This window comes from Sturnus vulgaris, chromosome 1, assembly GCF_052056855.1.
Source record: "Sturnus vulgaris isolate bStuVul1 chromosome 1, bStuVul1.hap1, whole genome shotgun sequence".
Taxonomy (NCBI): domain Eukaryota; kingdom Metazoa; phylum Chordata; class Aves; order Passeriformes; family Sturnidae; genus Sturnus; species Sturnus vulgaris.
Window position 1 is genome coordinate 55,494,277 of NC_142243.1, and position 126,967 is coordinate 55,621,243.

Below are 126,967 nucleotides of genomic sequence, written 5' to 3' on the forward strand. Positions count from 1 at the left end.
TCCTAATACCCCTTTGTTGCTCTCCTTAAGAGGGGTTAGTTGCTTTTTGGTTTTGTTTTTGGTTTGTTTTTTTTTCTGTTTGGTTTGGGGTTTTTTGTTTGTTTGTTTGGGTTTTTTTTGTAGTTGGTGGAGGTCTGGATTAACACTGGTCGTCTTGTTAGTATAATTATCTCCTTTTTTGTCATGGCATTGGAGTGATTGCTCAATGTGGAATGAGACAGTCCACAGCATTCCCTCTTCTGCACAGAGCGTGCGGGGAGTTACAGCAAGGTTTCCGTCCTTACTGTGGTACCAGGTGAGATCTGTCCGGGTTAGCTGGGATTTTGCATGGAAGTCATAGTGCACACTGGGAGAAGAGCTTTCTCTAGAAACAGTATTACTGCTCTGGAGTTATGCTTGCTTTCTTTGTATCTCTTTTGGAGAGGCAATACTCTGCCCATAAATAACTGAGTTGGCTGCTACATAGTTTTATCTTTTTTTTTTTTTTTTTTTTTTTTGATAGAACTTCTCAGGACTTGGGTCTTAAAGGGCAGTGAGATGGTTTCTCTCGACCATTTTAATTGACAGGATTTAAAAAAATGGGAAAGATTAATATTTTAAAATAACACAAGCAACTGGTGGGATTCAGAAGGGGAAATAGGGACGGAGAAGAGGGATGAGGCCTAGAGGCTCTTGGAATCAGACCATTGTGTGAAGATAATCAGTATCATGTTTTACTTATAAAATGGAAACTGTTTCAAGCTGTGCTGACTTAAGACAGGCTTAACTGTTCTCAGACAGATAGGATTTAGTTTGTGCTGCTTTGGCTACTCTAGTGAATATTCTGAAACTTTATATCAAAAATTGACTGGTTCTGACAAATTGATCTTAACATTCACTAGCTTCTCTGCTCTGCAGTCCTAGCTGTGACTCCCATACAATGTAGTTTAAGGAAACTATGCAGATTTTTTGTCTTATCTAGCAAAGTGGGAACTGTGTGGTCTGTTACAGTTCAGAGTACTTTCAACAGTTCTATTGTTTATGTGCACAAGAAAGTGATTTAGGAGTTTTGTCTTTCACATAGGTAGTAAGCAAGTAGACCACTAGTAGGCTTGAGACAGCATCTACAACCCTGAACTTGCCCCAGAGATTGAGTTTATGTTGATGTTTCCCTGAAGTCTTTAATTCTCCAAATTACTTTTGCTTTCAGGGATGGGAAATTGAGTACAGCACCCTACTTTCATTGTTCTTGTTTGTGCTCCCCAGCACTGGCTGTCCTTGCCTATGAAACTTCTTATCCCAGTTTCTCAGGTCTAGCTTCTTAAGTTTAAAGTTTTGGCAACTACCTTTTGAGCTGACATGAGAAATCATCAGTGGCATTTGTCTGTAGTCCTAATGTGAAGATGATAGATCAATTGCAGTATGAGAATTAACGCTCTGAATATGTTCTTCCTGCCCTGCCTCCCACCTTAGTTTGTATTTATTCGGTACTTTGTTCTGAGATTTGGGACACAAAACCAATTGTCTCCTACCACTGTACATATGTTAGTAACATAGTAATTCTATTTTGTTACATTGGACTGCAGAAAAAACATACAAACGTGGTTCACTTGGCTCTGCTGCTCAGAGACCAGTAATATATTAACTTGGACAATCTCTGAAATTTTTTTACAAACGTGCATCCAGTTTTTTTTCCTTAGATATAATTTCTCTACTCTCTGTGCATATGCTTCCTTTCCACTAAGTGCTTTTCCTCCTAATATGGACTTGCCATTTAAGATATAGTTTCTAATTTGTTTATACACATTAGACTTAATGTATGATGTATATCCCACTGACTGTTGTACATTAACATTACAGCTTTAAGTAGGAGAACATTTTCTTGCCGTAACTTGACATAAGCAACAGTGGGGTTTTTTTTCATTTTCTATCATGTGTTATTTGGTGCCTTGACCATTAAGTTGTCGGTGCTGTCACCCCAGATAGCAACTTGAAACTAGTGCAAGATGAGAGTGTTCTTGTAAGTCATGTCTTATGAAGTATTATTTTGTTACCATCTTAATACAACTGGTAACAATGATGTTAATTTCTGGAAAACTGAATAGATTGTTTTTTTTTTTTTTTTTAATGGGGATGTATTTCTCTCAGCTCTTAAATCCTTGTTTGTGGGGTCTTCTTGGGGCTGTACTTAAGTTGTGTGAAAGAAAGATGGAAATTCTGTTGGGTTTGTCTGTTATTTTTAATCCAATTATATGTGATTTCTGTATAGATCTGCTGCTGATGAGCAGGGCTTATCTGGAAATTTAATTTCAGTTAAGAAAGCTTATTTTAAGCTGGAGTAATTTGTTACTATCCTGGAAACTAGAATAAGAAGGGCTCTGGTTGGGACAGTATTAGAGTAAGTAAATGTAATTTGTGTTTCAGTTTTATGGGCTATGTTACTTCAGTATTGTCAGCTGAGCTTTCATTTATCTTTTGAGTTGATTGACGTTTTCCATGTCTTTTGGCTGAATCATAACTGAAGCAATTTTGATGTTCTGTACTGCTTACAAATTGAGATTGTCTGTTATTTAATGGTACTTATTCTATGTCTAATTTATTTCCGGTTAATGGGTTGTTTTCCAATATTTTTACTTTGCTTGGTTTAGCATATGATACAGTGTGTTTTCTATACTTCATAATGCTTTTATGTTGCTCTTTAATCAATATCATAGAGCACTTTAAATCTCTGATTGTCTTGTCTGTGTTCTAATGTGAATGGTCTAGGATTATTTTTTAAAGTATCATTTATTTTGTATCTTTTGTAACCACTAGGGTTGTGGCAAATGAGATGCAGGTGGATTTTACTTGCTGTCTTGCGCATGGCATTTGGGTAATGGTGTTTGATGCTTTGTTCTAGATTTATCTCCCCATGGTGGTTCTCTGTCCTTATGCTCTATCTTGTCAGGTGCATTATGTAGTTATTTGTATCCTGTGCCTTTTTTCTTTGAAGGCTATTTCTCATGTTTTGGGTTCAGACAAATTCTGCTATTTGTTTGTAGATTATTTTTTCATCCTAAATCTAAAGCCCCAACATTTTCTTCTTGGAAAATATTATTATTAAATATGATTAAGTCTTGCATAAAAATGGGATCAGGCTCTTGTAGACTTACTACCTTTTTGTTCACTGTAAATATATTTTACATTTTTTATGTATATGTCTTGAGAATAAACAGGTTATTTCTCCCTCTCATCATCACCATAAAGTCTGATAGAACTCAAGTCTGACCTTTACAGAACTGCTGAAAATAGAGCAGTAAGCTTACAGTAACTTGGATAAAGCTATACTTATGACTGTTAGGGTAGCTGTTGTGTGGGACAGTGAAGGTAGCACTGGGCACTGGATTCAAGCCCAAAGATGACAACTCTGTTCATGTTGACTTGCCTTGATAATAAGAAGGCTGTTTCTGCTCAAACTGATTATGCTTGTTTGACAATGTATTAACCCTGGGCAACTGGATGTTTTAGCCTTTCAGTCCATGTGAATGATACTTTGAGCTATTCAGTGAAATACTGGAGATTTTACAATGCAGCTCTTGAGAAGAAGCCAGTCTTTGATGTAGTGGTTTAGTTTCAGGATGCTGTCAAAATAGTCATTGTCAGCATAGCTGTAGCATACGGTCCTTGATTTTGAAAAATACAGAGCAGATTGACATATTCTAGCAAGGCATTTGGATTATAACATAAAAATACCACTTCATTGCCAACAGTCCTGTAACGTTAAAATGAATGATGTGACACTAGGAAGGTGATCAGTAAAGTGGAATCAGTGGGCAGTTTGTGGTCTTATAGAATACTTAAGAAAAGAGCAAAGTCTCTTATTCTGGCTGTTTCAAAACTCGTTGTCTGAATTTCTACAATTTTTTCACGCTTGAGTGGCTGAGTGGGAGGACTGAGTACTCCTTGGGGCACCTCTTTGACTTGAGGTCAACTCCAGAAGTCTGTTGTAGGAATTGGTGTCTTAGTGAAGAGGACCTTTCCTGCAAGGAGGACAAGGTTTGTCTGCCATGAACATAGTTCTCCAGCAGTTAATTTGTAAGGCTATTTGCAAGGATTCCAGTGTGTATTTTTGCAGTGGGAATCTTGATTTTTTCCTCTTCACTCCTTTAAATCCATCAGATATCTTTTTGTATAGAGGCATTAGAAGTGCAAATGTGAAGGGTCCACCAATTTTCTATTAAAATTACTGTTTCCTGGTGCCTATCATTTAATGTGTTTTCCTTTTTTGCTGTCAGATTGGGATGGTATTACAAGTGTGTGATTGAAAGGAATTAAGGGAATTGGATAGGAAAGATATTAAAGGAATGTTGCTTTCCCATCTAACTTCTTCTGTAAGCAGTGGTGTCAGATTTGGTAATATGAACATGACATTGTCTGTTGTAGGATAATCATGGGTCAAACCGGGAAAAAATCTGAGAAGGGACCAATTTGTTGGAGGAAACGTGTAAAATCAGAATATATGAGACTGAGGCAGCTCAAGAGGTTCCGACGTGCTGATGAAGTAAAGGTACTTTATCTTTTGGTTCTGTTGCTTATAAAATTTTACAAGTATTGCATATTTTCTGAAGTATGTGTCCTACAGTTAACATTTGCTACAACGATTTCATTGAATACTTTGTCAGCCTACTGAGAACTTGTCTTAACTCTATGCTCTTATAAAGAGGTATACATTTATATGTGATTGGGTCAAGAATGTTAAGTAGCAAAAGAAGTTGTGGAGAGCTAATATGGCAACTTCTTTACCGGCATACTCTTCCAAATTCCATTTAGAATTTAGTACCATTCTAAATGTGTGACTCTAAATGTAAGAACATGGTAGGAACTGAAGAAAGGGATGATGAACTGTATTGAACCTCAATGATGTGTAAACTAAATTGATATGTTTTGAGTTTTTAGCACTCTTTTTTTGTTACAATGTGTCTGGTTAAATGTTAGAATGCCATAAGATGCTAAGAGATGAATGTAGAGTCTTTATTTATAATGTTGTGGTTAATTTTTAGAGTATGTTTAATTCTAATCGTCAGAAGATACTGGAAAGAACTGAAATCTTAAATCAAGAATGGAAACAACGTAGGATACAGCCTGTTCACATCATGACTTCTGTGAGCTCATTGCGCGGGACCAGGGAGGTTGGTTAACATGTGTTGTGGTAATTCCACTTACAAGGTTGTTAGCATGTTTTCTTTTTATTACTGGATAGTTGGCTGTTTATTTTTTTCCAGCATGATATGACTTGGAAGCTCAATGTGTTTGTATGAGTGTCTTGAAGAATTTATTTATTGTATACTTTGATCATATGACTTCTGCAAAGCAATGAGTATGTAGCAGGCTATGTGGCTTTTAATGACGCACAAAAGTGAAACTTCTTTATTTCTGATAATGATTGGATCATACCTCAGCATCCTTTAATCAAATGGTTCTGTCTCTGTGGTACTGGGAGTTTACTCTTGCTTCTGTTGGAGTTAGTTTAATGAATCCTTGTGTTTAATGAATCTGCTTGTGTTGCACAAGCAGACTGGATGCTAAATTTGCGGAAAATACTTCCATAGTTGTGGCATAATTTGAACACCTAAGCTGGCTTCCACGTTAACGTTGGTAGGGGCCACTGGATGTCATCTAGTGCAGCTTTCCTGCTTAAGCAGGGTCATCCTAGAGTGTGTTACTCAGGATTGTGTCCTGTGTCATGGTAGCTTCAACAGTGATTTAAGCCCATTCCAACCTTCTATATTCATCCCATCTTAATTTACCATATTTCTAAGTTGCTCTTTAGGCACTTCTTCAAACTTAACAAGTTTGAAGATGTTATATCTGTAATAATCTGAAAAGCAAATTCTTTTCAGTAGAATGGTAATGAAAAGACTTTACTGTGAATAGATTAAAAAAAGCAAACCAAAGTACTTTATCTGCAAAGAAAGTTGCAGAGTTTCTATTCCTAAAATTTTAGGGGTGCATTTGTGTGCATGCATGTTCAAATGTAAGGAGATGAAGACCTTCAAGTGTTCTCTTTTAAGTATTCTTGAATATGCAATTACTTATGTACAGCTCTATGATATCGTGTGGGATCAGAACTGATAATAATCGACACAGGTACACATCCAATTTTCCCTTTTTTTTGTCAGTAGAATATTGTTCCTCTTTCTTTTTTCTTTTCTTTCTAGTGTAGTGTTCACTATTCTTTATGTTAATTTCCTGCCTGTATTGATAGAGCACACTAATTATTGCATTCAATCCAGTCTGTTTCATGAATCAGAACTCTAATGCTTGATTTAAGGTTGCTATAATTTACAGCGAGAGAAGTGCGATGAATAAATGGTGGAGACTTTAAAAGATTACTTTAAAATCTTTTCTCAATATGCTGAATTTCTTCAGAGTTGCATAAGACATTGGCTAGGACTAGAAAGGTTGTGTGAGAGCCTTCCTGTGTTTGTTGAAAAGTGCAGGGCATTGCTGGTGACAGTCAGCATCAAGTGGAGACCATAACATGCCCTGTACAGGCCTATCAGACATTAACCTGAGTTCCATACCAGAACAACAGAGTAGCATCACTGAGGCTTAGTACCAAATACTGAATCACTTTGACATAGCCCATTTGTCAGCCTGAGACTTCTAGTTCCAAAGAGAAAAGTAATTAATTCTTATACTTTTGTATTTTGCTTTAAAAATAAATGAAAAATACGCTAGGTGGCTGTTAGCTAGAAAATTAAACAATAACCTGAAATGAGAATGAAATGGTAGTATAGAACGGTGTCTAGAATATTAATATGCACATTAGAAATCTAATTTCACTTACTGCAGATTAAAAAGAAAATAAATAAATCTGGTTTGTATCATTCTGCCAGGGTACTGTCTCTGTATATTGTTTGTTACATTACTTTGTGTATTTCTTTAGAAATGTGGAGTTCTGTTCATCTTTCCCTTCTGGAAAGGAGAAAGATCTTTTGTCTCTACTTCCTTTTTTCCTTTCAGGTAGCTATGATAGCTGTTTTAAACTTTGTTTTGCCTACTTCCAAATCTTCTCTGTTGTACTTCCCCTAGCTTTGTGTATTCCTGTCTGCTTTTGCTTGTAACCTTTTTCCCAGAGTTCTTCATACTGCAGTCCAAGTATTTGAGAAAAGTTGATCTATGTTTGTTAACCATCGATGACTAGGTGTAAAAGTAACCTAGTTGTCTGTATTTCTATGGGTTGTTTATCCTTTGGAGGCTACATAAATCTCTGAATATCCAAAACAGAAGTCCTGCAGCTGAAAGATTCATTGATATATCCAGAGTTACATATTGAGAATTAATTTTCATTTTTCCTTTGCAAGCAATGAGCATAATAAAAGGCTTGAGGATAGGATAAACAGACAATAATTGGGAAACAAGGCAGGAATTAAAAAGGCATATGGAGTTGTTATTTATATAATGTGTTGCTGGTGTCAAAGTAAAATTTTATTTATTTTTATAACATAAATAGTGCATGATTTCTGCAGTGTATTGATCTGAAGCCAGGGGAATTCACTTGCCTCTCCGATAATCTGTGTAAATACTCTAACATCAGTGTAGCAGCACTCAAATCTGTTTTGAGATACCAAACCTAATTCGTATTGTAGGTTGAATAGTCTGAGTAAAATACTATCACAGCCACTTAATAGTAAGTGGAAAAACCCCATCATCATCTATTAGCAAAGGTATTGACATAGAAATAATTCTAGAGGTCCTTTTCTCTTGCTAAAACTATTTTTCCTGTTATACCTTAAACTGATGCATTTTTCAAAGGTTGATATAGCTAATTTTGAGAAACTGTGAATTTTGTACATTGTAGAGTGTTTTGTGATTTGTTTTTGTTTGGTTTTTTCCCTGATGTTGCTATGTACGTGTAATTTCAACTTCTTATTTCAGTGCTCTGTTACCAGTGACATTGATTTTCCAAAACAAGTCATCCCACTGAAGACTCTCAATGCTGTTGCTTCTGTGCCTATAATGTATTCTTGGTCTCCCCTTCAACAGAATTTTATGGTAAGTTTAAACACATGTACGGAGTAGAAAGGTATGGACAAAAGGGAGGTGTTAATTTTAGAAGTATGCCAGCAAAAACCGATTGCCGATTACCTTCCGTACTTAAGGTATTGGTAATACGGTAGTAATAATCAGAAATAAGCTCCTCCAGATAAAATAAATAAAAAGGCAACTTTGAATCTCTGTCCTCAATGTACCTAAGTATCTCCGAAATCTTGCTGTAAAGTTTATTTAATTCAAGTAATCTACTGTTTTTTGTGGCTGTTAACAAATGTAGTTTTATTTGAAAGTATCTAGTTAGTGTAGTGAGAAATGTTTTCTGAGGGATATGAATGCTTTAAAGTAAGGCAATCAACCAACATATCTGTAACAGAGCAGTAATTCTTGTGGAATAAAGGGAACTAAATCCTGAAATACTCTCCCCACGTAATGATCATTCTCATATCTGAGCATGCCCTTTTTTTCAGATTAGCTTCACTGTATGCAGAAGTCACATCATTTTGTATAAGACCACTTTTGCTGACTAGTTATTTTGATAATAATTCTTATGAAGTGGTATAAACAACAATTTTTTTATCAGTATACATACAGAGTTTTTCCACACATTTTTCTCCTTGCTTTCAATTTGACAGTGTTTGGATATTTTGGATTGCTACAGAATCATGATCAGCAGTAAAGTTTATTTTCTTAACAATAGAAGGTTATTTTGTAGTATTGGAAGATGCAGCTGAGTATCAAGGTCCATAAATTCTATTGATAAAACATGGGAGTATTAATGCATTTAGTCTATCTTCAGTCAAAAAAAAGGGACAGTGGAGTTCAGATTAAATTGTCAGGCATGTTTCTCTGTTTGCTCTTTAGACAACCTTAATTTAGAGTCTTTTTGTAACATATTTTCTTATCTCTGGCCAAACAATGAAAGAATGGTTCCCATTGTGGTTTCCTACATTACTGTGAGAGAGAACCCAGGGGGGATGAATGAATTACCAAATGCAGGCTTCTCAATGCCAGGTAACTTAATGAGTTTCCGTATTAGAGACTTTGTAGAAACACTCTGCTAACCTTAAGATTAGGAGCTAGTGTTAGTATTTTGAGCTAGTCACCAAGAATGCAAAAACTTGTTGAGGGTTTTGTTTTGTTTTTCTCGTTAATGGTAAATGTGATAAAGCAGTGAAGCTAACTAATTTACTCTTACAGCATCCTGTAGAAAGTGAAAAACAATGCAGAAATGGTCACTTGACAACACAATTTAAAGTTGTTTGAGTATCACTGTTGTTCCTAGGTAGAGGATGAAACTGTTTTACATAACATTCCATATATGGGAGATGAAGTGCTTGACCAGGATGGTACCTTTATTGAAGAACTGATCAAGAACTATGATGGGAAAGTGCATGGAGACAGAGGTGAGCCCAAACACTCAGGTATACTAATAATTTCTTCCTATATAAATTATTGCTGTAGTGTTGCTTAAGGCCTGATGTATGATTGTTACAGTAGTATCTCTACAACCTCTATATTGTATAACAGGCTTTCTTATTTAAATGTGTTGTTCTGCATTTTCATTAGGCTGCAAAGTTTTAAGTAGTAGTGTGTAGAAATTAGGCATATTAACTTTTTTCTTGTACCATGCAGTGATTCGAGGTATTTAATTTTGTGCTCAGAGCTTTGGAATATGATATTGTAACGTGTGTATGTCCTGCCTGGCAGAAAGTGGCAGGAGGATTATGCAGAGCTCTGATAATGACATCATTTGCAAATGTGATTCAACAGAATAACCTCTTGTAGGTTTGTGGGGTTTTTTTTCCTCCCTTTCTTTTAAGAACTTGCTAGCTATTTAAAAACCCTCTCTGTAAATCGGCTTATAGAGCAAAGTTGTATCCTTCTCTTGGTACGGAAGTATTATATATATTTATTCTAAGGTGTAGTTTACCTGTTCTCTTGTGTGGGAGCTGGACTACTTGCAGTGTAATTGATCTCTCACTTTGCTAAAGTCTCTGTGAAGTGGCGACCTTTCACTCGCTCTATGTTCCCTCCCTCCAACCTCAGAACTGGATTATGCAAGCTTCAACTTCACAGTTGCAGAGGTGTCTTTTGACTACTGTGATTCCTTCTTCACAGAAATATTACCTACATGCTCCACCCCTTCACTCAGTGAATAGCTTCTTAAAATTAATCATATTCCTGTTAATGCTGAAGTGTCTGAGAAAGAGAACCACGTTTTTTGAGTTTACCATGTACCATTCATGAAGGCTAAGCCTGTGATTCAATAATAAATGCCACTCAGCCTACACTAGACTTCTTAATATCCTCAATATAGGTGGTGCCTTTGTATTTCATAAGAAACATGGAATGTTTCATGGGCTTTGACCTTTGGATATTTTTACCCATTAACTGATTGTTGATTTCCCTGTCAGAAAACTGGTTATGTCAAAATGATGACATTACTACTGAATGTCTTCTATTATTGATTTCATTTAGTATTGAAGGAGTTTAGCTTTAAAATTAATCCTGTTTGAGCATCTAGAGATGCAAATTTATGATGGCAATTACTATTATTATGGGTTCTCCATAATATATAAAATATATTAGAAGTAGAAAGACTTTTAAAGTCTCCCAACAACTAGTATTGTGTGACTAATTAAATATAAACACGGTGGGAATCTGTAATCCAGAGGTATCCCCATGTAAGAGTCAGAATTCTAAACTAGCTCTATAATTGCACTTTTGGGAGATAATTTGTACTAACCTGTGTGTGTATATTAGGAGTCTGTTTGAAACATGTGAGTGGTATTTTCATTGTCTGCATAGTAATAAAACTATTATTTTCTGTCAAGTTTTTTTGACATCCAAACCCAGTCCAGGTTCAAAAGGAAGGAAATAAGCACTACAGTTCCACACAGTTCATGTTTTTTTTTTTTTTTTTTGAAAAATAGTCTCTGTCAGCACTAACTATGATTTTTCCTTTATGCAGAAATGCCTTATTGTTTAATCTATTCTGCCATCTGAATGCCATAGCAGAATAGAATCTAATAAGTAGGTATATGCAGCATTGTATCTTTCAGTATTCTCTTGATTTTTTTTTTTTTTTTTTGTATATAACTGTATTTTTTTTTTTTATCACCCGGCCAGTGAGGTCTATTCTGTGAAGTGGATGCTAAGGAGCTGCCAACCAAAAATCTGTTTGGAAATTTGTAGATTAGTTTATAGACTGTTAGCATGCATTTCCAGACTGGCTTAACCCAACCATGTTGGAACTGGGATTCTGACATAAAATCTCTAAAACAATGTAGTTGTTATAGTACTTTTTATCTTACAAGAAGAGAGATTTATATACGTATGTAGCACAGGGAGTTGGAAAAAATTGTTGAATTTTTCTTCTTCCCTTCCCAGTTGTCAGTCTAAGAAATGAATAATGATCATTTTTAACTTGTCTTGGTTCATACCCTGCGATTTAAGAGGGAAAAACTACAGAATTGCCTTTCATAAATTACAGCATTTGCTGTAATTCAATTAAAGTGTAGGGAGGATTAAAAATACCTCATATATAGCATATGCTTTTTTGTTCACTCCTAATTTTGCTGGATTTCAGAATGTGGATTTATCAATGATGAAATATTTGTTGAGTTGGTCAATGCCCTTGGTCAATATAGTGATGATGAAGATGATGATGATGGAGATGACAATCCAGATGAAAGAGATGACAAGCAAAAAGATCGGGAAGGTAACAGGATGGGTATGTCTATCTGCAGACTCTAAAAATTAAACCCAAAACATTTTGTTTAGCCACTCAATAAATTTGTTCAAACCCATCTTCCTATGTGATAGTTTTCAGGTCTAAAGTAGCACAATTTTCTTAATTTCCTTTGTCATTTACTTTAAGATTTGTACTGAGAACACTATGAAAGGCACTTTTGCCAATTTTTCTTCATTGGCATACTGAGGCAGTCAAATGCACCAAAAATCAGTCAGGTATCTGTCTAATAAATGCTTTGGTACTCCTCAGAAAATGATGTCCTTATTCTAAAGCAGGCAGAGTTCTGAATTTCCATCTCCATCTGCTGGTGATATAATGGTTTCTCTGAATTTTACTAGTAGATTTTTCTTATCATGAAAGATCACTTAATATGGTTAAAATTGGAAGCAATTTAGAAATTAAAATCTTTTTTACATTAGAATTTTGGTGAACTCCCTCTTTCTCTGAACATGTTGAGGTAGCAAAGGAGCAGAAAGACATTTTTTTTTTTTTCCAAATTTTTTGCTTCCTTGGCAGAGAAAGAAACCCACCCACCTCGGAGATTTCCTTCTGACAAGATATTTGAAGCCATTTCCTCAATGTTTCCAGACAAGGGTACAGCAGAAGAATTGAAAGAGAAGTAAGAACGTATTTCTTAGGTTATATTGCTGTGTTGCTTTATGAAACAAAGATTCCTCTATGAAATACATGCTTTATTAAATATTTGCTCATTAGAAATGGTCCCCCTTCCAGCTAGTTACATTTGTGTAACTTCTGCAAGTGACACTGAAAGGGATTTGGCTCTTTCCCCCAAGACAAACAATACAGAAGTGTTTATTAAATATGAGTAGTGAGGTCGTGATGGTCTTGAAAACAAGTGTCTTATTTCCTAGTCAATTTGTATTAATGAGTATGGAATTAATAATTTGTCCTGTCTCTAACAGATTGGCCTTTTTAGCTGGCACATATTTCTTAGGGTTTTTTTTAAAGTTGTCATTGAAAATGGAGAGTGGTACTGGAATAGAAATGCTTTTATAAAAAAAATTATACTTAATAAATAACTTCTGTTATTTTTCTTTAAAGATACAAAGAACTCACTGAGCAGCAGCTTCCTGGAGCTCTTCCTCCTGAGTGCACACCAAACATAGATGGACCAAATGCTAAATCTGTTCAGAGGGAGCAAAGCCTGCACTCTTTTCACACACTCTTCTGTAGACGCTGTTTTAAATATGATTGCTTCTTACATCGTAAGTGCAATTAAAGTGTGCTTGTGTATATATATATTTTTTTTTTTTGTAAGTCACGTGACTTAAAAGTACCATAAGACCCAATGCAAAAGGAAGGAAAAAAAAGAAAAAATAAAAGCAGGAATATCTCTAAAGTTTATGGAAACAGCTATACATGTTGACATTATTTTGCAGTGAGAACTGTACCACAGAAAAAAGAATGCACCTGTGTGGGTAGCTTGTTACCTTTTTTGCATTTAGGACTTTGTATAGAATTCCTGACTTGGGCCGATCTGTAACGTCACTTCTCTTTTTATATAGTCTGCAAGAAAACTGCATTATTTTCTACTATTTTTTCTGTGTTACACTTTCTCGGTCTGTGCCTGGAGAATGGGATGTATTTTTCCATTAAAAATCCTGGTTATTCATCGGACTTGCTTCATTTTCCAGTAGGGAGAATGAACTCATGAACTCTCTCTTATTCTGCCATGTTACTTTCTAGACACATTAGTTTTACTTGGTTGTTCGAAGAATTGTTTCAGAGAGATGAGTTTTAGAAATTGTGATGTCCTTTCCCCTGAACTGCTTTCATGTTGCCCCATTGTTTTGGGCCAACAAGCTGACAAGAGCTTAGCAGTGATGTTGGCTTTCACTTGCAAAGTGTGAAGAGATTCTGATGTGCTACTTGAGACAATTATTCTGGACAGAGAGTTAAATGTAAAGGAGAAACTAACAGTCAAATATGAAGTGGTTTCAACTTGTAGCAGCATACTGTGATGCCCTCTATAGCAAATTAATTTTCACTTTTGACTTAGCTGTTCATTTGTATGTTCCACTGTGAGTGCGCATGCATGTTCATTTGGGAATCCTTGTGCTTTGTCAGCAGCTCCTCATCCAGCACATATGCAATCTGCCTATATTTGTACTCCACACTGAAGGCTTTGCACTGAAAGCTGCTGCTTTTCCATATCCTTTGGTTGCCTTTCAGTTTGAGGAGGAATTGGACTTGTTGTCAGATGGTGGGGAGGGGGGACCCTCTTAATGTTCCTAGTTCCTTTAGTACTTGAGCATTTTGGAGTTGGTTCTGTTAGTTCTACTTTCTCCTTATATTCTGTTGATAGGCCTTGCTAAAAAATACAAAATAAAAAATAAAAGGGAAGTGTTACTTCTGCATAAAGTTTAAGAACAGTAAGTTTCTTCAGTAGGCTACTGCTTTGACCAGCCAACTTCAACACAGTGTGTTCTATGAAGCTGTAGGTCTTGTGGTGTGCCTGGACACTCATTCCAAGTAGTGCTGTGTGCAGCCTTAGTCTGTAGGAGAAGGAAGTGAAGCTGTATGCTGATTCTTGGCAAGCCATTTGTCTGGCAGGAGTTTTAGGAGTTCTTGACGCTCTCAATAGTCTAGCAGAGAGATTTGGTGCCAGTTTTGATTCTTAAGTCAAGAAAAAAATTGTCTGGACATAGTGAGAGCAGGCTTATTCTAGTGGCATCTCTGAAAACTTCAGATACTTCTGCTGCAGTGATTTTAGGCATTTTTCTCAATAATTTAGTGGAGATGGTGGCTCCTCTAAAACACACATATATTTCACTACTCTATTTTATTAGTCTATGTATATTTTTGCCTTTCATAGTCATTTTTGCAGACTGATCGAAGTAGAACTGAAAAGTTTCACTGACTACGTTGGGTACCTGCTACTTTACCAGACCATAGTTTTGAGGCACGGGTTCTGAGAGGCTTTTATTTATGTGCTGTGAAGAATGGGTTCAGTCTTGGACTTTTTGTCATGTTCTTGGGTGCCAGGTTCAGCCAGTGAGAATGTCCAGAGCCATGCCACTGCTTGAAAGACCTCAGTTCTTACACCAGCAGCATCCTTTAAGCCAAGAGTACGTCTCTTTTCTCTTTGTTCATAATCTTGAGATGGAAGACAAAGTGTTTATACTAAAAGATTGCCTAAGTTCTTGTTGCTAGTGATTTTTGATATGTCCCTTAAGAAAGTCGGTGTTCTTTCCAAAGTGCTGTATGTCCAAGGCTTTGTTTAATCTGTTCCTCATACTTAAAAGTGCCCAAACTTTACATCATCCCTTCAGGATTTCAGGGCCATGACAGAAAGAGGGGTGCATAGCACTTTCACTGTGGAGGCATTCAAGATGTACCTTTGTATCAGATGGAGCGTGAAATTACCAGTTATGACCGTGCTCTTTGTGACAGCCTGTGCAGCACATTTATTGTCACCAATAATAATGTATTTGATATGTAGTCACTGCAAGTAGATCTCTTGATGTTCGCTGTGTGGGCTCAGCACTGGACACTGAATGTAGTGAACTGATGCTTCAGTTGCCATTCCGTGAAAACAGCCAAATTCCACTGCAACAATGACTGCTCACTGCTTTGGATGCATTGCTTCCTTTTGCTTTTGTCTGTAGTTACACCAAGGAAAGAGAATGTTTTCTTTCTGTGTGTCCGTCTGTCTGCGTGTCTGTCTAGAGCACAGATTTTTTTTTTGTTAAAAGCCAAGAGAGTCGGTTGTTTGGCCTTTTTGTTTTCTGTGAAATCTAGACTGTTGGTCAAAATTTGCCAGGCTCATTGCTGGGAATAAGTAATTCATCAAAAAAGAAAAACAAACCAATAAACTGCTTTGGTTATTGGAAGGCTGAAATAGCAATTTTCAGTGTCTCTGCAACAATTTAACAATTTAACTTTTATTACATTTCTGCAGTTGCCTCTATGTTCTGTTTCATGCACTTGCCAAGTGCTGTGGGATGATGTCCTCGCTTCTGCAGATGACATTTTTGATGAATTACTTTGGTAATGTGGTGGACTACAGTGATCAGATTTGTATTTTGAAAGGTGTAAATCTCTTGAGAAGGCATAGAGAATTAAAAAAATACAGGAATTCTATTAGGTCTGTTTTTGCTTTTGTATTTCCCCCTCTCAGATTCTGTTTTTGTTAAGATTAGCCTTATTTTGTGGAGTTTCCAATCTTTGTTCTAGAACATTTGAGTTAAATATAGGAAAAGTTATCATTAGATTTTTAACGTGTCAAGTCCCCTTGACGACCTGGCAATCCCTTTATGTGCAGGTGATGACATAACTTGAAAAACTTGTACCGACTTCATTTGCTGACAGCAAGGAATTATGCCTAAATGTCTGGACTAACAAAGAATTTAGAAGAAGGAAAAATATCAGGTAGGGAGAATTTCCCGAATAGCTTGACTGTGAAGCAAATGTACATTTCAGGCTGAACTGTTGCCTGTGTACTTTCACATTATTGAAAATGAGAGTTGAGCCCATTGGGGATGAGGCAGATAATAAATCTCAAAGCCAGAAAATATGCTCAGTGATGCCATTTTAGAATGATTTCTCTTAAGGAAATCATCAAAGAAATACAGACTTTAGGTGTTTAGGAAATTCTATAGTTTTTGGTGATTTTTTTTTTTTTTTTTTTTTTTTTAGAATGTCACTACTGATATTTTGAAAATTCGTACGACAGCAATACAAAGAGTTTAATTCTTGTCCTGGGTGGTTTCTTTATAACAAGCCTCCCCCAAAAAAACCTCACAATAGAGGTGGTAGATTTTGACTGTAGTTGTCTTTACTGTACTATCGTGTTTTTTAAATAGTTGAAGACAATATACAATTCTAATTTTAAGTACCAGGTGTGGTCTCCTTTTGAGGTCTCACAGATTTAAAAGTAACAAAGGTTGGTTTGTTTCATTATATTAAAAGTTAAGCATTTCTTCATTTTCTAAAGGAAAACAGTTTAAGAAAAAAATACTCATTTTAGGGCCTTGCACAAATGAATTTGTGAGAGAAATGATTGCATCTGCAAGTGACATGTAAAAAGAATAACTTATTTCTGTACATTGCAGCAGTCTGGTATAAATAATGGCTTGCAAATGTTTTACTGTTCTTTTGCATTGCTGAAAAATTATTTTCCTTGTGTTATGAAGAGAAGGCAAAACAGTTAAGTGGAAAAAAAACCTGAATAAAATGGTCTGCTGTGCAAATTTAAACATGCAGTGCTGGGAAACATGCGAGTTTCCTCCCCCGCTTTTGAGTAAAGGGCTCCCATCATTTAATTGTTTCTTAAAAGATGGAAAAAGGTGGAATAACTTGGCATTAAATTGTATGATTTCTTTGTTGTTGTAACAAAGTGTATCATATTTTACCTACAGAATATATGAGCACTTGAGGGATACGTGAAACATGAGAAGTGGTGTAGCAATGAAAGCTTTTAACTGGAATCTGGGGAAAGAAAGAGCACTAATGGCAACAATATGCATAAATTACATTCCTATACTTGCTTGTAAATAATTTTTACGTATCTTTGTGCCAATATATAGCAAATTAGATGCTTTTTTATATTTCCAGATTTATAAAATATATTTGTCTGGAGAAAGGGATGTAATGTTTACTTAGTGTTACTTTTTTATTGTTTATACCATTTTGAGAAAGCCTTGGAAGAGTACATTGCTTTCCTGGAGGGTTCTCTTGTGCTGCTATCATTAATACAGGGACAATATTATAGAATTTATCATTTGATTTTTCAACTCACCCTCCGTTATGGGAGGGAAACATGAAGTGATAGTTCTAAGATGGAACTGGTCACCCTCTCCACAGGTGTGAAAACAAGTGTTTGCAGAGCTATGCTGCAAACCATGCATTTCTGAAATGAAATTTGCTTTTAAAAGCCTTGTCTGGACAGATGTGGGCTCTGCCCACATGGTTTAACAGGGAAGGAACTGCATTTAAAAACTTGAGTCTTTAAAGCATAGTGGACATAGAGAAGCCTCGAGCATGATCTGGAAGTAAGATTAATAGGAAATGTCTTAATGAAGATGTCTGAGGTGAGCCCTTTTAGATTAATATGGGTAAGAGAGGAGGGATTTCTTCTCTAATTTTGAACTTTTAGCACCTTTTATTCACTGAATTTTTATAACCTTCACTGTAAGTTACAGTTGCCCAACTGCAGCTGTGGTAAAACTGCAGCATAAGTGTTTCTGCATAGCTTGGAAATTGCACATTTTAAGTTGAGCATCTTCTCTGGGCCTTCATGGAGCATTACCAAACAGACAGGTAGCACTGAGTAGTCTCTTCTTTTTTAAATTTCAGTCCATTCTTCATTTTTGTTCCTTGCAGTTCTGTATGCCACTGTTAACACAATTTGAGAGAAAAAGTATTTATTGATATCTGTCTATCTCTATATAAAAAACAAAGTAATTTTTCCTTGAGCGCAGATGAGGTTTTTTTTAAAAAAAGACAGTTGCAGAAAACTAATGATAGTATCTCAAAAAGTCCCTAGTATAATGTGGAAGCATCAATGAATGAGTTTTGGTTAGAGTCTAGTGGCTGGTTTTCCAGGCTTCAGAAGAGCTCTGTAAGGGTTACAGAGGAGTTCCCAAGACTTCCAGCAAAACCGTGAAAAATCAGTCTCCCTGAAAACACCCTGCAGGGAGACAGGGATTGCCTAGGAGGAGAGCTGGCTCTGGCAAAGAGAATGGGTAGGAAACTCTGCCCTCCTATTATCAAGGTTCTTTTGCATGTGTAACGTACCCAGTTCTGCTCCTTTCTGAGTCACCTTTCTGCAGCTTTTACGGAGCTATGCAGAGCCTGTCAGATACAGGACCAGACACTTCTCTGCAAGGTGCAGACTTGGCTCACTTATCCAGAGTGACTGTGCAATGCTAACTTATTTTTACCCTGCAGCTGGGATATAGGAGAGATGAATTGTTATATGCTGTCAGCTTAGCTGGAGTGCTGATAAACTAATAGAGTGAAAATGCTTATGTGTCCTCACTGATGAAAATGTAAAGTGAGTCCTATTACCTGTCCAAAGCGTGCATGGATGTTTTGATAAGAAAGAAATTTAACAACTGAATCTTACACATTGAAGAGAGATCACTAATAGGAGAAGCCTTGAGCAATTCTGTTTAACATGACAACAAAGTAAAGTCTCTCCTTTTGTTGGAAGGGGTAATACACCAAATCTTCCTTGATACTTGAAACAAATGTGATGATTGTCTTTGCTGATGTAAATGAGCATAATGGCTTTCTACTGGACATTTTTCACTGTGAGGGAAGTGATACACTGGAACTGGTTGCCCAGAGAAGCTGTGGCTACCTCATCTCTGACAGTGTTCAAGGCCAGGCTAGATGGGGTTTAATCAGCCTGGTCTAGTGGAACGTGTCCCTGCCTATGGCAGAGAGGGGTTGGATCTAGATGATTTTTAAGGGCCCTTTCACCCCAAACTGTTCTGTGATATGTGAAACTTACCTATGTGCTGTCTCTGTGTATTTAAGTGGTAAGGCATATGTCACTACATGGGCCTTATTTTATGTTTGTGGTGGGTTTTTTTTTCCCATTTGTTAGTATTTTTATTCTGGTTTTAATAAAGTCTTGGTAACCTTGTGTTTTGGATACAGTTTGAGGTTACATATTTAATGTATTTTTATATGAAAACTTAAAAATCTGTTTTGATTCAACAGCATTCCATGCAACTCCCAATACTTATAAACGAAAGAATACAGAAACAGCATTAGATAATAAGCCTTGTGGACCTCACTGTTATCAACATTTGGTAAGATAATTTTATATGTCACAATTCACTGAGTGATAATGCTGGCTGCAGTCTGGTGGGGTACTTAATCTAACAACATGTTTGATCTAGGATAGTGCATCTGCTTGTGGGTTATTTGCAGTCAGATGTGTTACTTTCAGCTGCTGTGAGAGAAAAAATTTAACTTCCCATCATCTTAAGTAGGAATCCTTGTAGATCTAGCCTGACATATTTGTAGGGAAGAAATATTACTATCCCCTAATAATGGTGTTGCTGCTGTTATGTCCAGTCTAGTCAAGGAACTTCAAACTTCACTCTCTTGTAAATTATATCACAACTAAAAATTACTAAGGTTTTTTTTTTAGTTTGCCAAAGGCTGATTCCATCTGGGACTTGTGCTCTAAAGAAGCAATAGGATGGAAATCAATAAAGTGAAATCTTTAGTAATATAATTTCAAGTCTCTCTCATAATTCCCCTAATTTTTTTAGTATGAGAAACTATGTAATTTTCCTATCTGAAAATTTGCTACACTGTCATACCCCTTTCCTCTTGAAAATAAGTTACCACTGCTTGCATTTTAAAAAATGCAGAACACATACTGTTTAAGTGCCATGTACAAGAAGAGTTCTTGTATTTTTATGGGTGTTTTCTGCGGGAAATTCTAATTTGTTTTTTTGTAATCTCGGAAAATAGAAATTTACTATTGAATAATTTTTCACTGGGCAGCAAAAGTAAAAGGTGAACTGAAATACTGACACAAGTACTTTGTTGTAAGTGTAGATTTTTTTGATGGTAGCATCAAAAGTACTTGTGTTCATGGTTGGAGTACCTTTAACTGGAATTTTGGTGCACGATTATTTTGTAGAAAAATGGGAAGTTACTCAGTATGCTAGTAGAAGGTGTTCTCCCATAGGCCCTGATCACAAGTGAAAACACTTCTTGATTCTTTTGATGTAAATTGTGATGTTTTGTGTTCAGGAAGGTGCAAAGGAGTTTGCAGCTGCCCTGACGGCAGAGCGCATAAAGACTCCGCCAAAGCGCCCCGGCGGCCGCCGGAGGGGACGGCTCCCAAACAACACCAGCAGGCCCAGCACGCCCACCATAAACGTTCTGGAGTCAAAGGACACGGACAGCGATCGAGAGGCTGGCACTGAAACCGGCGGGGAAAACAACGACAAAGAGGAAGAAGAAAAGAAAGATGAAACATCCAGTTCCTCTGGTAAGGCTGGTCAGTGCTGCTTTATTCAATGAGCTGCACTGCTTGAGATGAAACAAAACCAAAACTACAAAAAAACCAATGCAACAAAAACAACAAAACGCCAAAACAAGTCGAACCATGTAATCCTAGAAAATATGTGTTTGGAATGTATGGAACTGAGTGAAGACAAGATAATGATATGAGTTTAATCAAACTGTAAGAGAATGTCCTTATTGTCTCAATTTATGTGAAGGTCATGTAATTTGAGTTGCTATTGTTAGCTTCTGTAAGGCATGTGAAAAGTAGTTGTTTCTTCTGGCACTTAGGAAACAACAACAAAAAGCCTGGGATATTTTTTACCTGCAGTTAATGATTTGACATTGTGAAGGGCAATATAAATTTTGAAACATAGCCTTACTCTTGAATTTTATTACAGAAGCAAATTCTAGGTGTCAAACACCAATAAAGATGAAGCCAAATATTGAGCCTCCAGAGAATGTGGAATGGAGTGGTGCAGAAGCTTCAATGTTTAGAGTTCTTATTGGCACCTACTATGACAACTTCTGTGCAATTGCCAGACTGATTGGGACCAAAACGTGCAGACAGGTAAGAAGCTACTTGCTAAGAGTCATAGCGATTTACTTTTAATGCTAAAGTATTGATTACTAAAAGGGAAAAGTAATTAATTTTCTTGGTTTTCCCAAGAATGCTATGGTCCATAATTCATACCACAAATACATAAAAGTTAGTTTTAAAACTATTTTAAAATTAAATTTACAGGAGGTTTAAATTAGAGTATCAGTTCTTAAATGACAAAAATAATCAACTTTAAATGTATTGAAAAGAGACTTTGACTGGATGTAATCTGTAAGTTGTTGGTTGGAGGAAATCATACTAACATAGAATATGAGCAACTTTGTAAGTGAGAGATTTATCGTGGATGTGTTATGGTATCTCTTGTTAGGTGTATGAGTTTAGAGTAAAGGAATCTAGTATTATTGCACCAGTCCCTGCTGAAGATGTTGATACTCCTCCCAGAAAGAAGAAAAGGAAACACAGGTAAATCTGTTACTAAATACCCTTAGCATAACAGTAAATTGCAATACAGGGGATCAGAACAGAAAGTGTTTTGGAGGAAAAGTTGTGCAACTCTTCTTTTGCTTCCAAAACCAAAAGTTGCAGCAATAAAACAAAAGGGTGTTTTAGTTTCAGACAAAAGTTCTACTGCAGTGGCAAGTATAACCTTCCTCTTTTCCTTTCCTTTCTTTATAAACTCTTTAACAGCCAGGTTCTTGTAGGTGTATTGATGCAAGTAGTCCAAACTCTTTTTAGATGAGAAATCACCTATGCATCTTTTTGCAACATTCAAGATAGTGTGGTATAATGATTTTTTTACAGCAGTAAACATTAAATTTTGAAACATTTCAATAGGATTGAGTAGTGATTATATGGTATTTTAAAATTAAAACTTTTTTTTTTTATGATGAAGTGTATTCTAGCAAGCTTCAGATATCAAGCTAGTAGGATTGTCTTCTTTTTCTTTAGGAGAGACTATTCCTTTGTAACATCTGAGTTTCATTAGCACCTAGAACAACAACTAAAGCCAGGCTAACAAGTTATTATTTGAAGTGAAGCTCCAACGAAGAACAGAGTTCCGCTTTTCTGGAGCCACTAACATCATTTGACACAATTTCTGTTGAAATTGCAAACCTTGGTGGCTACTGTCTATCAGTGAAATGCATTTTTGAGAATTCTGAGGCTTGGAAAACGCAGCTCTGCATTGATTATTTATATTCTGAGAGATAAGAACATAGGAGATAAAAAGCTAGCTGAAAATTAGCAAAAACATTTCTTTATCAGGCAATAAGTACACTTTTTTTTCCATATAATTTCCTATTTTTCCCTTTAACTTTCCTTATTTTCCCTTAAGTTTGTCCTTCGAGTTCTTCTCCCATCAATTCTTCTTGCTTCTGTCTTAGCTTGTCTACTAATTATTTCCAGGCCTAGTGAAATTCCTGAACTGGTTCAAAGATCCTGTTTATGTGGAGCAGAATATTTCTACTTTTTAGCATAGAGGCAGGCAACGTGAGCTGGGTAAAGACTGAGTGAGCATCTGCAAAAGATTTTGTTCTCAGCAAAAGCTATTGATTTTAATGCTCTTGGCACAGTTTTCAAGTGCTCGAGCACTTGGTGGGTTTGGCTGTTTAAATTTAGGTTATTAGGCATGGTGCAAGTTTGGAATATGCAGCTGAGAATTAGCTTGCTGTCAGGTTCACACAAGTTGCTGTAAAAATGGTGCCACTACATCTATTTAAAAAGAGCAGCTAAAAGGCTCAAACATATGTTTGCAGCTGAAATGGATTGTATGATTACCGGCTGACATTGTTTTGGAGGCGTTCTCAGACTTTTTTTTGTTTAGGAGTTCTTTTCCCAAGTAAATGAAAGCATACTCCATTGCATGGGGTTTCTTGACTTTATTTTCTTTTTTATTACTTGCCAATATAAAAACTTTTATGGTAGCAATTTAGTTTTGAAATGGCCTTTAGTTCTTTAAACTCTCATTGAAGGATGGAGATAATTTTACAGATTTCGTGTCCCAGAGTATGTGGCAATCAAGCTATCTCCATTTTTCTATGGCAGTAGCCTTTTTAAAAAGGAAAGCAGTTTAGCCTGTCTACATCCTGCTGTAATCTGAACACTGAACATGTCCCACAAACAGCAATTGGGACAGCCATCTAGAAATCTTTCTTTGTTTCTTACCTTTCCTTTAGTTGAGTTTACTCACTATTAAGGTAAATCCAGTCCTAGAGCCGGGAAGGCCCTTCCTTTCCTTTTGCCCTTTTCCATTGCAGAGCTCTTACCTGTCTGCATGTTTTCCACATGTGCATGTGGCTTTGAGATAAAGCAGCAGCAAAAAGCTGCTTTTGCTGGCCTCTTGTAACTGATCTGAGAGCAGATAAAGTCTTTTCTTGCAAGACTTTGCCTATTTCCGGTGTCATCCTGGTGTCAAATGGGCATACTGAGCAACTAGCTGGCAAGACTGCCCCCCTCTTCGATAATGAAATGTCTTGTCTCCCTCCTCTCTGTGTCATTTTTGTTAAAATAGCTGTAATAAGGCTGATCAGTGGGAGAAGAAGACTTCTAATATAGTTGCTTTTTGGAGAACTAGTAAATGTTAGAGCCGGGCCTATGTATCAGACTAACCTGTTATTTGGAGAAAACTCTGCCTTGATGAGAAATTAGTACTTTGCATAGAAGCCAGTAAAAAGCCTGAATGAAAAAAGAATTCTGAAAAGCATGGGTGTGTGCTGAAGGGAGAGGGTATTTTAGTTCTGGTCATTCTTTCATGTGTATGTTTTTCTTCCATTGCTGGGAGCTGAGTTGAATTTGCTGTAAACTAATCAACACTCTTTCCTTTACTTTTGTACTGATTTTAAGGCCATATAAAGCTGCTTCTTTATTATTTTGGTTTTCCTCTTCTCCCTCATCCCCTATTCAGAGTCCACTTAGTAATTCTTTTTGAAATTTCTTTTTCTCCACTTTCTTATTTTCTTCCTCTTACTTACCTTCTGGTGGACTGATGTTCACTGCATGGGTTTGAATAGTTCTGCCAAGAGTTCAGGATGCCTTTTTGTAGGGATTTAAAGTCTCACTGTTATCAGGCAAAAGGTGAAGCTAAGGTATTGGCATCAATATTCTTATGTGCTACATGGTTGGAAGGCTGAGTCTTGGAGTGGTGGGAAGGCAGTGGATAAGATGATCCAGGGGACTGAAGTCTTTGAGCGATGCCAGAAAATCAAACACTGCAAAGACTCAGCTATATATTAGACATAACTGGCACGTGTTTTGAATTTTTGGGGCTCTTTCTGGTAGTAGAGTATCCTTGTGCAAAGCAAGAAATGATGGAGCAGCCTCTTCCAAAGAGTGTTTTTACTGCCGGGTTAGCTGACACTGCTGCTGCCTAAAACCACTGGCAAAGTCTAATAGGTTGTTAGGAGAGAAGCTGTCATGATGCTTCTGGAAACACTTGTTCTCTAAGCTGGCTCTCTTGCAGATGCCATTAACCAGATGTACAAATCCACTGGCTTGCTTGGAAACCTGCCACAGAGTTTCCAGTTAGCCTTTTTAAATGAAACTTCAAGTTGTGAGTGTTTTCTCAACTTTGTGTTTTCCTTGCCTTTGCTTCCTGCTGCATGGGACCAGGTCCTGCCTTTTGTTTCTGTTTGAGATGGCAGATATGAAAATGATACTCTGCCTTAGCATGGTGCTTGCTCAGGCTCCAGCTTTGTGCACTAACTGGGGGAACTTGCAGGGCTTTGTGGCAGTTTGGAAGTTACAAGGCAGTGAATGCAGTATTGCATTGTGCCAGTCAAAACTCCTGTCGAGTTGGTCAGTGTTGTCAGCCTGCTTTCTGTTGTATTGTATCATTCCCCACAGCTCATGCTGCCACTGTGTCTCCAGTCCCCCTCTCCCTCCTGTGACACCAGTCCCTCCAGAAGAGGGACAGAGTAGACGGATGCCTTTCCCGTTGTGACTGCCACCTGTAGCTTTCTTTCTGCTCTGACTTGTTACTATTAATGCTTTGTTTATGTGTATGCACATTTGTGTACATTTAAAAAGTATTAGGTTAGTGCTTGCCTTTTGAGAAAAAGTGAAGCTGCTAATTGCTAATGAAAGAGTACTTTAAGAAGTTTGGCCACAGAATGCTTTTAAGGGTTTGCTGTGCTAGTAGGTTCTTATTATTTTGGGGTGACAGACAAGTTTCTCTGAAAGACTTGTTCAAAAATATGGTATGTTACATTTTCCAAATACGAGGTAGACAAGAAAGAAAGTAGTATGGTGTGCATTAGAGTAATTTAAGTCAAAATTGCAATTTCAAGTATATGGGAAGTGTCTTCTTGCAGAGTCAATGTCTCATAATTCATAAATAGATGTTGGCAGCCTTTTCTTCTAGAGTGAATCACTCTTAATAGGAATATCATCTATTTATTACAGTACTTTGTGATGCTAGGCTTTCTTCCCCTCAGCCATAGTTACTTGGACAAATCTGTCTTTGTGGGTTTCTAACTCTTATGGGCTCCTTCAGTGCTTGTAAGAAAGTTGGTTATTGAGCTAAATCACATAGTAATGCTTTAGAATGGCAATTTTATAGAGAATCTTACTTAGCTGAAGCTGTTAGAAGGTACTGCACACCATTTGGTTGAAGTAAAAGCTGCTATGCTTTTTTGAAAGATGTAGCAGTTAAAAAGTCCTATTTAAGTAGTTACAGTGGGAGATATTCTTTCAGAGTGCAAACTTCTGAGGAGTGTTGCACTCACTGAAAGACTTTTGTTGGTGTTCTGTGCTGGGGATCTTTCAATACCTGTGTTCATGAGTCTTTTGGGCAGCTCAGTAAATCTACAGAGTGAGTTGCTCGATGCAGTTGGCAGTGTCTTAATTGGCCAAGAAATGAGGCTTCTCCCCTATTGTCTTTATGTTGTTACATGATATGCTAAGGAAGCCCAAGAAGTATAAACTTTGAAAATCCTTAATCTAATTTCTTTGTTATGTGTGTTCACTGAAATACAAGTGGTAACTAAAATGCATAGAATTGAAGAAAATAAATAACTGATTTCTCCTTTAATTTTAAGGCTACTGAAATGAAAAGTCTGGTTTTTCTTTTGGTACTAAAGGTCCAGACAGGTGTTTTTGCTTGATTGTATCTGACACACCGTTTGTGGAATAGCTGACATTCCCTGGCCAAAGAGCTTGTGATCTGAAATGGATAAAAAATAAAGGGATAAATGTAACTTGCAAGAACTTTCAAGTATATTGAGTTATGTTATGCTAACCAAAAGCATGCTATTTGTAAAAAAAACCACACCAAAGCAACAAACACAAGCAATAAAATCCACCAGACAACAAAAACACCACTTTTGGCAAAGGGTGTGCTTGGCTGAGCTACCTGAGAAAGGGGACACTGAAGGAAAACTGTAAGGAAATAAGAAAACGGAGTGTAGACTTTGAAGTAGAAGGAGAGAGGCTCAGTGCAGCACCACCAACCAGGACAACTGGGGAAAAGTGTCCAGCCAGAAGGAATACTGAGGTCCCATCACTGCGGCTGTGCCAGGCAGACAGTGTCTCCTGTCAAGTACTTGGAGCTTCTCAGGTGAAGGGTAGGTAGGACCTGGCTGTGATCTGTAGGTGACAACCAGAGTAGTGCTGGGGTCAAGTTCTGTGAAGCAAACAGCTGTCCTATTTCTACCCCCCTAGTCGGGCATGACCCTTCAGATCTTCAACTTCATATCCTTCCTTTGCTGCTGCTCCTGTCTGCCAGAAGCAGTTCCAACAGCCTGGTCTTAGCAGGGTTTCCTTCAAGGCCATCTGAATTTAAGCATCTCTAGGCTGGGCTGGGTGGGGACTGCTCATCTGTACAATCCTGGGACTAGAGGAGTGGTGTGGGGAGCAGGGGGAGCAGCCTGCAGAGTTCTGATCTTGTCAAGCCTGAGAGACTGGGACTGGGTGGTTCTGCTGCAGCCCCTCTGACTTGTGTGCAGTTAGCAGGTGTTCATGTCTCCAGAAAATTTCCCATCTTAAGTCAAGTGTGGGTGCAAGATGCAGCTGCCTTTCTCAGCCCACTGCAGGAGGAGTTCCTGTCAACCTTCTTGTTTGTTTTGTGTTTTTGCAGGTTGTGGGCTGCTCATTGCAGAAAGATACAGCTGAAAAAGGGTTAGCATCTTTCCATTCAATTTATGTCCTGAACTTTTAAGATTCTACTATTGCTTTTTTCCATTTTGGTTGTTTGTGGGGGGGGCCTGGTTGTTTATTTTTTTAATGTTAGGCCATTATATATGTTCCATGGGGAGCTAGAAATTTTAGGAAAATGAGAATTAAAAACATAAACTCTCACTACACATATTGTAGGGACAAAAGGTACTCTTTGGTTTAAATAGCTGGAAGAGCTCTGTGTAATTCTGTAAAAAGGAAAGGAGGCTGACTTTACAGTCTTTCCTCATTGAAGTGCAGGTAAAAATAGTATTAAGGATAGGAGCTGCAGTAAAAAGTGCCTTTTTCTTTTCTTTTGTAAGCCACCTTAATTTAGAAATAGTTCTTTGAAAAGTTCTTGAGAATGATTGGGACTTCTAGCAACATAAATAATTGATCAGTTTGTCTCTCTCCTTTTTTGTTGCTGATTGCTAACTTGAGCATTTTTACAAATTTACAAATTCATGCAAACTCTAAACAAGCTCAGGAGTATTAATAGAAAATATAATTTGTATAGCACCAAATTCTTCTAGCCGCTCTATAGGTAAAGAGTTGTCCCTGGAAGTTCTTTTCTTTCCTAGAAGACTTCAGCATTGTCTGTACTGGAAAATTGACTTGGGAAACCACAGTGGTATAATAATAGTAATAATAATAATAATAATAAAGGAATTAGATTGCCAGTGTTACCTGTTTAAAAGTTGACTGTTGTTCCACATTAAAAATTGCTTTGGGCATTTAAGCAAATTTACTCTGTTGAATAATATCAGTGCTATTCCAAAACATGTTCAGACAGGAAATTATGCCATTTTAGTTTCGTTTCTCAGTTTTCCACATGAACAGCTTTCAGCTCTGAATACTCAAAGCAGCTGAGCAATGGCAGAACGAGGTGCACTAGGAAGGCAGGTAATGGTGTAAAACAGCTCACTAATGTTACAGTTTGGTTTTGTGTCTTTTGGGTTTTTAATCCAACTCATTGTGGGTTTGGGTTTTTTGTTCATGTCTGGGGTTTCTTAGTTAAATGACTAAAAGGGAATTTCTGCCTTAGAGTAAGGGGAACTGTGTATTGTTTGTTTGCAACTTTCAGCTTTACAAAATGTTGCTATTTTTCTTCAGATGGGTCATCGAATCACGTTTACAACTATCAGCCATGTGATCACCCACGTCAGCCTTGTGACAGCTCATGCCCATGTGTAATTGCTCAAAACTTCTGTGAGAAGTTTTGTCAGTGCAGCTCAGAATGTAAGTAAAACATTTAAAAGTTATCTATAAATTTCTCTCTCTGTCTCATTATCGAGCTCTGTACTGCAGACAGTGTTACAGGAGCAGCAAGTTGTGTCAGACAGTGAGAGCACGTTCAGTTTAATTTGGCCCTTGTAATTGACTATTGCATGGAGTCAGAAGCAGTCTTCAGACCTAAAATTGAGGAATAGTAATTAAGATCAGGGAAGGAAAGAATTTGTAGTACTTTGGAGTGTCCTATGCAGATATCAATGGCTGTGTTACCAATATTCTGATATGCTATAATCTGCAGAGGCTTGATTTTATGCTGTATTTTTTCATACTTGCTTTTTTTTCCCCACACACATTCCTTTGTAGGCCAAAATCGTTTTCCTGGGTGTCGTTGCAAAGCACAATGCAACACCAAGCAGTGCCCCTGTTACCTGGCTGTCCGTGAGTGTGATCCTGACCTCTGCCTGACTTGTGGAGCAGCTGACCACTGGGACAGCAAAAATGTTTCTTGCAAGAACTGCAGCATTCAGAGAGGATCCAAAAAAGTACGTCCAAAGTTATATAACTGCATGTCTGTTGCCTGGGTTTTGAGGTGTTCTTGTATTTTCAAGCCAGAGAATAGAATTTCTTTTCCTGTTTGACAGCATGAAGGCAAAGAAAACAAAAAAACCCAAACCAAATAGAAATAAAGGGAGTTGTCATTTGTTAGCTTGCTCATGTGCTGCTGTTAAGCACTATCTATCTACACTATTTTATCATGTACCAATTAGTGTTTCTGTGCAGCACTGCAGCAGAATATCTCCTTTTCCCCATTCAGACTTTGCTTCTTAATTGCAAATAGGCTGCTGTTTTAAAGTGATACCTCAGCAGTCTTTTCCAGATCAGCATGAAGTTTATCCCAGAGTCTACAGCAGTTTCTTTCTTCAGTTGTTGATTCTAAGGCATAAACTTGTATATACAGTCTACTAAGTCTTGAAAGCCCATTCAGTTCTGGCAAATAAATCAATAAGCCAAAGTTTATTTCTACTCTGGAACGTCTTCTCACAAAATAGTTAATTAGGGAGCTGATCAGCCATGGGCTCCTGTCTACATACCTTTTGAGGTTGAAGTCTCCCCTTCATTTCATGGTGTCTTGGGGCGGTTAAATAGTTTTCAAATACTTGGTCATTTTTCTTTTACATACATCTTCTGATCCACAAGCTGTAACTTCAGTGTGTGTTTGATCATTAGAAGACTCTGGATTTGTCTGCTCCCTGGAGCCCCAGCATATATATTTCACTAAGTGATACAATACAAAATGGAAAAAAACTCAAACTAAACTCAAATCTAAGCCAGGCATATCTAAACCTTTTGGTTTTTCTATTCCACAGCACTTACTATTGGCACCTTCAGATGTGGCAGGCTGGGGGATTTTTATCAAAGATCCTGTACAAAAGAATGAATTCATCTCTGAATACTGTGGTGAGGTAAGGATGGAGAACACTGGATATGAGCTTAATTGATGAAGTTATGCATTGACAGGGACTGACCATGGGATACCATTGTTTGTAACCTGGTATCACATTCAGACAGAGCCATGTGGCTGACTAAGTGTCACAGGCTGTAACTGCTGTCTCACAGGCTCAGACTCCAGGAACTACACAATTGAAATGTCACAAAAAATTTGAAACAGGTTCTTGTTGGAGAGGAGAGGCTAGAATGTCCTTTTTATCTTAGATGGAATTTCAGTTCAGACATGCTTAGAATTTGGTGGCAAATCATTTAGCATAGTACTGAAAGTCAGTAGGAGCTTTCACTAAGCTATATTCTGTAGCAATAAAACACTGAGTCAGGTATGCAGTCCTGATTTTGAGAGGAGAAGCAATTCTTACTTTTCTTCTGCTCTGAAAGAGTTTATTTATGCTAAGAGCAAAGCACGGATGTTTGGTAAGTGCAGAATGCTTGATGAAAACAATACTTTGTTTGGGAATACTTTGAATCCCAGACAATAAAAAAACTCCCACCTTTCAGAAGGTTGGGGGGGGGGGTTGACATTAAGCTGCTATGGTTACACAATGGAAAAGTGCTTCTCTTTTTTACAAATAGTGTTTATTTCAGATTATTTCTCAGGATGAGGCAGACAGAAGAGGAAAAGTGTATGACAAATACATGTGCAGCTTTCTGTTTAACTTGAATAATGGTACGTATGCATTAGTTGCAACCCTTGGCAGAGTAAGTAAAGCATTCATGCTCAGCATTTTGTTCAGCCCTGTTCTTCGGCAGACAGCAGGCAACAATGAGAATTTTTTTAAACACATCTTTCCCTATCAGTGTATGCGTTCATCCTGTTGATAGTCTTTAGGGTGACTAAAGAATGTAAAAGGCTTGCCAGATGTTGTCTGAAGTAATTTTACTGAATTAAATTAGCAGTAAGTTATGATGGTAATTGTATTGGGGGAGAAAAAAGCCACGGATATGTGGTATGTGGCTGCTGCCACTAGAAGAGAAAAATATAGACTGCACTGTGTCAAGCATCAAAATACTAGAAAATACTGGAAATAAGGAAAAAAACCTGCTGCTTTAAGTCAGTGTTGACTTAGCATATTCATGGAGCTTGTTCTTGTAGAATAAAGGTAGAGAAGCTTCAATGAAAAGCTAAGGTGGTGCCACTGTGGCAGGAGGTAAAGGAAAAGCACAGTGTGGAACAGAGTTCAGTTGTTGTAGGGTGGTGAGCCAGCTCTTCCATGGGGGAAGCTGAGCCGTTATCTTCTCTAGCTGCTAAGATCCAAGCATACTAGGTATTAAAAGTAAAAAATCATTCGTGGGTTTTGTTGTTTTTTCTGCTCCCTGCAGATTTTGTGGTTGATGCAACACGCAAGGGCAACAAAATTAGATTTGCAAACCATTCAGTAAATCCCAACTGCTATGCAAAAGGTAAGTTTCACACTTACTTGCTTTTCATCAACGTATGAAATACTGTGAGGTATTTCTTTAGCATGCATTTTATCAGTATTTGTACTAACATATCTAATTTCTTTTAAAACAGTTATGATGGTTAATGGTGATCACAGAATAGGAATATTTGCTAAAAGAGCCATTCAGACTGGTGAAGAACTGTTCTTTGACTACAGGTGGGTAGATGGATTTCAGATGGGATTAGCTTTCACTATCTGAGCAACTCAAGAGTTAATTCCTGTGTCTGCCTGGTCCCTGCAACCTAATGTCTCAGTAGCTGAGAAGCAGCATTCCCCACACTGGTTTTGTTAAGCCAGATGCCACAGCAAGACTGATTTGTGTAAAGCAGCTGGTGAAGACCCTGCAAACTTGGAACAGCAGCTCACATAGAGCAAAATATAGTGACAAATGGGAACAACACTTTCTCTGGTTGGGTTCCGTAGGTACAAGTTAACTCCCTCATCATTCAGAAATAGGCAAGAATTTCAGAGAATTAATTCCTACAGACAAATGCTTGTTTGAACGTGTCCTTACTTTCCTCTACAATCATCTCACTTGACTTACTTGAAAAAGTAAGCTGTCCAGTGGCAATGTGTAGGTGAACCTTGAGAAATGCAGTTGTTTTCCAGTACTGAAAATGAACTTCAGAACTGTGAGATTCAAGGTGAAAAAGTAAGGAATTTTAGTGATTTGTCTCCTCTTGATCAAACACCTCTGAAAGCAGACTTCCCATCGTTTCCTCACCAGCTGGTGAATTTGCAGGTTCATAACACTGCTGACATACTCAAGAAACTAAGTATGAGAGTATTCCAGGCTGTGGTGCCATTCTGTCAGAATGATGAAGCTGAAACATTCCATCATACTGGGTTTTTTTTGTGATTCTGCTTTTTTTTTTAAATTTCAGATATAGCCAAGCTGATGCCCTTAAGTATGTGGGCATTGAAAGAGAAATGGAAATCCCTTGACACCAGCTACCTCTTCTTTTAAACAAACAGCTGCCTTATCTTCAGGAATTTCTAGTACTGTGGGCAATTTTAGAAAAATAAAAATGATGCAATTTGAAATTCTGTATTTGCAAAGTACTGTAACAGTAATTTATAGTAACAAATTTTTAAAAAAACAACTTTTTATTGCCTTCTCACCAGCTGCAAAGTGTTTTGTACCTATGAACTTTTGCAATAATGTGGTGTGGTACATTTTTCAAGAATTTTCCTTGAATAAAGGATACTTGAACTTCCTCATTTTTACTGGAATTGAGTTGAAATTTTGTCTCACCCCCTTGAGAAAGCAATGTGAATTTAACGTGTAACTTCTGTCCAAAAGCAGCTCCATACTTGTCTCCTGTTACTGTTACTTTGGGTCACATTTAAGATCAGCCTGAAATTGTAAACAGTGTAGATGTCTGTCAGGTGATTGTGGTGCTGCAGTGCCTAAGTGAGGACAGATGTGGTCTTGCAGCTTCTCAGCTCCCTTGGCATGCAGCTACATCCGTATTCTCTGGGGTAATGGCTGCAACCCAGAAACGCCTACAATTGCTAGAATAGCTGTGATTTCTGTGACAAACACGACTTTCAAGACAAAACTGTGGTACAAGGTGCCCTCACTGTGGCTCTTCTGAAGTACCCAACTGAATGATGAATACAACAGTAATTACACATATATTAAAAAAATAAATTTCTATTCTGCCTCTCTTATAGTTTTCATCCAGAATCATTTAGATTGCAGCTCATGTCTATACAGGGCTACCACATTTATTTCTTACCTGCTAGTAGATTGTGAACTCAGCAGCCTCCTCTGAAGTAGAACACAACGCTCTGGTCAAACCAGCTGGAGTGGGAGGGCAGGCACAGGGTGGCACTATTGCCAAACTGAGCCCATGAAGTCTTGTCCATGGTGACCATTTATTTACCTGCTGCACTGAGTGGGCTCCAAGCCTAGGGCAGAGTTTTCAGCTCTTCCTGCTTCCATACTATGTACAGCAGGCAGCTGTCTCGTGCCCTCCACCTTGGTGGTGGCTCAAGTAAGAACTTAGTTCATGAGGAAAAGAACAGTCCAAAAGTAAAAACCTAACCTGGTTTTCTCCCTCCTCGGGTAGAGCACAGCTCCTGGTCTGAAGCTGGATGCACAGTACACAAAGCAGTGCTTTAACCAGCCCAGGGCTTTGAAAGGCAGCTCAGAGCAGATGATTTCTGGCCTTCCAGCTAAGAAAGGAATTCAGGCTGCTTCTCTGTCATCACAGCACATGCATCCTACTAAAAACTCTATGAGCCCTGAACTTTCTGCAAAGAAGGTTTACAAAAACAAAACAGCATCTCAGAAAAAGATTAAAAATTTAAGAGGCATCAACCAGCTCCACTCTAAATTTCCAAAAGCAACTTCAAAACTGAGCAGCAAGATGCTTCTATTGCCCCTAATGGCAGTCTTTCAGAACAGAAATAGCAAGCATACACAATCTCAAGTGCAGATGACACCCCTCCCTTTTTCCAAATCAGTTTGGATCACATCTAGTACAGCTCCATAATATTTTTTTTAAACCCAGAGTTCAACTGTAACCATTAACTTCCATTAAGAGAGAAACATTAGCAATACAAAACCTAGCTCCTTTCCTGCAAGAAGAAACACTGAATAAATCACAATTTCCATTAAGGGTAAAATAGCTACAGGACTTAAGTACTTTTCATGATCAAGATTAGAAAATATATAGATTACCAAAAATGAGACCTGTGAGGATGGCAACATTTTGCTTGTAGCATGTGAAAAGCCAATACTCATTTCATAAAATGTTGTGAGAAGAACAGAATGAGGCCTGGTCAATTAAGGTATGTGTAGTAAGGCTTCAGAGTATTTTAATTCCCACCACAAGTTTAATTTAATGGGAACTGTTCTTCAGGAACGCACTCCTCCAGTCAAAGAAATGGGGAGCCTAAACGTCCTTTATTCTAGGCAGCATTTATGCAGGTGTGATGGACATTATAGCACAGTAAAGAATATTAAAACCAGCTCCAATTTCAGATGACCAAACATTGCCAATATATTCTGAGTGTCTTCTGTTCTGCATATCTTGTGAAATCATCACAAATTTATTTTCAAAGCGCAGACAATTCCTCTTCAAAAAGAAATAACATGCACAGATAATGACAGATGACAATATCTTCAGAGCACAAAATGTTCTTAAAGCACTAGAAAATGGGGAGGAAAAGCAAAATGAATTTCTAATAGCTTTCGTAACCATTATACCTTTTAATTACATTTAGAAAGATAAGTCATGAAACTTAATAAAACCAAATGCAACTTGTACAGAAATCTTTTAATTTTTTTTTATTATTTATCACACATTAAAAAATGAAACACACTATACAAATGCTTTTTCATAGCAGATTACACGAGTCCATTCAGACTTGCTCTCCAAGTGCTGCCAACATGTGTAAGTGTTGCCTGTGATGGCAGCTGTTCATCATATAGCCAATGTATTGATTTAAATGCAGTAGCATGCAACCCTTAAATGAGAAGGGTCTGATTCCTTTCTGTTCTTAAATTAGGTTAAATGGCATTGGTGTCCATATTTACATACTTGAAATGTATCAATCCTGAGCAGTTCTGATGTAAATCTGAGACTGGTTGATGGAGTCCTGGCCCCAGTCATTAAAAAGAGAGGTCCAAATGGCAGCAGGGTGGCTGCTATGAAGTTCTGTCACTTTCATTCTTTCCATCACACACCTACTTGCCGAGTGTCACACAGTCAGGTAATTGCTAATAAAAATGTTAAGCCAAGTAACTGTAGGTGTCCTTCTCACCATCTACACGTTCCAAGTACTCCTTCTCAATGAGGATGTCAATGCATTTCTGTGGGAGGAACAGAATAGAGGTAAGCAGTGGGACACAGGCGTAAAAGCCCTCTCTGGGGTTGCTCCAAACTTTGATTTTGACCCCTGAGGGACTTCTCTGCCAAGCAGAGGACAGGAGTAGGTAAAGGACACAAACCACAGCAGTTCACTCTCCTCTTTCTGACCACATCCAAGCAGAAGGCTTTGCTTATCCACTAAACTGAATTACACTTACTGGATGCCATTCCAGGGGTGTGACTAGAAGATCTTCACAGCTGAGCAACTTCATAGTAAGACAGCAAATATAGGATTACAGCAAGATGCAGAGAGCGTATTTAAGGCCATGAAAGACAGCAGCAGTGAGGAGCTGCCTGTATCACTGCCCTGCACCAGTGCCAGTTTATGCAACTGGTCTTGTCCTTTGCCCCACCTACCCCTTGGTTGTGGATGTAAAAACTGCTGGTGAGCTCACTTAAACAAACTGATGAATATATTAATATACATAAATTAATAATTAATATAATCAATATAATTATGAGTAAATACTTAAATACAATGCCCCCCATCGCAACATTTTTACTGTAAAGGAAAGCAGGAAACTTTTATCAAGCCAACCCCAAGGATGACTGTCATCCCACAACTGGGAGAGCAGGAACAAAAGGTAAGCCTGGACCAAGGGCTCTGGTAAGTTGACACTGATGTGAAAAGATGCAATCCAGCTACCATTTTACACTACTGCCAACAATGTGAAACGTGGATGTTACTGTAAGAGAAATGCAGTATTTCTGGTTAAAATATTTCCTACCCACAACTCAAAAAAATCTATCCTTGCCTATCACATCTCCTTAGCTTTCCTTTTTAATTCAGAAGCATGTGTTTTGTCTGTGTATATATCCTCCTCACCTCCTGGAATCCAGGTTCAGAGATGTAGGTCTCACATACCTTAATTACAGGAACTCGTGGCTTGAATCTTGAGGACAGCTGTGTTAGCACTTCTCCAAGCAGTTGCTGGTGTTTTAGAACCTTCCTCATTTTCATGATTCTCACAATAGCAGCCTGCACAGTAAAGTTGGGAAGACGTGTTTAGGAGCCAAGTACTTGTCTCTCTGTGTAAAGCCATTTAAGTGTGCTAGATCATGTCTGCCCATGCAGAAGCACCACCACAACCAACTCGAGCATCAGACGGGGAGAAGCTTGCCCACGAGTGTCAGCTACTCACACAGACTTCGAGTCTCCACAGCACAAAAAGTGCTGTCATCAAAAAGTGGTTTTGAGACATAAATTTTTAGAACTGTCAGTCAGTCATAATAACAGCACCAACTGGTAACAAGAGCCACACAAAACTACTTGTGTAGGAAAAAATCTTCTTTATATATTTAACCTGACACTCTCTTACTGGTCCATTTGTATTTCCTTCCTCTGCCTCTGAAGTGGATTCCAAATGAACTGATTATAAAACCACTGTTAATTTCATACTACCTGGATATTACTATTTTTTTTATTATTCAGTTTTTCACTCAGGACAAGGTCTGGTGAACACATGCATCCAAGAAACCCAAACACTCATCAACATGTTAGAACTAATGTGAAGAACACATCCTGCCTGTAGACATGCCTTCCAGTTTCTACTACAGACTCCAATCACCTTTAAGAACATTTTAAACACATTTTTTGAACTGCAACATAGTGCACTGGAATGGCATGTTGTCTTCTAAGAAAATTAGAAAAACCCACAGTAAGCTGTAAGTAAGTAAATGATTACAAAATTGTGATTCTGAGGTCAATGACAGCAGTCTGCAATAAAACTCACCTGAATCAGTAGTTTTCTATCTTCCTCTATATTTTTGTGTGTAGTTTCTTGCTCCTGCTTCTGTTCAGTCTTCATTGGCACATTGATGTTTACCCTTAATTTTTTGCTGTAAAGCAGAAGTTCATGAACAATTAGACTGTTTAAATACCAAAGAAATACAGAAAAAACTCCAAACAAAACCCAACTCAAAAATAAAAGCCACACCACCATAATTAATTTACAAGAATAGAGGACTTTGGCTCTTGTGAAAACTTTAGACACTCTTACTCAAGTTTTAAAAAATTCAAATAAAAATAAAGCATGCCCACTACCAACCAACAAAACAAAATACCTTTCTGGTGGGTATCTGTGTATTTCACAGCTTACTGAATCCATCCTAGTGATCTGTGAGGTCGAACTAGCACTGTACAGTTACACTGTATTCCAAACATTTCTGTGCTTAGTAAGAAGCTTGGAGTTAGTGAAGGGGACAAAGGAAGTCCTTGGAAATGAGATCACCTTTCTGATTTAAAGACTGGATTCTGACTATAAGGTGGAGGAATCTTCTGTAGAACTGAGCTTTGCCTTTCTTTCCCACGCTCCCTTGGAGCTGATGGCTGTGCTGAGGTGAGCCCACTACCACATGTAGCCACTCTCAAGACAAGGTCCTATGTCACAAGTGTGGAGCAAACCTCAGCATCAGAGTACCAGGGAGCACAGGGCTCTGCTCAGCCTGTTAGCTGCACTGGGGAGAGGATCTGTTATTTATTTAGCACAGTGCTCTCCATCATAAATTGGGAACCAGCAGCTGCACAATGCAGCAACTGCACTGTTTCCATCACTGCATTAATGCAACAGACCATGAATTCTCAGACCTTTAATTATCAGTAAAGGGGGATAGAAAGCAGATAAAAGGTGAGGTACAAGGAAAGGTTTTAGAATATTTCTTTCACTTGAGATCTTATCTTCGGGAAATACTGAACTCCTCACTGAATTTATGTGTGTTTATATCTATGCTCTGGTAAGCATGATAGGAAGTACCACAGTGCTGTAAACAGCTTAAAATACACAACTGTTTAAAGTAAGTAATAAAACCTACTGAAAATTGTGTTTATTAAGTCTTCAAATTGTATCCAAATTGGATTCAACTGTATCCTCTGTGGTTGTAAAATGAGCCTGATCTTCTCGTGTTAGCAGTAGTGGATGAACATTTATGCCTCTGACTTTTGCTGGTCACTGGACACTATTGTAACCTTATAAAACATAATGGATTTTGCTGAGTGCATGCAAGTAATGCACCTTGGCAAAACGGCAGCACTTGAATCAATTATTCAAGACTTAGACAAGAATCAAGGAACAAAAAAGACATGAAAATATGTCAGGCCTTGACAGACTTTATGACAAAGAGTCAAGGAGCTGAAGTCGCACCCATACCCCACTACTCGCCAGCCCTCTCCCTGAATGCTGGTACACATTGGATCTACATTTGAATTGACACTTGAACCCTGAAGCTTTCATCCCAAGTATATTAGATTTTGAAAGCAGAGGAGGACGCTACCCATTAAATCTATGTGTTGTATGCTGCTTACTTTTTGTAACCAAGATACAGTTTTATTAAAGTATCTGGTTTTAACTCCACTTCATCAACGTTTGCATTTTCATCTTCCAAAACCTGCAAGAAATAAACAAACATATAAATATATAAATAGTTTTTAACATATTTCACCATATGCTAAGCAGGTCATAAGAAAGCAAGAGTACTTACAAGCAGTTTTGATTTCAACAGTATCTGCAGAACTTGTGTCAAGATATCCTACAAAATTATAGAAAATATTATCAGTGCAGAGAGACAGCACCTCTGTCTAAGTAAAAACTTGACCAAGAACTAATGAATGCAGAACACTGCAAAATGAGGGGGCAAAAAAAAGCAGTAAAAAAATAGTTCACAGAAAAAAAAAAATGAAAGTTCTTTTTGGGAGTTATGACATAACCCCCTTGTGGTTAGTCAAATAAAATTCTTCAGAAATTCTAATTCCAAATGAGATCTTTCCAGTTGCTGCTTTAGGAACTATTTGCAAGCAGACTTATATCTAAGAAATAATTTTTCCCAAACCATGCAAATATATATACACATGGAACACTTAAACTTCAGAAAGCAAGCACACTCTGCTTTTTGATTAACATCTTTTTGTTTTAACAGGAATCCATTCTGTTTGCTGTTGCTAGCTGGTCACCCAGAAGGCTACTGGCAATATTCTGTAGAAGCCTGCAAAGATGCTGTTTTTTCAGAGTCTGTAATAAATGGCAACCCCCTAAGACTTCTGTGTTTGCTATAATCCATCAGCAACAATAACTTTCTAGATATGCATTCCTAGAAGTAAAGATTCTACTGAATAGGAATACCTAACTTGCCAGAAGTCAGAGCAGACTTGATTCAAACCTACTGCTAAAGGTCAAATAAATGCCAAATTGTGCGCCAGAAAGCCTGCTTGAAAAGAAAAGGAGGGAACCTTTTCCACAGAGGAAAGTTAGCCAATGAACTGCAGATTTACAATGTTCATGTAAAAAAGCCTTGAGATATAAAAAATGACAGATGCACATATCAATCATTTAGGGGAAATGCTGTTATTGCTAGAATGTTGTCTTTTAACATTAAAATGTATGCATTGAAACACTGAAAACTTCCAACCAGAGCTCAGTAGGAAGCAAGACAATTCACTCCAGTCATGAACAGGAATGTACATGCACTAAAATTCATCAGAAGACTAGGCAGTTATGATTACAGGAAAGTAAACTAGGAAAGTGAAGTGGCCAAAAATAGAGCACATCTGTCTCCTTTGGGACAGAAACTGATTCTGGCTCCAAGTATGTGTAATCCAAATTTCTTATGATAGCAGGAAGAGCCCTGAAGACCAAAACACTTGCCCACAAGAGTGTGGTAAAATGTGAAAAGTCACTACCATTTTTATTTGAGTACTGTCTGTCAGCTGCTGCATGGTGTAGGCGTCTTCTGTGTTGTACTGCAGTAAAATCGCCATCTGGAATGTGGATGCCTGACAGATTCAAAAACAGAGAACAGAGGGGAGATGGGGGAAATCAGAAAATGAGAACTTACAAACACTTTCTGAATTTGAACAACCTGAAATTCACCAGTTAAACACATACACTGGAATATTTGGACAAGAGAGAATACCCAAGTGGTGCTAATTAAAAAAAAAAAAAAAAAAAAAATCTCATGTTGCTTTTACAACCAGAACTCCCCTTTCCATAATTTCCTATAAGACTAGGATCATTTAGCTTGCTTCAGACACTTCATCAAATCTTCTATTATGGTATCAAATCATTATCCTAATTGCTATTATAGTTTTAATTGTTTTCCTCTGTCACTCCAACTCTTACCCATTTAATCTTCATTAAACCCAACACAGACTACTGAACTCAACCTCCCAACTCCAGGAGAATAATGAAACCAGATGTATACACCAAGCAGCTAGCACTGGCTTATCCATGTCTATCACCACAGGGTTAATGTATGCTGATGACAAGGTCAAAGTCTGACATTATCTTGTTTCTTCTTGCTGTTGTGAATTCCCCATCCCATCTACTTATTGAGAGAAAACAGGCAGGGAAATACACACAGCATGAGATCCTAGACAAAGAGGTTGTGTTTGTCTCACAAAATGCACTTCAACACCTGTTTAAACCACAGGCAATATGTTCCCTTTCCTAAGTCAATTTTCTTTTAAACACAGATCTTTAGTATCAGTATAGTAATTAAACGTGTAATAAAGGTTCTACTGGCTGCATCCAGTCCTCTGAATACAACCATCTCCAAGTGTTTCTATTGGCATTAATTGTCCTTACCTGTAACGTGTATCTGTTTTTGAAACAGTTGGTAACCAATTCCCCTTTGGACAGCTGATACAACCATGTTAATTTTCTTCCACTGTGACGACTGGCATAAAATGCAGTAAATCTCTGATAGCTCCGTTCTAACTGTAAATAAATAATAAATAAATAATACTTACCTTCATTTACCGTTACTAGAACATGTTATGGAAGTAACAGGGGATCATCAAATCTGATCACCCTCAAACACTATTTTGTCTAAAAAACACAAACAGAAACTCAAAGTATTTAAATTTGGCAGACTGGATGAAAAATTTCCCTCTGCTACGAGTTTCCCCTTTAAAGTATCAGAAAAGTTAACAGTACAAATATAAACAGGCATTTAGGGTTCATTCTTCCTTTTAGGATACATTAAGCATGGCTAGGAAAGCGATTTGTTTTAACCACATTCATCCTCTGGATAACAGCATTAAACTTATTTCTCATGTTAAATATTCATGTCTTTTCTTTTCTGGATAAGCACTCAGCAGAAAACTAATGATTATAATTGCTTAAGATTTTACTGGGCAAAGCTGAAGCAATGGTATGAAAAAGTTTCTTAAATTAAGTATACCCAGAAAAATGCACTAAGATTTGCTTTAGTTGCTGTTGAATATTTTGAAGAAAGATTCATTAACCAGGGAGTTTTCATGGGAAAGATAAGAAAACATGGATTTCACATAGCTCCCTCCTACTACCTTACTCAATTATCTTGTTCCAAATAGGCAAATACCAGAGAACTTATAATCGTCTCTGATACACAACAGAATAGAAGGAGACACCAGCCTTGTAAAATAAATCTCTCTCATGATCACTCCATATTCAGATGAACTAAGTGCAAGTGCCTCACCTCAGATGGCAGAGCAAATGTGCAGGACTGCTGGAACGGCCACGATCCAGAACTCAGCACTTGGATGCTGAAATCCACTGAAAGAGAGGTGAAGAGGAACTGCATTATCTCACTTTCCCTAATCCCCTCTTCAAACACAGTCCCAGTTCTAACACAGAAATAGTTCTGGCCTTGTGGTCAAACCAACACAGTAAAAAATCATTAAGCACTATTTTATTTTTGTCAGAGCATAACCAAAGCTATTCATAAGAGATGTCACTGCTTTAGATTTACTGTTTTGGATACTCAATCTTCTCTAATTTGGAGAAGTTACTACTCTGTTTCTATCCCTACAATGGGTTTCTCTTTTAACACAGAAGTGTGAAAATTCTGAAGTGTTCATCATCACTCCACAGTATACAAGTGCAAGAACAGATCTTTCACACCTATACTTGTAAGGCATTTTGGTCAAGTCAAGTACAAATAATACAAAAACTAAGTAAAATTTGAGCCTGACAATACACAATTCTAATAGTAATCCAATAAATACTTGTCAATTCTTGACAGAATTTGGTTCAACGTGCTTCAATTAAAAAAAAAAAGTAGAGAAAAGTGACAGGAGCACCTAACAACACAATATACTTTTATCCTTAATACTTTTACATAAGTCTAAGTATTAAACAGTTAAAAATCAAAACTGTTTAAATAAAAGCATCTCTTCAATCAAACAAAAAATAAGAAAAAAAGAAAAAAAAGACAAGACAGTATTCAACTTAATTTAGTTGTGTACCTAAATATGAGCTGCAAAATCAGGAGGAGGCTACTCACAATATATATAAAGAGCTACTAGATGACAAAGAACAGACATAGAAGACTAATTTAAACATCCCAGCTATCTTGGTCAGAAGAACACTAATTTGTGGCAGTATGAGAAAGTCAAATATCACCCCCACACACTTAAGTTTAGCAGAAGTAAGAGGAAGCTATACTGTGCAACAGTAAATTAGGTAAAGGTATTACTTACAATCTAATGGTTCTGAATTGGTCAGGTGCTTTTTAAATTGCTCATTCAAATCCTTGCTTACACCAATATCTTGGAACATCCGCTGCAGCTTGGAGGTATACTCAAAACCACAAGCTTGCTGTATTTTAAAAGCACAGATATATCAGGAAGACACATTTTTGACATTGGATAATGAGAAGAACAAAGTGTTGGAACTTATTTCCTAAACAGAAGATGTACAAAGTTCTGTATTTCCCTTACTCAAAGTGCCAATCCCCCCGGAATATGAGCTTTAACTGCCATTGAAAATTAAAGAAAATTTTGTTTAAAAATTAAGCAAAACACAATGAAACAGACTACTCGAAGGGTAGCTGATTATATTTTGCTTAACTCTACATAAATACACGTTAACAAAATTAAGCAACTTTTCAGTACTCATTCCCTTTAATAATTAAATCTGTATCATTCATTTTGTTAAGAATAACTAAGCTTAACTCCATCAGACAGACATGCACCAGAAGTTCCTATAATTTAAAAAAAACAAACCAAAACAACAGAAAAAAACCCCCTAGGTTGTGTATTTTTTTGTGCATAAAATAAACAAATGCAAGGATGTACATCAGTGCTTTCCAAAAGAGTGTGAAGACCAGCAAGGCAGTAGATCATGGGACAGTAATGGAATACTCACTTTTAATTTGGAGATCATGCTTGCCTCAGCATCATCACTAGCACTGTTTTGATGCACAAGTCTCTTTGCCAGCATTTTAGCATAGAATTTTTGAAACACATCTTTATCCTCAATGTACTTGAAAACAACCATCTGGAAAAGCCAAGAAAATCAGTAAGGAAAACATATTTAAACATTTGTCTCGAAAAAGCTGTAGCAGGAGCTACTTAATCTGCACTTAAATTTTAAAGATTGGGGGTTTTGTTTGGCTTTTTTGGGGGAGGGTTGAGGGACTGGTGGTGTGTGTTTGCTTTAAATATGGATATTATTCTTAAAAAAGAACTGTATATTCCACATGTAGAGCACATTATATATATGTGAATATATAATGATATAAAAAGATGTAATGGAAATTACGTATTTTATAGGTATTATTTATAGGTATACAGATTAAGTGAAAGCACAGCTTCAATATAGCCACTTTAAATCTGCTGTAAAGGGGCTTTTAATAAAAAAATAAAATATTTTTTATATTTTATACATATTTATAGATATCTTACCACTTGATTGAGTGTATCTTCCAATTCTGCTTCTTCTGGATTCTTTGAGCTGCAATTAAAGATGTACATTTTTAATGAGTCTCAAACCACCAGAATTAAACCAACATATGGATGCATATGGAAGCTTCAGAAATAAAAGAATGCAAATTTACGTAGTTCTGAGATCAAAGGCTCTTTAAAGAGGAAACAATGTAATGAGGTAAACACTTCACTGCTCCACTTGTCAGCAATTCTGAAGTTCCCAAATGTCAGAGACTGAAGTCCTGGGCCATGACTTGCTTGGGACTTCCTGGTAGCCTGGTACTTGTCAGGATTCATGAGCTTAAACATGGACTTCTCTCTTCCTGCTGCTAAATGCTATTTTTATTTCTTATCTTAGATAGTACAGTGAGAAGAAACCAGCTCACAGAGCTAGGACTTGACCAGATGAAAGCTCAGGTGGGACACTGTCTTCCTCCATCTCCTGCTTGTCTACCCGGCAAACCTCATACCTACCCTGCACACAGTCACAGTATTTGTAAAAGAGAAAATAAACCCTTTGCTGAATGAAGGAGGGGATGGGAAAAAGAAAAGTGAGCTAGTTCTCCCATCTTTGGGTTGTTTGGTGGTATCTATTTTTCCTCTGCCAAAACAACTAGAAATGTTGCCAAGGACAAAACTGACACCAATCCAGTGTGAATTGAACTGATACTAAGTCAGCATATGAACTGCTGAATTATTTAAAGCCAAATACCTTGAATTAAAATAGGAACTATGAGAGGTTAGAAAGCAGTTTTTGTCCTCCTCAATGTCTGCCCAGATGGAAGAAGGAATAGAAAAAAACAGCAGGAGGAAAGCAAGAGTTTTAATGGAAAAAAAGGGAATATTTATCTCTTTACAACATATGGCCCAATTTAAGTTTTCCAGTGTAAAAAACCCTACCTAAAACCCCTCCTTCAGTTTTACTGAAAAACAAAAACCTAAGATTCCAGTAAGGCAAGAAAGGTTTCCTTATTGCCTCCACTTTTACTTAAAAAGAAAAGTAAACAACATAACCTTCAGGAATGGTCCCACTGAAATTTTGTATCCAGAATTTGATACAATTAATTTCTTGCAAAGTGAAGTTCTGTTTCTAAAAACAGTATAAAACTTCATAGGCTGAAACCTTTTAAAATAAAAGCTAATATGAAATAAAATCATTTTTCTTTGAGGACATACCTTTTCTTTAGTAAAGAGTCACAGTATCGTGCCAGTAGCTCTGGGGATTTACTGGATGATTGAGCCATTTTTGTCACTGCATTATTATTTATAAATCGACCACAAGCCTATAAATCATAAAAGACAGTGAAATTTTGGGAGACAATTTTTTTTTTTTTTGCACGGAAATAAAAAGTCCAGCATCTGCCACTACATGCACTTACTTTGTCTAGTGCTGCCACGAAGCCAGCATCATTGTTGAATGCAGACATGACTAAAGCGTTGTATTTCTTATGGACATCCAACACTGTCTGAACATACATTTTTGGATCCTGCAATAAGGAGAGACTGGATTTTGCAAACTGTTGACTTTCTGATTTCTACTTCCTCCAAAATGGAGCTATTCACGGGCCCAACAAAATTTGCGTGGGGAAAGTCTATGAAGTATTAGGAATATTTTAAAGGTAAACTAGTACCCAGACTGATTCAGGTCCTGTGTCCAGGACTGACTGATGTTACTGCAAGCTTTCATTTACAGTAACCAGAGTGCAGAGTGTACCACATTACACAAAGGAAAACAAAGTCTCAACCACTGCAAACATTTTCAAAGACTTATTTCAAGTCACACCTGAGAGATCTGGACAATCATAAAATGGCAGCTACTGTAAAGGAAAATCTCTGTAGTAAGAATGCGACTGGTGTATATCCAGCAGGTACAACTTAGTACAGACACCTCAGTCATTGGTAGTTCTTAAAATTTACCTGCTCAATACTCAGCAGCAGCCAAATACCAATAAACATCAAGTTTATCGTACTCAGACTGAGTTCTATGTGCAGTTACTGATCTTGCTTCTCAATAAAGATGGAATGGAGTCAAGGAATAGAACAATGATGGGCAAGTAAATCATCAGGCATACAGGATAGCGACTCCACAACTGACTAAAAAAAGCTGGAAGTCTTTAATTTGGAGATCAGAAGGCCTTGTTGACAAGAAGTGACAGAATATCGGCAGGGTTGCATGAGGATCCTGAAAAACACTTCCTGTTACCACTGAAAAGAGACACAGGCTACCATGGACCACCAGTCTAATGCCATGATTGAGATAAAGAACTGAGATTATTTAGAACTTCTGAGATAAAGAATGCAAGCAGACATTCAGAAAAGTATTGATTACAAGAACTAAAAAAACCCAAAACAAACCAAAGGCACAAAAAGCAGCAAGTCTTCTGATTGAAAAGCAGTCTTGTTAATACTGTTAACAGAGATAGAGAACAACTCCTTCGGCAGTAAAAATCTAAAATAGGTGAAATGAGTCAGGCTAGTATGACTATTTCTCTGCACTGATTACAGAGAAGCTGAGAAGCATTTGTTCAGCTGATTATCTGTTTAGACACAGTACAGGTAAATGAAGCTGGGAAGAATCAATCCTACCTAACTGTGATAGAGGACTAACAAGACAATACAGGGGTGTAAGGGATACGGACAGAAAAGGCAAGATGGTTCCCAAGGGAAACAGCCAGACATACTGTTAAGAAATTAAGAACAAATGTGTGGAATAAGGAACAAAAGAGAAAGATGAGGAAACAAGATAAAGTGTCAGAGGCAGGAAGAGTTTTGTAAACTACTGGAGTCAACTAATATATACAAATCTTGGACCTTCCCTCTCAAAGATGAAATAATTCTTGGAGAAAGAGCTTTCATTTTTTTCTGGCCTAATTCTTTAAGGCCTAAATTGAAAAAAAATGCAAGAGTGATGACCACTAGGGGGATGTGGAGTAGATATGATTTCAAAATTTACGGAGACATCTACAAATGAAATTGAAGATTCCTGAACTTGCTTCATGATTACTTTATGATTCATAAAAGATCAACACTGCTAAAAAGCTATGCACTTAGAGCTACAGAAGTGAACAACAGATACTACACCCTTCAATACACATTACTGCTTTAGTATGAAGCTATTTCACGAATTTCTCAAGACAGTAACAGGTTGAAACGAACTTTGTAAAAAATCAAAGTTAATCATAGAATCATAGAGTAGCCTGAGTTGGAAAGGACCCACAAGGATTATCAAAGTCCAGCCCATAACCCTGCAAATCATGCTGATGATGTTAACAGTGACAGTGCATGAGAGCATTGTCCAAGTGCTTCTTGAATTCTACTTAAATAAAATCTACCAGAATCTATATTCTATCCTGATCTTGCTTTGTGCAGTGCTTCATTCTTTTTTCCCCCGGAAAACATCGCATTGTCTATACAGAAGAAGGCTGGCAAAGAATTTAAACAACTTCATGTTGCCAAGATGCAACCCTAATCAACACAAAACTAAGTTTGAAATCACAATTATGGGATAAAAACTGAAAAAGCAGCCTTTCCAAAGACCCAATCTCCTCCTTGTATCGTGACCTTTTCAACCATTTCAGTTCCTTTTTCTTCTATTTCTCATGCTTTTCCAAACAGAATAAAGACATTATCAAAAAACTCAAACCAACAAACTCTCTAGTCCCATCCAAGTCAGAATTCCTTATGATGATGAAATAAAATAGTCAACTGGACATAATGCTTGAAACAGTGGACTGTCAGGTGTATTTGAAAGGGTTGATTGCACAGCCAGCTTTCCAAGCAACGTAACATTCTGACAGAGAGCAAAATCTCAACTCTCCCTCCCCCTCAAAATCAAACCAAACCCACCCCAAAACCTCCCCCAAACCAAATGAAAACACCCCAAAGATTCCCAAAACTCAAAGAGTAGAAAGAGAGTGATGTAAGTTTTGTTTTAAGTCTACTACCAACATTTGAGAATTGCCAAGTCCTTACAAATTACATTAGTGAGAGGGAAAACAAGCAAACTGGAAGTTTTATGAGGAAGCATTCACTGTCCTCTAATGTAAAAGTGGCGGCAACCACACACAGACTTGTTTTGATGGGATACTTGCATTTAGTGCAGCTTCTCCACATTTCTCAATTGCAGCTAGACCCTGATTATGAATGTGGGTTTCCAAAAGTTTTTTCAGCTCTCCAAGGCCATCCTGGATTCGAGATACAAGGTTATACATGCGACCCAAGTCTGTAAAAGACAAAAAAAAGAAAGATAACATCTCCCATCTGTACTGGCTATTAGTTCAATTTCTCATTTACAAGTTGTCAATAGGAGCTATACATCCATTGTCAACAAAAACACACATGCGATTGATCTGTAAAAAGCCAGAAAAAACAGTAAACAACTACACAGTACAGCACAACTTTGCACTCACCTGGAAAGCTAACACTAGTTAAAGAGAAAGCAATCTGTTATATTAGGATCTACTTTTTACCTTCACAATGCAACAAATCTCAAGAATAAAAACCCACCATTTGAATGGTAGAAAATTTACTTCTGATTTTTACTTTACACAGGTTTAAAGCAGTGATTTAAAAATGGTGTTAAACGTCTCTTATTTAGCTAACATTGTGAGGTGCTGTCATGAATTTGAGACTGTTATTAATGTTACTGCTGGCTTTACTACAAGTACTACATTTTCCAGGTGACCACAGTCCTTTAAATCTTATTCTGAACAGGAGAGTTCTCAGAGATCTAACATCACTTGTAGCTCTTTGTATATCAACACTTCTACTTTGGGCAGCATCAGTGGTAACAGCTGGAAATTTAAGGCAAAATGTTATGTGTTGATATAACGTTTGCAGATAAATTGAAACATTATAAATCTAATTTCCTTAAATAAAGCACTGTCAGTAAAACACATCTTTTAAAAGAATCAACTTTAAGTGAACTGATTACTAGTAGTAGTAACTATTTGAAAGAAAAAAGAGGTTCTGAAAAGCATTACAATAGAACTATTGAAGGCAAAAAGAAACTGCATGTCATTTCACATATGTTAAGGCTTCATATTAAAATATCACCAGTTTTCAGCCAAGACTTTCCAAATCAATTAGCAATTTTTGAAAGTCTAATACTGAAGAGGATTTTGGTTTCTATTATTTAGTTTCAACAGGATAGATGCTTTGTATTTTCTGAGAGCAGAACTTTAAAAAAAAAACCAAAAAACCAGCAAACTTTGAATTGACCTTAAACCATATTCACAAACCTACCAGTCACCTCTTGCAATCTCACCCTCACTGAACAGGCATTCCAGCAAAAGAGTAAACAATCAGATTATTCACTGTAAACTAAGGAGGATATTTCACCTTGTGGAACCTATCTAAAGGTTAACAGCTGCATCTAGCTCTTCTAAAGTGCAAGGACTTCTCTGAAGGGCTTGTAAGCAATTTATTACCACCAGAGGACTATCAGATTTAAAAAAAACAGAGCAATCAATGAGCTAGTGCTCTACCTAACTCTGAAATACAACACAGAGTTTGATGCCTTCTCATATTGAAGGGATGACATTTCAGTTCAGTCAGGTTTCTGTATAACACTTTCTTTAAAACTTTGTCAAGCTTTCAACTTGCAGATTTCAAAACAAAACTTTTATTTCTCTCTATGAAAACCACAACTACAACCCGTTGTTAAACATAAGAATACCCTGCAGAACTTTAGAAAAACAGTAGGAAAATAATGCCATGCATAGATACAATAAGCTGCTGCTCAATCTACCCACAAACAAGTGTTCACAGGTCTGTTTACCAGGATGTCTGTGTTAGGTGAAATAAGGAAGAGATGCCACAAAAATCTCATGGAAGATTTGCATGGTAACTCCGCCTACATCATTACTGCCTTCTCCCAATAAACTAAATTGTTTCCCATAGGCACCATGCTGAGTATGTAACACATGAGGAGTGTGCCCCATAACCTTTATAACCACTCTATGCACTAGTTACACAACGGATTAAAAAGTTACAGAACACCAACAGGAGTGGCATGTAATATGAAATTCTCAAACATAGTTTGTATGGGAGGACCTCAAAACCACTGTACTTTCAAGAGCAAAGCAATAAATATTTTAATCAAGAGCAACCTTTTATTGTAGACCTTTAGGATAGTCTACCAAAGGCTATATTAGTATATCACAAATTGGAGAATGAACTGATTACTGTGATTAGAGTCAATTATCAGACTATTACTGAAAATAAATTTTCTAATCTTGAAACTTAGTGAATCTTAAAAAGGCAGAGGGAGCTGCTACAATTTCCATAAGGGAAGCCTGATAACAGAAGATAAAATACTCTGAAAAAGGAAAAAAAAAAAAATCAAGCATTTAAAGAAAGTCTAGTAATTTTAGAAATAATCCACATGAAAGTAAACCCAAAGAAACATACATAAGTAGACAGTGCCCAAGACACAAGGTAATTGTTTTCTTTTTTGCCAAGAGAAAGTTACGGAATTGCATCACTATGGTTAAGTGATTGTACTAAGGGCTCACACAATCCATGAGCTTGATAAAGCAGGAGGAAAAAAGAAAAGTCTGTGAAGTCTGTGAGTCCAGAAAAAAACTTCTTGTTAGTTCTATTGCTATTTCAATTGTCAGAAGTAATTTAGTAATTTATAAAGTCATTTCACAAAGCAACACTCATCAAAATCTCTTCCAATTATGGAGTAAATATTTACGAACACAAACATCTGACTCAAATACTAGTAGACATTATTTACATTTGAATCAGTTAACTTCTGACCTACTAATCATGCTGAATTACCCTTTTTGATTTCAAAGCATCTCTTAGTTTATCAATGTAACTATTACAGATTGTAATAATTCACAGTTGCTATTTTAAGATTGATATACAATGAGACAGAATGATAGTTACAATTTAAAATTCGCAAAGGAACAATATCATTATTAGTAACTTAACTACATCACCTTGTACATTCTTCTACTTTCTTAAGAGTAGTATTTCAGCTACACAGCCATACTCAGACTTGAAATACAGATTTAATTAGTTCCCCAACTGGGAAATCAGAATCATTATTTATCCTTATCATCTGCATGATCCACAGGAATAAGTTCTGGCTACTATTCTGTGCTCTCTATTAACTCCTGAAGAAACTCATACAAAACAACACAATCGACAATTCCTTAAAGATACCTAAATTCTGGTAATCTTCATTTATTTCAGAGGAAGTGCTGAAGAAATCTTTTTTCTACGTATCCTCTATGACAACATAAACTCGATCCATTAGCAACACTTAAGAATCATTTCCACAGCCAAAATTAACCCATCAATTAGTAATTTCCAGTCTTTCCTTGTGCTCTATATGCAATATTATGTATTTTATATACTGTATTTTAAAAGCTACTTATTTGCATCTATTCCTCTTTTAACACTTCCTATACATACTTCTCAACACTTTGGGTTTTAAAATTCTCAGTGCTGACTCAGAAAGACCCATAGATTAAAACTGAAACAGCTGGGAAAGTGTACTGGTCTGTTTTCCACCTCGTATCTCTCTCACACAAGCTTCCGCTCCTGCTGGAAAGATGGATCAAATGCTCTCGAAACTCTTCCAGCCATGTTAAGAGAAATCAAACTAGTGCTGTTCTGCCTTAATATCTGGGACTGGGGGAGGGTCCTTGAAGCATTATCATCAGGCATCCCAATTTCATCAAAACCTGCTTGTCCATCAGTTTAGTGATTATATTCTCTCTTAATCTAATTCCTAAACAAATGACATTTAGCTAGCACCAGATTTTGCTTTGTTCACAAATCATCAGGGAGGAGAGCTCTAAGCCTAAAGCTAGTGTTTGAAACTCCTTACCTTCATTTTTGTCAGCATCCAACAAATTCTGAAACTCTGTATGAAATATCTCCAGGTGTTTTTCAATAAGTACTTGCTCACACTTTCGTGCTAACTCATCTTGTGTGCTCTCATGGAGATACACCTGAACTCTACGCTGCTCCTCAAGAAGGCGAGCTTCGGCCTACAGAAACACAGAGATAAACATGAAACCTGCAAGGAACGCAGAATACTAATCCAACAGCAGAAAACAGGTTACTGTTGAGTAAATTCTTCTAGAAAACAACAACAAGAAGCAAACCTCTCTCATTTGGTGTTATGGACCACCTACTTAAGTAGTTCTTTTTCCGGGAATCATAATATATACTTGGAATTGACATTTATGTTGATGAAAATACTATGTGCTGTTTAAATGGAGGGGGAAAATCATAGCAAATCTGTTTTCACTGACATGAGATGCTGGAAGTTTTAGGATCAGCAAGCTCTCCAGCTACACAGGTAGTTTTGTTTAAGACAAACATGAACATATATCATGGCTCCACAAAACTAAAAAGCAGGAAACTATAATTTAATGCTATGCCCACGACAAATTTATTTGAATATTCTCATCTACATTCTTACACAGAAAAGCTTCCCAATAAACTACGGTCATTTAAATTACACTAGCATTTAATTTGGCATATGAGGTGCTACATATGTATACATTCCTGGCAAACCAAAATTCTAAATGTCACTCAAGGAATAGAACTTATGAGGAACTGTAAAAGTGAAATTGTTTACATAACAATTACATCTATTTTGCTTGCATAAGCGTTAAGGATTCGCATTACAAACCATTTGTAACTGCAGCACATTATTAGGGATAAAGGGTTTATGTCCTCTTATGAGCCCAAATTATTCAAATTAACAATGTTAATCAGGAAAATGGAATTGGGTTAATTCATTTTCCTGGTATGCCAGAGTAACAAGTAAGCATGACAGATCATATTCCCGACAATAAAAAAGGAACAGTTACACTGCAAGTGCACTGCATCATACGTAGACAGCTTTAAATCACCTCAGTCACTGTTAGCTTCACTCATTCTGTAATGATTTTGCACTTAGGTCTTGTGAAATGGTCCTGGATTACTGTGTCCTAGAGCTAAACCAGGAAATGAAATCAGCAATTTGAGAAGGGATATAATCTCCAGAGTACCTGCCAGTTTCTTACCAGTAAGGAATAGCAATCAACTTCTTTACTGACAATAGCAGCAAATCTTTCTTAGGAACATTGCAACTACTTATCCTGCATTTAACCATTTCTGTATTTCTGTAGTTCAGGAAATGCTGCCACTTCTAATGCTGCTTCTTAAAATATCCTTAGACCTTAGCTTTTAATGTTAACAGTCAACTCTCAACATGAGCTCTTTTATGAAAAGAAATATTTACTCTAACTTCATGTTTCCTAATACTATCTCTTTTTATTTTTTTTTCTGGTGTTCTTATAACTCCATTTTCCTTTTAAAGTCACATTTCAGAAACAAGGGAAAAATAATGAGTTCACACAACAGTATCTTCACTTGTTTCAACTATGAAGATGAGAAGTTCAGTGTAAGACTACAATTCAAGGGACAGTCTTAAGAAATACTGACCTTTTTCCCTACAGCACATCAGACTATGCCAGCTTTACTCATGAGTTCTGGCCTGAGAAGAAAAATTCACAATCCTTCTAAACTCAGTAAGTCTGCCTACATAACTACATACGCAAATCCCAGTTCTAGTCAAGATTTCATTGACTAATCCTACAAGACACTACCACAATTCTACTGTAACACGGTAACAGTCATGCTATGCTGGTGTGCCCTAGGGTACTCCAAGGTTTCTTTTTATTTTGCAATGCTATTTATTGCCAGACAGAACTTAAAGTACAGTGCTCCACTGAGAATGTCACGTAAGTGAACTAACAACAGATTATTCCATTCACAGTTCATGCTTCCATCAGATTACTTTTAAGACCTTAATAGCCACTAGTCTGTAAGAAGATGCCAAGGGTGCCCAAATGGCTTGTATACATCTCTAATGTATTAATTTAAGCAGATATATAAGGCTACACACTTCTCTGCTGAACATTTCCCCTGCTATCTGCTAGCTTTTTATGTGCTTTCACCTTCAACATCAGCTTCAAGCAAAGCAAGTTGCTGTTTTGTGGATTTCTGAAGTCTTGAGGATTTTTTCAGGTACTAATAAGTTATTTCTACTGGCCCGTAATCTCTAGTTCTTGAAATAGTAATGACTTTCAGACAGCTTCTTACTGTCTTGGACCAAGGAAGTCTGGATGAGCCAGCCATTCATGTTCTGAATGACTGAAATTTCCTTACTTTCTCTCTATACACATATTAGGATAAAAGTTAAAACAAGAACTTGAAAGGAATGTAGCAAAAAATAATCAATTCAACAACAGAAAAGTAAACATAGGTTGGTCTGGTAATTATTGGAGAACTACCAAAGGCACAATTCCTTTTACTGTGTTATTTCTACAACTTCCCCTCTCACCTTTTTCTTCTTTTTGGGTAATTCACTGACTTTCATGCCAAGAGTTAAGAAAAGATGCATTCTTTGGTAAAAAGCATTACACAAAAAATACCGCAGGGAGAGATGTACATCTGCATATTACATACTTGAAAAGCTCTTACTTTTAAACTAAGCTGAAAGGGAATAAACAAGCAGCAATTCAGACAGTGAAGTGTGCTGAGAAAAAAAATATATAAAGCACATCTTCCCAAGGTGGAAGATGACTATCAGTAAGACTGACCCAATAACCAGGCTAGAAATAGCCAATCTTTATCTCTGCTTGCTCTTAGTTGCCTTGTCTGGGATCTCCAAAACCAGAGACTAGTTAAGAATTTAAATCTGGCCTCTGTTGATGAGAAGTACTATGCAGGGGTTCATGACACTAAAATATTCTGAGAGAATTAAGGCCAATTAATGATGTATTTCCTTGGCCAGCTTGCTCAGGAACGTATTTCAGCAAATGTGTAAACACATTGTTCCATGTACAGGAATGGTAAGCTTGTGGTATTCAAGCAGAATTACTGTTTTGGTGTCTTACGTCTAAAAAAAATCTAAATTTATTTTAACTTCATCTTCTTTTTTGACTGTTCAGAAAGTTCCATACTTTCACTGCCGTAAGGAGACAAACTTCAGTCCAGATAAACACAGAAGCAAATCACAACAGGGAAAACCAGCTATCTTCTTCTGTAAAATAACCATCATTTTAAGAAACTGATCATACAAGCCTAGAATTTATATTCGCTTACCTCTAAAAAAGTCTGTATCCAGAAAAACAAAAATCACAAAGCAGATTAAGTAAATTACCTTCTTCATGTACTCTGTAACTGGGTTCTGTTGCAAGAATTCAGTACTTTCTCGTGTATAAAATCTCTCCGTGTCAGCAAGAAACTGAGATTCAAAGGATTCTTTATAGACAGTTAGTGTCGGTCCTTTTGCAAATGCATCATCTTCATTCAGCCCCAGCTCCACTAAAGGAAAAAAACACAACCAAACAAAAAAGAAATGACAAAATTGGTTTTTATGAAGTGATCTCCTGCAAAAACAAGGACACTCCTAACTTAGATGAAAGCAATCAATCAGGACCGTATCAGCACCACTTTCAAAAAAACCACATTGATCTTGCATTTAAAAATTATCAGTACAAGACATTAGTAAATGTCAACTACACTTTTAGATACATTTCTTAAATGTAGGATTATAGAATTTGGAAAACTTCACTATCTCAAATGCTAGCTCAAATACTCCTTTCATTTTTCCCTCTTAAGAGTTCCACATTATATGCTTTTGCTTTTATTAATGAAACTAGTCAGTAATTTGGATGGCAATGCTCTCAATATTATGCAAAAGAGAAAAAGCAACCCCACTCTGCTGTGCATACTACCATCTTTCCCCACTTCCAGACTTAGCTCCTTAATAACTTGATTTGTAAACAATGAACACTACTGTTTATCAGTTGCACTCTCAAGTTTTACAAATATGGTATAATCAACTGCTATTGTATAAAGTATCAGTACATATGTGAAGTCAAACAATACATAAAAAAATCTTTACTGGACATCTGAGAAGGTGGGATGTTACTTTTGGGCTCTGACAGCGTACATAAATTTATTTCTTTTTAAGAAAGTAACCGAATCTTAAATAAATCACACTTACCATAGGATTGTACAACTCCACTGATCAGCCTTGTATTGATAGTTTCACCATTTCTTTCCTTTTCAATCAATTTCAACACTGCATTTGTTACCTTAGAAAACAGGGATTAAAAGTTAAGTCCAGCACAAAGAAAGCAGCTGGTGGATCAAGCATCATACTTAATTAGGAGTATATTTCCATAGTCAAGAAAAGTCAGGCACCTTGAGAACAACATTTAAGGAGATCTGAACATACAAAGTTCCTACAGAGAATTATACACCTTTAAGTTATACAACGTATTTACAGTCTGATTAGTGGCAAGGTGTATATAGGTATTAAAGTGCTTAGTTGTTTTTTTCCTTAATTTCAAAAAAAACACCATCTCAGCCAAACTTGTCTTTGTTTTATACCTGAAATACAAAACACTGTAGCAAGAGCTGAACTAACCACCTGCTCTTCGGCCAAATGATCTGCTGCAACTATTTCATCATGAAGTAACTGGTAAGAAGTGAAATCAGCATATACACGTACCTAAAAATTGTGATGGAATGCCGTGCTTTATTTTGTGCTGATTCACTAATTTTAAACATTTGGCTGACCTGAGTCTCCCAGGCATCAGGGTAAATATAACAACAATAACATTAGGAGAGACCAAAATCCCAGCCTGTCACTATCTGGTCTCATCCAATCTTGACTCCTAAACCTTAAGTCATGACTGTGGTCAGTCTGTACTCCTGCCTAGCTTAGTAAATTGCATTTTTCAAAAAAAGCCAAGGGTCCTCTCAGCAGAGAAATAACAGAACAGTCTTGGTGTCATGGTTCGATCTCACACACAAAGGCCTATTCCTTCAAATTATTATTTTTTTTTGTATTACAAAGGAGCAAAGGAGAAACAGAAGGCTTCATTTTATTTTCCAGGTCTGTGCATGCCAACACCCCCGGGCCTCCTTCAAGCAGTTACTAACAATATATGAAATTAACCCTATAAAATAACACTATAGTTGTAAAATATTAATGCATATACCTGCTTATTTAATGGCCTGAATAAGCAGTCTCTCCAGGTCACCAAGGCAAGCTAGAAGTAAAAGAAGGAAGAAGAAAGATGGAATAGAGAAAATATTTACATATACATGTAGGGTAATTCCCTTTAAGGAAAGCTGATGCAGTATGCTAACTAATCAGAACTTTTAAAACTGTATTTTGGCACACACATTTCTCAAGCAATAAGATTGTTTCACATTAATATTACAACCAGCTTTACCATTAACTTTACTAAGTTGTTCCTTTTTCTACCAGGGGATCCACTGCCAACTCCGGAAACTAACAAAACCCACTTTGAGTTACTTTGAAAACATACAGGTTTTTTTGTTGCCAATTTCCAAGCTGATATAGTCCCTTAACATTAGGCTACTAAAGTTAAGAGGAAGGGAACTAAGGATACCAACTGTTTTTCTACCATATGCAAAATTATTTCAGCAAAGCAGGAAAATAGCACCACTTCCCTTATGCTTCACCAGTAGGGAAAGTAATTACCCTGTATTTTAAAAAAGCCCTCTTAGTTATCTGAGATACAGAAGATCTGTTCTTATTTATATTACTTCACATTAAAAAAAATTATCAAGATCACATATCAATCGTTCAGAACTGTACCAAAGTAACTTGCACTACAAAACAAACGTCTGAATCTTAGCAGCTTGGATGCTAAAAAAATTTGTAGAAATGTATTGAAGTAATCAGAAAAAAAATTGTTTACTGCTTCATTTGGTGTTTGAAATGCTTGGATGAATTCTAAGTGGGATGACAAGGCCACATTGAGGCACACAGGTAACACTAAGTAGCAAATATTCAGAAACAGACACTCAATAGTCTACTACAATATACACAAGGCAGATTAAACATCTCACAGACTTAGACCCTCGGAATTTTTGCAAATATACTGGGGTAGGTGTAGGGAAGGGAGGGAGAATGCCACTTTGCCCACTTCTTCAAAACTTCTGTGAACCTCCTACAAGATTCACGGAGTGATCTATAGGATAATAATGCAAACATGGCAGATGGCATGGACAAATCACTCACTTCAAAAAGCAACTTACTGAATAAATTTCATATATTCCCTTACGACCTTCATCGCACTCACGACGAACCCAATGTCGATTGAGGTAGGCACATATCCCATTCAATACTTTGCTTGAAAACCTATAATCTTCCCACTGTTGAGTGTAGAATTTCAGCACACTCTCATCCATCAAATCTTCACCATCCTGCAATTACAAGTTTGCCAGTACTGTTGTGCAATTGTAAGATACAACCAAGACATATCAGGGTATACAAAATGACTGTAATAAATCTACACCATGCAATTTACTTACAGGAAACACACTGCTAATACATTTAGTTCTACATTAATAAAGCACAAAGCCAGTAAGAGATTTTGAAATTAAAAGACTGGGAAAAAAAATGCACAGCACAGATAAAGCTCCAGAAGACATCCCTGTCCCTCTGGATGCAAGGTAACATCCAGCTCTATTAGTAGTTTATTTATTAAACTAAAATAAAGACTATCATCAGGCATTTTCAACATGATAGGCATTAATTTTCTCTGCATTCCTAATTCGCTGGTTAACTGCTTGGAAAGTGTATGTACTCTTGCTCAAGTACAGGACAGGTTAAGATGTCATGTAACATTACTTCTATAAAACACAGGGATGTTGTTTTGGCTTTAAGAGGAAAAGCAGCACACAGGTACAAGCTTAGGGACTGATCTATGTCTGAGGTAAAGCCAACAAAACATTCTAATGGCTACAGAGACAAAAGCACATTTTAATATAATTCAGTTTACTTCCAGTGGCTGCATACACCTCTAGGCTTGTTGCTACAGCTTTTCTTCTCATCCCTGTTTGTGTTTCTACAAGTGCAGATCGACCTCATACCCCATCTTACCTTAAGGAGATTTGTCAAGTAGTTCTTCAGAAATTCTTTTAGCCGTTTGTACAATTCCAAGCCAACAAACTGAGCACCTCCAGGTGTCTGGCCCTTTTTTGATTTAGAAGGAGGTACTCCAGCTCCCCGTGCTTGATTAGACTGGTGTACACTGGTACAGTAGTTATAAACATGACTGACAGGGAAGTTAAGGAATACATTTGCCACCGGAAGACATTAAAAATACAAATAAAAACAATATTAATTTCAGTAAGCTATTATTTATACAACTGTGAATGACTTAAACATAATGCATTGCAAGATACATCAAATAAAGCCATAGCTAAGAAAATTAAGTAATTTTCAGCTGAATTATCTGCAGCAAAATTTTGTCAGACTGCTGAGGGCACTGCAAACACTGAACCCAACATTAAATTAATTTAATTATTACTTAACAAGATCACCAAGAAAACAAAGCAGTGGAATCTGCTGGTAAGATTATATAAATGGAGTTCATTTGATCTACTGTATTTGTCTTCTACAAATCTATTAGCTTTCATTTGAACGGAAAGAAATTTCAATACTAGCCTCAAGCAACATTCATTAATTGAAAACACAAGAGAATATTTTTGCATTCTTTCTAACACCATCCTCCATAAAAGATTAGGCCACTTAAGATTGGCACACTAGACGAACCTGGAAAGCAGTAATGGTGAGACACACAAAAATTTAAATGCACACCGTAAGATGAGATTCACTAAAACCCAATTGTAGGGTACAAGTTAATACTAAAATTTCAGTGTAAAATCAGAGTCACAGAATTGTTTAGATAAGACTTCTAAGATGAGTCCTATCATTAATATACCACCATCAAGTCCACCATTAAACCATCTCCCTAATCACCATATCTAAGGGTCTTTAAAATACCTTCAGAGACACTGATTTCACCACCTACCTGGGCATATCATTCCAATGAAGGACAATGCTTTACAGTAAAGAAAGTGCTCCAAATGGCCAACCTACATCTCTGATACAGGTTAGGGTCATTTCCTCTTGTCTTGTTGCATATTACATGGGAGAAGGGGATGACCTTCAACTGACTACAGTCTCCTTTCAGGTAGCTGTAGAGAACAATGAGGTCCCCCTGAGCCTCCTTTTCTCCAGGCTAAACATCCCCTTCTCATTTCACAGCCTCTCCTCATCACCCTTGTGCTCCAGACCCTTCACCAGCTCTATTGCTGTTATCTGGACACACTCCAGCACCTCAGTGTCTTTCCTGTGAGAAGCCCAGAACTGGACATAGGATTCAAGGTGCTGAGTATAGTGGGATCATCACTGCCCTTGTCCTGCTGGCCACACTATTGCTGATAGAGGCCAGGATGTCATTTGCCTTTTTGGCCATCTGGGCACACACACTGACTCATGTTCCGACAGCTGCCAAACAGCAACCCCAGATCCTTTTCCATGGGGCACCTTTCCAGCCACTCTTCCCCAACCTGCAGCACCGCCTGGGGTTGTTGTGGTTGAAGTGCAGGACCCAGCATTTCGCCTTGCTGAACCTCATACCATGGGCCTCAGCTTACTGGTCCAGTCTCTTTGGACTCCTCTGAAGAGTCTACCCACACTCCTTCACATCAGCACTCTCACCCTACTCAGTGTCCTCTGCCAAATCACTGATCGTGCACTTGATCCTCTTGTCTCAGACATTGCTGAAGAGATCAAACAGAACTGGCTCCGGCACCGAGCCCTGGGGAAGAGGGCTTTTGACAGGCTGCCTGCTTGCTGCCTGTGCTTCATGCATTCATACAGATGCATTTGGCTGGGCTGTTGATCCCACCACTTTTTTTTTTGGCTAGAAGCCCTAATTCCCATGTTACAAGGTAATTCTGTGGTTTCTAAACACGGTGACCCTTTTTTCTTTGCTGCCACGGATCTCTATCGCCTACCTCCACTGAGATATCAGATTAAAGGACCTAAATGACTAGCACATCATCTCTCAAACATTGCTTAAAGTTTTCTCTAGAAGTCTTGGTAACTCTGGTATCTGCAAAGATACTTTTCCCTGAGACAGGTGTACCCTTCTGACACCAGCAGGTCTGGTATCACATAAACCTAGCCCTGATTTAAAAAAAAAATTCTGCCAATGACACCAGGCTCAGAGTCAAGTACTGATATGCCAGCTCTTCCTGTTTCTTCCTTCATCATTCCTTGCAACTGGAAAGAGAAAGGTGAAAATTACTTCAACTTCTGATCTCTTAACCAGTCATCCCAAGTCCCTGAAGTGTCTCTTGATTACCTTTAGAGTCTTTGTTGCAACTTCACCGCTGCCTACCTGAAAAATTTGAGAACTGTCCCAGGGTAGGAAGTATGCTCTTTACATCGTTAAGCCAGGTATCAGAGAAGCATCAGACGTCCCTAGCAAGTGGCAGCAATATTTTTTCCTCTTATACTACTACAGCTTGGAAGACTTGCTGTAACTGTTAATGTAGCATTTCAAGAACACATTCCGTTTTCTGATCTAAAAAACTCAAATATTCAGAGTTCTTCCAAAGTAGTAAGCAGAAGTCACATTGCCCCAAACACCTCAAATAAGAAGGCATCCTTAAAGAAGCTGCATTTCACAAGCAAGAAAAATAAACTAGCTCGGTACCACCCAAACTGAACTGGATAAGGACTCAGATCTGACAACAAAAATCACCCAAATGACTCACACAAACAACAATCAGCCAACAGGAATGACGTTACTGAGCACTCACTCTTCTACTGACAGTCCAAGGACAAGCTTTTGAGTCACACTCCTTGTTAGAAAACACTGTACTAACCAATCCAGAAGGTTTAATTTGGCTTCGTGTTTTCACAGAATATCAGTGTTGACAGAGACCTTCAAGATGATCGAGTCCAACCCATGCCCTAACACTTCAACTAAACCATGGCACTGAGTGCCATATTCAGTCTTTTTTTAAACACATGCAGGGATGGTGACACCACAACCTCCCCAGGCAGACCATTCCAGTATACTTTATCACACGACACAAGTGGACTCAGATTTAACCACTAGACAGGTTTTCTCCATAGCACACCATAAATTAGGAAATTAATACATTGCAGAGGCTTGACTTTTATCTTTCCCTTCACAAAGTCCAGCACAATAAAATAGGAAGTCATCAGCACAAATAAATACCAAGAGAATTATAAACCACAAATATATGATGCATTACAATCATTATAAACAGATTTGTTTCTAAGTAGTAAAGCTCAGTTAACTTCCTTGCAATCAATTTTATCAAAATCTTCATAGACAAAACATACCCTTAAATAGGGTTTAATGATCAGAGTACCCTGCACGCCACCAGGAGAAAGGCTCAGGGTCTTCACTGCAAACTGCAAAGAAAGCCTACTCACAGTCTATATTTACACACTTGTTCAGAAAGTCATTGCATTCTGTGCAAAGAAGTAATGCTCTTCACCTAAGATTAACCCTTTTTAAAAATGCACAGTGTACATTTATTTCTTATTTGTTACCTCATCCAGATGCCAAGTAACTACATTTCCCACTATGTCAACCAATAACAGCCTTCGTTTGCATTGAATTGAAGCAATTGAACTTTTAATCAGCCTCTTACCTCTATCAGCCACTGATTTCCTGGCCATTAATGATTTCTTACACCTCATAGTCATTTGTTTGTTCAAATTCCCTGGCACTGTTGCTACTTTTACTACGTACACTTTGATTTCAGAATTCCCTGTTCAAGTGAAGAACACCACAAAGCACAACTGTTTTCCTCTAGATATGCAACTTACTTTCTTGCCACAAACAAGAAAAGCAGGTTTACCCCACAGGTTAATTTTGAAATAGCTAATATATAAATTTCTCTAAATTGTTTATGGAAAATTTCTCCATGATACTAGGAATTTAGGGCCGATTCATAAATATCCCCTTGACAGTCTTGCCTCCTTTTTCCCCAAACTCTTATCCCAAGTGGCTTTGAGAAAGCCTGAAAATATGAAGCCTGTCCAGATGAAGGTTAATTCTTGTAGTTTTGAGAGCATTGCCTGACAAAGACATTCAATTCATCTATACAAAAAACCACTACAGCCTTCAGAAAAATAAAAGTCCAAGATTAGAAGACAAAAGCTTTTTTTGTAACCTATACATTTTACTACTAAACCCAAGATCCTCTGTAAACACAGAGACTGAGACCCCTTGTCCATACCTGATGTAATCACCTCAGAGCTGCAACCAAAGTAATTCCAGTAATGCTCATCTTTGTCTTTTATTCTGGCTTGAGATTTGCTAGCCAAAGAGTCCAAGACAGCACTTTTGAAGTGCTCTAGTTTCATGGTTCCACACAAGTCAAACTGAAGTTAGTTTGCCTATGTAGAGGCAATTTGCAAGTGTAACTCTTTGACATATTCTACATAAAGCATGCTCTCTCACACTGTTTACAATCTGTCCTGTCATCTGCTAGAGCCAGCCACTGACAGAAAGACTGACATACTCAAAACAAAATCATAGTTTTACTTCTACAACAAAGTGTATGACAGTCCATCTGAGAATCACAAGGGGAATGCTATGAAAAGAATTCTTAGTTGCAGAAGGCAAAATAAATCCCCCAATGCTTTGTATGCTGGAAGCTACATACATATGCAAACAGCTACCAGGAAACATTTTTGGGGGCATTTGCACAATTCTTTATAGCAATGTGCATAGCACAACAAGCAGACAAGTTAATTCATCAATAGAAAAGTTTGAACCACAGTGAAGCCGTGCTGATCCCCAAGCTTCAGGCAGCTGAACTTCAGATTTGGCCAAGCAGATAAATTATCTACAGGAGAAACAGAACAATCTCCTCTAACCTCTACACCTTCCCTACAGTGAAGGAGAAATTTAATTTACTGTATAAATAAATTTGAGGTAGAAAACTGCAAGAAAATTTGTAGAATAATTCAGTATTGTGCTGTTCAAGATGAAAAATCCTTTTCAGAACTTTATTCTCCTTCAAAACAAAAAGTAGCCAAAGACAAGTTAATTTTACCACCTCTGTCATCAATATAATTTACATTACTTTTGACAGCCTTGGCTCAGTTTCTAAAGATGGGCAACAGAAAAAAAAAAACAAACCACCTCATCCCGTGCTGCCACACCCTAATGGCCTCCTATAAAATCACTTCCCCTGAAGGAAATGGTCCTAATACATAGTCCAGCTGGAGAGCTTACTTGCCACCTGGTTTCCAGTAGCATGGGAGTTCATACAGTCATCTGGATTGGAGAAGAAACCAACACTACAACCAGCTGTGGTCCCTGTCTCCAGATCCTTTGGTGAGCAGATCTGAACTGTTGTGTCCACACGGGAAGTTAAACAGGCTCTTTCAGCAGCACTGCATACATTTTTTGAGCAAATATGCCAACAAAACACAAGCTTGAGCATGCCATGGTCAACTCTAATCTACCCTCTGCCCTCGAAAAGTACCAAAGTACTCCATACAGGGTTTTTCCTCTGGAAGCAACTGGAAACCAAAGTTATATAAGAAAAATTATCAGTTTTGCAATTCAACACACAATAAAGCACTCAGACTCTACACTGATGAGTATAAATCACTCAATTTTGCATAGGTCTTAAAGTTTTTAAGAGAAAACAGTTCTGCTGAGGTAATAACTGATGCACCTTTAACTACCACAGCCAGGTCCTCAGAGTTCTTCCACTTTGCTATGAAAAATAAATATAACTGGAAGAAGTTTGCATGAGGAACAGATATGTAAAATTAAAGGAACTGAAAGGAAGCAGAATTAACACAACACAGTAGAAAATTATAGTGCAGAGATGCCCACAACAACACAAGTTGAACAACTGTCCAATCACAATCGCTTTCTAATTACTTTTAATCTCTTTATTATAAAGATCAGTTTTAGTCATAATTTGCTACTTCACAGACCTTAAGCAGTAATCAACTTCATGCTGAGTAGCTGGCCTACAGGACTAAACTGAGATTAGTTTCCACTTCTGTCAAAAATCTGTATTTTCCTAGATTACACCAAAGGCATGCAAGAACATCACACAGAGAGCCACTGAAAACACTGATAGGAAAATTGCTAGGGAAGATTATAGAAGCTTTGTATTATTGTAGAACCACTTTTAATACAAACAACACAGATTATTATATTTACTAAAGAACAGCTTTACAGATTTCCTTCAAAATTAAAGCCATTCAAGTCCTGTTGAAATCCAGAAGACTAGGCTGGATTGACCGAGACATAAGAGAAGCTGCCAAGAGAAATGGACATGCCTACATGACTTTAATGTTTTGTGAGTCAAACAGATGAAGGAATGTTGCATGAGTTTTTGAAATCATAACGTCGCCAAAAAACAACTGCTTTTCAGAACCAGTGCTTTGAACACTCACTTTAGCTTTGTGAGGAGCAGCAGTAAAACAAACAAAACTTCCCAGAACCCTTCATTCTTTTCTTTCCATAAAAGAGATTTTATGTACGTTCAATTCATCATTTGGTAAGAGTGGGTTACCCCCCACTTTTTTTTTCCCAGAAAAAACAAACAAACAAACAAACAAACAGAAAATTAAGATCCTGTACCCAATCCCACACATTCACTACTTGGGCTAAAAAATGATTAAGTTTTAATTGATAGATTTAAGTCTTTAGTTTTGATACAACTGCTCTGCTACATCACTCCATTTCAGACAAACCATTTTAGTCAGGGAAGGACTGCGGCAAGAGATTGAGGAGCTATTACAGCATTACAGCATACGTTATAGCCATGCAGCTGCTATGAAAATCCAGGCATAACTCAGCTCAAACATGTTTCTACAAGTCTGAGATCAGAGACACTTTCAGCAAAAGCCATCTGAAGACTAATAGACAACTTCTTGTTTCCCTCTCCACAGCATAAACTCAAGAGCATCACAGAGAAGCACTGAGTTACAAGGAAAACACAAAATTTGAAAGCCAAATGCATAAACAAAGTGTACAGTCTTCATGTCAGGAAGTGTAAGAACCTCCATAACTGAGGTTGCTTTTAAATATCTTTCTTTGTACTGACAGAGGTTGGTTCTGAACAGAATACTACTGGTTACTATAAAAAGCAAGTAGAACAGCAAGCAATCATTGTCGAAGAGTGCATAAAGAAAGGAAATGATTGCACAAATATAAACATATTCTGCCCTTCTTTCAAACTGAAGATGCAATCTTTGCAGATTCACACAAATGCATACAATTTTATGTACCTTTCCACACAAGGAGTGTATTATGTACCCTTCAAACATGTCAACAAATACATTTACTTCTACCTTCATGTTTCATATGAGCACTAAATGGAACATGAGAAGTCCTATGAAATAGGATATTGAATATATGCAGGACTAATATTAGCAGAAAGAAGAGGCTGCCTTGATGTATCCAAAGCGACCTTAAACAATTTGACATTGAAGTGAAAGGATAGCTTAGAGTGACAGAATCTTAAGAGAAAGAGGAACAGTGTCTGAGATGTAAATAAAAAGTGCATGCCCTAACACCTCAGTAGCTTTCCTGCACAGAAACAAAGTAATAGTCTGTTCAGAAAGAAAAAACAAGAACATACTGTGCTGCCTGGTAAAAACAGATTCATGTGATTAAAAAATAAAATATTTTCACAGCTTTAATATGCATCTGCTGATCTAAACTCCTACTAAAACACAGGAATTCAACAAGGAAAAAGATTGCAATAGAAGTAACTGCAAAAGACCTTGGCAAATGGATGCCAGGAAAAGGGCTTCATGGTTTTGCTTGGTCAACATACACTACTAGCACTGAATCTACACACAGGAAAAAGAAAGTTAAATGTATTTACACTTTCTATTTTATGAACAGACAGATTATCCTGAGTCATCTGTTATTTTTAAAGTGTAAACATACTACACTTAGTTATTTAATGTTCAACACAGAATTTTCCTATATCGCTTGCTAATATGTGAGAAAAAAATTCCCATTTTATAAAATGATTACAGTAACCTTTTCTGATATACAGTTACTTACATTTGATCCAATGGATATTCAGTAGACACACTTTGTTAAAATAAATGGACAAAATTGAACTACAATAAGCAAGAACTTTTCATAAAATAATGCAATGTGACAGAACAGCCTAGCCTTTACCGATCCTTGACAAACTTCAAGCAACTATTTGGAAAATATTTACTAATGATGGCTAATAATGGAATAAGAAACACATTTTTAAGATCCAATTTACTGGTGTAAGACTTGAGCAAATTTTAAATCATAATAAATTCAGTCATTTTCTTCAAATTTCCACATAAGATCATGCTGCCAATGAACTACTCAAATGTATTCTTAGGAACTTGTAGAAATCAACAATGTAATTTTTATGTATGTAACATTTGAAAGACTTTGAAAGCCAATCTGAACACTGCAATCTGGACATTGCAGTTTATCTTATTTAAACAACCACATCATACCTTCCACAGTATTATAAACTCTTCTTATCAATGAAAACATTTTAAGATATCTTCATGCAGATATAAATCTTATTTGTTACAAATTAATAGCAATTGGAATCTTTGAACTCGTCTTCTTTTTCGCAAATTTTCTTTAAATATTAAACTTGGACAAAAAGTTAATCTGTTCTGTATGGGCATAAATTAACTACATTGTTTAAAAGAATCCCTAAAAATGCTTTTTAGCTTATGTTTTGTAAATCAGGGCAGTGAAAGCATGAGTTTATGTCAAAATTTTCTCATTTCAAATAACAGTGCACATGTACAACACAGAAGCACACCACTAATCTCATTCACCAATTCTATCTGAAAATTGTTGATGTGTGCTTCAATGAAAAAGGTAAGTATTTTAGGAAAGTTACTCAGCTCTTTGTCTAAGCCACCGTGAAAAAATACACTACTTTGATACAGTGCAGTAAAGTTTTCTGACATTTTAGTACTTGGCCTGAGAATATTCTTAAGATACATAAAATAAGAAAAGTAACAAAACCCTTTCACTGTCTCCATTGAGTTTCAATACAAATATTGAGTAAACCCCAATTCACCCTTTCATACAATGAGATCTGAGGAAAATAAATTGCAGGCTCACCATACAATTAGTTTGAAAAATGGACATCACTTTCTGCCAAAAGAGAAGAAAATAGCACAAGATGTATGAATATTTTATCACTGCGAAATGGAATTATGAAGAGGCGGCTATAAAGACAAGTGGCCTACAGCAATATAAATGAGTAAGAATTATTCTGGTAAACCAAGTAATAGATTTTCAACCGTCTATTCAAAACAGAAACTCAAAACTTGCTACACAAAAATACAGTTCTCTCTTGGACAGACTAATTGAAGTTTCCTCCAAACAGACTAAATGCCACCAGGACATATTCTGTATACATATACCACTAACACTGACTTTTACAAGGAAGTCCTGTGGATTACAGCCTCCAAATTAATAATCACTAAATGGAAAACAGGGTAAAACAGGCCCTTCCCCCACACACTAATAGTAGTGCTTTTACATCTATTGTTCCTAGAAATCTAGTTAATTTTATTGACTATTTCTCTTTTTGGCATAAAGTTAATGCTTGGCATGTAATTCTGAGCTAGCCTGTAATAGTGGTGGTCAGATGATGTTAATTTCTGTTGTAGGAACGACTAGGCCCTTCACTACTAGAAAGTACATAATATCTGAGTAAGGAACAGAAAAACATCTAGATTTCATTTACAAGAATCTCACATATCAAGGGAAAAAATGAAACACCAAAACAACAAACCACACAAGAAGGAAATACATTATTATCTGGTCTCACAATAAAAGGTACCTTGCAATTAAAAGCACAAATATATCTAGAAGTATAGATGAGAAACTTGGTGACCACCATTCAGAAACAAGTTTTCATTCACTTCTTCAGTACTCTCAGATCTAGAAAACTCCTGGAATAATCAACTTGTTTCTTCTCCCACTGAAATGAAGGGGAAAAAAAACCCACCTGAAGCACAGGCTCCAGCCTGTACTCAAGAGACTGAATTTAGTGTTTCACAAAAAGAGACTCTCTAAACAAAGGAAACGAGTGCAGGTGTGACAGAGGTCTGAACTGCTTGAATTGTATAACTATTCTAATTCTTTTCCAGAGGGACTTGACCAAGGAACAACAAAATCTTCTACATCTCAAATCAATCTTGATTGAAAAACTGACAGCAGATATAGGACTGAAGGTAGATTTGCTTGTATGCACAGTTCCCCTCATAAATTAGAGGGGTGAAATGAAATCCACTTCAGGAGCAATATCCTGACAAGAAAAAAAAAGGGGGTGGGTGGGGAAAGAGGACGAAAGGGGATGAGGAAAGACTAAACTGTCAATTGTCAAGACATTCTTGTAAGTAGGGCTGATCTTTAGACCAATTACAGCTACAGCTGAAACTCATCTTCAGCTGTTCTGCCTTCCAAACTAAGCTGGTTGATAAGCAAAGCTTCTTGAAATAAAAGCCCACCAGACTACAAGACTTGCTGTATGTGAAGACTGGGCAAATATGTCACAGTTACTGCTTTGAAAGGGGTGTAATCTTTTAAGCATAACTTTTGAACACATGTACTTGGTATAGGATGCAAAACACACTGCTATCTTCATAGCAGATTAAATACTCAGCCTAACCAGTATCAAAAATTGAGTTATTGAACTATTGTATTAATCCAAGTTACCACCAAAATTACCCCCTAAATTAATTCACTTACAAAATTAACAAAAACAGTTCTTAGTTTTGAACCAACAACTCCTTGAAGCAGAAGCAAGGAGGAAATGAGTAAGTAAGAGACAGCTTTCTTTTTTTTTTTTTTACATTTTTTTACAGTTTCATTCTGAGCATTTTTGAGAACACCAGGAGAGGGAAAAAGCCAGTTTTAACATTACAATCAGTACTTAGTCTTCAGCTGCCCTGCTTAACAGACCTCATGAACAAGAATATATTAAACACACTCAGAAGAAAAAACTCCGAGGTTCTACTACATGTGAAATTTCTATCACACGTTCAATTTTTACAGACTTGTTTCCCTGAGTCAAAACCAACGTTGAACCTAGTGCTGCATGAAATCACTAATTTTAAATCTTAGGAAAACTTCTGACCCTAAACAAATGTTTTCTAATGTTTCCATCACTATTAAAGAAGTATCCTAGAAACACTCAGCAGGCTGCTCAGGGCTTCTCCCACCACACCCTGGAGCATGGATTCTGCAGGCAAAGATAGAAAAGATTACACGTTAAGGCTAAGATTACATGTACAGAAAAACTTTTCTACCTCCTTAGAAAGTCCAGGGACTACAGAATTGACTGGTTCATAGCCTTTAAGCTCCTCTTTCTTTTATAAAAAGTTCTTTCCTTTCAAAAAAATTAATACAGACTAGAAATTTATATGCTGCAATTCCAAATCAGTGCCAGCAATAGCTATAGACACGAATTTGGAATAAAAACTTCATTAAAAAACTCAGCTCTAAAAACGGATACAGAAAACTAGCAGAACTACTTAATGATAGGAAATATAGTCAGTCATCCTTTCTATCACATGTACAGCAAAGCGTGTAGATCCACCACCTTCTTAAACAGTGCTGAGCAATATAAGGTTACAAGAGTAAAGGCAGAATAAAAGATGCAAAACAAAGGTCATCAAATCCATTTACATGCCACCTTATACATGAAATAAAAAAGAATTTCCTTTCTCAATGAAGTCCTAAAGTCAAACACTGAAGCTATAATACAACAAGAGACACATTTCTCCTTCAAATTAGTTTAAAAAAGTCCTTATACATTACCCGACAGAAACAAATTTCCTACAATCTTCCAAACAGTACCTCAGCACACTTGTACAAGAATGTTAACCCCCTTCTGGCATCTTATAAAAACACTCAGAATGGGAAGATGCTGGAAAACAGCTCTCCCATGCAAGCTAGGAATTAAAGCAACATCCACTGGAGACATTCTCACTCCAGCTGGAAAATTACACAATCAAGTCAAAAGTGAAGTATTACACAGAAAATAACAACTGAAAAATTTCCAGGTAACTGAACATGATTATCAATAAGACCTGAACCATAATGCCAAAGACTAACAAAAAAAGAAGAATTTCTGTTTGCTTTGTGTGCATTGTGGTCTCAAAATTTGACCTACTAATAAAATCTCTTTAAACATGTGCTCTATTAAAGGTAATAGTAATCAAACCTGAAATACAGAGATAGCCTTAATAATTATAGAAGCCAGTTTTCCAGACAACAGAATGTTCCTGCTATTTGCCAGTCATATTAAATAGAAAAGGCCAATCTTCAAAACAAAACCATGCATTCTTAAAAACCACTATGTGAAATAGTTCTGGAGCAATTTTGTGTCTAAAAAAGTAAAAAGCGACCTCTAATCTACTAGAAGTGAAAGCATTAACTATCATAGGCGCTAGGATACGTGTAGAGTTCCATGTATCTGGATTTTGCCATACTTTGTCTGGTGTAAACCTGTTGAATTCCAGCTCTTAGGTCATCCCATATCTGATCGAGACCAATCTGTTTAAGTCCATGCGGGTTCTGACTCCTATTCGATGACATTTTGTATTTCCTGTAAAGTCTTCCAGTGCAGCAGCCTGAGCTCTTGTTATTCCTCCATCAGAATCACAAGTCAAGTAACATTCTAAACTCAGTTGCAGCAACTCAGCAAGATATTCTTTATGCACAAAAAAATATGTTTTCCAGGAAGATAACCTGCAATAGGAAACGAAAACATACATGTTACATGACAGTCCAAATTTATCCACACTAAAGATATGAAATTTATTATTTCATTGACATATTGTCATTTACAACACAGATTGAAAAATCCATCTTAAGATGTGAAATACCAAAACCAAGGAATATAATTTTGCAATTCAGCAATTTACTACAAATTGAGATATTTAGTACCCAGAGTTATCCAAAGACTGTAGATACTTAGATCGGCACAGCTGACAACAAAAGCCTAATGCTAACAACAAAACATAACAGTAAAAAGCTTTCCAAGCAGCAGACACTATTTACCAGCAAGTGTAAATAGTTGCTTCCCATTCAACAGAAAAACTCAGTACTTTTGAGCAACACTGGGTTCTGTGATAGCTCACTGTTTAACAAACATCCTTACGGGTATCAAAGATTAACCAGAAGATACTACAAATAACTTTTTCTTCATTTATCAATAACTCTTCCAGACTTGAGATTTTATTACAGGTGGCCTGAAAGGCCAAGGCATTTTGGCAGCAGAGAATTTTTCTATGTGGCAGGCATATGCTTACATTAACTTCTTTGATAAGTAGAAAAACACCACTTCCTTTAATGTCATTTGACCAGCAAGAAAACATACAATTAATAATGGTGGGAAGAAAGAACTACTAAACAGAAGTATACAGAATAAATATTGAATGGATTGTGAATGAAACGATCAGAAAGTAAGAAAATGCTCTACTCCCATGAGTTTTAGGTGCACAAAGTTCAGGACATAGTGGAAAGATGGATACCAATTAATCACTCTCATGATATTATGGAGAAGGAACACATTCACCTGGAAAGGCCCATTGGAAATATCAGGCAGAGAAGATCCATTTTTATGCAAGCCCATAAAAAACTATTTGCAATTTTAACATGTCTTATCTTCCACAGCAACAAAATTAAGAACATATCAGGAAATGACAATGTAAAAAATCAGCCCACAAATAAGAGATTTGTACTAAGTCAGGACCAACTGAATCTTACTGGAGTCTTTCCATTCATATAGAGAACTTACAATAAAGATGGAGAAAGACTTTTTACTAGCAACTGTAGTTACAGGAGAAGGGTCAATGGTTTTAAATTAAAAGAGGGTTAAAAGAATAGATTCAGAGTGGATGTAAGGAGGAAATTCTTTACTGTGAGGGTGGTGGTGAGACACTGGAACAGGCTGCCCAGAGAAGTTGCAGATGCCTGACGCTGGCAGTGTTTAAGGCCATGTTGAAAGGAGCTTCGAGCAACCTGATTTAGTGGAAGGTGTCCCTGCCCAAGACAAGGAGACTAGATGATCCCTTCCAGCCCAAACCACTCTGTCATTCTGCACCCTAGAGCTCATTGACTGGAATACTCAAATCACAGTGAAACATTATGGCTTTCCATTTTTCTACAGACAATACAGCTTTATGATAAATCTGTCATCCAAGTCTCATATTAATATTTCTGTAATTTCAAGAATAGTCTAGACGGAGACCAAATGAATCCTATTATTTGCTCTTGATCTCTGAGCAACAGAAAATAAAATACATTCCTTCAGGACCTACCAAGTCATACTTCTAGGCTATTCGATGTTCCACTCCAGGCTTCACTGAGTTTTGAAGATTAAGTATTCTGTTATACCCCGACCTTCACCCAATTACCTGAAGTTCTCTTCTGCCTTTTCTTCTGGACCCTAAAAAGACCAGCTGAGATAGCGACATTTTTTCATTCTTTTCAGTCAATGACTGTCTTACTACAGTAACACAGAAATTACCACTCCTCACAGTCCTTTGTTTTCCCATCACCCATATGCATTTAAATCTGAAGCTCTAAGTAAAAATACTAAGAAGTATTTTCATTATGTGAGTCTCAGCAACAAGTACTGTCTCATTTTAATCTGACATACAACTGATTATACAGCTTGTTTTCTTTTTTACAGAGGAAACAGTTACTCAGAGGATTAGGCAGAAAAGCAGGAATTCAGTCAATATACATCTTAGAAAAAACATGCCTAAAATTCAACCCTGCCATTTTTGTTACTCTAATTACAGCAAGCTACTTATTAAAAACGCATGATAATCATGCATCATAATGCTGAAGTGCAAACTAGATCATACCTTGCTTGTATTTAAACTTCTTTAATTTCTGGAAATCGAACCTGCTGCAGTACAACTGACAATGGACTTTCAGGACTGAGCAAAAAAAGCCAGGAAGAACAAAGGTCCACAAGTGGCCATTCACCTCCACTGCAGGGGAAATACTCTGTGCATGTTACACACCCACAGTCTTGGACTGTGATCCTAAGTCAGTATCACAATAAAAGCAAGACAATTAATTCAGTGTCTACAATCTAGGAGAGCAGAAACACTTTGGTTTCTTAAATCTAGCACATGGCTCTGAATCTGCAACACCACGACAACTGCAGTACATGTAAGAATTAACTGACTGTCACTCATTAATCTGCCAATAGCAAGCAGCCTGGGGTTAGAGTGCATTTGTGTAAAAACGTTTCGGTATACCTAAAACAAAATACTTAATTGCTGTATAAGAGCTTCTAATAAAAGGCCAACCCCTTGGTAACTAGCAGAAAGCGTAACTAGCTGAGTTTCCCCCTCTATGATGATGGAAATATTTAACTCTCTTCTCTAATTAAATATCTTGTAGTTTTTATGAACCCTGGTGCATCTATGAATACTACCTTTTCCCAGAATCTTTTCAACTCAAGGTGTTCCTCATTCACACTTTATTAATTTTCCCTCCCCTTCCCCTAAAGTAAACCTCTGCAGGATGTAGCAATTAAAAACAACACTGAAATAAGAACTTAATTTTGGCTTTTATTTTTTCATGCAGTCCACTATATAAAAAGATTCTTTATAAGTCATAATTACACTGTATTTGACATTACCTCACTATCCTTTGGTTGGCTTCTAATTTGAATTTTGCAATTAGACACATAAATACAGAATGACAGTACTGTCTCACTAACTTCCTGGACTCAAACAATTTACTTCTTCCAGTTAATTACTGGTTAACAATCAGAAAATACAGCAATAGATAAATAATTCTATAAGCTACTATCAATTTTTTTCCAGATTTAGTCATGTGCAGAAAAATAAAAAGGTAGTTATTAATATATTACTTTAACAAGAATAAAATTTCATTACATAAGAATACTTGTCCTGGTTTAGGGCAAATTTAGGGAGAAAACCTCTGAATGGGGTCCGTCTAGGAAACAGATTCAAGCAGCCCCTCCCACAACTGGTTCAGGAAAATATTTCCTTAGAGAGAAGTGAAAAAAACCAAACTGTTTATTTAACAGGCAAAGCACTCCCCAGCACAAAATGAACAATACTAAACAGCAAAACCTCTCGCTGTTCCAAAGAGATGACAAATTCAGCAGAGTCCCTTCCGTGGGTTGCAGCCCGGCTCACTCAGTCTGTTCTCAGTCCCTCCTGTGCTGGGGAGTGCCACAGCCCAGGCCAGGCCAGGCCTGGTGGGACACAGGTGTGAGCTCCTGGTGCTCTTCTGGGTTTCCAGTCCACAGCAGGTTCGAACAATTCCAAGAAAAAAGGAAAAAAATTCCCACACTCCAGGGGGCTTCTCTGCCTCAGCTAGCCAGAAAACTAACCAAGAGCAAAGGAGAGCTCTCTCCTGCTGTCCACTGCAGACAACACAGTCTGTGTGAAGGATGCCGGGGAGCAAGTGCAGTCTCTGATAACAAACTCTGCACCTCTTCTCTCTCCCCCTTCACTCCTGGAACCAGTCTTAAAGCTGCAGAACTCAATATTCAACACCAACAGAACAGACGATTGGGGATACAAGCATCATAAAGTCACCCCAAGACAATACTTTAACTACAAAAGCATATTGAGGAAAAGATATATTCACACTTAATGGTTAAATTAAACTATAATATTAAATTTACAGAAAGGGCAGGGGTAAAACAAGGCTTTGTTACTTGGCACAGTTATTATTATACACAAACATATGAAATTCTATTTCATGTGAAAAATGCAATTACTCTGATTCACACACAAAAAAACCCTTTCCTAGGCAAACAGTTCACGAAGGTCAAATCAAGGCCAAAGTAGTTACACTGCATCTCTTCATCCAACATTCCAATTGCTAAAAAGAGAGAGAGTTCTTAAGCCAGATTTCTCAGTGCCCAGGTTGTGCGCAACTGCCTGAAATAAAACCTCACCATTAAGTCATGACCTTTAAATCAGTGAAATCTCTCTCTTACAAAGTGCTCTTGGCTGGACTATGCACAAGCTGGTCTTGAAATGACCATCACTGTACTTTCTCACCCAAACAAATCAGACTTGCTACTGACCTGCTTCAAGGACAAAACCAGCTGCCTGAGTTGCAACATCCACTCTTGTAGCTCTAGACTGGAGAACCCAAACTTCATTATAGCTTCAGGAGCAGCTATATTTGCATGAGAAATACCACCCCTGCAGTTTCCAGGCAATATATGCACAATTTGATGCAGGAGGATGATAGTATTCAATGTCAGCAAATCTTTCAACCCTGCACTCAAGTACTGCAATTATAACAGTCCAAACAAAAGGAGGTAACACTTCTGCCAAAACTTTAAAACAGCTTGAAGGACTTAAAAAAAAATGTTACTCCCTCTTTTTCATTACTTGGGGAAACATATCATGATAAATAAACCTCATATGCAAAGGAACACATTACACTAGAAAACACCGGGCTTGCTTTTATTGATAATCTAATAAAGACTATTTTTTTAGATATCCCACCTCTTTGGAAAATTATCTGTATGCCGGAAGAGGTCTTCAGGAAAATGTGAAAGTTAATCCTGCTTCTATCTAAAAAACATAATAAACCCCATCAGATTTTCAGCATCCCAAGACACCTGCTGGAGCAAATACCTAATTTTTACATCCTAACACAATACAACTTACAGCTTTACAGCTCTGAGGCCTGTGCATCATCTGTTGTTCTCCCACAACGCCCTATTTCTAAATAACATACTTCAAAATAGTTTACTTCAGTAATTACAGAAAGAATTTGAACTTGTCAGCTTCTTGCACAGTAAGAACTCAGAGGTTCAGAGAAAGGCTTCCCAGCTGACCCAAGAGCCCAGACAGCACTGTTATGAAGACGCAATAAAGAGGCACAACCTCTAGACTTATTTTCTCTCTTTTCTAATATAGAATATGAGGAGAATATTCTTGTAATGTCTAATAGCATGAGTTTAAGTGATGGGATTTAATCATACTAAACTCAAACCCATTTGGGAAGAGAAGCAAATTTCACAAAAGTTATGGAGGAAAGAATGTCACTAAAAATAAGTTCAGAAACCTATAGAATTATGAAGTTTCCAAAGTTCACAAGTATGTGTATTAAAAGCAGGAATTTCACCTCTGTACACTGCCTCAAATCTCTTTTCTAAAACTGAATGCAAGTTCTCCAGTAACAAGAGTACAGTGCTAATTCATTTAGACAGCAGCTGCAGATTGGTATCTTTCGTAAAAACTGGGGCAGCAACCATGCTCATTTTAATGGCCACTAAAAGCAAAGTATCAGCTCTCTGGGTTGAAAGAATAAAGTATAAAAAAAGTTTAATCTTTGCTTTAAAAGTCAAGGAAAATGACTAAATTTAGTACAGTCACTCTCTTAAAAATGAAGAATGAAAATCTTTTTGGTAAACTTTTTTCTCCATATTTTTCCAGCCCAACTCCTTTAACTTACTTTATTCTGCTCTCCTGTTGCTGTATTTCAGCAAGTCTGATCCAGAAATTCAACAGATGCTTCTGTGCTCACCAAATAGCAACACTCAAGAAGGTTCCTGATCAGTTTTACTCCCTCAAAGTCTCTTCACAGAGCCAAGGCAACTACTCAGGTTACCCAAGAGATTCAATACTGATTACATGACACAAGCACACATGACACTGATACATGACACAAGCACACAAGCATTTTAAAAAAACTGAAATAGAAGCACACTAAACACTACCTTTGGTCTAGCACAAGCTGTGCGCTTGCTCTTATATTATTTTGAAAACAACTTAAGACATTTCATGCTAGTTTATACTCTAGCTGACATAAATTTCAAAATGGCCATAGTTGAAGTGCCCCTTAGGTATTACCATATAAAAACACTTAGGAAGTTTTTGCCCTGCAATAGCCATCGAAAGGTACACCTATTTTTTCAGCATTAAGCTTGATACAAAACATACCAAAAATAAACCAAACCCCTCTTGCAACAAAAGCTGTCAATTCAATATTTGTATATCCTCTCTTACCAAACACACACAGTGTCAGAAATAGGAAGGACACTGCCAATGACCCAGCCTACAAACTAGGCTCAAGATTCTTCTTGAAGTCCTGCAAATACCTTTTGAAAAGGCAAGCAAACACTGAGTACAGAGCTAAGAACAATATACCTCCCTCCACTCCTGTGGAGTTCACCCTGTAAGATACAATCTATATGATTCATTAGATATAAGTGATGGGAGCCTTACATAAGTATACATTTGTATACTTATATAGGTATATATTTATATAAGTATTTAAGTATAAGGCAGGGAGAGATTTAAAATTTGTTTGTTTTCACCTTTTACTTCTTTGCCTTTACAATTTATAATCTATTTCTTCGATTTTTTTTTTCAGGTTAAAAAATGCCTCTTGACTCTTAAAGGATGCAACCTCCATTCTAGCACATATTTGTCTGATGGAATGGAAAGAGACAAGAGAAGTATTTTTATTTTGTCTCTATAATCGGTTGTACTCACAATTTATGATTTCAAACACACCTTTCATATCCATGTACCTGCAAATTAATTTTGTATTTACTTGACTCAGCAGACATTAGCATTATGAACTCTAAACTGTAACACTGCTTAGTTGAGCCATGGTCCTGCATGCAACATTATATAGCACTCACATTTCTGTCCAGAGATATTTTAGGCCGCTAAACATAAAAGCTATAAGCTAGGTAGACAGCTTATGCAATTCACATGACACAGTCCTTAAAGCAAGACTAGGAACAAGCACAATGTCCTTAGCACTTCACATGCTGCGAATGTGCAATTCATCAACATCCGGAGAATCTGCCTATAGCAGACATTTTCACTGTGTCCCAGCAAAATGACACAACTGTTTAAAAACTGGTTATTCCAGAAATCAGTACCAGAAGAGATATATTAGAATTTTTTCTCCCTTTTCAATAAAGATATTTAAGAGACAAATTACAAAAATTACAATGTTCAGTTCCTCTGTATTATTACGAAACACTGAGCTACATGTAGTGTGAAAAGCTTTAGCTCATCTCATTTTCAAGGGAGTTAAATTCAGTTTATTATGAGCAAAAGGCAGAGATGTATGCATGCATTCCTCCCTTCCATAAGTTGTCTTTGGGTGGTAAAAAATTCTGTGTAGCATTAAATAAAATATGCAGAAGCAAGTAAGTATAATTTGGCAGTAATTTAAGACCAAGTTGTGTAAATTTGGTGTAAATTTTGGGTGGTTAATACTGTACCTCCCTAACAATGACTTCATTTAGGGCTTCAGTGTTCTCCCCACACCCCCTCCTCCATGTTTTACAGGTCTGATCAATGATATCTAAAGCACTGTAATTAATACACTCCTACATCACTTCATGTGCCAATCATAAGTTGCCAACTGAAAAAAAAAAAAAGCGTGGACATGTTCTTCACAGCTAGAACGACTAAAATTCACTTTTATGTTCAAATTTAAACACAATATGTGGCAGTTACTTGGAATTGCAGTTTTCTCGCTTTTCTTATTTACTTAAATTATCCATGATTGTGTTCACTAAAAGCCTTTTTAACTGATGTGGTTGTAGGCCTGAATATAAGAATTTTTCTAAAATATCAATAACTATTCCTCAGAAGAAAACCAAGAAACTTGGAGTGTGCCACTCTTCCCCTTCTCTTTGCCTATTCTTTTACCATCTCCTCAACATTCTTTCTTCATTTCTTCCTTTCAGTTTTTTCTTTGTCTTCCTTGAACAAACTATTTCAGCAGCTTTTGACAGGTATCTCCCTACAATAAGGCCATAGCTAATACAAAAAACTCCAAACAACCCACACCAAACCCCAATATATACATGCTGCCTCATAAAGGCTAGATCTAGACTCAACAAGGTTTGCTGTTGTACTCTACACAAGCAAACTCTCCCTTTTGCAATCCCAGCCAAAGTAAACTCACGTCAATATTTAGAATTCCACCAACAATAAGTTTCATGGTTGTTTTACTGCATCAACATCAATTTGGAAAACAGTGCAAGGGACTACATCCTTAAGTACTATATGCGCAAAACTTCTCAAGTTTTGCGTGGCCATCTTCAGAAAGAGCTCACTTTGCAACTGATGAAGTAATCCTCATATACAAAGCTTGTAGATTGCTCTTAAACTGAAATGTCCCTTTGAACCTAAGGCCTTGCATATTCCTGTGTCAAAAACAGGATGCAGACCCTACAGTATTTTTTAACTGAGCCTGCAGTTAATATGTTTCATAGCTTCTTTCAACACTGATTATGCTCACCTTTTACACCTTGGAAAAAAGAATGCTGCAGATTAGAAGAACAAAGTGTCAATCAAGATATGGGCGCACTGAAGAGAAGGAATAAAATTTTACAGAAGTGTAGTGGGTTTGTGTGACCAGGTTTTGGTAGTGGCAGGGGGGGCTACACGGGAGAATTCTGTAAGAAGCTGGGTGTAGCTTCCCTCAAGTCCAAGAGAGCCAACGCCGGATGGCTCCAGGATGGATCTGCCACTGGCCAAGGCTGTGCCAACCAGATGGCAGTAACATCTCTGTGAGTATATATTTCAGAAGGTAAAAAAATTATTACAGAGATGCAATTGCACTCAAAGAGAGGAATGAGAATATGTGAGACAAACTCTGCAGACACCAAGGTAAGTGGAGGATGAGGCACCAGAGTGGAGATTCCCCTGCAGCCCATGGAGGACCACAGGGATGCAGAGATGCACTTGCAGACCATGGAAGTCCACAGGGGTGGAAATTTCCACCTGCAGTTCCTGGAGGAGACCCATGTCAGGGCAGGTGGATGCCTGAAAGCAGGCTGTGAGCCCATGGGAATCCCATGCTGGAGGAGGCTTTTAGCAGGGACCTGCAGACCCATGGAGAGAGGAGCCTATGCTGGAGCAGATTTCTTCGCAAGACAAATGACCGTGTGGAGAACCCACGCTGGAGCAGGCTGTGCCTGAAGGACTGCACCCTGTGGAAAGAGGCCCACAACAAAGCAGTCCATGAAGCACTGTAGCCCATGGGAAGGACTCTTCTCCTGGAGCAGTGGTAGAAACAGCGTGTGGTGAACTCACCATACCTCAGCCCCTGTGTCCCTGTGCTGCTGGTGGGGAGGAGGTAGAATCCAAGAAGCAGGGAGAGGTGGGGAGCAGGTGTTTTAAAAATTTGTTTTGCTTTTCATTAACCTGCTCTGATTTTGATTAATAATAAATTTAATTAATTTGCTCAAGTCCAGTCTGTTTTGTCTACGAGACAAAAATCAATGAGATCCGTCCCTGTCCTTGTCTCAACTCACGAGCCTTTCATTTTATTCTTCCTCCCCTGTCTACTTGAGTAGAGTGATGGATGGGCTTTGGTGGAACCTGGCATCCAGCCAGGGTCAAACCACCACAGTAAGATAAAGAGCCTGGAATATTCGCACTTTCTCTCTGGCTTAAATCATATATATGATACAACCTGCATAAATAAACTCAAACAAAAATCAAAACAAACAAGAAAGCAAAAGACAAAACAAAGCCCAATGAAACCCAAATAAACATAAATAATGAAGGACAATGCACATGAAGATGCACTTCTTGAATCAGTCAGGAAGATGCAGAAAAGGAAAATGAAGGAGGACAAGCCATGAAAATTGCTAGATACCCAAAGTGCTAAGGAGAAGACAGAGCAATATACCTTGTTTTCTTGGAAAGGAAAAAAGTTAAATACCTTGGGCCAGTTTAGAGACCTTAATGATACTGCAAAGACAATTCTTCTATGTAACTGCTTTCCCAAAGATCTTACCAGATATCAAAACTTCAACTAAATCCAACTTAATAAGCTAAAACATCATAACCTTACTGATCTCCACCAAGAAAACATTAGGGTCGTTGCTTCAGACACAGTATGACCTCCACCAGAACAGAACATCCAGGGCAAGCCTCTGAACCCTAACAGAATTCTCGCAACATTGTAACAGTACTCAATGCACCACAACATACACTTTCATAATACCCTGTTAAAGACACAAACCGGAATTTTCACCTGCAATAATATTTCAACACAGTTTTTCCATGCTCTTGGAAGGCAGCAGTTCTTACCAGTAACTCTAAGACAACCATTAACATGTTGCTAACAAGCAACAAACCAATTCTGGCTGGAATCTCTTCCCAACAGCTTGCTAATTTTATAACTTCTTCCCTCTTGTTACTTGTGCAAGAGCTCGACTGATCAAGGCAATCCAGTTTGCCACTTCAATTTATAAATAAAGTGACAGTCACACTGATTGATCCTGACAACAGTCTGATATTTTCAGACTATAGTCTGAAATGTTTAGACTATTCAAATGTACCACAAGAACACAGCTTAAATACTGAAGAGCTTCCTCCCATATTCACCTTCATACTAACGTTTCATTCTGAAGTGACAATGGATAAATCAAGGACTGTTGCAGTTACTTACATTCATTTCCTGCATGTGACAAAATCACGACCTGTGAAAGCCACTCCCTCTTTATTTTCTTATTTTCCTTTTAAATTGTGTCTACATTAAGTGCACGGATATACAAGCTAGTGATCTTGATTCATACTGTGGTGTAATGCTGCAAACAGTGTTGACGATGAACAGTATACCTCTCATATACTTATTTCCAGACGCCTAAACACAGTCAGCCCAAAAAAGAATGAGAACTTTCTCATTAAAATCTAGAAAGTAATTTTTCTGGTTCAACTACGAAGTCTGAATTCTACCAGCCTTAACTTACAGCAAATAATTTATACCTCACAAAAAGTTAGTTCTGTTTAAATTCAGTATCATTTTCAGCAATTTTTTAATCAGTTTTGATCCCTAATGACTGCAGCACCCTTGGTATAGAGGTGAAACGATTTAATTTAATAAAAGTTATAATTGCCACACATCCCTAATACCCACATTTAAATCCTCCTTCTTGTTGATTAAGTTAGCGCCATTAAGTTTTAAAGCCAAGCCTGCATTAGAATCTAACAAAAATCAATGTAATACTTAAGGATATAAACTTTGATTTTATGCAACTCCTATTAGTGATGGTATCCTAGCACAGGCACACTTTCAGAAATAACTTTTTCAAAGCTATCCCTGAAAAAAAAGAGTAATAGAACAGTCTGTTTTCTTAAGAAAATGCAAACATTCTAAAAAAGCATTTTCAATTATACAGTGAAAAGTTTATCCTTTGGCTACCCAACAGCAAGCAGAATATTTGCCCATGAAATTATTACCATGAAAATCAAGATGAAAAGACCAACAGTTAAGAAATGAAGAACTAGTTCCTAAAATCCTCTTTTTCCCCTTATTCGCTCCTCCAAACTTTAGATAAAACTTCCAAGTGACAGTCTCCACCATCTGTGAGACTAGTGGAGCTTGCAAATTTACACATGAAACTGAGTTTAAATTACAGAGCAAAACAGGGTGAACTAAGGTCACACCACCAGCCTCAGGTCTGAACTCTAATCCATATTAAGATATTGTCCAACCGGAAACACAGAGCAACAAAAAGCCAAGTTACATCAAATGAATATTAAAATTCCAGTTTCTGGGTTCAGTTATGGCTGAAATTTACTAATAACCCAAATTTTTGTAGGTCCCTGCTTCAAATTTAAAAACTTCACTTTTGTCTACCTCATATATTAATGAATCAAATACATCTGGATACCAGGAGCAAAGCCACCAATCTCCAATAAAACAGAAGAAACACGTGCATGTCTTCAAAAGATAAGTACATTACCAGAGCAGAGGGAGAAACTCCCTGCTCTGCAGAAACTTTCCATCATGATCCTCACTATCCTACATGTAAATCCATTTCTTCTGCACGATAACACCAGGCCTGAGACAACAGCAATATAAACTAGAGCAAATCTAATGAAATCCAAAGACAATGAGAATTTTGTATCACCTTTAAGTACTTCTATTTAAAGAAAAACAGAAGTCAATGGCACTGAACTGATACTCTGTTGGGGGTTGAATTGTTCCCTTTTCTTTCTGTGGAATTTCTCCCATTGTTATGCTAAGTATTTGTGGCTACACCTTAGAAAACTATAATGTTCTCTCGCAGGGGGGTGGGTGGAGGTGGGGGGAGACCGGAAAAGGAAAGGTGGGACAGGGGTCTGGGGCGGGCTCTCTCTGGCTCTCGCTTGGCTCGTGGAGTGAGAGGAGGACGGCCCGTGCTCCAAGCTAGCATCCTTCCCGCCATCCCAGCGCCGGGAGCCACGTTCCCTGCTGTCAGACACCGCTCTGCTGCTCTCCCACCTCACCCTACTGCCCCCGGGCACTGTGCCGAGCACCACGACCGACACCGTGAGGGGGAGCGGCTCCTCCATCCCCCTCAGCCCTGGGCCGCCGCCGCCATCACCCAGCGCCTTCAGCTGAGCGAGCCCTGCCCTGCCCACAGCACCGGGAACTGAGCGCAGGGAGAGGGAGCCTGTGGCCAAAAGGGACTGGAACTGAGCTACACTGCTCTGCTCTGGGGTCAGCTTTTATAGATGATGGTGTTTCTGCTGTGTGCCTTGTTAGGTATCAGTAAAGAACTGTTATTCCTATCCCCATATCTCCTGCCTGACAGCCTCTGATTTGAAACTAAAATAATTAAAAGGGAGGGGGTTGCACTCTGCATCTCAGGAAAGGTGTTCTCGCCTTTTCTTAGCAAATACCTGTCTTTCAAACCGAGACATACTCAAATCTAATGCATAACTACAAAGATGTCAGAGAAAATACATCTTCTTAATCCTTTTTATTCTGAGTCTTGCTGTCAAGCAATGCCTTGTATCCACTAGACCAAACTAAAGCAGGGAATATTTTGACTCCAAAACCCGAACAACCCAAAGGGGAAGAGAAGGACACAATACAAATTCTTTTCCTGAGATTTTGGAAGAACATCACATTGAAGTTACACTGTTTATTCAAGAACCATAAAATGGTTTAGGTTGAAAGGCACCTTTAAACATCACCTAGTAACCACTCCTGTGCCACAGATATACCTCTTGGACTAGATAAAGACGCTCAAAGCCCCATTCAACCTGACTTTGAACACTGCCAGAAATGGGGCATCCACAACTTCTTCGTTTAACCTGTTCCAATGCCTCACTATCCACCACAGTAAAGAATTCCTTCCTTACAGCCAACCTAAATCTACCCTCTTACCATTTAAAATTTATGTCCTTTGTCCTGTCACCACAGGCCATCGTAAAAAGTCTCTCTCCATCTTCCTCATAATTCCACTTTACATACCAAATAAAGGCCTCAATAAGGTCACCCTGGAATCTTCTCCAGGCTGAACAACCCCAACTCTCTCAGCTATGGGAGAGGTGCTCCATCACTCTGATCACTTTTGTGGCCCTCCCCTGGATCTGCTCCAATAAATCCATCTCGCTTGTGCATAGCTGGATGCAGTGCCCCACGTAGGGCTCTCAGAGAGCAGAACAGAGGCTGAGAATCAATCACCTGCTTCTTAAGTTAAGGACACAACTGGCAAAGAAAGTGTGCAGTTTTGGAGAGAAAGAGACATCAACTCCGGCAAAAATTTAAATATTACTCTATACCCATTCCCTGAAGTGCAAAATGAAATTACTATTTTCCTATTTTCACAGTAGCCTTCATTCATTTTTCTAAGGTTCACAGATAAAGAATTGTGCTGTGTAGTGTTGAAAAACACTACATTAAATAAAATGGAATGTAATAAATGTTTGATTCAGTTTAAAAAAAAGTATTTGATTTTGACTTGTATCATTTATAAGAAGAGGTAAGGCAGCAACAGGAAGAGATTATCTCTTGTGACATCAGCGGTCCTGTGGGTAAAGGGTAAAGAGAAAACTGACAGAGAAGTACCCAGTGGGACACAGATCATCTCCTAAAGCAGTGCTCTTTCCAGAGCTGGTATAATGCAATGAGTGCTTAAATCTCTGGTTACATTAAAGGCTACAAGTTACGGCACTATAGCACAGCACATCAGCACAAAGCAATTTTATTATCAAGTTATTTAGTCATGTCTGTAACAAATCTGGACTGCAGCGCTGTAGAAACATGAACAGTCAATCTGTTCTTGTTCTAGTAGTAGTTCTATTGAAAAAACCTACAACTCTTACAATAAAACAGTAAGTTACTCATGTAGACAAGCTCAACATGTCTCTGTAATTTTCCAATCATTATATTTTCTTACTGAAAATTCTCCTTTATCAAGCAAGAGAAACTCAGTGGTCTCCATTACAAACAAAAAAATCGTAGTTTAAGTTTGCATGCTGTATAGATTATAATTTGTAACCAGATCTCTAAATGTTGGTTCCAACAACTGTTTCTTTACACGGACATAAGCTTGAAAAATACAGTTAACTAAATGTTTCTATTAGTGCAAGAGATCGATTGATCAAGACTATTCTTACCTAAAAAACATGCTAGCACCGAAGTATTCTGTTTAAAATGAGATCATGCATTCCTAAAGCACCTGCAGAACTTCCAAGGCCAAGCTTTCTATACTCTTCTTTCTTCCAGGTCTGTGCAGCAGGAAGACTGTATAAACCTGCAGGCTGCTATGACTGCCTGTGCACATCCTCCTGATAGCCCATCCAAGTGGGACATCTACCCTGTTTTCCTTCTGATGCACAGCGACAGATCCTGTTGGACAGCATGGGAAGCACAACAGCAGAGTTGGTAACACACTGACCTCTTACTAGGAAATCCCTCACTTCATGTTCATAACACAAATATTTGATGTTGAGAGTGGTGTACGTGCAAGTGGAATATCTTTAAAGGCTGTTTCATTCACTAGAATTTTGTGGAGCTTTTGATCAGTTAAAAAAAAATACAAATCAAACTTCCGTGGCAAGACAGAAGATTCCAGGTATTCCCAATTCATGCAACCACTGGCATCTGGGATATGATTCATCACTAAGTTAGGCTCTACTGAAATAATTGTAACTACACAAAACTAGGCACCACCTAAGAAACACAACAGATGAAAAGCAGTACTCTTGAGATCTTAGCATGCAAGTTGTAAGATAACAATTTTTAAGCTGAATATCTGAGAACTTTCTCTAAGGACTCAGTATTGTTTTCACAATGATACAGCTAAAATCCAAGAACTTGCACCAAGACTACAAATAAGCTAAATCAAAAAAGAGGCACCTCCAAAGCAGTATCGAAATAAGGGTGTGCATCCATTTAGCTTAAATGATTTAGGTTATTTAAATTAAAGCAATGCGATTTTCTAATGCCAACAGTTCGAGTAACAGGTCAGTTAGTTAAAACAGTAAGTTTTAAGGCCAGTTCAAACCAGCGTACAAAGGAGTAAGGTGGAAGAAAAATAATTTTGCTAAACCACCACCACCACTATTTTGTCAGCCAAAGAAGAGAACGCACATGCCTAATTTAGTTGCCTAAACTAAGACTGTCTTCTACATGATCCCTGGATAAGTAATAGAGAGTTTCCTCCAGAAACATTGTTAACGCAAGGCACTGAACCAGGATTCTAGAGTCAGGTGTACAAATTACTCTGGAGATCAAATGTGTTCACCATGACTCCATGGGGCAAGTGTGTCCAGTGTTTAAACTGCACCTCAAATATGTGGTCATGAGGTGACTGTGAAATGTAACCAACCTTAAGAACCAAAGCAACAAAGACAATACAAAATAAGAAGTTGGACAACAAATACTGAAAACAAGAAATAACAAAGCAGATGGAAAAGATTTCTTTCTGGTCAAGTCACCATTAGAAACACAAAATGGTGATGCCACACAAACACCTAATTATCAACACACAACATAACAGCAGTTCACTGTGAGTAAAAACTACGTACCATACCACCTGTATAGTATCTTACTACTTCCCCAAAGAGGAGGCATCCCAAATACACTCCATATCAACTATGTACCAATTCACAAAATAGTATTACAAGCATTATTTGGCCTAATTCAAACTATGTAGTGTGTATTTCTGGCCCCCGTGGACCATTCCTCCCAGTCTGGCCAAAAGGTTTTCCAATACAGAGATTTTTCTCCCCTGAGTCAGGGCATGTGTTTGTACTAAGGCTGAGGTATGTGATCATATATGAACACATATACCAAGGGAAAGGTTGCTGAGGAAGTCAATAAAAAATCAAAACAAAATAAGATAAAACAAGTTAGTCATCTCTCCCCTTCCAGTGTTTACGCCAGCTGAAAGCAGAACACAAGTATTCAGATAACCTAGGTTAAATTCCTTTCTCCTCAAAGGCTTAACTAGAGGATTTAAATACAAAGTGGGGGAGATAGCATATGAATCTACAAAGAAAAGGAATATGTGCAAAGAAAAAAGTATTAGGTGAGATCACAAGGAAAGTTTTAATGACAGGAAAGTAAGATCAGAAGGGCAAAAAAACATGAAGAAAATGGTTACTGGGAAGAAGAAAATTGGAAGAGGAAAGGTAACAGAGGGATAATGACAGTGCTGGAACAGAACTTCAAGAGGAAACCAGAAGGATGGGGAAAGGATCCCAATCAGGACACAGTTAGCTTGCAGTGGCAAAGTTACTGGGAAACAACTGAGCTGGTTATTTGAAACAACAAAAAATGCAGAACTAGTCATCTGGATAGAGACAATAAATACACAAATAGACAAACAGAAGGTTACAGGGGGCACCTCCTCTGGTAAGGCCAGAACAGTAGGTGGCAACAAGAGGAAGCCTGGCGCACAGTCCTTGAGAGCAAGAGAAACGTAGAGAAGTTGACAAAGATGAACTGTGGCAAACATCCCCCAGCCACGATGGTACTGCGCGCACTAGGGAATATACAATCAAAAAGCTCCTAGACAGACCTGAGTGTCACTAGGGCTATGGAGATAGCTGGGATACGTGAAAGGAAGCAGCATAGAAAAGGACAGAGAGGACAAAGAATAGGTGAACACCCCAAAACCCGGTGAGGTTACGGACAAAAGCTCACAGGGGAAAAAAAAAAGGCAGAGGCGTGGGACGTGCAGGGCCTGGGATGGGCAGTCGCGGGGCCGACAGGAGCACAGCGAGGGCTGCGGGAGGACGGGCCCGAGGTCTGAGAGCCGCCAGGGCGGGACGGAAAAGCTGGGGCAGCCGCCGAGGCGCCCTGGCCATGCGGGGGCCGCGGTCATGGGGGAAGGCCGGAGGGGGGGAAGGACGGAGTGAACGGGCAGCTCCCCGACGGCCGGGCAAATCCTGCGGGGCCGGGGCAGCCAGCGGAGCACTCCCGCACCCCGACGGGGCGACGCGTTCTGAGTGCGCAGTTCGCGGCCTCCCCGCTGCGGCCCGGGGCTGGATCCACCAGCGGGCCAGGAAGCCACCACCGCCGCCTCCGCGCTCCGGGGTCGGGAGCGCGCCCGGGAGAAGAAAGGCAGGCGGGCGGGCCGGGCCCGACCGTCCCTTCCCCCGTTCCCCGCGGCGTGACTCAGTGCCAGGCCCCGCGCCGCCGCCTTCGCGTCCTGCCGGACCAGGCCAAGCTGGGCCAGGCCTCGCTGCGACACAACGCGGCGGCCTCTCCACACTCACCAGCATCGCGCGTCCCGCAGAGTCAGGGCCACGTCCGCCCGCCCCTTCCGCCTCCGCTGGGCCCGGATCCGCCGCCGCCGCCGCCGCCGCCACCTCCCCCCGGCACGGCCCGGGGATCGCGGAGGCGCCGCCCCTCGCAGCCGCCCCGCCCCGCCTCGCGGCGGGCGGGGGAAGTGAGGCTGAGGCTGCGGCTGCCCGCCCTGGCAGGGCCTGGTGGGACTGGGGTTGGACCTCGACTTCGACTTCGACTTCGACCTCGACCTCGACCTCGACCTCGACCTCGGCCTCGGCCTCGGCCTCTGGCGGGGTCTGCCCGCCCGCCTGCATGAACTGCTCCGCGGGGGAGGCCGCCTGCCATCTCCTTGGCTGCCAGGCCCTGCCGTGCCTGAGGGGTCGTTGCTCCGACCCCTCCCCAAGTTTGTCCAGTGCCAGAAGAGCTGAAGGATGAGCCGAAAGACTTGAGAGTGATGACTGATGAAAAACTCAACATGAGCCGGCAAATGTATGCACGCAGGCCCTAAAGGCAATCGAACTCGGGCTGCATCAAAAGCAGCATCGGGGCCAGTAGGGAGAGGGAGGTAATTCTGCCCCTCTTCTCTGCTGAGACCCCAGCTGGAGTGCTGTATACAGTTCTGGTGTTTCCAACATAAGAAGGACATGGAGCTGTTGGAGCAAGTCAAAAGGAGGCCGCGAAGTTGATAAAAGGACTGGAGCACCTCCGCTATGAACACAGGCTGAGAAAGCTGGAGCTGTTCAGCCTGGAGGAGATTGTGTGGAGACTTCAGCAACCTTCCAGTATTTGAAGAATCCTAGAGGGAAGCTGGAGAAGGGCTCTTTGTCAGGAACTGTAGTGAGAAGACACAGAGTAAGGGATACAAATTCAACAAAGGGAATTTTAAATTAGATATTTGGAAGGAATTCTTTACTGTGAGGGTGGTGAGATGCTGGAACAAGGGAATAAGTTATCCAGGGAGGTTGTGTGTGCTCCAACCCTGGCAGTGTTCAAGGCCAGGCTGGATAAGGCCTTGAGCAGTGTGGTCCAGTGGGAGGCGTCCCTGCACATGGCAGAGGCTGTTGGGACTTGATGATCTTTAAGGTCCATTCCAAACCCATAATATTCCATGATTTAATATGTTTCAGAATGACATCAGTAGACATGATAAGACTTTCCTCCATCCAAAGCTAAGCAGCTGCTTCTAAATACGTATTTATAAATACATGTATTTAGAAACACGGATTTCTAAAGTGTCCTGTACACAGTGAATAGCACCACACCAAGTTTGGGAGCCCGAGTGGATGGTACAACTGTGTGTTAACAGTGTGTCTTTGTCAAGCAAGTGTTAAACTAAACTGTGGACCTCCTCTGAGTTATTCACATCAGGGTTCATTGCCTCTAAGAGCATGAGCATTGCCTTGAAAACTTTGATTAAAGTGTGACTTTTGTAAGAACATAGACATCGTTCTGTAATTGTGAGTTTCAGAGTAGTAACAAGACAACTTGGAAACAACACTGAAGAGGAGAGTAGAAATTAAAAGAAAGAAAATTACATTGTTCTGCTGTGAGCTGCTTGGAAGATGTGTGAAGGTAGTTGGTCTGGCTTATTGAGGGATACAGAGTTATGTGAACGTGTTTGCAGTCTGCAAACAAATTTAAGCAAAACTGCCTACTATAGATTCCTTTAATGTATGATGATAAAACATGAACCTCTTATCAAATTTGCATCACTTATGTGTGGATTGAAAGTGGGGTAGTTATTTTTTCTTTCTAAGAGTATGAAATTGATGATATAAAATCATACCAAAATTGGGACAGGTTTCAGAAAAGTAGTATTTTGGAGTCAGTTCTGTCTTATTTATTCCTGAAGACTGGAATTACATTGCTGTAGCACAATATATTGTGAAGGAAAAGAACAAGGTTTGTAAAAGATATCATTAAAAGTTCTTATCGTTTACACTAGTATCAAGAGTTAAACCTATGAAATTCAGTACCTTCATTGAAAAGGAAAGAGAAATGGGGAAGCAATAGGAAGAAACAGAAGATTTCTTTTCTCTGCAAAATGCTTCATTGCATTCTGGTTCTACCAGCTGTTCACCTTTTCTGAAAATTGTCCTCAAAGCTAATGGTCCTTAGTCATCTTAGTGCTGGAAAAATTATTTCCCTGTATAATAATGCCTTCCCATGGCCCAGCCTATTGAAGTGGACACAAGCAAAGTCAGTGAAAAAGCTTTTCCAATGAAACAGTGCTGACTAAGGAGCACTGTCTGAGGAACTGGTTTAATATGTAGCAGGGACACTGTCTCAGTCAGCTGGGTGGCATCACAACACTTATATTAATTTCGCCTATGTAGATATACTTTGCAAATACCATTCCTAGGCATGACTAAATTTCTGGTTTGCTGATATACATGAGTTGTAGTAGAAGAGCGTTTGTGTGGATCAGCATCAGCATGGCTAGTTCTGCATAGTGTATTAAAGACTGGGGCAGTGACAGCAAACAAAATAGTCTGTGGGGGATGGAACCAAATCCAAAGGAGAGTGCACTGATCATGAAAAATAAAGACTGATTTTTCAGTCTTTGAAAGTTACGTTTTGGTGCTGTATTTTACAGCAGTTGCCTTTGCAAGAGGTAAAGGCATCATTGATTTAAAGCCTGAAACAAGGGGACAGTAGAGCTATAGACAACAAGGAAAGAAAATTACAGGAAGGGAAGAAACTAAGGGGAGAAGGAAAGCCTGAATTGGCACCATCTTGCACTAAACTCTTTTTTTTTTTTTTTTTTTTAGTTTTTGTGATTAACTGCAGTACAAGCCTGAGATCTGACAGTTTGAAGTGTTGAAATTTGGTTTTTTCCCAGGACTGCATTATGATTTGTGCTCACTTTATAGAGGCAAGGCACAATCCTCTGATTTTATTAATGATAGTGGCAACTAAGTTGACACTCCTAAAAGGTAGGCCATAAAAAAAGCCTCACTAGACAATTCGGACATGGTGCATAACATGGCTCCATGCATCCATTGAAAGAATTCCACCAGCAGGGTAAGTGGTCACAGAGAGAAAAGGGAATTGAATACCAAAATACCTATTACCAAATTAACCATAGAAGGATAGCTAATGCATTTTAAATTGTCCAATGGAATTTATGTACTTTGCATGAAAGGAGAGAAGCTTTCCCTGGAGACTGAGGCAGCCAGAATTTCAAAGACAGACTTCATGAGAGAAATCCACTCTTTTTTACTAAAATGAATTTGCGGTGCTGCTGAGAGGGGCCTGTTTTCAAAATAACTTGCAGGTCTCACACTTGTTGCATCAGCATGATGAAGAATCAGCATACACTAAGAAGAAAATTATCATGACAATGTTTGCTGTCAGTTTAAGTAGGTAGCTCCCTGTCTTGGTTTAATTTAATTTTCTCAAAAAATACTTTAGTTTAATTTGAATTTCCTGGCCAATTCACCAAATAATGTCATAGTTTTGATTTGCTAATTTAAATATACTCATTTTCTGTTGTGAGATAGAACCAGGAGCAGAAGCAAGGCAGGCCTAAAACTTAAAAGGGTATAAAAAGAAATTTATTAACTACACAAAGAAGGGAAAAAAACAAATTCAGAATAAGATTTTCAGACCACTCTTTCCTTCCCAACCTTGCCCAACCGTCATAACAAAAATACATATGAAAAACTACTTCAGTTAGTTCCCAATTTAAATAGTTCTTTTCTTCAGTTCACCTCAGAGTGAGAAATTTCCTCTTGTTAGGCTATAGGGATTTCTCCACAAGGAGGAAGAAAACAGTCCTCTTGTGGTTTCATTTTCACAATTTGCATCTGCCCGGATGTAAAGTTGTGAAGTTCCTTCCATCTTCACAGCTTTTCTAAAGCTGTGTCTATGGGCCATGTTAAACCCATGGGGTATTACTTTTAAGAATGAATCGTTTCAAAGCAAAAATTCTTCATCTCTTTTCTCTCTGTTTATGCTTCTTCAGAAAACTGAGATTCCCTTCTTTCCTCGGGGCAAAAGATTTTTAATACAGGTGCTTTTTGGTCAAATGATCTATCAAACGGAACACTCTAATCCCCCTCCCAATGTCTTTTTCTTCATGGTCTATAGGAATATTCAATGTAACATCAGTTCATCCCTACAACGTACAAAAGGATTTTTCAGCCATTTTTACAGCATCTCTTAATTCTCCTTCCATTTAAAATAACTTAGCTCTTACTTCACTGACTCCAGAATATCTCCTTTTTTCCCGTCTCACTCTGGGAAGGATTGAAAAGTCTGCAAGTCTTATCTGAGCATTGAGTGAGTTAAGATTTTGCACAGGGAAAAGAAAAAAATCAAGGCTACAATGCTGGAGCTTGGCCAGGACCTCGGAAACCCGGTCACATTGGAAAAGGAGAGGGGGCTGGGAAAGCATCTGGGATCTTAAATCAGCCTGAGTCTTCCTGGCCACTGTCCATGGCCACCCCTCCTCCCTGCCGGGCCATGCCAGCTCCCCACACAGGGGGCCCGGCCCTGCCCCCCTGCCAGGCCTGCAGTGGAGCCAGGCTGGGCCCAGTTATCTGCACTGCAACCGGAAAAGACAGAGAGGCTCAGTTCCAGATTACCGCCTTCAAATGTGTGTTCACGGAGCGAACTAACTTTCTCCAATTGGTTTTTCACGCTGTCAATAACCAAACCAGCCTCCAATTGGTCCCATCAGACTCAGAGGAGGCTTTTCTCATAGAGAAAAAACTATGAATCTATCCTTCCTCAGGTGAAACTAGCACACTCCCTCAGTAAGGAAGAAAAGCCTGAGTCATTCGAAGAGACAGAGTTGCAGTGGCTGCTAGTTTATTACTATTGTCAGGAGTCTGAGCTGATTTGGAGGGATACTTTCCCTGCTGATTACATATGCAGTGATGGTCTGAAAACTAATTATATCACCCCTCCATACAGCCAGGAGGACAGGCTTGTTATAGGCGGGGCAGATGACAACAGATTTGGTAAAGGTTGCATGGCTGTATTGAACATGTTTGGGAAAGGGATATATGATTGTCTACAGTATGTGAGTATACTACCAATTTTTTCAGCTTTTTTGTTGAGTAGAAATTTTGAGTTCCAGGATTTTCCATGATTGTTTGTAAATCAGTCTTGGACTTGGTCTGTCATGTATTTGTATGTCAATACATTTGTATTAAAGTTACTGAGAAGAGATATCTTCTGTGCTTCCAGATTCAGATCTGCCCAAAAGAATCTGTGAATGACAGTTGATACTCATACTTCTGCAGGAAGGTGAAAAACATTTTGCGGATATCAAATTGCTCTTCACAAAGGCCAGTCTCTGGATGTGTCAGACAGGTAGTGCCAGGCTTCTATATTGAATAAAAAGGCAGCCTAGGAAGGCTCATAAACACGGTAACCTTTGGTTAATCTGCTCCTTTTATAAGCACAAGCCATTCTTTTAATTGTCAAGCACTCTGGCTGTATCACCAGCAGGAGTGATGCAATGTGTATACAGAGGTGTGCATAGAGGGCACAGGACAGCAGCTCTCCTCAAGCCTTCTAGTTTTTTCTCTTCTCTGACAGGTTTTCTGTCACCTGGATGATCGATTTTTTAGAGGTTTGCAGCAGTCTGAATTCCAGCATTAGAGCAGAGAAGGTGAACAGAGAAAAGTTGAGTTAGAAGGGAGCTACAACCATATCACTTGCCTAATCACTTCTACCAGTTCTGACCTCAAATTGGGATGTGGAGATATTATGGGGAATAGGATCGCCTATCCAGAGCAAAGACAATTAATGTCTCTTTGGGTAGCAGATGAGCAAATATCCACCTTGTTCTCAAATTTACGATATTTAAATTCCAAAATGGAGAGTATTTGTGCATCCATCTAAAAGCACACATGCTCTAGGAATTCATAATAGAAAGAAGATGGTGGTAGTTTTTTTGTTCGGTTGGTTGGGTTTTTGTTGTTGTTTTGTTTTGTTGTTTGTCTTGCAATTATTTCTAGACTAAAATATTTCAATCAAAAATCTACTAATGCCTCTGCTATCTACTTTGGCAAATAACGTACTGATCCACAACCTTTTCTTTTCCCCTCCTGTCCTTAAATAGGGCTGAAGGTTTCTCTTGGGCCTGAGATCCAAGACTTGGCATTGGTTTAACTCATTAGAGCTCTCTCTTTTTAGGAGTTTTTACTGACTGAAAGACAACCTTGGCTATGCTTCTCTTTTTTCTTTTTAAAATTTTGAGTAGCAGCTAATCTGCTGCTAATGTGGCAGAACTCTAAGTTTCATTGACCTTTAGTAAAGCTAGTATTCCTTTTGTTTGTCTTCTGTAGTTAGTTGGTATTTTGTGATGAACAAAATGTGTCTGTTCACACACACAGCATGTGTAACAAAGGAAATGGATGTTCTGTATGAACATTTTTCGTAGAGGAGCACTACTGTCTGGCCTCAACTTGTTTCTCACTGTATTTTTACCTGAGGGAGGGAGAACAAGGAAGAGCAGTGTCATAGAAGCAAGCCACAGCTCAGATCTTCACACTCAGCAGATTCAAAACAAGAGTTTATCCTTACTGCATTCTTCCTCAGGCTGAAACTTCAGACCTTCCAAGGCTCATTTTCCTTGGTTTGAGCCCACTGAGATGCTTCACAGGACACATTCTCTTGTAGGGTAATTAGATTCTCTCTGATCAGCATTGGGTCTAGCCTCTATAAACATAATTCCTAAAAGCAGGAAGGTCTAGTAAGGACCATGGCAGGAGATTTTTCACAGTGTATTTAAATACTGACAGGCTTCTGATTTTTCCTTCAGTGCCATGATATTTCAAAGTTTATGTGCTTAAACCTTTTAGTTTAGGTCTTGTGGAGTTTTTAGTAAGAAAATAGGTGGAGAAAATATTTGTATGCGAACCTCTCACTAGCTTGACAGGTAAAGCTGGTGAATTGCAATATATTAAATATGTGGGTACAAATTGCAAGAGGGGAAATTTAAGTAAAGTATTAGGAAAAAGTTCTTTACTGTGAGGATGATGAGGCACTGGAACAGGTTGCCCAAGGAGGTTGTCCCAACCCTGGCAGTTCAAGGCCAAGTTGTATCAGGCCTGGAGCAACCTCGTCTAGTGGGAAGTGTCCCTGCCCATGGCAATGGGGTTGGAACTAGATGGTCTTTAAGGTGCCTTCCAACCCCTTAATATTCTGATTCTAAAACAATCCTAAAGAGAATGCTTTGTAGTTAGTTAAGGTGCTCTCTGTCTATGTCAGTGCATGGCATCAATGTAAGATGAATGTTGGCAGGAATGATAAGAAGACAGGTGGTTTATGTCATCAATAAATCAGATGATACATGAAAAGCTATCTGAAATGTAGCCTTTGCCACAGAAATCTCTGCAAATTCCTGCTTTTGATATTTGTGGTGTGGGTCTCCAGGTACCTATGACAGTGACATGAGTTCCAGCACCTCCTAGGGATCTACAGGCATTGAAGATTGCTTTTTCCATGGAAAGACCCTTGGTGTGGGACTGGCAGTGAGGCTCACAAACAGGCACATCAGCCAGTGCTAGAGGACACCGGTCCTTCACCTGGCACTGCAAAACTCAGCAGTGCTGCCCTTTATTGAGCATGCAATGTGTTTCTCTAACATAGAAATTTCAATCCTTTGCCTCTTTCCCCCATGGCCTGTTGCTTCTCCCAGCTGGGAAGGTCACTATTTCTTGAGCCTTTTCTTCTAGGGTTGACTCTTCCCTTTTGATACCAATTCAGGACACTTCATGAATTGGAAACAAGTTGCTCCTTAATGGCTTCTGTTTCCTGCCTTTGCTTATGAACAGCTCTTGCCAGAGTACTGCTGCTGCAGTTTCCTCCAGCTTTGCCTGGATGCAGCTCTGCTGTTTCTAACTGGTGTCCTCAGCACAGGCCCTTCATTGCACTTACCAGCACTGTTGGAATGTGAGGTTTGTTTGCACTAACTCAGGAGCTCACTGGAGGGATAGATACAGGCATAGGTATAGTGTTTGCTTGTGTGCCTGCATCTTTTCTTCCTGATTGTTTCTAAGAGATCATTATGCTTGTTTTGTACCAGGAGTGGGCAGAGGCAGTAGCATTTTCTGCTGCTGTTTTCAATGTGAATAATGGTGTTTTGCCTAGAAGAACAGTTTGTTCAGACAGACACAAGCATTTCCTCATTTCATACAGGAGTCCATCCGTCTTCCATAGCTTACACTAACATCTCCAATGACACACTGAGTGGCTTTCCCTTTTACCTCATAGACCACTCAAGAAATAAGACTTATGAGGGAAAGGCCAACAGTCCTTCTACATTCCAAGGGTGTGAACAAACTTGCTGGGGTGATACGTTCTCAAAGTCTCACTCTCTACCCTCTATACATTACCCTTTCCTTCAGTGATATTTAGCTGAGGTGTTTTAAACTGATCTACACAACTGAGTTGGTTATTTGATTTCCCTGAGTGTTGCAGGGGAAACCTGTTCAGTTCACATGGCTTAAAGCAAATTGGGATCCAAGTGCTTTACTGATCTGCCAACAACATGAAATTAAGCAGCAATCAGTGAAGTGTTGCTTTTGAGATCAGCACTAGTAATACAACAGGTAAACTCCCAAACTAGACATATGTTAATGAGCACCAGAAGATTTCTAAACCCCCTCTGTAACAAAAGCAGAAGAGATTTCTGAAGTACTCCAAGCCTTTCCATAGGAAAGATGTGGATTGTGTAAAGCCCTGGTGAGAACTCATTTATACCCATGGTATGAATTCTTTTCTTTACGTAGTCTAGATGTTCAGATGAATTTATAGGGATGCCTTGCAGCTCTGCACAATGCATGGCCTCCAAGTGCAGGGACAGCCTCCTGGGCATAGGGACTTGGTCTCTAGACATTAAAGGTCCAGTAAAGTCAAAACCTTGAATTAATTTACTATATTGAGATAGTATAATCACTAAATGTCGAAAAATAGTTTGTGTTCTTGTCTAGATCAGAAAGATTTTAGTGATTTCCCTGATGAGAGCTGTCAAAGTGCCTTAATATTCCTATCTCAGAAATCTGAGAAAAACCTAATGAATCTTTATAGCTTGGAGATCTATTCTGTAGGCTAATAGCAACTACCTTGACACCATTGCAAGAAAAAAGTGGTAGACTTACACTCAGTACAGCAACTAATCACTTTTACCCTAATTCTCTTTTATTTTTTCACAGTACACAAAGTGAAGTACACAAAATCCAGATAGTAACAGATGATGTGCATTTTTTTTCTTAAAAAGGTAATTTTCAAGTCAATTATGAAAGAATTAAGATAGCGGTTGTAAAATAAACCAAGTAAATTGTGTTGTTTATGACTAATGCTCAGTTATTTTTCATTATGTTTGCTTTTTAATTCAACAATGTACAGTGGGTTTTGTGCTTATCATTGCAAAGTTAGCCCACTTTGCTGGATAATAAATACTCTTATCTCTTTGCTAAACAAAAGACTACATAAAATGAGTAATAGTAGTATTAGTATGTGAAAAACCTAGTGCTCCAAAAAGCCATTATGAGTACACTTGAGCAATAATTATAGGCAACAATGCCTCCACTCCTTGAAATTTATCATAGAAATTGTGATTGCATTAAACTTGATTAAAATCTTAGACAGTTTGGGATGCCATCTACTTAGAGACATTACCAAAACACATCTACCCCCGTTAGAAATAAACCCACGAAAATAGCCCCAAAAGCTGAAAATGTTCTCATTTTCCTCTGTTTTCATATTTTGGTTTCTGGAAACAAGGTATTCCACATACTATTACTACTACTACTACTACTACTACTACTACTACTACTTAGTACTACTAGTAGTAGTAATGCACCTGTTTGTATGAGCTTCATAGACTTCAGTTATACAATATAGCAAGACAACAAAACAAAATGTTTTGTCAAGAGCTACATGTAGTGTTTGGGCCCAGATGCCACATCCAGGGTAAGTGTTATGCCACTACACACCCCTCGGCACTATGCAGGTCAGTTTTTAACTCCAGTTAGCTTTCTTTTTTCTGCTGAAGACACAAAATAGCATAAATGTTGACCTTTTAACACAAGCTTGGCTATATGCTTGGGAAGGATTACTTATCTTTAAAATCATGGCAATTTTGTTGCATCAGAGTATGAGACAGATAGTCAAAAAGTACACTCCCCCCACCTCTGCACCAGTTAAGGCTATCAGTCAAGATCATGCTATATCCGTAAGGAAAATAATGGCAAATAATAGAAGTGATTCCCAAGGCAACTAATCCCTGGGGGGCAACATATGAAAACATTTGGAAATAATTCTAATGACATCAAAGTCAGTAAAGCATGCAGGTGCTTTGCACACCCTCACAGTACACACTGTGTATGGTGAAATCACAAGCTGTAGAGTTGTAGGCTGAATGCAGACCAGCTGCTGGACTGCAGTCATCTCATTTTTTCTCTGTTCTTACCAATAAATACAATATTGACTGTTACTTTTGTTTCCATGCTGTGTAAGATAACTTGATAAATCTGGGGCTAATAATTACTAAGATGCTCTAGACAACACATGATGGGCTTGCTGCTCAGGGTTTTGGCTTTATTTTTTTTGTTTGCCATATTCAAGAAATGTGTCAATGGATTGTTGAAACTGGAATATTTACCATACTTTAGAACACGTAGGTGAATAAAATGTTAAGTGTGACTTAGTTTTCCATGTGAATAATTTTGGTTTTGCCAAATATTTAACATCAATGTCGCTGGTCGATGTCTGATAGTAACTGATATATCACTGCAGCCAAGCTCCAACACAAAGGTTGTGTACTCAAGCAGGGCAGATGGTGTAAACATGCTTGAGATGCTAAATTCTACTCCTCTTTGACACAATTGTGAACAACTTTCCATTTAATTTGAAACATCTGAATACTGTTGCTTAATATTGGAAATGCAACTGAGATTTATTTCAGTAGTGGAAGACTATCATTGCCAACAAACTACATCCTATTACAGAAGTCTCCAGAAAAGCTGTTACTGTCCAAATGAAGAAAGTACATACAGAGAGATTTTTAAGTGTGAATCTACATTCTTGCACCTTATTTTACTGAAATATAGTTAGTTATTGATCTGGTTTTTGAAATATTCAGAAACTAGCACTCCAGAGAACTATTAGTTAATATTTGTTAAACTGATCTCTAGACAGCCAAAAATTTTCATTTGCTCATTACCTCAATCACTATCACTAAAGCCTCCATTATTTCAGAACTGTGATCTGTTCTCAGTTTACTTCTGATTAAATAAACAGCATAATTATCCCAATTTCTAATAAAGTGATTAATATATCAGTTTTTAATATTTTTTTTTCAAAGCAATACTGACTTCCTTATAAAGATCACATAAAGTCAAGTGTTTCCTATTTTATAATGACCTTCCAATATTTATGGATTTATGGAGCTCTATGAAGCTATTATTACTGTAACTGTCTTACATTAGCCTCATTCCTTCTTGTTAAGACTTTGAGAATTTACTTAAAGGTAGGAATTACTGACCTCTACAGATCTTCCCCTATTAAGTTTGGGCAGTTATTTTTACAAAGCATTACTTAGAGACACTCAGGTCCTGGCTGCTTCATGTTGCTGAGGCTGATCAGAAGGCTTGTGTATCTTCTTCAAGGACATATGGTGGCTGTTGTTTTTATTTGCTATCCCTGACATTTCTACCCTCCAGAATTCCAGGAATCAACAATCAGTCTCATTAAATTCTTGATAAATAAAAGCTGTAAATGCAGCAATGGGAGGAGATGATGGGTAGGTGCTGAGCTCTGGCTCCAGCACAAAGCACAGTCCTTGTGTGCAGGGAGTGATCTGCATGTGTGGGGGGGTGCGTGGTGAAAAATTGGGACTCCCACCCTCTCTGTTGCTCCCATGTGCTGGTTATTAGGATATTTTCATCAAAGAAGTCATTAATGGACCAGTGTTGCTTTATTGGAAGTCCGTGGTGCCCAGAATGGATGATGTCTGTGCTTCCAAAGATAGTGGATTGGTTGAGGGGGAGGAGGAAGGAAGGAATCTTTCAGTGGTATCTTAACAGGCATGGTTTCTATTTCAGTATAGCTGGAGGGTTTTGAAATGTCTCACTTTTAAGCTGGAAGTATATTGTATAGCATAGAAGAACTCTTCAGAGCTTGTTTAGGTATAGTACCTCATATTTGTGCAACCAAATTGCATGTAGATTGACTTTTAGAGGTGCTGAGGAAATCTAAGTTTCTATGCCTGCTTTTGGTATTCAGCACCGAAGGCACTTTATTGAAGTGCGTATCAATTATGGTTCCAAGTTTGAAAATGTGATCCTTTATAAAAAGGGAAACTTATCCTTTATAAAAAAAGGATAAATATCCTTTCCTTTGCAAAGGGAACTGATCAAGAAACTGACCCTTTATGAAAACCAGAAACTTAGCAAGATTATTCTTCCATGACTTTATGAGCATAGTCGTTGGTTGCAGTGCTCCATACAGCTGTTGTGCATTTTCAGCTGAGTATTGCTAGTGGAAAGTGCAAAATTCTATGAAGCAAGTTTTTACAGGAGCTCATGATGGATTGAAAAGACTTGATTTCTCTTAAGGGTGTGTGCCAGAGAAAAACTGATCAATGAAGGAGTTGAATGCATAGTGCTAGTTGCAGGTGCACTCTGAATTTCTGCAGTATAAGTATAAGATACTGGAAGTCTTTACAGAAATATTGCCTAACAGAAAGCAATCAACTGCTCCGATTGAAGCCATCAACATACCAGAATAAACCAACAGCTGGAACACCACAGCAACTAAAAAAGCATGTTAACATTGCTGTTTAATTTATAAGATCCTGACAAGAGAGAATCTAAGAATTTTCAATGATAATTTTGTGCAATTCTCTTCAAAGTGCATCCATATTGTAGGGAGGCACTATTTTTGTGAGAAACTGCAAGAGGCACTGAAATTCTAAGATCCTGTTTTTCACATCTAAAGATGAAGTCAAATACTCAGGGAGATTTCCCAAAGCACATAGGTTCCAAGCCCCTCATGCATTAAAGAGAAGTTAGGCATGGACATGGTGTTAAAAATACTACCTGAACTGTGATTTGCAAGTTGAAATAGATGAATTCATTTTCAAAGGCCTGCAGGAACTGCTTCCCTCCCTCTCATTTGTTTCTTTACTAGCTGTACAGAATTTACTCTGGAAAAAAAAAATAGAGAAACCTTCAGTACTGAAAGCATTTGAAAAAAATACGGTAAGTCAGAGGAAAAATGTATTGCAACCATTGGCAAGTGATGTACTGGTAGATGGAGGCAGCACAGAGAATGGGACATACTGAAGTTACACAGAACTGTCCCTTTGCCTAAACCATAACATGCTCCCAGCTGGACAGAGATGGGCAGGAACCTGGTATTTAACATCACAGGCCTCACGCAGCACCAGGATCTGTCCACTACCTCTGTTTTTAAATATTGATCAAAAGCAAATATTTATGAACTTAAGTACCACAACCTGTGCAGAGATTACTAGATGCGGGAATATATTTCAGCTAGGACTGAGCTACTTTGTAAATTGAGTTTGTTCTCCGTTCTATAGAAGTCAATGAACTGGGCAAGTTTTCTAACCTCTGTTCTAGCCAGCGGTTGCTGAGTGTTTTAGGGAAACAAATGCCAGTGAGTATAGGTGCAGTATAGGAGAGACAAGGCACCTTACCTTCATGCTGCTAAAATAAGTCCCACCGAACCTGCCCAGCAATGAACATGCTCGAGCCCTGCTATTCTCCTACCCTTTCTAGCTCTGTGAAATGGCATCAGAGCCAGGAATAGGAAGGGCAATTCCTCACCAGAACAGGACAGATTTTGTTGGCTGTGAAACCACCCCCAGTTTTCATTTTCGTGGGCAATTTTAAGCCTTCTTCACTTGGTTATGAACTCTGTCTCTCATGCTGGGTCTAGCACAATCAGGCAAGAAAACAGTGACATCTGGACATGCCCAGGGAAATAAATATGCCCAGGGAAGAAATTTGTTTCAAACAGAAGAAGATGAAAAATTATAATATTATCTAAGAAAAATACTGTTTCTGCATTAATATTATATTAAGTATTATCAAGACTACATAGTAATATTTTTGCATTAATAATTATTAATGTCAAGTTTCTGCATTTTTAAAGACATGTCTAAAAGTTATTCAATTATTGCTGCACAGTAATCACAGAATCTGCTGCAATTGCTTTATAATACTGTAGCTTTCATAGGTACTGAGCAGTGAGGATTTTAGCTGTGAAAAGCTGAGGAATCCCAAAGCCATTACAGCCAAACTGTGCAGGCTGTAAATAAGGTTTTAAGCCCTTTTAAATAAGGTCTGATGTCTTTGTAACTTTCTCAGTCTTTGCATTTCTATCATTAAAAAAGCAATGTAAGTCACCACAAACATTTTCTTTTTCCCTTCTCTCCATTTTCTTTTCTCTTTTTTTATTAACCTTTCTATTTCATGACATCAATTTATTTTATTTATTTAATTTTTTTACCATTTAAATCCTAAATGATTTAGGATGACATTTTCTATTAAAAAGCAAAGCAAAGCAATACAACAAAACTAGTTCTGGACATTTCTCCTTGATTTTCTGGATATTTTTAATTTTTGAACTTTTCTTCTCTGGTATTTTGCTTCTTTTATGAAATTTGAAATTAACCTTTTGCGTTTTGCTCATTCATACTTATGTTTTCCAGTTATCAGTGTCCTTCTTTTTACTGTCTCTTTAGTCTTCCAAACTTGTTTAACTCTGTCTTCTATCTGGTTTACCTTTGAGACTCATGAATGATAACACTCAGAACACAACAGAAAATGTTCAGGTTGACTTCAAAGACTGAAAGACAATCCTTGGAACATGAAAAAGAGAAGGTATCATTGGTGTGAAGGATAGGCTCAGGGGACAGTTTCAATTGATCAAAAAGCCCTTGATCTTGGAAAACCTCAAACAGAAGACTAGCAATATACAAATTTAATGCATGTGCTCATTAATGGCTTTGGTGAATCAGGTTAATACCCATAGCTCCATTTTACAATTAAATATAGACAAGATAAATCATTTTCCTGGTCCTAAACTTGATATTCATCTAGGCTTTATGTGTTCATATGAGATTTCTCAAGGGCAAATTTCATCAAAACAGAGAACAAAGTTTACAAAGATGAATTTCTAATTGTGCTGAGATGTATCTCAATTTAGTAACCTAAAAGAAAAATGGCAGCCTGATTATCAGAATTATTGAATACCCACAGTTTTTGCATAGCTTATATGCAGCAACTAAACTCAGTGGCTCTGGCAAAAAGACCAATTTTATTAGAGTATCTAAAGTCAGGCCACTGGTTTTGAAATATTTATCTGCAAGAGGTTGGTACAAGTTGCATAGAAAACCTGGGAGAGCCATCATTCAGATCTCTCAACTGTGTTCATTAATCACGGGTCATCCTTGGGGTTTTAAAATATACATAGTGCAATGGTACTATGGGTAGTTTTACAAAATACAAACAGGCAAATAATTTTTCAAGTTTTCATAGGGTGTTTCTGTTGTAAGCTCTGTTTCAGCTTGCATTCCTGCTGACATACCATTACAAAAGCTAAGGTAACATACCTGGCAGAGGCCTATAAGAATGTTGCTGGGTCTGTTTTCAGGTTAGCTCCATATCATCTGAAAGCTGGATTAAGTCTATGCATACACAATTACCTCTTCTGGCAGTGCCTACAGCTGGCATCAATAACTCCTTCAAATTCCTTCCCAGATCTCAAAAACACAGTGAAAAGACCATATCTATTTATGAAAGGCAGAATTGAGGTGTGGAGAAACGGAGTGCTTGGCTTGTGCTGCAACCAAAAGCAGATGCTGAACCTGCTTGCCCTCCTGCTGCTGGGCAGGTCTTTGGCCGTGATGCCTGACCTCAGCAGATTGGCTGCCTGGATAAGGGTGAGTGGCAGCAGCAGGAAAGAGATTAGTACGGAAGCAGGAAAGCTCAGTCGGGACTCACCTGCCTTTGATGTTGCAGCCTCAGGAGGTGTTGCCTTTCTAGGGTTCAGCAGGGACCTGTGTGAAGCTTACCTAAGGAAAAGGAGGATGAGAGGCAGCTGAGGTTGTGTCCTTGTTGTTCAATGTTGACATGTTCACTAGGCCATAGCAGTTGTGGAGTGGAAAGGAGAAGCAGCCCCAACATGAGCTTATTAAACTGTTCAGGGGGTTTGAGATTGCAGGAGGTGAGAGTGAAAAAAAGACTAACATGTCAAAATAGCATCTTCTTAATTTTAACTGGCTTTCTAATCAGATTCGCTGTAGAACAGAAAGAACACATTCACTGCTTGGGATTACCTTAAATCAATTCAAATAATGCTTAGGAAATACTACAAAAGATGCCTAAAGAAACTGAATTATTCACCTGCAAGATTCCTGTCTGATTTTATCTTTTACAGTGATTTCTGTGTTGTGATTTAGAAATGGAAAATTATGGATTTGCTATGATTTATTATTGGAAAATTATTAGCATAAGCTATATATGATCCACCAGCTATGAGGATAAAAATGATACCTGTTCTGGGGTGATTTTTTTAATTAGCAGGAGTATTTTGTAATAACCCAAGCATCCTAAGCAGGGCAGATGCCGAGGATGCTATCACGCCCAGGAAACATGGGACAGGCTATGATTGTGGTCAGATTGCCACTCTAAGCCTTGGCTTAGGCCATAACTTAGATGTTGTGGCATTGGTTTAGTTCCCCCTCTTTGGAATGTTGCAAATAGAAATAAAATTAATCTTATAAATACAAATAAAAGCTAAAATAGAAATAAAATTAATCTTATAAATACAAATAAAAGCTAACATAGAGATACTAAGATCCTAAAGATATTTATATATATAGATACACACATTTAATACAGTCTTTCATTAACATTTTTGTCCCCACAAATACATGCTACATCTTACCAGGAAGGCCACAGCTGGCTTCATCAAGAAGATTGGTCTGTTCTTGGCTGTTTCCACATAGATGTCAACATTTCCGTAAGCTCATGTTTCAAGAGATCTACAGACTTTTTTCTTCTCCCTTGCCCTTTCCTCCTCTGCCCAGCTGCTGCTATCACTTCACAGCGGACATGGTGCTATGTCCCCACTTGGGAAGTAAAGTGACCATTTTAAAGAGGTGAAACAACCCACAGACTAGACTGTCTCCAAACATCTGTGCCCCGCAGTGGTACCTGAGACACTGACAGTGTCTTGTTCCAGCTTTTTCAGCTGCTTGGTGTCAGCTTTTTCAGCTGCTTGGTGTTTCTAGGTCAAGTCTGGCTAAGCAGAAGAAATTGCACTGTCACCCATGGTGAATGGTGATCTATTACAAGCAATAACCTAGTATGCACATCTATTTTAATAGATCTGGAAAGCTCCTCAAGTGAGAAAGCTCAGGGAGAGGGAGGATATTCCAGATATTTTTGAAAAATAGTTCTCATTCTTGAGGTTTTGCTAAATCTAACACTGGCCTTTTCAGTTCCCCAATTCTAATGATGCATATTGTAACCAGCTATGAATCTGATCCTAAAGAAGAAAAAAAAAGGTAAACACACTCATAAAACAGAGAACAAATTAATGCCTAAATAGTTTAAATAAATGCTATGTTTAAATAAGGAATTTCAGGTATCATTCTCATGGAAAAGTTTTTGAAGGCTTCAATGAAACTGTGATATTACCTCACTAAGTAATAATTCAGTTCAGTTCTTCTCAGTATGGAAAAATCTTTTGAACATAAGCATGTCTCTTCCCACTTCTAAGGAAAATTAATAAAACTTTAAAGAAGAAGAAAATATCCTCACCCTACACAGCTCTCAAGCTCTCAAATTTAAAAAAAAAAAGAATTTTTTATCTTTATTGCACAAAGACTTTGAAACACATTTGCCTAGCAAATAGCATATTTAATTCATCCAGTCTGTTGCACAAGTCAGGTAAGTTCAGTCCTTTATGTGATGAGTGCACCAGAAGCCATTAACAGAAATGAATATGCCCTAGTTAGAGTACAATGAAAGCTCTTGCTGGTCACACTTTGTATCGCAGAACCTTCAGTTCCTTAAGTTTATTTCAAGATGCTCTAGTGATGCCTTGAGGAGCTGGAACAGAGGTTGCACACAGAGTTAAGGGGAACAAATGGGTATTTATTGTGAGGCCCACGAAAGGCATACAAAAGCCACACCCCAGCAATACAAGTGCCACAGTCGTGGCCCCTGGCCCGGATGGCTCCAAGACGGAAGGAAAGGAGGGCTTGGCCACGAGTTCTCACACCTTTATGGGTTTCAGTCCATTTGCATGCAGGAGTCAACTGTCCAATTAATAGTCTCAAATAGGGAAGTTTCATCCTCCTGCTTGCTTGTGTGTCCGCCCTCCTCATTTCCCGTTGTTTATGCTTAGGGCTTGAAGTTTAAAGATGCTGTCATTGAGTCCCTAGGTAGAATCGGACTGTTTTGTCTTCATCACCCAAGCACAACGGAAAAGCACATCCAAGCAGAACAGAACAGAAAACTTAAACTTAGAGGTATCACTAGAAATTTCTGTATTCGTATTTGAGATGCATTTGGGAACAGACACAATTTAATTTTTTTTCACTTAATTTGTTCAAGAATCACTGCTCCTTAAGTTTATATATCATGAGTACCCGTACAGTTATTAATTTTAAAAACTGCAAAAAACTTTATATATTGTTTTTACTGTTAGCAAATACTTTGTAACATAAAATTTTGAGACCCTTAAAAAAAAAAAAGCCAAACCGTCATCCTCAGTATCATTATTTTCATTCAATCTGAAGATTATTAGCTGTTGACTGCCACAGCTTAAACCAGGTGGACATCCTTCGTGATGCACAACTGGATATTGGAAATCTTCTTTGTGTCACTTCCAGATACTGACACGGGAAGGGAAGCAATTAAAAATGTTCAGGTGAAAGTAATAGATTAAAATCTTCCTGTTGATGTGGAGATGGGAGTGAATCAAAGTCTCTACCTTTAAAATGCTATCAGAAAGTGTAACTGGTTAAAAACTGTTGCAGTCCGATTTGCTCTGACCCTGAGCCTGGTCCAGAGGGACGGGAACGATGGAACAATGCCCGAAGAATAAAGAACTTTAATGGACAATAACAAATGTAGATACCACATAATCTGAGTGGCAAGATCCAAAGACGAGGGGGTGTAGCAAACATAACAGTATACAGGGGTATCTGAGGGCAGAGGTCCAATCACGAACGCAAACTAGGACCATGACCTTATATTTGACTGGTCCCGAATTAACTGAGAACAAAAGCCATTTACAGAATGGTTATTATAGATTAACTGCATTAACTACCAACTCCCATGGATACTCTGTTCTCACCGTAACCTCACTAGATATCTCCCTCTCAATATCCTGCTTCCCATGGTCTCAGGTTGATACCTCCTGCATAAGCTATTGAGGCTTAAACCACTATTTGTCCCAGCCAATTCCCACAAAAAATCACGAGCCAGTGCTCCATTAAAGCAGGACAACTTGGGGAAGAATATTTTCAAGTCTCCATACTTCATATTTGGTTGTAATTTAATTTAATTTCATCTCTTTACAAACACGAGGAAACGGAAGTGATGACCTCAGGTATGTGTTCATGCATGCATTCTCAGCCAGCCCCGGGACTAAGAAGATACAGGCAGATCCTGTGGCTAAGACCAGCTCCATTGATATTGTTTCATTGTCTCCTCTTGACTTCTGACTGGAGACCTGTCCCCTACAACTGTTAGGCACCTATAAAAGGGTCTTATTTGCCCCATAAATTCATATTACTTCCTACCTGGGAAGATAAGATGTGGGCTTTTTTTCTCATTTATCCTGAAGGATGAATTCTCAACAGCAGGTATTGGTAAAGGTGAAAAAAGTGCAATTTTCATAGCGCACCCAACACAAGAATTGCTTCTTAGGATACTGTGTAAAAACAAATTACCAGCAACGTTTTAAAAAAAGAAATGTTAATGTTACTTATAGGACAATTGCTTTCAATTATAGATGCAGGGAGAGACTATGGTATTTTTGAGACAGATACATGGTTGTAAGTATATGTGTAGTTATCAGTTAATATTTTTTTCAAGGTATTTTTCAGTCTGCCATGAAAGAATAGAAGATGAGTAGAAAGATGATCAGCAGGGAGAGGCAAACATGGGTTTGACTTCATCTGTTTCTAGTAATAGTAAGCTGTCAGTCGATGCAAATTATATATTTGTATTTTGAACATGCACTTCCACAGAGACAAGTAGGATAGTTTTGGTTTAATTATCTCAGAGCATAATCTCCATTCTGATCTGCTTAGTGTCCCTAAATGCAACTTAGGAAAATACACATCATAATGATTTTTTGTTGAAGTTATTTATTTATTTATTTATTTATTTATTTATTTATTTATTTATTCATTCATTCATTCATTCATTCATTCATTCATTCATTCATTGCAGGGGATATCCTGGAAATATGTTATTAAATTTATTTTTCTGAGATAGAAGGAATAATGAACTCTTTCATCTCCTTGAGTAAATTCTTTAGTCTGGCAACAGGTAGCAAGAACTTCTTCTCACCCTGCAAGCATAGCACATATTTGCCTTCAGGATGAAGTAGAATCAGTGCCAGGTGTTTTCAGGTCATTATGTGCTGCAGAGGACAAGAAGAAAATCCAACCCATGGGCCATTCTGCAACCCTCTTCCACCTTTCTTGACTTCATTGACATAAGCTAGAACATATACCTATAAAACATGTACCCTGTTTGCAAAATCCATCAAGGTCTCTTTTTGGTTACTGTTGCTTGGAAGAAATAAACAGTGTTCCCAAACCTACAGGAAGCTTCTCTGTGAGGAACCAGGGGCTGGGTGAGAAATCAGAGGCATTTTGCTGATGTCTCTTGTTTTGTTGGCAGCTCATTGTCACTTCATCATGCCACTCTATGTTTAACTGTGGTTTATATTTATAGATGCATACAGAGAAACCATCCCTAAAACTACCTTAGCACAGGACCACGCTAAGTACACGGCTGGCTGTGTGACTGAGAAACAGATTGGATTAGCAGCAGTTTCATTTGGTTTAAATGAAGTGGCGGGACTGATGCTAAGTATTTGCTTAAGATATTACCAGCAGTTTTAAAAACAAAACTCAACTGTGCTAAGAAAGCCAAAAGTCTGGGAGTAATATCTTTAAAGTGGACAAGACTTGCCTGCATTGTATCTTCTGGCAGAGCAAAAGCTGTCTTTGAGGGTCTATAATGGGAATATTGCAGGCTCCAGTACACTTTCCTACAAAATATTTTTTTCATCACTGATGAATATGGTACCTTCCTTTTGTTTATGAGATCATCTGCTTATAAATACTTGGCTGCAATAGTCCATTCTGTATCCAATTTTTGTGTACATGTATTTTGGTATACACAACTGCACAAATCTTCATGCACATGTATACATACACGTAGGTATATTCTGTGCACATATGAGGACACACACAAGCTCTGATTATATACACGTTCTTAGAATCACAGATGGTTTGAGTTGGAAGGAACCTTAAAGGTCATCTAGTTCCAACACTCTTGCCATGAGCAGGGATAATTTTTACTAGATCAAGTTGCTCAAAGCCCCATCCAGTTTGCACTTCTGATGGGTTTTCGGCCCGAATATGTTGCTGAGGAACTGCATGATGTTACAGTGTAAGTGGCTGTACAATTTAACTACAGAAGCCAAGCTGATGAGAGAATGTAATGGGTCGCAGCTTTAGCACTGATGGAGATTAGGCATGCTATAGATTAGCTCAAAGTTGTCCAAGTGCCAGGAGTGCCTGCTGTGTAAACTACAACCCTTCTGTAAAAATACGGCCCTACCACTTGTTTGCTTTCAAGAGCGCTTTATCAACAGCCCTGGTCTAATACACTTATCAAGACTACCACTCATTAGAAAAATAGCCATCAGACCACGACTGAATTACCATGGTATTTGCCCAGAGGGTTCTCTCATGCATCATATACAAAGTTTAAATAAAAGTCTAAGAGAGGATGCACATTGCTCACAACCTTTTCTGAAATTTCTTCAAACTGTTTGAAAAGTAACAACAGCCTGATTGCTTCTACATTAGCCCATCTTTTTAACTCCAAAGGTACAATTTGCATGAGAGTTATCTTTACAGAACAGACTAGAAAAGAAGCACTCCCAAACAGCTGATATAATCAGGATAAAATATCCTTGCAGTTCCTGAAATGTGGAAGGCAAGTTACTGTGTGCTTTAGATCTTGTCTTCATAATCTTGTATTTCCCTTTCATTCGCATCTCATTCCCACAGAAAAGTACTGAGGAGATAAACTTTGTGCAAAAGTTGACCTCCTGTCATGATAGTGCATGTGGTTCCTGTACCTTCCCTAAAGCTGAACCATCCAGAACAGAAAAGCACTTGATTTCTCAGAAGGACTGATCCAGTAAAAGAAGGCACGTTTGGCAGGAAACATGGTGAAAAAAGCTGATTGTATGAATTTCTGGACATTTCTAAGATAGTCTACTATCAAAGAAACATTAAAAGACAATAAGTATATTTATAAATAATGTAACATAATGTAACACAACATAGCATAGCAGAATCCAGATTATGTATTATATTCATACTATATAATATGTAATATGTGGTGTGTGTGGTTTACTACATCCTATATATCATACACATCTATCTATATGTGAGTATGTATAAGTAACTTATAAAGATACTCATATTTAATGACAGAATCAGTCTTGATTAACCCAGTGGACCAATCACTCCTGCCCACATCCCTCTTTTCCTAGCAGTGCTTCTATATTTTCATAATGACTGCCCAGAGCTTTTGGGGCTATAAGTGTGAATTCAGCTATGCATTTTCTAGTATTTTCAGTAATATTAAAAAAATACTTCTAACTGAACTTTTATGCTAATCTTACATGTCTGTCTTAGCAGTATAACTGGAAAGAAAACCCAATCCCAGAGACACTTAAAATATTTAGGGATTATCAGGTGCATGTATGAAAACTAACTACTAGCACTTAACCTCCATCCTGTAAATTCTCTTAATTCTTCCAGGGCAGAGAAAAAGTCCTTTGAATGTAAGACAAGCATAGCACCTTTAAAGGCCAAGCTGCAGGAGATATAATTGAATTAGCAGGAGCTATAGTTTCTAAATTATTGTGTGGTAAATCACAAAAAACGCATGATAACTGCTCATGAATTCATTCTTTGACTGCATCCACATAGCACACAAAATATTTAGTTCATGAAATGGCAATATCTCATGACCTTTGTAGAAATACAGTCTAAACTTACGTAGTTGGAAATAATTTACAGGCTTTGGAAAATTGATATTGCAGAATAACTATGTTATAGATTTTAAAAAAACAGTAAAAGTATCTGTGCAGATGCAGGCTTTGAGTTTAATCTCGAATCCCTGTCACTTCTCTGTATGTTCCCCTGAGATCCAGGTCAGCTAACCTGGTCACCACCCAGGTCAGTGGTGATGCTACCTCTAATGCAACCTGTAAGTTCAGGATGACTGTAAAGCTTTGATACACTCTAAAATTATTAAATTATCATAGTTATGAAATTATTACAATACTTTTGTGGAGGTGTATATGTGCATGTGTGAGAATGTGTTTTTATTAACTCTCAGTCCTGTGTACTTAAGCAAGGACGCTGAACTCTGACTGCATTCTTATCATGCTTTTTGTTGTTAATAGCTATGGTCCAGACCAAAAAAAGCCCTCAGCTATGCCCAAACACCTTTGCTCTCTGTGTTAGCTTTGCACACACCCTGGCTGAATCTGCACTTGGGCAATTGGCTGCAATTTTCCCGAGGAGCCACAGGAGAAAGTTAATGCCCTGCTTAACTTTGCCATTAAAAGCAGTAGGTGTAATTTAGCATGCTTTAGAAGCAGAACAGTTGCTGAAATTTTTGTCTTGTCATTTTAAATGGTTGAACACAGGATAAATCCACACTTGTGGACAAATTCTGGCATTGCTATGATCAGTTCTTGCTACTCTGCTTATGTAAATCAGTCATCACAACCAGTTCAACCAGTCTCTTGAGAAATCCCTTTACATATGGAAGCGAGAGTCTGTTGGTGCATTTCCACATCACTTAGTTAAATAATGCTCTGGTCAGTCTCACAACTCACCTGCCATGCCTCTCACCTACCATGGCTCCTTCGCTCTGCCACCTTGCCCAGGGCAGGATCTTGAAAACAAGATTCATTTGAAGATGAACTCAGACTGCACCTTGTTTGTACTGTGCAAGCCAAGAACAAAAAGTGCAATGGCTCATTTCCATAGCCATCAGAGCAATTGCTTGCTTGCTGGTTAAGTTTCTCTGACTGCTGGAGAGACAAGATAATAAGTATATTTTGTGCTTGGTGACGTGCTTGGTGAGATGAATTTGAAACCCAAACTTCCCTGTGCTGGAGATGAGAGCAGGGTGGAGTAGGGAATGAGGCAGCATTGCAAATAGTTGATATCATTCCTTTCTGCAAGAAAAGGTGATGGTTGGAGAGATAAGCTGAACTTGATAGTTCATTAAAACTTCCTAATATAGTAGTGTTTTAGAAGGTATAGGGATGAATAGGAAGGAAAAAAAGAAGGAAAGCCAAGGAAATTGGCTTGGGCATGTGCTGGACCTGACTGTGGCTGATGCTTTGGACATGAAGAGTCATCAGCACATTCATCAATCATTTGTAGAAGTCCACTTAAGGCTCCAAATATTTCATGTCATGCTGTGGATATCACCCAGGCTGGGGACAACTGTGTCAGGAGTTCAGCCCAGAAGTTCAGGGCAAGTAACTTCATAAGTCCCTGCAAAACATCATGTAGATGTGCCATATGACTTCACTGCTGCTGGTAATCCGTTTATCTATGTTAATGGCTGCTCTAGGTATGTCTGCACATACTGCCCTGAAGGCAAGTAGGAGAATAAGAAGGATAAGGGTAGGAAGAGAGAGCTGGAAGTAGCAGAAAAACAACTGAGGATATTTCAAAATGGATTTATCGTTTCAGAGACCTTTGTTGATGATATGAGAGAATATTTCCTACTGTGGTGTTACTATTTGATCCTGCCCACTTGGTGGGAACATTTTTGTTTCCTGTGGGCCCCCAAAAGACTTGAGTCTTCATATTCCACTGGCACTTATTTATATCAACTACCTTGGACATTTTTTTCTTTTAATTTACTTTACTTCTCATTTAGTTTTCTAGAGCAAAAGAACTCATCTCCCTAAAGTTTAACAAAACATCACTCCTTGGTGTCGCAGAAAAAAATCTAAATGGCAATTGCAGGAAAGCATTATATAACAGCAACTCAGATTGTGTTATGTTCCTGTTTTATGTTACTATTTTCAGTGGGGCAGAGCATTTCTAAAAACACCTAATCTGTGTATTCATCTGCATGGCCCATTAAGGCAAGTCAAGGAAGAGTCAGCCATATGTCTCGGTTTGAAGGACAGGTATTTGCTAAAAGAGACAGGAGCCTCTCTTTGAAAGGGAGAGTATAAACCCCTCTCCCTTCACTTTACTATAATTTTGAAATTAAGGGGCTCTCAGGCAAAGATATGAGGAGTAGGAATAACAGTTCTTTACCGATATATATATATATATATATATGTAACAAGGCCAACAAAACACAACAACAATAACTACGAGATTAACAGCAAGAGAGCAGAAAACGCAGTGCCCAGTTCTCTCGGTTGTGGACACCTTTCCCCTGCGGTGCAGTCTCCGTCCCAGCTGTCGGGGAGGCGGCGCGGGGATCCCACGGGGCTGCAGGGGCGCTGAGGTGATAGCGGCTGGGTCCCACATGGGAAGGGCGGAGGGAAGACGCTGCTCACGGATCCCGGAGCAGTGTCGGTCCCGATGCTCCAAAAGGATGTCTGAAGATGGCAGGAGATGCAGGAGAGAGCGTCCGAGCAGGGAGGTTGCGGGATCCCACAGCCAAGGAAGGCAGCTCCCGGCGCTGGCGTGGCAAGGCGAAGTTTTTCCTAGCGACCGTCCTTACCGTCTTTTTCCGAGCAAAACGAGCGAGAAAGAGAGCCAGTGACTCCCAAACCTCTCCTTTACCTGCTGCCTGGATATCGCGGTGTTTTCCCTCTTCCATCATCCCCTCCCGCCCCCTGCGAGAGAAACCTACTAGCCATATGAGCTAGGTGTAGCTAACAGACTCTTAGTATTACAATGGGAAAAATTCCACAGAGAGAAAAGGGAGAGAAAAAAACCCAAAAAACTCAACCCCCAATACCATACTACCGATTTACTTGGGATTATTGGTTCGAAGAACTCAGAGACAACAGCCCCTGTAACAAGGAGGTAGAAAGGATGTCCTTCTGAGCCAAAACAATCAAGTAAAGCTTTCATCCTCTCAAGATAGCTGAAAGCAATCAACAGGTGCATGTTGTGAAAAGCACCCAGCAGCTCAATCAATGTGTGTGCAGGATAGTGGTGGAGAGTTCATTAGTAATTTGTAGATGGTTCAAAGAATGGTTTACTTCCTCATGAGGTCCCTCTTCTCCTTCCCCACCACTGCATGCTTCCATCTGCAACTCAGACACCAAATATTCTTGGGACAGGAAAAATAACATGGTGGTAATTTCATCCATAGATGCTTGTGGCCTCTGGCCCACTCTGTGCTGCTTGAAATGGTGTGTACAAAATGCTGAATGACCCCCTCAGAAGATATTACCTGACGGACACAGGATTTCTCTCCCCATCCAGCCTGTTTTTCCTCCTGTTGTAGCCAGCTTCTACCAGTGGTAGAGCTTCAGAGCCAAGCCTGTAAAGAATTCACTGCTTAAGCTGCCACTTTCCCATCACTGTTTGCCAATGTACTGTAATCAAGAAAGCAACACTTGGTACTGCAGGGAGTAATTGCTGGAATGAATCATTGTGGGGTAATTCTGGGGGAACTATTTCCATGTTTTCATATAATGAGTGTTGTGGGCGCAAGCAGAAAAAAACAAACCCTAAATAACCTGCCAGTCTAAGCTTCCATACACTTCTGTGTGTGCAAATACCAGGTTTCTGTAAACTGTCACCTTCTGAAAAGTTCTTGTAGCTTTAAGACGAATTGTCTGCCTTCATGGCTCTAATAAGGAAGAGGAAAAAAGACCCCCTCCCTACTATGAAAGTCTTAAATCCCCCCTTGAAGTTTGCTGTGTTTATCATACTTTATCAATTACTTTGATGAAAAATTTTCTTTCTCCACAAGGGGCACTGTAATCTGCTGCTTGGATGCCCTGGCATTTGTCCCAGCAACCTTGCAGGTACTGTGGGAGGAGGTCAGCTTCCCCTTGGTCGGGACAAGCTGTGTTGGGACTTCCACATGCTTCTGGCAGAAAAGCAGTTTGTGTTTTGACAGAAAGGGCCTGTGGGCTTTGTGCTCTTCCCCAAGACCAACAACCAGCCTGACACACCAGGCACGTGCGGTGTGGGACTGCAAAGGGATGTGCAGGTCTGGAAAGAGATGTGAGAGATGTGGATATTCAGCTCAGAAAGTTGGTCCTTCTTTTTTTTTCCCCCATAAATAAGGCTTCTATATATATGGCCACAGCATCATAAGTCTGGTTGTCTGGCTGCTGCTCCTGTCTTGTCAAGCTTTTCACTGCTGTTCACTTTTCACAGCCTGTACAGAAACATCTTACTATGAAATCCGTGACTAAATCTTGTTTTTTGGGTATACAGTGCCATCTAGCCCCTGACCAAATAAGATAGAGAGGCATTTTCAGAGTTCCTGAAATGTTGTTCATTTTACAGGAAAAGCTGCAAGAACAGCTTCTGTTCAGACCAACATTCAAACCTTGCTCACTTTTCTCCTGTCCATAAGCGATCCACATGCCGGCTGCATGATCATCTGCTGACTTGACTTCTAATTCTTGCAGGTTACCTGCAGAAAACTAAAGTTCTTTTATCTCTATAGCTGGCATGTCACTTCATTTAGTGGCACACATTTGACCAAAACCAACCACTTCACCTTCTTGGATTCCCCTTCCTACCTGACTTTACATTCACACATTTTTATCCTCCTCCCAGGACTGTTACTGACCTACTCCAAAAGATAAGCTGGCATGCTCTGGTGGCTGGCCAGACAGCAGCTGTAATAAGCAAATGGCTTTAAGCCTGTTATATCTCTCAAAAAATATAGACCATGTCTTCTCAGCATGCAGCAGATCAGGGTGACGGCCTGTGGCCTTGTCATGGCATGAATCTGAATAGTTGTGCCGAGAACTGAAGCAAGAAACCAGCAAAGAAAGGCAAAGGAGGGTCTTTGTACTTGCTGCCACCCCTCCTATGCCTTCCTGCAGCAGCACAGGAACGCCTCCCGCTCAGCAGTGATGCTCCTCCTATGGCAAATGCCTTGGGAAGCTTTCCCATGGCACTCTGTTTCTCTGCTAGAGTCCCTAAGAGAGAGAAGCTACCCTTCCTAGTTGAGCAGCCATGACTGTTGCAAAATCTGGGAGACATGCCGTGCTAGGCACCCAAAGAAATTTTCATTACCATGGCACTGAACCTGGTGAGGTTTTTATTCCTGGGCAGATGTCAGTGGACTTTGTTACATTTTTCTTCCAGAGATTTTCAGTGACAAAAGCTCTTAACATTTAATGGGAACTGAACCTTATTGAGAAAATGCTGTTTTGAATGAAGCTGGCTTGCTTGGAAAACATTTTTAATGCCAAGTTCTGCCTAACTGAAAAAGTTTTCTTCCTGTCATTCTTTGATAAGGAACATAGATAGCATTAATACCTGATATAAACAATTAACTCCTGGATTAACATCTATTGAGGTGAACGAGGTAATTCACACATCTCATCTAAATCAGGATGTGTGAAAAAGTCAGGCTGGCTCTAGCTACAAGCTAATCATGCTAGTGAGTGCTTGTGCTGGTTAACAGCTCCACTGAGGTGCCATTTCCTGTGGTCCACCCACTTCCTCAACCAGACACTCCTTGCATGGGAGAGCAGCTTTGAAGGTCATTGCTGCACAAGAGGCTATTGGTCACAATGTCTTCTTTATTCCTCAGGTCAATAAACTTTGATCTGGATACTCATTAGGTTTGCTAGGGGTTGATACAACTAAGGGTAGAAGAGATGCTGATGTGTTTCCGAAATGGAACAGCCCTATTGCACAAGCAAAATATCTGGGCCTGAATGAATCAGTTATCCTCCAGAATGCATATGCTATCCATATTACAGTACTATGTTCTTTGGACTGACAGGATGTGATAAAGTGGTTATTTATCTTCTACAAAATCATGGGAAAAAAGAAGACATCTGCATCTGAGTATCAGTGTTTCAAAAACTGTATTTTCGAAACTCTAAGCTAATAAAGCTGGACCTATCATGATTCCATAACAGCATGTGATGTTTCTGATATGACAGACATTTAGTTATTTTTCCAACAATTGTTGATGCAAGAGCAACTATATGAAATCTATTTTGAACAGAGGACACAGAGTATGCTGATTTAATGCACAATGACCCAAGCTTTCCAGTTAAGGGGATAAGGGACATTTTAAGATTCCCCCTTTTATATTTTCCTCAGGCAGCATACAAAGATTTCCTTCTCTTTGCTGGAGGTGCATATATGGGAATATAGACTATTTCACACATGTAGCTCATGATCTTGTACCATCACAGTTGCAACAAGAAATGTGTAGCAACTACTAAAAGTACCCCAGGGCCAGGTGAAAAGTCACTCAGTGTCCAGCTGTAAAAACACCCAGTCCACAGAAAGCCACTTAGCAGTGCCTTAACATACAAACAGATATTACACAAGATGCATTTATACATAGTTCAGTTTGTTATTTGCAGTCAGGCAGCACCAGCTTTAGTGCAACACCCTGGAAACCCCAGTAGGTTTTTTTTCCAGCCAAGAAGAGAAGAGGTATAATGATATTGTAACAAGCCTCAGAACTGTAACTAGGGAAGAGTAATGGGGGCATAGGGGCAATTTATGGTCTTTATGTTTGACTGCAGCCTGCTATTTGAGCAGTGTACCAAACAGCAATCCTAAACCCTTCCCTTTCGTGTCTGTGCTTTCAGACAGCCAATGTCTTGAATGGTGTAGGTGTACAGTCACACAAGGTGCATCACTGCCAGTTTAAGTTTGCCTTGAGATGATAAACTGGAAAGTAACCTGAGAACAAAAGGAAAAGATAGTTTTCAATGGTGTTGACAGGAGAGCTGTGGCACTGCTGGGAGTGCTGGCCTTCGTAGCAGATCTCCCAGCTTTAGGTTAGTCCCAAGAAGGATCTAAAATGGTCTGAGATGCCTGAAGTCCTCATATCATAAATCCATCTTTGTGCAGAAAGCCATATCCAGAACCCAAATTTGCTGCACTTACACACGTAACTTGTTCTTGTGAGCAGTAGATGGCACTCTTTGGATTAAATTGCTCTAAGAAATTTTTTAAAAATAAAAGCAGGCACATGTACACACACACACAAACACACACACACAGACATTTGGTTCTCATAAAAATAGATGGAATAAAAATCTGGTTATCTGAAATTTTACTTTAGGCACCATTTAAAAAAAACAAAAAGCAAACAAGGCGAGAACAAAGTCTAATCTACTTTCCAGGATTTTGCCATTGAACCGCATGATTTCCAATGTTCCCATCTCTCTATTCAACTCTTTAGTGTAAACAAACACCTTCTCTTTCCATCTTGCCTTCCAATAACACCTTTCAAGGCTGCTAAATTACCTACACAGATGTACATCCAGTGCCAACCTGAGAACCAGCCTTTCTTATAACTTTTCCCCAACGTGTTTCCAGTATAATAATGGGATGGGATGATAAATTTTCTATCCTTTTTAAAAGTGGGAAAGCATAAACTCACAAAGGGCTGCCTACATAAAGCCTGTCCTGCTTGGTTTCTGCTTTGCCATCTCCTGTTTTATCTTCCTTTTCTGATCTCTCCAATGAGCTCCATGGAGGCCCGGCTGTTTTGATAAGGCCCAGGGAAACTCCAAACTTCAGCCCTTGCTCTCTATGATTATAGAGGATCACTGTGCTTGTTAGAATGCACCCCACAGGAAAGTAAACCATGTTCTGCTTTTATCTGGCTTTGTTTTTGCTGTATATATATATATATATATATATATATATATATATATATATTTAAATTTCATTTTCATTCCTGAAATTCTCTTTTAAGGAGCTTTTCTGAATTCACAGCAAACTCCACCTGTGGAGCCTTATGACTCTGCTGAGGTCAATAACATGTTGAGATATGCAACTGATGCACTGTAATTCCTGTAAATCCAGACAGCAGATGGCCAGCCCAGTTAATTTTTTTCTCTAGTAGAAGCTGTAGAAGCTGGATTTCTCTAGGAATTGCTATGCAGTAATGCAGCAATGAATATTTGTGTGACAGGGTTAAGGAAAACTCTAATACGACACTACAGCAAATCCTTTATGCGCATCAGCTTGTGCTGGTGATAGCAGGGTACCAGTCACACTGTGTCTGTGCTGGGGAGGCAAAGATTGTCATGACAGGCTACAAAATAACTAACTTGGTATCTTGTTTCATTCACGCCTACACCAGGTCACAAACACTCTGATTCATGTGCTCCATTGTACAGCAGGAAATATTTTGGAAGAAAATTATTAATGGTGCTTCTTTAGAAGCAGACTCTGCTTTGAGGCTCTGCTGGCCGTTTGAATCCACAGGTTTTGATTCTGTCACATGGATTTACAAAGAGGTAAAACCATTGAAAACTATATGTTTTATGTACCAGATTTTACCTCTTTTTTCCTTACCAACTCTTGCAGGAGATGGGAAGAAAGAGGACTTTATCCTAAACTGTAGCCAGTTAGTCAATGCATAAAAGATAATACTCAGATGCTGTTAGCATATTAACTTCTAATGATTATTTTATTACTGGAAGCTTTTAAAATACTTTCAGTTTAGACTATTCTTTTTAAACAGCTTTTATTATGTTTATCTCCCAATCCTTCAGCTTCCAGTAATAAAATGCAATTCTTGACAGAAGTCCAAAATGCCATTGCTGTTCTACCATAAATCTCAAGGGCATCCTCTGCAGGAAGTGTAAGTATTAATGGAAGAAGTGTGATGTAGAGAACAAAATGTTAATATTTACTGAGACTGAGTCCTTAGTGACAATCATGGGCACTAGAAATCCTACCCTTGGAGAATGTGAGATGTCCAGTGGCACCCAAAGCTTCCTAAACTGATATTTTGTCCTGTGCCAGATATTTTGGCATTTCTGTCTTATCTTCACTGCCCTTTTTCAAACCTTTCTTACTGCTTGTTGTATCATGCTGAGTGCTCCTCCTGAAATTGAAAAATGCCTTACACTGCCATCCACAGCAACCTCTTCACCCAGGAAAATGGTTGCCATTGTGTTTTCCCATTCTTGATGCCCTTAAAAATGAAATGACACTCACAACTTAAGTGGTACTTGGGCTCACCTCGCCTTTCATCCTTATCTCTCTCTGACCCTGAGCTGCTGGCTTGCACTGCCTCTGTTAAGTGCTACTCTTCCACCTTTTGTGCTGCCTTCCCTTCTTTCCCCTGTCTCTGCCTGCCAGATGTCATTTATCACATTTGTGACAGACCACAATAAGACTTTTCACCGTTCTTTTAGCTCAAGTTCCTGCCTGTGTCTCCTTGGCATACGCGGCACTGAATTGCCCTAAAAGCAGTTCAGGCCTGTAGAACAGAAGGAAGATATAATGGTCCTTCACAGACTTCTCCCTCCTCCAACCCTTTTCCCTTAGGTAATTCAGTCCCTGCTGTGACACTGTGCGTGAGTTGTGATTTCATGCTTCATTCCAAAATCAATTGTACAAGTAGCAGAAGGAGAGAAAAAAAAAAAAGGAAAAAAAAAGTCAATGCAATTTATTGCAATTTATTGCAATGCATTCTTCTTTCTGTCAGTGTGAAAGAGTCCTTGTGGACTTCCCAAATGAGAGAAAACTGGGAAGGTGGAAGGAGAGCAGTAGAGAAATTTGTTCTGGACTAGGGAAAAACCCCTTGCTAGGTCTGAAAGCCCTAACACCAGTCAAAGAACGCATTTCCCTTCTGCATGGTGCAGAGGCCTGGGCTAGTGCCTTGTTAACCATACTTTAAACAGCTTTGGCCTTGGTTGCTCTGGGAGCAGATGCAATTGCACCCTCAGCTCACAGAGGTGTGTTTGCAGCTGCTGTAGTTCATTCACTGCCAAGTGACTAGTGGGAAGCCAGCAGCCAAAACCTCTATCCTATTTTTAAAGGTATAACTGCTGTGTGGGAAAGCCATCCTAGCCTAGGGACCTGGTAGCCTCACTGGGGCTGAGTTAGAATTGGCGCTCACTGGGGCGTCAAGTGAGCAAAGAAAAATGCATTTTTGCATGTCAACAAATCACTGTCCAACTGCAAACCCTTCTTCTGAGTGGCAGGAAGTGTCAGCAAGGTTTCGGCCTATTTGCTTTGTCTTAGGTTGCAATGCAATATGTAACCAGAAGTATGTATTCTATCACCATCTGTTGAAACCAGGTAGAGCAGAGTTCTTTATCTCTTCCATGACCCATCCCTCATAACTCCAGGGGGAGATATCCTCTGTTAATAGGCCAGCTGTTAAAACCAGGTAGGGCAATTTTCTTTCTCTCTTCCACAACCCATCCTCTGCCCAGGGAGGCCATTTTAAGTCTCACTGCATAACTGATAAAATTACATCATACCATTATGAGATGCTCCACCCAGGGGGAGGAGCCAAGCATTTCCTACTTAAATAAAAATCTGAGCTTTAGAGCACCAAGGCAGCCTTTTCCGACTAGATTTCCAGAAAAAGACCAAGCCAATCTACACCACCACTAAACCTTCAAAAAACCCCCCTACACCCTTCTACAGGATCATTACTTAAACAGAACCACATCTGTCACTCCAAAAAATATATAGCCACCATTTAATCAAACTGCTACCAACACGCTAACCAAGAAGGTGTCAGGTTGTATTCTGACTGTGTCAGTGTGGTTTTTTGTATTAACGCATTTTTATTTTACTTTTCCTAGTAACTGTTATTCCTATTCCCATATCTTTTCCTGAGAGACCCTTAATTTCAAAATTACCATAATTCAAAAGGAGAAGGTTTACATTTTCCATTTCAAAAAGGACTCCTGCCTTCCTTAACAAACACCTGTATCTTCAAACCAAAACATGCTTCCTTTCTGTTGTCTACCTGCAGGGACAATTCCATTTTAAGTTGCTGTGATGCTCCTGCTGTGGTGTGAACTGGGTGTGTGCCTGATGGTAACTCTCAGGGCACCCTGCTCCCCATGTCCAGGTTCCTATGATGTGACACACAGGTTCACCTTTTTCACAGCTCCCTGCACGCAGAGGACAGAACAGCTTCCACACAGTCCAATGCTTGGTGTGAAGTCAGGCGTCTGGAACAGTATAGGGCACTGACCATGGCAGCATGAGCACCTGCAGGAGGTTTCTTACAGCTGGTCCTGATGGACCACTAGAAGAATAATCTATAAACCAGGAGTGTGTCTTAATCTGAGAAACGCTTGCCAGTAATGGTGAGCTGCCTACGACATCCCATCATGAAATAAGTGAAGGATTTGGTGTCTAACAAGCTTACTCAGCACAATGCTGCACAGGGATATCCTGTCTCATTGACTTCTGAGGCTTCAAGTTTGATAGAATTTAAAATGCTTCTTTACTATAGCCCCTATAAATCAAATCAGGCAGCTAAACCCCTTGGTACTACCCTTCCCTTCACTGGTAAGATACTAAGCAGTTTGAACCTGCTATATCTATGCAGTTCTTTGCCTCATCTTAGTGATCAAACCATCAGTACAAGAGAGTGTGGGAAGCCTTTTTTCCAGCTAGTGAAGATTCCCTTCATAATGCTCCTGGAATAAAAGCAAAGCTGACCTCCTTTGGAGGAGTAGGCACTGCAATTATGCATTTTCAGCACTGATGAACTTCACACCTGTTGGAAGAAAGAGGAGTAGCTGAAACTCTTTCAGGATCTTCTGGGTTTTCAACTGTGTCCTCTAAAGATAGAAGATGAGGTTCATTGTTCACAGTTTGGGGAGAAGCAGTGTTTAATCTGCTGTGTGCTTGAGGATACTAATGAAATGGAGACGTATAAAACACTGTGAGAGGCATGAGGAAGTAGCACAAAGGCTGGTGGGAGAAATGACCTCTCAGAGTTGCTATCTTTTGCTCTCCTCCTGGGGCTTTTGACTCCACAGACCCCCACGGGACACGGCCATACTTGAGGGATTCAGACAAGACTGGTCACCAAAATGAGGAAACCCTTGCTCTGGGAAGAGACTGTTTCAGAAATGCATCATGAAACATCTCATGGATGTAATCCATGAGAATGGAGAGGTTTGGAGAACTCAAGTGCCTCTGGCTGTTTTTGGTTTACATGGGATCAGGCCCTGAGGTAGGAGTGCCTACAGTTCTCCCAGTGAATATACCAAAGGCGCTTTTCCATCACATAGTTAGGTTTCATCTAAAACCAAACTAGCACAAGGAACTTCTGAAAACAAAGGCAAGAACGACAAAACAGCCTCTCAGCTTTGATGGGTGATTCAGAGGAGAAACAAAGCAGGTCTTTCCCTTGTCTGCATTGCCTCCTAGGCCTGCCCCTTTCTTTCATCCTTGTTTTCAGTTCAACGACTTTCCAGGTCCTCCTGGGGTGCAGCAAAATTAACAAAGACTCTATCAGGGCCCTAGGAAGAATCTTCGTTTCTGCCATCCCTGAAACTTGTTGTCTCACTCTTCCTCCAGCAAGCCTTCCAGCTGATCTGTGCTGGAAGCTGGATAGGCCATCTTGCACAGGTCCCCCCTGCTCCTCTGCCCTAAATGCTGCTGCTGCTGCTGAGGCTGGAGCTAGCAGGGTCAGGCAGCCTGCAGCCATGCTGCTGCGCCCTGTCTTTAAACAAGGGAAAAAAGCCCAGTATCTGTCTGCCTGCCTCTCATGAAAGCAATATGACTCTCCATGAACACTGATAGATAAGGAAGTCACAGATAAAAAATAATTCTCTAGTGCATGTGCAATGTGGGATCAAGCTACAAATCTTGTTAAGTGGTGATGGGAAGTATCAATCAGAAGTCAAACCACACAGGGCTGCAGATTTATCTGGGTATCAAGGCTGTGCAGTCTGTGCTCAGTGTAACACTATAAAATGCAATGATTTTTATGGGCACATTAGAGATATAATTGGAACTGTGCAGAACACAAATTAGATTTGAGAGATTTCTTTTGCATCTCTGCTTTAAGTCATGGTGAGGTTGTTTCATTAGCAAGCAGACATAAAGAAAAAACTCCCCTTCTTGCTCAGTTGCTGGTGGGTTTTTAAAATTAAATAGCACAGCAATTCACAGTTTTGAAAGGACTAGAGCTGTGAGGAGATCTCACTTGTTCTGCACAACCACATGGCAAGTATATTTGAAAGCGATGACTAAACATCTAAAAACACCTCTGCTCCCAAAAGTCCTTTAACTGCCCATGGTTGGCTGCTGAGAGGCTCTTCTGAGGAAGCAGAACAAGTACTTTGTGCTGTGGACTTGCCTTGTTATCGTTGTCCCTAGACAACGATCTGCTTTTAGGCATGACAAAACCAGGCCATGACATGAGGCACACTTTTGATCTGACCTATAATGGGCTGCATCCCTCAAAGGCTGAAGGCAGCTCCTGAGATTCCACTAGCAAACCAGAGGGTTGTCAGAGATGAGAACTCCTCTCCCCTCAAACCTACAGGCAGACCTTCTTTCTCTTGCTGAATTTCAGGGAAGGGCTCACATGGTGCCCTGAGGGCTGAAGAGTTGCCTGCAATTAGGAGCCAGCTAAGGAAACCCCAAAAGCTTGCACAGAGAGGCAGCGGGCCATTGCATCATGAGTACAATAGTGTGGTTTTCTGTTCCGTGGGAAGCACTGGCATGTCTTCAGTACTCACAGCTGGACTGCACACAGAGGGAGAACTGGCAGGAGAAGTAGGAGTAGCAGCCCACTGTGTGCCAGGGAGCTGTTGCCAGTCTGCATGGGACCAGGGCAGGAGAATGGTTGCAGGAAGAATAGGCTCTGGGATGTCTGTTCCCCTAATGAGTAGCTCATTGCTCAATGACCACATGTCCATAGCTCTTGTTCTGAAGGGGCCTAAGCTTGCTTTGGTCTTTCCCCCATTAAATAAACAATATTTGCATGTGCATTGGTCTGAATTCTTTCTATTGATGTTATGAAACCTTCTTTAAAAAATCTTCAGCCAGTCAGTAGTGCTACCAAGCACTTTTATTTCCAAAAGGAACTGGGTCCAA

General features: G+C 38.6%; 2 protein-coding genes across 7 annotated transcripts; one reads left to right on the forward strand and one right to left on the reverse strand.

Moving 5' to 3' along the window:
• Window positions 1-4,022: 4,022 nt before the first annotated feature.
• On the forward strand, window positions 4,023-32,877 carry EZH2 (enhancer of zeste 2 polycomb repressive complex 2 subunit). Of its 5 annotated transcripts, none has more exons than XM_014888658.2 (19): window positions 4,023-4,525; window positions 5,019-5,147; window positions 7,900-8,016; window positions 9,299-9,419; window positions 11,606-11,737; window positions 12,287-12,389; window positions 12,833-12,996; window positions 19,463-19,554; window positions 20,513-20,753; window positions 21,169-21,338; window positions 21,697-21,791; window positions 27,400-27,440; window positions 28,590-28,715; window positions 29,073-29,251; window positions 30,077-30,172; window positions 30,804-30,885; window positions 31,539-31,619; window positions 31,732-31,816; window positions 32,545-32,877. In XM_014888658.2, the coding sequence occupies exons 1-19, from the start codon at window positions 4,409-4,411 to the stop codon at window positions 32,603-32,605; spliced, it is 2,232 nt and encodes a 743-aa protein (XP_014744144.2). In that variant the 5' UTR covers window positions 4,023-4,408; the 3' UTR covers window positions 32,606-32,877. The 5 variants fall into 5 exon arrangements, with proteins under 5 accessions (XP_014744144.2, XP_088023511.1, XP_088023500.1 ...); XM_088167374.1 differs by having other exon boundaries at window positions 4,028-4,525; window positions 5,019-5,120; window positions 11,606-11,749; XM_088167364.1 differs by having other exon boundaries at window positions 4,030-4,525; window positions 11,606-11,749.
• A 2,066-nt stretch (window positions 32,878-34,943) lies between these two features.
• Window positions 34,944-89,763, reverse strand: CUL1 (cullin 1). Of its 2 annotated transcripts, none has more exons than XM_014888656.2 (22): window positions 89,643-89,763; window positions 71,591-71,883; window positions 59,169-59,343; window positions 58,322-58,489; window positions 57,253-57,303; window positions 56,250-56,340; window positions 55,401-55,564; window positions 52,068-52,230; window positions 48,313-48,443; window positions 45,601-45,708; window positions 45,398-45,504; window positions 44,201-44,249; window positions 43,662-43,793; window positions 42,995-43,112; window positions 41,992-42,068; window positions 41,118-41,249; window positions 40,214-40,306; window positions 39,019-39,066; window positions 38,843-38,925; window positions 37,275-37,380; window positions 36,407-36,520; window positions 34,944-35,483 (listed from the first exon to the last, which is right to left on the reverse strand). In XM_014888656.2, the coding sequence occupies exons 2-22, from the start codon at window positions 71,728-71,730 to the stop codon at window positions 35,403-35,405; spliced, it is 2,331 nt and encodes a 776-aa protein (XP_014744142.1). In that variant the 5' UTR covers window positions 71,731-71,883; window positions 89,643-89,763; the 3' UTR covers window positions 34,944-35,402. The 2 variants fall into 2 exon arrangements, with proteins under 2 accessions (XP_014744142.1, XP_088023479.1); XM_088167353.1 differs by lacking the exon at window positions 89,643-89,763 and adding an exon at window positions 86,535-88,956.
• Window positions 89,764-126,967: the final 37,204 nt, after the last annotated feature.

Excerpts from the sequence above, each read along its gene's own strand:
- EZH2 (XM_088167364.1), top strand. The coding sequence starts at position 4,409 with ATGGGTCAAACCGGGAAAAAATCTGAGAAGGGACCAATTTGTTGGAGG. Across the intron at positions 19,555-20,512 it reads CTCACTGTTATCAACATTTG|GAAGGTGCAAAGGAGTTTGC; the intron begins GTAAGATAATTT and ends TTTTGTGTTCAG. Across the intron at positions 30,173-30,803 it reads TCTCTGAATACTGTGGTGAG|ATTATTTCTCAGGATGAGGC; the intron begins GTAAGGATGGAG and ends TGTTTATTTCAG.
- CUL1 (XM_014888656.2), bottom strand. The coding sequence starts at position 71,730 with ATGTCATCGAATAGGAGTCAGAACCCGCATGGACTTAAACAGATTGGT. Across the intron at positions 42,069-42,994 it reads CAATTCAGAACCATTAGATT|TGGATTTCAGCATCCAAGTG; the intron begins GTAAGTAATACC and ends CCTCTCTTTCAG. Across the intron at positions 39,067-40,213 it reads ACAGTACTCAAATAAAAATG|GATATCTTGACACAAGTTCT; the intron begins GTAGTGACTTTT and ends ATAATTTTGTAG.